Source organism: Oncorhynchus tshawytscha, linkage group LG01 (genome assembly GCF_018296145.1).
Source record: "Oncorhynchus tshawytscha isolate Ot180627B linkage group LG01, Otsh_v2.0, whole genome shotgun sequence".
Classification (NCBI taxonomy): Eukaryota; Metazoa; Chordata; class Actinopteri; order Salmoniformes; family Salmonidae; genus Oncorhynchus; species Oncorhynchus tshawytscha.
In genome coordinates this window covers 41,387,327-41,518,496 of record NC_056429.1, presented here as the reverse complement: position 1 = coordinate 41,518,496, position 131,170 = coordinate 41,387,327, and the positions used below count along the sequence as shown (strand labels likewise).

The following is a 131,170-nucleotide window of genomic DNA, read 5'->3' as shown; positions in this document are numbered from 1 at the left end:
TCTAATTGTTTGAAATGTCCTGTATTCGATGAGAGAGTTCTCAAAAGTGACAACACTTCAGCAATTTACAACCATTTTTTTCCAGAAAGGTGAGATCTTAACCTTTCTTGGAGTATGCAGCATTACCAGTTAATGTTTATGGCCCTCTCATGATAAATAGTTACTTTTGGGGATGACCGTAGGTTACATTTTCGATTGCATTTAGTTACATGTAACTGGTTTTATACGGAGCGTAATTATTTCTGAGGGTTTGGTTCAGATAAATACTCTTCTGATATAATCTACAATTCACTTGTTATGCTTGTCTTATGGCATTGTACTAAACAGCTTGAAATAGGTGAGGAAACAACGTTTCACGGTACCATTGTATGTGATCACACACAGGAAAATACAAAGACTATGATGAGGTGCCCAGAGCAGGAGACTATTGTTATGTCTCCAGGTCAGAACGTTTACATTTTGATACAATCTAAACAGAGGACTATACCGTGTTGGTTCAGGTTTGCTGGCTCTTTGGTTCTATGACAGAGACCTCCATGTCCCTGATAAATGTAAATAGACCATCACCTTAAGAGGGCCTTCCTATTTCCTCGACACAAGGTCACAAATATGACGCTCGCAAGACCCGACTTATCTCTGAAGACAATGAGGACAGAGACTCATCTCATCGGCCACACTACTAGACTCTCTCAGGGTCACGTGAATTCCACACTTCTTTTGTTTGCATCAGTACCGAATTACCACTGCTTGTTCCCAGAAAGAATGAAAAACGTTGCACCACTAGTTCCCAGAAGAAAATTAAAATGCAAATAAATCATTTTCATACATGTGCTCTCAGGAGGTAGCTGGAGCGAGGGTAGAACACATGGGCAGACAGACATGCAGGGAGACAAACAGACATCTTGCTAGTTGCAGGGAGAGTGGACTCTGAGAGGAAGCCCACAGGGGAAAAGACTGGATGCTGTGTCAACATAGTTACTTTTGACTGCTGGCTGCAGTGAGGCTTCAAGAAGCATGAGACAGGGTGTTTGTGTGTGCGCTTGCGTGTGTGTGTGTGTGTGTGTGTGTGTGTGTGTGTGTGTGTGTGTGTGTGTGTGTGTGTGTGTGTGTGTGTGTGTGTGTGTGTGTGTGTGCGCGCACCCATACATTTACATGGATGTGTGGTGCGCATGTACGTGTGTGCTTTCCTGCGTGGATGTGTTTTAGGGGGATATAAAGGGTGGAACCCAGGCCCTCCTCAGACATGGTCCATTGTCCAGCGAGCTCTTTTGTTGTCCTGAGGTAATTATCAGTAGTGTTTGTTGTAAGAGCGATTTCTGCTGATTACTTCGGGTTTGCTTTAGATGGCACCGCCAGACAAAAGGCAAAGCGCCCCGTCTCTCCGCTTGCCTCGCACAAGGTCATCAGTGGGAAAGCAAACAATCAAGTTTATGGAGTTTACATTGGCTCATATCACATGACGATTGTATTCTGTTACTGTTATTGTAAAGAGCAATACACTCGTAGAAAAAGGGTTCCAAAAAGGCTTCTCGGGATGCCCCCTATAGGTGAAACCTTTTTGGTTCTAGGTGGAACTCTTTTGAACTCAAAGGGTTCTCCCACTGGGACAGCCGGAAAAAACCTTTTATGTTCTTACATAGCAGTTTTTTCCCCCAAGAATGTAGGATATGCTGGACAGCAGCATCCATTGTCGTGCATATTGCACTGTAACTGTATTACAGTCTTATTACTTGAAGGTAATCTGAATTGAAAACACCAAACCTCAAAATGTAGTGGACAAAAGCTGGTCTGTGAATAAATCTCAAACCGTAGAGGTGAATTTATAGCTGTGCACTCCCCTACATGTTTTAGTACTTTTTGGACATTTAGTTGTGGTTTTAGTGGTGTCGGGAGTGGGGGTGAAAGTGAGGAGGAGGGGGAGGAGGAGGGAGGGGGTAAGGTCCTTGAGACTGTGAGAACTTTTGTATTAAATTCCCATTTCCACCCATTGTGGGAAGAGCTGGCAGAATTCCACATGCACTGACTCACTCGCGCAAGCCCCTGTGAACTGGGGTAGGGGTGCAGTGTACACCTCTCTGGCCCCTTGAGACCACCTACCTCCGTTGCCCCCTCTCCTCAGTCTGGGAAGGAAATCGACTCCTGGGACCCTAACCCAGACCCCTGGGGGCTTCAGGGTAACCAGTGATTACATTAAACCTCTCTCAGTGTGTATATAACGTGTAGGAAGTTACCCAGAGATAAAGAAGTGAAATCTATGGCCGGGCTCGGAATCTCAAGCCGTGGGGCTCCTGTGTTTTGTACACTTTCATAGTCAGAGTGCTGTCTATCTGTCATCAGTATGGCTGAACAACAAGTCAAGGAGACTTCTAGTGCTCTCTGTGTGTGTGTGTGTGTGTGTGTGTGTGTGTGTGTGTGTGTGTGTGTGTGTGTGTGTGTGTGTGTGTGTGTGTGTGTGTGTGTGTGTGTGTGTGTGTGTGTGTGTGTGTGTGTGTGTGTGTGTGTGTGTGTGTGTGTGTGTGTGTGTGTGTGTTTACCATGGTGCATGGTGATGACACTTGTCATCTCGCCTGCCTTGTCATGTTTCCCGCTCCTCCGGGCAGCCAGTGGAATAAACCACTCAGCAAATCCCACGCCTGCTCTGGACAAGTTATCCGGCCACAGCTCTGTGTAATAATAAACAGCATCCACCCAGCCGCCTCCATCATCAGAGGAGATGAAGACAGTGTTGTGGTTAGTCAGATGGGGTGACACCGAGTGAAGTGACAGTCAGGGATGTGAGGTTGGCGTGTGTCACTGTCTTGTGGAAAGAGGATATAAGGTAAGCATAATGTAGAGTGAACCACCATCCTAAATGCTTCGCTAGCTAGTATGTAGTATATTGGAAGATTGGAAGGTTTGCAAGTTCAATCCCCGGCCGAGTCATACCGAAGACTGTAAACATGGTAAGGTGCATCTCTGCTTGGCACTCAGCATTGGGGGTAAGGCCTTGTAACAGTCTAGGGTCCTGCAAGCTGCACACACACAAACACACACACACCGTGATCATATCATGTCAGTATCACTCTAAGACTCTAAAACAATGTGCAGTGATAAAACAGTTTACATTCAGCTGAAACACTACACACTCCTCATGAATCAAGTGAAGTGCCCATGTAAAGAATGCTCTGCTCGGTTTTGCTCCATCCTTCCCATTTCCTCTGTTCCTCAGCAGTCTTCTTATCGCCAAACAAATGTGTTGAGTCATGCAGATAGGGTATATCTTACAGCATGCTCAACACAACACACAGCTATCCTATGACCTATCCGATGCCCAATCCCAGGTTTTTCCAGCTGCAGTAAAACTGTTGTTTTTATGTGTAGAATGACAATACATATTTATGTTTTTCCATCAGCTTGATTTACTAGACAGCTTTCTTGTGAACTTATAATTACACATTTTTCCAATTAAGTAATTGGCATTCATTGTCACGCTGTGACCTTTAACATCTCTGTTTTCTTTATATTTTGGTTAGGTCAGGGTGTGACAAGGGTGGGTATGCTCGTTTTGTATTGTCTAGGGTTTTTGTATGTCTAGGGGTTTAGTAGGTCTAGGTATTTGTATGTCTATGGTGGCCTGATATGGTTCCCAATCAGAGGCAGCTGTTTATCGTTGTCTCTGATTGGGGAACATATTTAGGTAGCCATTTCCCTTTTGTGTTTGTGGGTTCTTGATCTATGTTTAGTTGTCCGACTGCACTACTCATATTAGCTTCACGGTTCGTTTTGTTATTTTGTTCGTTTGTTCAGTGTTCGTTCTTAAATAAAGAAAAATATACGCTTACAACACTGCGCCTTGGTCCGATCATTATGACGAACGTGACATTCATGTAATTCCACAACCCATTGCCACCAACTTATCAGTTATCAATCAATAAGAAAGTGCATCTCTACAGTTCAGTGATCTCTACAAGGACTGAGACAGTGCAATGGGTTTTATACTGGCTTCTCTCATTACAAACCATTCTAGACACTTTCTGTGTGTCCTCTGTACTGTGACAGTTGAGTGGAAATAGCCTCCACTTTATTGCTCCATGTACTTGGAAACCGGGCGCCATGTTTCCAGCCGTACCCTCCCACCCTTAGTTTTTGTCCTGTCCTGGAAAGACAACATGGTACTCATTAGGCCCAGCGAGCCCCCCCAGCTGCTGCCCCGTGGTTTGGGTGGGGCAGGGGGAGGATGGGGTTAAGGAGAGGGTGAGGGTGGGGAAGGAGGAGGATTGGGTGACATGGGTCCCATTCTGGAACAGGGTTAACCCATAGCTCCGGGGCAACAGAGCACCAAACAGGGGCAAGGCACGGAGACTGTTCTTACTGCACAAACCTGAATCTACAATGGCCACACCTAATGTCTGCATATACACGCTCATAAGCATGTACTTTCCCAAACACACACAAATTTGTGCACACACACACACACCACCCAAAAACTCCACTGATGTGATTATGGAAAATCAGCAGATAAAACGAAGGAAGTGCTAATCATAACAACATGTATTACTGTGTGTGTTGTATGAGTAGCCATCAAATCAGCCCTTTTTAGTTCTACTAAAATTCTAGCTTTCTCAGCCTGATAGGCTGAAATTGTAATTAGGCTTACAATAGCTTTCCCATCGGAATATTATTATTAACAAGGAAGGGGAGTGGTGTGATACTTTATCCAGCCAAAATGTCTCTGGAATATTACAGTCGATTAGGAAGTTGAATAACACTTTGGAGAGTCGTTGGCTGAAAGACAAAAGGGAGGGGGAGAGAAAAAGAGAGAGAAAGCAATAAATAAATAGAGAAGGGAGTAGTAAATATAGCAGTAGGGCTATAAAATAAGAGAAAAAGAAACAGAATGTGTTCCCGAGGACACAGAACAAAGGGAAGGAGAAGAGAAAAATGAGAGAAAAGTTGAACTCAGGACAACAAAAAAAGAGCGAGAAGAAATTAGCGAACAAGTGAGAGTGACAGAGCTAAAGAATGTCAGTGAGAGAGACAAAACCATGAGCTCTGCTAGTCAGTTCGCGCTCTAGCCAGTGGAAGGCTCTTGAGCACAGGACGTTGTGCTGCAGGTGCTGATATGTGTTCAGGAAGTGGCTGGAGTGCAGGGCAGGAATCACCCAGTGTGCAGCCCAGTCAGACAGAACCAGGCATGGGCAGCCTGGAGCAGGGGCAGAGACAGGAAATCCTGTGGGTCTCCTCTCGGTCTTCTGGGTGCTTGCTCAGCCCTCCGCCCAGGGAGGAGGGACTATGTAGTTCCCAAAAGCTAAAGATGAGGTATCTAAGAACAGTGTGATGTGTTGATAGTGATGCATGTTGATGCACAGGCAGTGGAAGGTCAGCTCTGGTATTGAATCTAAACTGCAGGTCTAATCTAATCTCTTAATGACATTTTAAGTGTGAAATGCAAACAGCTAGAACCCCCCCCAGCCCTCCATTGTAATATACTATACACATGTACATGTGTTGTTATTTGCCCTTCTTTAAAAGAGGCAACCACCATACCAGTGGGGCAAACAGCACTCGACCCCTGGAGAAACCTGATTGCTTGACTGCTGAGTGGCCAGATTGCAAGGTCACATTAATTAGGGCACATCGGAGCAGATTTTGTTTTGCAAAGGAAGACAAAAACAAACAATCGTTATGATATCATCACAATCATCATGCTATTCACCCGCTGTTCGTTTGGGATGGAGGTGGAATAAATGAAGGTGTGACAGAGGTGTGTTCTACAGATACAGCATATTCTGACCTCGACTTAATTCCCTAACAATTCCACCACCTTTATTCATTGAGGAAACAATGATTAAAGTCTAGCCAACCTACCTTTTCCAAGTGGAAAAAGTATATATTGCACTTAAATAACACCATTCGTGCACTGCAATATACAACTTGATAAGAGCCATTTATAAGAGCAAGTAGATGAGTAATCCATTTGGATAAGGGAATTGTAAATATAAATATACATTTCAATGACATCTATTTTAGACAAATGGAAAAAACAGTCATATGGCAGCAAACTGAAGCATATCAACATATCAACTTATGAAATGCTGTGCCATTATGCAGATTTTTTAATTGTACTGCCTTTTAACCTCAAGGGATGGCCACTCTACAATTTCTTAATTTTAGGTTACCCTGACTTTCTCTGTTTCCTATCATGTTAAATATTAGCCACTATCAGTATCGACCGTCAGTAGGCATAATAACCACACATATTCAACTGCCAATTTACTGTTAGTTCGCTACAGTTGGTACAACCTACATTATCATTCCATAAAGAAAATATGTGTTGCTTTCTCTGTAATCGCTGATATGAACGTGTAGTTGTGGCTGAGTATCCTTAGTTGATAATATATTTTTTAAAAGACATGTAGGCTAAATTAAATCGTTATGGAGCGGAGCGCAGACCAAGCTGAAACCGTTTGCATGGCGCAATACTTAGTCGTGTCATCACACAGTTCCATGGTTAGTGCAGGTAACAGATGAGGGTAGAGCCTACTATTGTACAGTATTCTCCCTACTATAATTCTATGTACATGAATCATCCAACATTAGCATGGGTTGAAGAACTGAATGTGGTAATTTTCAGAATGACTCAAACTACCGTTTTCTGTCTTTTGTGCGTCAAGGCCATCAAAACCTGTTTTTTTTAATGATTTATAAATATTTCCCTAAACTTAAATAATCTACAAGATCAGAGTATTTTTAAATCTATCAATTGGTGCTGAAATTGAGACGAGTATGCATATATTTAGATTACTTTCTTTCATTGATCCCAAAATGTTTGTGTTAGTGATGTGAGAATACAAAAATCAAAGGCTTGCATCATCACAAAGAGAACATTTTTTGCCAATGTCTTCAATATTTTTGTGGATTATCATGCTCCCTTCAAAAAATAAGGTTAAAGGTAGACTGAATGCTTGGTACACTCTGGAATTATCAGAAGTGATTCAAAAAAGCGATGATGCTTGGTTCAAGGCCAGGAACACAGGCTTAGGCCCAGACTGGCAAGATTTTAAGCAACTGAGGAATAATTGTGTAAGACAAATCAGAAAGAATAAATCTGATTATTAAATAACCACTCTTTTGGATTAAAATGATAACCTGGCTAAATCCTGAAGGGTTCTACTTCCTCCTCTCTGCCACAACAAATTAATTCAGACACCTCATTACCTCATCACTGATGCATTTAATCACCATTTTATTTCCATGGGCTCTCTTTTAAATAACTTCTAAACCTATTCACAATGATATTGGGCTGGATGCTGTATCACGTTTCAGGTAAGACCCAGATGCAGACAACGTCGAATTAACAACAGTTTATTAATCCAACAGAGGCAGGCAAAAGACAGGTCAAGGGCAGGCAGGGGTCAGTAATCCAGATAGGTGGTGCAAAGGTACAGGCAGGCAGGCAGAAAAGGTCAAAACTAGAAAACAGGAACAATCGAGAGACAGGAACAGAGGGGGAAAAAATGGTAGGCTTGACGAAACAAAACGAACTGGCAACAGACAAACAGAGAACACAGGTATAAATACACAAGGGATAATGGGGAAGATGGGCGACACCTGGAGGGGGTGGAGACAATCACAAAGACAGGTGAAACAGATCAGGGTGGCGTCCACTTGACGTCCTACTTGGGCGTATACCTGGTTGACCGGGGTGTCAGTGTTGGAAATCCACGATGAGGCCTGGGTCCAGGATGTCCCTGGTGTGGACCCATCACCTTTCCTCTGGGCCATAACCCTCCCAGTCAATCAGGTACTGGAATCCCCTGACCTGAGGTCAAACCTTCAGGAGACGCCTCACCGTGTATGCCGGTTGGACTTCGATGAGATTGGGGAGAGTGGTGGGCCTGGAAACAGGAGACAAAGGGCTGTGAGACATGGGTTTAACTCTGGACACATGAAAGGTGGGATGTATACGAAGGGTACGGGGCAACAGAAGACGAATGGCAGAGGGGCTAATAATTTTAGAGATGGGAAATGGGCCGATAAACCGGGGTGAGAGTTTGCAGGATTCCACACGGAGGGGCAGATCCCGGGTGGATAGACATACCTTCTGTACGAGACGATACCGGGGAGCCGGGGTCTGATGGCGATCCGCTTGTCGTCGATACCTGGAGGTGGTCTTGAGGAGGGCCGACCGGGCTCTCCTCCAGGTACAACGGCAGCGGCGTACAAACATCTGGGCAGAAGGTATGCTGACCTTCTCTTCCTGCTCATTGAAGAGTGGGGGCTGATACCCCATGGAACACTCAAATGGCGATAGGCCCGTGGCAGAGCAAGGAAGGGTGTTGCGGGCATATTCCACCCACACCTCCTGCTGACTCCAGGTGGTGGGGTTGGCGGAGACAAGGCAGTGCAGAGTAGTCTCGAGATCCTGGCCGGCTCACTATGACTGGCCATTGGACTGGGGGTGGAACCCAAAGGACAGGCTGGCCGACGACCCGATGAGGGTGCAGAATGCCTTCTAGAACCGGGATGAGAACTGAGACCATGTCCATGGGCAGTCCATGGATCCGGAAGACGTGCTGCACCATGAGCTGGGCCGTCTCCTTAGCCAAGGGTAGTTTGGGGAGAGGAACAAAGTGGGCAGCTTTGGAAAACCGGTCGACCATAGTCAGGATGGCAGTGTTGCCCTGAGGCGGGGGGAGACCCGCGACAAAATCCAGGGATATGTGGGACCAGGGACAGTGAGGGACAGGCAGTGGTTGAAGACCAGTTGGAGCTTGCTGAGGAGTCTTGTTCTAAGCACAGACAGTGCGACAAAAACGGCGACATCCGGAACCATAGTAGGCCACTAAAAGCATTGTCGCACGAAGGCCAGGTTTCTGACGGGAGTCCGGAAGGCAGGCAAGCCTGGAGGAATGGGCCTCCTCCAGGACAGCATCAGGCACAAACATCCGGTTATCTGCCAGGTTTTTGTGGTCGGTCCACACAATGAACGGATGTTCCGCACCTTCCATCCAGTGTCTCCATTCCTCTAGCGCCATCTTCACCGTGAGAAGCTCTCGATTCCCCACATCGTAGTTCCTCTTCGTGGCGCTGAGGCAGTGGTAGAAGAAGGCACAGGGATGCAGCTTAAGGTCCAGGGCAGAACGTTGGGACAGGACACTCCCACTCCGACATCTGAAGTATCGGCCTCCACCACGAACTGAAGGGAAGGGTCAGGATGAACCAAGATAGGAGCAGTGGTGAAGCAGTGTTTGAGGTCCCGGAACTCCCGGTCAGCGGCAGAGGACCACGTGAATGGAACCTTGGTAGAGATGAGTGCAGACAGGGGGGAAGCCAAGGTGCTGTAACCCCGGATAAAGTGGAGATAAAAATGGACAAACCCCAGGAAACAGCTGCACCCTGGACGTAGGCTGAGGCCAATCCACCACGGCGCTCACCTTCCAGGGGTCCATCTGGACACTCCCAGCAGAGATGAAGTAACCCAGAAAGGGGATGGTGGAGTGATAGAACTCGCACTTCTCCACCTTCACAAACAACTGATTCTCCAGAAGGCATTGAAGAACCTGCCGGACATGGAGCACATTTTCTTGGGGAGAGCGGGAGAAGACGAGGATGTCATCAATGTAGACAAAGACGAACCGGTTCAACATGTCACAGAGAACATCGTTTACCAGAGCCTAGAACACAGCAGGGGCGTTGGTGAGGCCAAAAAGCATGACCAGATACTCGTAGTGGCCGCTACCCATGTTGAAGGCGGTCTTCCACTCGTCCCCCTCTCGTATCCGCACCAGGTAGTAGGCATTCCGTAGATCCAGCTTGGAAAACACAGTGGCCCTCTGGAGCGGCTTGAAGGCTGAGGAAATTAGTGGTAGCGGTTCTGAACAGTTTTAAAATTTTATTTATCTGTTATTTTACCAGGTAAGTTGACTGAGAACACATTCTCATTTGCAGCAACGACCTGGGGAATAGTTACAGGGGAGAGGAGGAGGATGAATGAGCCAATTGTAAACTGGGGATAATTAGGTGACTGTGATGGTTTGAGGGCCAGATTGGGAATTTAGCCAGGACACCAGGGTTAACACCCCTACTCTTACGATAAGTGCCATGTGATCTTTAATGACCTCAGAGAGTCAGGACACCAGTTTAACGTCCCATCTGAAAGACAGCACCCTACACAGGGCAGCGTCACTGCCAATCACTGCCCTGGGGAATTGAGATTTTTTTTTTAAACCAGGGGAAAGAGCACCTCCTACTGGCCCTCCAACACCACTTCCAGCAGCATCTGATCTCCCATCCAGGAACTGACCAGGACCAACCCTGCTTAGCTTTAGAAGCAAGCCAGCAGTGGTATGCAGGGTGGTATGCTGCTGGCATAATGCCATTGAGTCCCTGGTAGTCAATGCATGGGCACAAGATCTTGTCCCATTACTCCACGATGAAGAACCCTGCGCTGGCGGGAGAGGAACAGATAAATCCTGCAGCTAGCGAGTCCCCAATATAGGTCTCCATAGCATTGGTCTCCGGTCCTGACAGAGAGTACAGACGTCCCCGGGGCGGCGTGGTGCTACGGAGAAGGTCAATCCCGCAGTCATAGGGTCGGTGTGGCGGAAGCGAAGTTGCCTGGGCCTTGCTGAACACCTCCCGGAGGTCCTGGTACTCCGCAGGGATGGCGGTGAGGTCCAGGGCACCTTCCGAGCCCCCAGGTCCCGGGGCAGGTTACGCTGACTTCAGATAATGGGCGTGGCAGATCAGACTCCAGCCCATGATGGCACCAGTAGACCAGTTGATGAGGGGATTGTGTTGCTGGAGCCAGGAGAATACCAAAACCACAGGAATCTGAGGAGACTTGATAAATAGAAATTAAATAGTCTCGCTGTGATTCCCTGACACCCGTAGGTTGATGGGAGTGGTATTATGAGTGAGCCTATAGAGCGCCCGTCCAGCACTCTAACATCCATGGGAATGGAGAGGGGCTGAGTGGGGATGTTCAGCTCGGAAGCCAGGGTAGCATCCAAAAAGCTCTCTTCGACCCCAGAGAGATTTAGACTGGTTTCCCCAAAGCAGAATGGCATGAAAAGGGGTGCGAGCAAGGGAAGCAGAACAGTTCTCCATATGGCCCAGCAGAGTACTCGCTCCTACCGGTGAGCCTGGTCTTTTAAAGTACAAGAGGACACAAAACAAAACACAAAGAGTCCCGCAATAAAGACAACTCTTCGTGTTGATCCTATATTGCCGTTCTGCTGGCGACAACCCAGCTCTGCCTAATTGCATACCGTGGTTCCTCCTTTAATAGTAGGGACCTTACACCGCAGGACTTAGAGATACCCAGTGTCATGGCTTCATTGCTTCAGACCACCACAAGGGGGAGTTAGAGCACTCATTATGCATTTGGGTCCCAAGGCTTTTATATGACCAATCATATCAAGTGGTTCCAATGATGAATTTGACGCGGGCCACCCGTCTCTGGTGGCTTTCTTCAACAAAGATTGCTAACAAAACATTACAGGGAAAGCAGGTGTAAGTAGTTAATGCAACCGCTGTGTCAGATTTTTTTTAAACTTTACGGAAAAAGAAAACCATGCAATAATCTGAGATGGCGCTCAGAACAATCAAGTCAAATTAGCCGCCATGTTTTAGTCAACATAAACCATAAATGACATGCTAAATATTCCCTTACCTTTGATGATCTTCATCAGAATGCACTCCCAGGAATCCCAGGTCCACAATAAATGCTTCATTTGTTCGATAATGTCCGTTATTTATGTCCAATTAGCTACGTTTATTAGCGCATTTGGTACACCTATCCAAACACTGGTGCTGGTCGACCTTTTCTTCAGACAAAAACTTCAAAAAGTTATATTACATGTCGAAGAAACATTTCAAACTAAGTACAGAATCAATCATTAGGATGTTTTTATCATATATCTTCAATAAAGTTCCAACCGGAGAATTCCTTTGTGTCTTGAGGAGCAACGGATTACAAGGGGATCATGTGGGATGCGCGTGACCAGAAAATGGCTGACACCTGTTCATTCTGTTCTTATTCAGTCCCACAACACAATAGAAGCCTCATTTAAAATTCTATAGACGGTTGACATCTAGTGGAAGCCCTAGGAAGTGCAACTTCATTCATATCTCAAGGGGATTTCAATGGGAACTGTGTTGAAAACCTACCAACCTCAGATTTCTCACTTCCTGTTTGGATTTCTCCTCAGGTTTCTGCCTGCCATATGAGTTCTGTTATACTCACAGACATCATTCAAACAGTTTTAGAAAATTCAGAGTGTTTTCTATCCAATACTACTAATAATATGCATATATTAGTAACTGGGACTGAGGAGCAGGCCATTTACTCTGGGCACCTTTCATCCAAGCTACTCAATACTGCCCCTGCAGCCATAAGACAACAGCAGTCAAGCACCCAAGCTAACTTGCTAGCTACTTCCAGAGACAAATGAGAGAACAGATCACTGAACATTACTCGCCCTAGCAGAGCTTGTTAGGCTGTTGTGTTATCCAGACTGTTGGTGACTGTAACTGTGCTGTCAGATTGTGAGGTCAGAACTCTGAATTAACGAACGGACAACAGCATTCAAGCACCCAAGCTAACTGGCTAACATTGGCTGGCTTCCTAGCTACTTCCAGACACATAATGAGAGAACACCCCACTCTGACCATTTTACTCGCCCTAGCAGAGCTGGTTCGATTTTTATGTTATCCAGAGCGTTGGGGACTAAAACTGTGCTGCTGGAAACGATTTATTTATGCTTTTTTGCAGACGTTTACTGACTCCGGCCATGTTCAACTGGTTTTGAGCGTTCGTAAATTCATCAGTTATTCTGCACTCTGGCACACTCAGACGAGAGTCTTTTGTTAAGACATGTAGCTAGCTAGGTAAACAATGAACCATAATCCCAACTCATGACGTTACTACCCTGCATGAATCTGCAGGTAGCTAACAAACCAGATTCAATATTAACTAGCTAACATTAGGCTATAACTAGTGAAGCAAATGGCTATGAGATACGAATAATAAGATCATACACGTAACATTAGCTAGCGAGCCAGCCAGCTACGGTTGGCTAGTTAACAGTACACTTTAACATGAAATGAAGCCACTTTCTGTCAAAATTAGAAAAGTGTATTATCTGAAAATGTAGCTACCTAGACTATTTTACCCGTATACATCATGGATGGACATGTCTCCTGTTGGATACCATGGCTGCCCTTAGTTTAAAGATGAAATCCGCAGACAGGTGTTTTCTCCATCTCCTTAGCTATCATCCTCGAATTCCACTTATTTCAAAACTCAATCCTCCAGAAAGTGGAGAGCATATACGTAACTTTAGCTAGCTAACAGTAGACTTTAACTTGACATTATTAGGCTTATGCAGTTTTACTACGCGATAAAAAAAAATTAAAGCCTCGTTAGACAGGATTATCCAGACATACTGACCAGCTCAAATAGACAGAAGCACGCTATATGGCAGACCAATCCATCTCTCGGCATGTCCAGCCCACTCATTATCACCAACTAGGCTCATAATTTAACAATTTAATTTGTATTTACAGATGGCATACAAGTTTGTAATTAAGGCACATGAAAGTTCACATGTTCGAGAAGGCATTTCTGCAACAACAAAAAAAGCATTTTGATCATTAAAAAAAACAACTTTACATTCAAACGGCTCTCCTTTGAAGTAGTGACCCACAACATACACATGGTTTCCTGAAACAGGTCACATTTTAGATTTTTCAAAGTAGCCACCCTTTGCCTTGATGACAGCTTTGCACACTCTTGGCATTCTCTCAACCAGCTTCAAGCGGAATGCTTTTCCAACAGTCTTGAAGGAGTTCCCACATATGCTGAGCAATTGTTGGCTGCTTTTCCTTCCCTCTGAGGTCCAACTCATTCCAAACCATCTCAATTGGGTTGAGGTCGGGTGATTGTGGAGGCCAGGTCATCTGATGCAGCACTCCATCACTCTCATTCTTAGTCAAATAGCCCTTACACAGCCTGGAGGTGTGTTTGGGTCATTGTCCTGTTGAAAAACAAATGATCGTCCCACTAAGCGCAAACCAGGGGATGGCGTATCGCTGCAGAATGCTGTGGTAGCCATGCTGGTTATGTGTGCCTTGAAATTTAAATAAATCACCAACAGTGTTACCAGCAAAGCACCCCCACACCATCACACCTCCTCCTCCATGCTTTCATGGTGGGAACCACACAGAGATCATCTGTTCACCTACTCCGCATCTCAAAAGGACACAGCGGTTGGAACCGAAAATCTCAAATTTGGACTCATCAGACCAAATGACAGATTTACACCGGTGGCCATTGCTCATGTTCCCTGCCCCAAGCAAGTCTGTTCTTTTTATTGGTGTCCTTTAGTAGTGGTTTCTTTGCAGCAAGACCATGAAGGTCTGATTCACAGTCTCCTCTGAACAGTTGATGTTGAGATGTGTCTGTTACTTGAACCCTGTGAAGCATTTATTTGGGCTGCAATTTCTGAGGTTGGTAACTCTAATGAACTCATCCTCTGCAGCAGAGGTAACTCTGGGTCTTCCTTTCCTGTGGCAGTCCTCATGAGAGTCAGTTTCATAATAGCGCTTGATGGTTTCTGCGACTGCACTTGAAGAAACTTTCAAAGTTATTGACATTTTCCGGATTGACTGACGTTCACGTCTTAAAGTAATGATGGACTGTCGTTTCTCTCTGCTTATTTGAGCTGTTCTTGCCATAATATGGACTTGGTCTTTTACCAAATAGGGCTATCTTGTGTACCTTGTCACAACACAACTGACAAGGCTCAAAGGTGTTTTTACAAGGATTAAATGTCAGGAATTGTGAAAAACAGAGTTTAAATGTATTTGGCTAAGGTGTATGTAAACTTCCAACTTCAACTGTATAAGTCTTAAACCAACAGACAGACAGACAACAAAAGAAGAAGAACAGAGTGACAGCAGAGAAGATGTTGAGACAGATAGACACCACAACATGGAGGAAAACAAAATGGCTAGAGCAGAGGCAAGGTTATAGTGGTCAGTTTTATCTCCAGCAAATACATATTGTATTTGCTTTTAACATGAGCTGGTTCAAAAAAGAGTAGGAGGACCATGTCTCGTCAGTCACTGGTACATAAATAGTTGAGAAACGCTGTACTGTACTGCCAATGTTGTGTCAGCACTACTGCCTTTGTCTAAGTAGGGTGTGTCGGGTCAGTTGTAGGGTGTACATGTGGGGATGGGGTGTGTGTGTGTATGGTTGGTGGCCAGCTGGGTGGGTGGTAAGGGGATGGTGCGGATGGGGGTGCATGCATTGATGTGGGCTGGTGTGATCAAAATGCCATGAACTAATTAGTGTCCCAGTCCTCCCCTGAACATTTCCCCTGCACATCTGTAGAGCGCATTACAGGACTGAATAAGGTAAGTCTGAGTAGCAAATACTGAGGTGATAGGAAAGGCGTGTGTAGCAATGGCGTACATTTTGTGTGTAGGAAAGCCGTACATTTCCTCAATCTGAATCCCCCCCAATAAATATGACCCTACTATCCTGCCCGTCTGCCTGCCCTAAAACCAACTGAGGCCTCTTAGAAACTTGCTAGAAGCACACAGAGGGTCTGAGGCGTGGAGTTTATGCTGCAGGTTTGGAGCAGGCTGGGATGTGGCCCTATTGTTTTCAGGGTCACCCCTCTTTTCCTTCCAGGGCTGCAGAAGGCCTGCTCTCTCCCTCAAGGCTGAAACCGCTTAACTAAACACAAAAACGCTTCACACATATATTTTCGGTTTTCCTCTCTCACCTCAAGACATTCAGAGATGAGGTGGTTTTATGAGATCAAAGCAAGGTGTGTCTGTGGGGTATCCAATTTGTCATTTATTAATAAAATGTAAAGGGGACGTAAAGGGGACCTGTGTGGTTCTAGTCACGACCGATATTTTAGCTTATAAATCGATCTGTGTATACCATAGATCGAAATGGCTTGCATTGAGCAATAGCCCTTGTTCACACGGACACAGACTCCTGGCTGAATCCTACAATCGTTACATAGTGCAGCAGGAGAGAGCGGTTTCATCACGGTAGCACAATCAGAGATCGATATATAGCCATTCATCTAAAATAATGAATAGATTTTAAAGAAAAGAAACACTTGCTCTTTGTCATAGACGGACAAGATTATTATGAGATGAAAGGTGAGTTCCTAACGAGTTCAGGAAGCCAAGCTAGAGCTATGTGATTAGTTCACAGCGATGGAGGCAGACGTTTTGATCAAGAGAGACCTTCAGAAAATATGCACATTTTCTCTAACACTAAACATACAAATATGTATTTGACAGTTATAAGGAAGGTGAAATCTTATAGTTAGTGGTTTTATAATTTGATTATGCTATATTTAGAAAGCATGTAAGCATTTCAAGCCTTATCCATACAGTTTTGTTGAATAGGAAATACAATATTAAATATTTTTCATATTTGTACTGTGCACTTGAGCTTGTGTCCTCAAAAGGGACTACACCTCAGGAATTCCTCACTTTTTTTTACCAGAAAGTTTAGATTTGAACCATTCTTGGAGTATGCTCAATTACTAGTTATTTTTTATGGGCCTCTCGTAATAAATCATTTATTTTGGGGTTACATAGATCACATTTAGTTACATTTAATAACTGGTTTTAAATGTACAGTATTGTCTGTGCTATATCACACCCCGACTGTGGATAGACTGTGTTTTGATAAGTAGGCCTATGTAATGTGTAAATATGAATTTTGTATTGATGTGTAAATAACATGGATTCTCAGCTGTGAACTCAGATAACTGGAAAGTGTTATCTGTAGAACAGACTGCTATTGTGTGTAAACAGTAGGACATGCAGGACAAAGCATGTCATTTCAAAGCAACCACCTTCCTTTACTGCATGGCAATATTGACTGAGGCCAGGTCTAGTGAAAGTAGGAGGCGAGTGCACCTATGTAGTTACAAAGTTACTCATTGACTTGTCCTTCGCAACATGATTGAGGTGAACGCACCCCTTTCAGCCTCCATTTTATAGCAAAGGTGAAAACAAATGTTCAGTGACAATGCTGCTTCAATGTGAGCTATAAGGAAGAGGGTCATATCCGCACCTGAGTTTCAGGTACATATTGACCAGGCTGACCAGGTAGGACACTTCTAACGAGTGGACTTTCTCAAAACCTTTCCCTTTTGGGCTGTGTTACCTTGTTTACATTTGTCAACACTGAGGTCATATGACTTCCCTGGTCCACCTGTTGATATTTTAGTGCATACACTAATTACAGTATCTTGCTATATACTACTATGAAAACTTACTAGTATAATAACCAAATGGAAAGAACCTTTTGAACAATCTCAACTAGTATACTGTATATCACTAATTACATTTGGATGGATGTGGCAATATATATTAAAATGAAAGTAGATTCATGAGAGAGAGAAATAAATACATAGACGCATGGGTCCATTTCTGAGTAAGATATCATATTGCAAGCCAATGCTGCTCTACCAGTCAGTCATGCCCACACAAAATAAGGCTAAACCTTTGACAGCCGCTGACTTCTCAGCCAGGGAGTTGATAATAATGTAAGCCATTGTTCATTCAGGCAGGATGTTGTGGTGAGGTCCAGTTACATTACAATGGAGAAGTAGAGCGCTAAAAAAGGTAAGAAGCAGTGTTGTAGTACTCGATCCCGTCCTCGAGACTACATATTGAGCGTCTCGGTCTTGTCTCGGTGTACTCGGTCAGTGAGGATTCGTCATTTCTTCCCGGGACCAGCGGAGGAAAAAAAAAAAACGAATTATCATCTTCCATTCAGTCAGCGCATAAAACCGCTTCGACAGGCCAAATATGAAACATGAATATCTTAACAGTCTTTATATCTATTATAGACATGTTTGCGCAGTGCCAAACATATTCGCCTTCAGTGTGTGACAGGTGAGTCTGAAAGGACAGCAACCGTAATACCAGTTTACTCATTTAGGAGAGTGCACTTTTCGTAAAACACAAAGACCCAGTGGTGTAGTGGAGGGTATACGCAGGTGTAAACAGTATGCTCTCTTTTTTTCAGTTCTTAATCCATTTCAAAGTAGGGTAGTGGAGGTATACGACTTTTAGTACGATAGAGAAATCATGCAAAGTTCCCTACACAATCGCAAGGCACGTGAGATATGTTCACACGCCAAACACACAGCCTAGTTTCAGCGGAATATCATCTGCAGGCAGCATGAGTTAAGAAAAAAAAGGCTCTCAATTGGTTTTTAGCATGGAGCAGCACACAAAATCGCTAGCCGGTAGGGTAGGAAAGACGTTTCCACGTATGATATCTACCAGCAAATACAAACTAAGGCAACGATGGGTATGCAAACCAGGTATTGAAAAAGTTTAGTCCGAAGTGTTGGTTAGTTGGCTATTTGTGATGTGCAATTGTCATTATGTGCTGTTTGCATCAGGGGCATAGACATGAATGGGCCTGGGTGGACAGAGGCCCACCCACTGGGGAGCCAGGTCCTTACAGGCCCACCCAATCAGATTAATGTGGTTGAAGCCTTGTTGTGGATTTAGACCATCAAATGTGTAATTTTTTTTCAATTTAAAAAAAAATGGTTGGGGGGGGGAATGAAAAGATCCATAGAAAAACTCACACAAAAAAACAGGAAAACAGGATTTTTCAGACAGGGTTTTTCATTGGGAACTTTTTAGTTAAATTAGAGCATACCGACTTCTCCAGGCACCACTACACCACTGCATAGGGCCAATGGAAAGACAGCAGTCACACACAGCATGATGGTAAAGGATCAGCAGTCCATAAACTCTGACATTAATAAGCCAGTAGGTCCCAATCATAAGTAAACAAAAACCATTAAGCATTTCCCAATCGAAATGTACAACTATTACTTCCCATTGCAAAAAATATTTCATGTTTAGCACACAAAGCAATCAGTGACCTAAAGTTTAAAGTGTAACTGACAGCGCTTTAACAGATATGAAACAGACAATCATAATATCAGTAAAAAATATAAAATTCCCAGTATGCTTCAAAACCAACTTTATAAGAGGTTTTAAAAATAGTTTTTTTTATTTTATTCAACGTTCTAAGAAGTACACTAAGGCATTGTTGGCAGAACAGATGCATGCATTTCAATGCATGATTATTATAATTCACTAATACATTTATGAAAATGACCATACTGTATCTAAGTAGTCGCTTGTCAGATTAAAAAAAAAAAAATCTTCCTTGGTGTGTGTATGAACAGATTTTAATAAGATGTCATGTTGTTAAAATGCTGTCAGTTCCACTTTAAATGGAACAATGTTTCACACACGAGTTATTTTCAAAGAGATAGCTAACAACAGCAAGAGAGCTGCAACAAAAAAACACAGTTCTACTCAGCAGATGATCGTTTGAAACTTAACTTCTTGATGAAAGTTATTCTTGAAAGGGAGAAGCTAACAAATTAGCAACAACATCCTCTTTGATAACACCTGCAGCAGCCACTGCAAACTAGCCGACAACAAAAGCTAGCTAGCTAGACAAGTGGGAAAACTACTGCAAGCTGTTGCACAGTGACCTGTTGGCTTTCAAGAAGGCAGATGTTTCCATAAGTTTTAGTAAAAACGGTCCCACTCATTAAGTCAAAATGTGATTGGTTGTTTCCACTGGCACGCCCAAAATGTTTTTCTCCCTAATATAGTTGACTAGCAGATGCCTTTATCTAGGTTCTGATGGCCTAGCAAATGGCTGACTAAGCTAGCTAGATTTATCTCCCCAGAGACCAGCAAAGAAAAATCCTGATTGGATCTTTTTTTCTCTTCAGTGTTAACCCTTTCCATTCCAACAAAAACTGAAGCAATTAAATTAGAACATCATTGAAAATAGTAATATAGTTATCATTATAGTTATATTATAATCATTCTTTTATAAATCCTTAGCCCTTCTCTGAAGGCGTAGAAAGCCTTCAGTTCCCCACTGTGTTTGGGTGAGCAATCATTTGTAGAGTGGCTTTATTTTCCCTCCGCATGCATTTTTTCACTATTCTGAATGTCAAAAAAATCTATTTGTTGGTCTGAAATATGAGCACAGAAAAACTGGACATTTTGAACTGTTATTATGGTGGTGATTTGACAAAATTACAATCATGGTCTTGAATTGGACTTTCATTTTTATGGTCTTGGTCTTGAATCAGTCTCGCTTTAGGTGGTCTTGAACACAACACTGGTAAGAGGTATTAGTCCATCAAATGTATTACTCTGCTATCTGACTAACCTTTAAAGCTAAATATATCCGTTTCATGGTGCTTTTGTTTGCAGTAGTAGCTTGGCTCTATTGATGACATTGCAGAGTGTGTAGGCCTTTAAGCAAATGTTAGAAAGGATTGTACCCATTACCACTTTCTTTGTTTAGGACAAACAGTAGAATTCACATAGTTGCAGTCGTAGATGTGAAACTCCTTCAAAGTAAAGAATAACTATTGTTAAGAATACCACCCTATTGCATGCCTAAAACATCTTCCTCATAATCAACCTCCCTCTCTCTTTGCCAGCTGTTTTTCCAATCACTGTATGATCAAACCATGTCCTTCATTCTTGACAAACAATGGCATCGCTTAGTTCCCACGCAAAATGCAAAACAAATAACACAAATATATATCTGGCACCATGAATAAGGACTGAGGAGGTGGAGGAAGGTGGAAGGATGACTTGCTCAGCGGCACCAGGAGATCAGATGCAGGATGGCTTTGTGTGTGACTTCTGTACCCAGAGAGGAGAGGGAAGAGAAGGACAGGACCTAGGCAACCCATTACAGAACAGCAAGAGGTGGCAATGGGCTGCAGGGATGGGAGTGTGTGAGAGAGAGGGAGGTGTGGTACTGTGGTGGTCAAAGAGCTCCTTGGCACTCCTTTCAAAGCCTACTCTTTTTAAATATATTTGTTTATTTTTACCCCTTTTTTCTCCCCAATTTTCGTGGTATCCAATTGGTAGTAGTTACAGTCTTGTCTCATCGCTGCAACTCCCGTACGGACTCAGGAGAGGCGAAGGTCGAGTGCCATGCGTTCTCTGAAACACAACCCAACCTAGCCGCACTGCTTCTTGACACAATGCACATCCAACCCGGAAGCCAGCCGCACCAATGTGTCAGAGGAAACACCGTACACCTGGCGACCTGGTCAGTGCCCGGCCCACCACAGGAGTCGCTAGTGCGCGATGAGACAAGGATATCCCTGCCGGCCAAACCCTCCCTAACCCGGACAACGCTGGGCCAATTGTGTGTCGCCCCATGGACCTCTCGGTCGCGTCCGGCTGCGACAGAGCCTGTGCTCAAACCCAGAGTCTCTGGTGGCACAGCTAGCACTGCGATGCAGCGCCTTAGACCACTGCGCCACCCGGGAAGCCCTCAAAGCCTGCTCTTAAACATACAGTGCACACTAATGCAGTCACAAACACTAATGCAGATGCAGACACACAGACAAGCATGCACACACGCTAGTTGTACGCACACACACATACACACACCCTACTATTACACACACAGCCCCTTGTGGGCTCCTAGGCTTTCCATAGCTCCCAGGCCTGGCGTGTTGTTTTTGTGCCTTGGCTGTGTGAGGACAGGAAGAGATAAAAAGAGCCCCACTCGGGTGTTTACAGCCAACAATGCTGAGCTGAATAGCAGGAGAAGGAGAGGGGAAGAGGCCTAATGGCAGACCGACCAGCCAGCCTGGCCCCTCTGTGAAAAATCACCATGGTGCCAAGACGACTCTGAAAACAGAAGAGGCAGGGTGAAAAAATAAAGAGAGAGGAAGATACAAATGGTTCTAAGAAGAACTACGTAAGAGCACTCTGCAGAACAAAAGCTATTGCTATTGTGTGTGAAAAGCTCTTCATTCTATAACTAAACGCTTCAAATCAACTTTTTAGTGCATAGAAAGTGTGTACACACATCTTCATAGAAAATGTACAACACTAAACTGGTGGAAACACTAAGCTGGTATGGACGGACTGTTGTCTTTGTGAGAACATGCCAATAGACATCTTCAGAGTGCAATAAGTCATTTATGACAGCATGAATCAACATCGCATGCAAACAAATGTACATTTAACATATTCACTTACAGAAGAGCACAGAGGTCACTGGTTGCAGCTTTGATTGAACATGTCAAAAACTGTTTATGTTTTTCAACCCAATTCGGGTGTTTTTTAGGGCCAGTAGTTTTTCCTGGTCAGGTATATTTCAGTTAGGTCACAGTCCAATTCTAGTTCTGACTTACTTTTCAGTCTGATTAATATGTATTGTGTTTCTCTATTTGTCATTTCTACAGGAAGTAGGGAACCATGGGGTCCTGGGGCCCCGGTCTGTGTGTGGTTTTGTGTTTCTGGGGAACAGTTAGTTGGAACACACTTCACGGTCACATTGTTGGCCCGTGTACTGTCAATACTGGCACGGTAAGAAAGAGACACACAGCTTTGTCCTTCTCCCCATGTTCTTCCCTTTGTTCAGTTCTAAGCAGTCACATGAGGATGACACGATGGAGAATTTCCTGTTTGTGCTACACTTCTCCTATTGTTGATCATACAGTAAACTAGTGTTACCTCTGGGAGTCGCGTCTACTTCGTTATAGGATATCAACATTAGAATTATATGTCAAGATTGTGCTTCTTTCAGCAAATCTATTTGTTTTTCACAAATTGATCCGTTAAATATTAGATGGTTTTCTTTATCCTTCTGTTTTAAAGTGATTACATTCAATATTTAGTCATTAGCACTAGACAGTTGGAAAGACTCCTGGGTCATTCCACAAAATGAGGGCCTTTGATTTTTTTCAGGAGACATTGTGCACTAAATATTGAATTTTATAAGCATTAAATAAAGTGCCCTTTAATATAGACCACATGGACAATTCAATAAATCAGATTTATTTTATGTGAATAAAGGCTTGCTAAAGTGCAAAAATACTGCATTTTGACATGTCCCTCCGTCAACCCTGTGTCACCTCTAGGAAGATTTGAACCCCCTTAATCCTAACATTTCTCCACGTTTCACTATCATTGTAGAGCCTTAGTTATTTTGCTGTTTTGACAAAGTCATGTCTGAAGATTATTTATTTCATTTGATTTGTGATTAATTTACGTCTGTCCCTCGTTTTATGGTCAACCCTGTTATGTGCACTGAACTCTCGTTTTAATATGGTGAAACTATTCCTTTCTAAATATTTATTTCTAAAGGAACATTGAACATCTAATAGTCAAATCATAGAGTAAAAGCAAATGAGCTGGTCCTACTCTTTTTGGCCAATTTCTGGTGGTTTCGTGGTGGAAAACGGAGCGGATCAAGCATAACACATCAACCCTGGTACCCATAGGTAGACAGGCTAGATATGTTTAAAAAAAGAAAAATTGTACACCTTTTTTTTAAATTCCCTGTTGCACACAAGAAGCTTCCATTTCCCCTCTAACAAGGGGATTCATGGCTGATTTAAGAAGAAATCGTCAACCCTGTTACGGTGAACCCTGTTTATTTGGCTCTTTTTTTAATTTGATGTATTTGACCTTTATTTAACTAGGTGATTCAGTTAAGAACAAATTCTTATTTACGATGACGTCCTACAAAGGCAGGAAATGTCACCTCTTGAGATGGGAAAACTGGTTTTATGACATTGAACATGTGCTCTTTATGACAGAATGTTATAATTAGATGAAATCAAACTTCTTCTTTTTTTCTTACCAAGTTACACTTCTCCAAAGGTACTGAATTGGTGGAATGACCTTCCTCATGAATTTTAACATCACCATTTTAATAATTGCCTTTCAATTCACCCATACAATGGTTTTAGGGAGAAAATCCTGAAGTTGATTTATTCTTTTCAAAACTCTTCTTGATTCTTGCAAAATGGCAACCACAAAATTGGAAGGGTTGGCTTGACCAATCTTGTCCATCTCTTCCACAAGGCATCATTTAACTGCAGTTGGAGGAAACTGGCCCATATTCCAACAGAGATATGGAACAATGCAACTGCACTGGACCTCTCTCATAACCACCTGAACCTTACTAACCCTCAACACCTCAGACAACTACAGAGGTTGGATCAGCTGGTTAACCTAAATCTCTCAGGAAACTACCTCCCTCTGCTGGAGAAAGGCCACTTCTGCAGCCTGCCCTTCCTGCAGATACTAGACCTCAGTGGTTGCCAACTGACCTCCATGGAGGCTGAAGCTCTGCAGGGTTTACCCAGGTTAGGCAAGCTGTTTCTGGGGCACAACATACTACAAGCCCCCCTGTCTGTTTCTGCTCAAACTATATCCTTCCTGGATCTCAATGGGAACCAAGAGCTTGACCATGGCTCTGATGATACGTCGACAGGAATTAGAAGACCATTCCATAGGAAACTGTTAGAGGTCATTGAACATCCCAGCCCAACTCCAGCTAACTCAATGACTACAACTAATGGTATGGATCTCAGTTATATAACTTACATCTGCTTCATTATATCAATTCATTTCTACGTACTTAGTATCAATTATCTGTTGTCACTCTTACTCACGTGGTCTTTGCTGTTTTTGCAGTGAACATAATAATAATGATTTGAGCAGTAAAAGCTATTCCCTTCTCCCAACAGGCAGTGAGGATGGTGGTCAGAGCCGTTTCTCCAAAAGCTGGCAGTACCTGGTAGCAGTACTGGTGTCGGCCATCTCCCTCTCCCTCCTCATCGCTGTCCTGGCCAAATGCCAGCTGGTCCGCCGCTACCTGGCCAGTTACCGTCACACCCGGCTGATCGAGGGGGACACAGCCAGCCAGTGTGACCCCAATAGCCTGGAGGTAGGCTTCTCCATGCACAACCATGGTGGACAGGCACGGAGCCCCCACCCTGCTGCTGTCCCCCAGGGAGAGATGTACATGGAGGATGAGGAGGATGATGATGATGGCTTCATAGAGGACAACTACATACAAGCCAGCGAGAGGGAGAGGGCTAAGAGGGCACTGGAACTGCAGGAGGAGGAGGAGGATGACATGGTATTTTCCATTGGCTAGAAAAGGTGGAATGGGAGGGGAGAAAGAGGGGAGAGAGAAATTAGAGAGAAAGACAGACAGACATACATACAGAGAGAGAGAGAGAGAGGTCACTGTAGCCAATTTGGACACTGATTAGGGCCAATGCTGATATCAAATATATGCATGTTGTCATGACTTTGGCCTGGGGGTAGGTTTATGACAGTCATAAATACCTCTTCCCCCTTTTTCCTCTCTCTACCCTACTGATGTTACATTTGCAAAACCCTTGGTTAACATAGAGATTCTGGGAACATCAGAAGGTGGGGGGAAATTAACTATATACTGGTCATCCGACCAATTGAACATATGCAGTGGTACTTAATCAATATGATGTCAGTTCGGTTGTCATCTGAGACATTCTCATCAATGATAAGATGACATAAACTCTACAGTGGAAAGTCTACACATCAGAGTTATAGGATTCACATGGAATTGTTGTTCAATATAAATGTTTGAATATGAAATTATTCGTGATGGGATGAAATGTGATTTTAGCTTCTAAAATGTGAGATTTGGGTTTTCATAAGGTAGGGCTCTGCTCAATCAGTGGCCCGCCCCTGTGAAGGGACATGGGCTATAAAACTTTTCAAACACGCCCTCCTCTCCCTTCCTATATAAAGCCTTGACGACAATATAACCTCCTGTTCCGAGGATGTGAGGACGGCGGTCTGATGTCAGAATGGTTCAGATAATAACTACAGAATGAAGCCAACATCAGCATGAGCTTTGGTTGCGAATGGTATGAACTTTGAACTCTTATTCACTACAGAAGTGATAGCCGTTGAGTTAGCAACAGCAGCTGCAAATTCAGGTTAGGAAGGAACAGACAGAGTATTCCTTCTACCACACAACGACGTTACTACAACGTATCCACTTTACCAGCAGAGACATTCTTCAAAGGACAAAGGACTCGGTTAGGCAACACGGCCTTCCATCTACCACCAACCTACTGAAGCGCAGCTCAGAGGAAATATTTATTGCATTTTCCTTTTCCAAATGGGCGGTAATTTAGAATGCATAAGATACTGTATTTACGATAGCACAGCTTCGCCCTTTGTTCCTCAGTCTTCCCGCTCTTTCACTCAAACCCATACCCTTTTATTTTGTATAACAAGCTGTCATATCTGGTCCGCCCGCTAGGGACGTTTTCCTTTATGACGTAATTTGTAATCAAGTTATGATTTAATTATGTGTATGTGTAATTCTGTGTGATTAGATAGGTATTGAGTAAATAAATAATTAAACCCAATTTTGTATTGCTGATTCAACTTGTTAGCCAGGGTTCGTGCAGATAACCAAGAATTTACAACTTTCAGATGAGACTGAATTAAGATGACGATTAATATTGACTGGTATTGATGTAAAATATTACTAGGTCTTTAAGTTTATTCGGAAGATAACAGCTCTATAAATATAATTTTTTGGTGCCCCGACTCTCTAGTTAATTACTGATTAGCTCAATCAGGTAATATTAATTATGGAGAAATAATTTTATAGAATAGCATGTCATATCACTTAATCCGGCATAGCCAAAGACATGACAATCTCCATCATCTTGGGAGGGAAAAAAACAGTCACAGATGAATACAAAACTGACAATAGCAATCTCTCTCAGAGCAGAGCCAACTCAATGTAGCTTTGCAATAGGGTACCTGTGGATGTGTGTCTTTCATTGGATTTCCAAGTAGGGTTGACTTTGTACGGACTTGAAATACAAATATGTTTGAAAATGATTATACAAAGTGGATCAAATAATCAATCAATTTGTTTTGAGTTTTTTGAGTTCCGGCATAATTTCATACATTTCATACATTTGTAGATCAAATAAACGTTTTTAAATTCAATAGCACACTTCTGTAGAAAAAGCCATCAAATTATTTTGAAACACAGGTATGCATCGATCTATAATAAGGTATAACAATGTTTTATATAGTACAATAGACAAACACTCCTGGTAGTAGTTTATCCATAACCTCAGTAGAACAGAATATAATCGATACCGTGGTATATAAACCCATTCATTGATGTAGCGACTCGCGCACAGACTGACTGTCCACACCGTGGGTTGGTTTTGCATGCTCTGTTGGGTTGAAAGCTGCTCGACAGGTCTGACGACGAAATACTACCCGGAAAAGAGCCGTGGCGTGGTTTAGACAACCGAGCCAGAGAGATAGGAGGTTCACTGGATAAAATGTTGTAAGGGATATTGAACGTCAAAACATCAGTATATTGTCCGTTATTCGTTTATCAGGATGTCGGCGTCTGCTATATTTATTCTGGATCTTAAAGGCAAGGTGAGTTGAGATTTGACAGTTTACGTGGCGGAGAAGTTTATTGTTAAGGCATCGAGATCAACAGCGCTGAGCACAGGCTGCACCTGCCAGTGTAGCGCAGTAATCCGTGCGTAAAACTATAAGCGCAGATAAAAATATGAAAGATAGCGGTAGGGCAGGCTATAGTAAAATTACACACTTGTTTATTATCTTTGATTACTTACAACTAAATGTCGTTGTTTATTTCTGAATACGTCAATGTCACATTACATTCACAACACAGCTATTTAACTTCGTGATCGGCTTAATTTTCCGTTGTTTTTTTTGTCGGCAGAGAAATAGCAATCTCCCTCAGCACTCTCTGAACCCTACACCTACATCAAATAAAACGAATTTCCTGACAAGTTATTTCTCAATCACTTATACACATTCTCAGCAGGTGTAGGCAGTGGCGTGTCCAGAACATTTTAAATGGGGTGGCACAGACCCAGTTTTTAACCTTAATCAATGCTAGGTAGATTATTTCAATATCGTTATGATGGTTCAACGCCATTGGAGGCTGGTGACTTGAACAATTGAGGAGGATAGGAGACTCACAGTATAGGCGTGGATAGCACAGATGACAAAACTTGTTTAAAAAAAAATCGAGGGACTAGCAGTGTGCAGGACAGGCTCACCGTGGATGGGTGGTGTTGGAGAAGAACTAAACTCTTCCATTCAAGGCAGGATAGGATTCTACTGATAAAGATGTGCAGTTAGTTTAAACAGCCAGCACATACCTGATAATGTTATCACTCCTCCCCCTATTTATTGCAGGATTGTGACTTGTGATTAATCAACATTGACACTAGTTCTTTACAGTCTAAACAACAATAGATAATTGAGTAATACAAGTAGGTTAATATTACTAAAGCATAATTTCAGGTGAACAACAAAAATAATTATATACCAGAGGTAGCCAACCTTGCTCCACTGACCCTTGCTCTTTACGGGGTGAGCAGACGTCAGTTCCAGACCAGCAATAGTACACTTGATTATCAACTCATTACAGTAGGTTTGACAAGTTGAATCAGGTGTGTTATTGCTGGGCTGAAACAGAACCCTGCACACCCAGCAGACCTCCAGCAGGGTTGACCTGCTCCTGTTATAGAAGGTATATACACATTGTGTGTGATGTTTTAACTGCATTTTTGTATACAACATTTGCTAACATACTGTATAATCCATGATATAGGTTATACCCTTTAGTCTCAGTCTTGGGACATTCATTGGGACCTCTCTCTTCATCTGCAAACAGGCTTTCACAGCTTTCCATATGAGTTCCGATTTGTTTTGAACGTGTGATTAAGAGTAGGGATTATGATGAATTGTTTAGCTAGCTACTTGTCTAAACAAAAGACTCCGCTACGAGAGTAACCATTTCACTGTGCCGTTTACACCTTCTGTATCCTGGGCATGTGACAAATAAACTTAGATTTAATTTGATATTGTGTGTGTTTACCAGAGACGGTAATGTGAAGAACAACATGACCTGCACCAAAGTCAGATTAGGATATAGGCCAAGGACTGGAAGTTTATTTTTACTAGTACTTTTTGCGACCACTTTTAGTCTTGAAATCTTTGGTTGTTTACAACACTGTGAATCCTCAAAGAGACGGGTGTGAACAATGCTGAATGGGTGTAGACAAAGAAAAGGTCTCCAGGTGTACCAAAACATTCACGGGCCATTTACTCAACAGTGGGGTTACACATTTTTCAAAATTACTTTCTCATTGTTCCTCAGTGCATGATATACAATTTTCTAGCCTAGAGTCTCTACTTTTGTCCAATGTAAAAAACTATTTCAAATGTTGCTGCATATGACCTAATCCAGGTGGTGGGTCACATGTAGCTAAGTGCTTTCTCATTGGCCAAACTAGGCTCATAATAAAATCAAATCAAAATGAATATTTACGGATCCCATACACGTTTGTAATTAAGGCACATAAAAGTTAACATGTTCAAGAAAGCATTTCTGAAAGAAAAAACAGCCGTACTGTCAAGTAGAAACTAGCGTCATCTGCCCCCATTGGGCTGGCACGTCACGTTTAATGTCTTATTAGGCAACTCTATGAACACAAGATAAGGTGCATTAATAGCCTAGTTTAATTGGCTCGTTCATGGTTAGAGGTTTGCATACAACGTCTGGGGTACATGCTCACGCAGACAGCAGACTATAGGCTAATCAAGCCAAACCTGACTTCCCTTCTTTGTGTGGTTGTGGTAATAATATTGTGGAGAAGGAGATCCTGAGGTTGTTATTAAGGGGATGGGTCCCTGGATCCCTATCAGTGCTAAAGCCGTTTCTGCCCTCAGGCCTTCTCCCTGCTAAAACCAACCCAGACGGGCTGTACTGGAGGCTGAGGATATCTATCTATGTATCTATCCATCGATCGGTCGATCGAGGCTAGAGTGTCTGGATGCAGTCACTGTATCAACACATTGTGTGCTTGTTCTTGAAGTTTGAGATGTTATGAAGGTCACTTTTATTTTTGCTGTATTGGTCAACTGAATGTGTCGTTCTTTGAAATATATTGTTATGCTGATAAATGGCTGCTTTGTTTTTCACACTGACTACAATCATGTATTTGAAATAAAACGTTTACACCAACACACTGATGAACGAGCCCAAGCGGTTTTAATGAGCGAATTAAACAACTGGAGCATTTATTTCATTACTCTACTTTGTGTACACTGCACATGCAATTCTGGATGTGTGTACACTAGGCTACTTTTAAACTACACTCTCACGTTTGTTGTCTTAAGTAATATACAGTGAATTCGGAAAGTATTCAGACCGCTTGACCTTTTCCACATTTTGTTACTTTACAGTCTTATTATAAAATGGATTTTAAAAAAAGCTTTTTTTCCCCCTCATCAGTCTACACACAATACCCCTTAATTACAAAGCAAAAACAGTTTTTTAGAAATTGTTGCAAATTTATTACAAATTAAAAACTGATATCACATTTACATACATATTCAGACCCTTTACTCAGTACTTTGTTGAAGCACCTTTGGCAGTGATTACATCCTTTAGTCTTCTTTTGTATGACACTACAAGCTTGGCACGCGTGTATTTGGGGAGATCTTCTCAAGATCTGTGAGGTTGGATGGGGAGCGTCGCTGCACAGCTATTTTAGGGTCTCTCCAGAGATATTCGATCGGGTTCAGGTCTGGGCTCTGGCTGGGCCACTCAAGGACATTCAGAGACGTGTTCCGAAGCCACTTCTGCATTGTCTTGGCTGTGTGCTTAGAGTTGTTGTCCTGTTGGAAGGTAAACTTTGGCCCCTGTCTGAGGTCCTGAGCGCTCTGGAGTAGGTTTTCATCAAGGATCTCTGTACTTTGCTTTCATCTTTCCCTCTATTCTGACTAGTCTCCCAGTCCCTTCCGCTGAAAAACATCCCCAGAGTATGATGCTGCCACCACCATGCTTCACCGTAAGGATGGTGCCTGGTTTCCTCCACACATGACACTTTGCATTCAGGCCAAAGAGTTGGTTTCATCAGACCAGAGAATCTGGTTTCACATAGTCTGAGAGTCCTTTAGATGGCTTTGGCAAACTCCAAGCGTGCTGTCATGTGCTTTTTTTACTAAGGAGTGGCTTCCATTTGGCAACTCTACCATAAAGGCCTGATTGGTGGAGTGCTGCAGATATGTTTTCCTTCTAGAAGGTTCTCCCATCTCCACAGAGAAACTCTAAAGCTCTAAGTGACCATCGGGTTCTTGGTCACCTCCCAGACCAAGGCCCTTCTAACCCCGATTGCTCAGTTTGGCCGAGCGGCCAGCTCTAGGAAGAGCCTTGGTGGTTCCAAACTTCTTCCATTTAAGAATGATGGAGGTCACTGTGATTTTGGGGACCTTCAATGCTGCAGAAATGTTTTGGTACCCTTCCCCAGATCTGTGCCTCAACACAATCCTGTCTCTGAGCTCTACGGACTCTTCCTTCGACCTCATAGCATGGTTTTTGCTCTGACATGCACTGTCAACTGTGGGACCTTATGTAGACCGGTGTGCCTTTTCCAAATCATGTCCAACAATTGAATTTGCCACAGGTGGACTCCAATCAAGTTGTAGGAACATCTCAATAATGATCAATGGAAGCAAGAGGCACATAAGCTCAATTTCGAGTCTCATAACAAAGGGTCTGAATTCTTATGTAAATAAGGTATTTCTGTTTTTCACTTGTAAAACGTTAGCTAACCTTTCTAAAAACCTGTTTTCGCTTTTTCATTATGGGGTATTGTGTGTAGATTGATGAGGAAAAACATGTATTTAATCCATTCTAGAATAAGGCTGTAACGTTAGAAAATGTGGAAAAAGGGAAGGGGTCTTAAACACAGATAGCCTGACGTGATGGGACATGGTCATAAATATAACCTGACATTTGTTTTCAAGGTGAAATATAGGGGCCATGATGTGTGTTTGATTGTCAAACCATGTCATTCTCGGAGGGGAAAGTCATTTTAGACCCTCTGATAGCGTCATAGATTTTTCATGGAACGTTTACCTCTAAATCACTGAGCTTGTTTCCCAACGGTACCCTATTCCTGATGCAGTGCACTACTTTTGACCCCTGTTCAAAAGTAGTGCACTACGTAGGGAATAGCGTGCCATTTGAGATGGAACCTGAGGGATCTCTGGTCTGTTTACCTTAACTGAGATGTCATAAAGAGACGGTAGTTCACATTGATTGTAAACATTGTAAACAATGCCTCATTGACAATAACCAGTGTCCCATTGCCAAACAAACATCCCCTGGCTGAATCATCCCATCATTTTTAAGGGGATATGGTGTGTGTGTCTGTGTCTGTGAGTGAATAAACCTGGCCCTCATAGTCGGCCAGTGTGTTTTACTATTTGTCAGCCAACAGTGGCACTGAACTTGAACCATAAGCCTGCTTTCATATTCCCAGACATGTCTCTCATTCAATCTCTAGCACTTCCCACATCACTGCAGCAGTCTGACAGATCTGTCTGTGTCTGGTCTCTGCAGTACTGTAGCAAGATGCACTGGCTAACTCCATTGGAGTTGCTGTGTGTGTGTGTGTTAGTCCTTAGGTTCACCTTTTTAAAGTTATCAGAATATTAGTCTCACGGTACCCAGACCCCCAACACTGTATCATGGCTGGAGTCTAGGCAAGCAGAATACAAATGTAATGGTTCAACAGAGAAAGTGTTTCAATGAAAAACAAAAGGTGGTTGGAGTGAGGTTTGTTAGCTCAGGATGACTGCAGACAGTGGCTGGGGATTAAAACAGGAATGAGGAACTTGCAATGGCCATGATGAAGGGTTGGCGACAAATGGGTTTTGAACAATATTTTAACTTTTTATTTCCTTGAACCTCAATGGCAGTTTAATGTACATTTTAAGCAGAAGCCAAACACGTCCTCCAAAGCCATATTTATTCTCAAAATGGTAATAATTGTGAACACTGAAATCTATAATTTTCCTCTACGTTCTTAACATTCAGGTAGCGTTTGTGTTTCCTGCAAGGGCAGACTGCTTTTTATATGCAACAACCTTTGAAGTGTCTGTCCGTCTGTCTGGGGTTCCGCCTGTCCATATCCTTTCACTGTGTGATGAGTTTTTCATTTTGGTATTTCCTTTGTCTTATTTGTTATTTCCTCCTCTTTTGTTGTCTCTGCCCTGTGTGATCTCCTCGGCACAGAGGCCCCTCTAGTACAGAGGGTTGTAGGCCATGTCTTCAGTGTGTGAGATCCCTCAAGCATAGGCTTTGATCTCTTTCAACACTTATTTCAGAGTGTGAGGGCTCCAGCCCAGCGACTCTCAATATGGACTCATCTTGTTATTGGTGTTGAAATGAGTGTGTGTGTGTGTACACATTTTATTATACTTGTGAGTACCAGAAGTCCTCAAAAGAATAGGAAACCAACTAAAATTGAAAGACATTTTGCTGGCCTCACATGTAAAAAGGCTATTTAAGGTTTAGGGTTAGCAGTTAGGTTTAGAGTTAAGGTTAGGGTAATTGTTAGGTTTTAGAGTTTGGGTTGGAGGTTAGGGTAATGGTTAGGCTTAGGTTTAGGGAAAATAGGATTTTTGTTGTTGGTCCCCAAAAGTCGTCACAAGCAGTGGCGATTTTATCATGTAAATCTTGGTGGGCCAAAAAAAATTACAAATTGTGGGATGCATGTCAGCAAAGCCACTACACAACACTCAACAATACATTAATTGCACTATAACGGTGACAAACGGGGCCCAAAAACTGTTAGGGCCTACATAAAGCTGTCCCAACAGCAGAGTCCCAACAGCAGTCCCATCACCATACCACTGCTACACCTGGCTATCAGCGGAGCCTTGTTTGGCAGCGAAACAGTTCATTCAGCCTCATTTACTGCCTTTAAAAAAACATGATATGGTTGACTTGCTTAAACAATTGTGGTTTCTACAGACAATTGAGCTGTACAAACTATGGCATAAAGGGACGACAAGAGGCTATCCGTCATTTCGATTAAGACATTAACGAGCGAGCTAGGATGGATGTAGTCAATATAACTATTTGTTCAGCACTTTTGAAATGTACAGCGACAGAATTCAGAACATGGTACGTTCTTACAGTGTTTTCCCTGTACACCAAGTCAGAACCGAAGGATAAATAAAGGGGGCATATAATTTACATTTAAAAAAAAAGTTTTATTTTACCTTTATTTAACTAGGCAAGTCAGTTAAGAACAAATTCTTATTTTCAATGATGGCCTAGGAACAGTGAGTTAACTGCCTGTTCAGAGGCAGAACGACAGATTTGTACCTTGTAAGCAGACAATGAAAGCTCTTACAATATTTGTTGATTACTTTTCTCTAAAACAGGTTATAGGCTAATGTGCACCACCAAGTCAGAACAGTAGGCAAAATTAAGAGGGGAAAATAGACCAAATTATTAGGGTTTTCCCAAGTTCCCAGTTGTCTTTAACTCCCTGAAGTCAGATTTCGCAGTTCTGAGTATACAGTTTTGAGCACAGCACAAATCATGCTTCACTGACAGCATGGCCAATGTTGAATGTTTATAGTTTTTTTATTGGAAAAGAGACCCTTAATCCCCTTAGGGCAACACACACAGCCACTCCACTGAATAGCAGGCTAGTGATTGCTTTGCAATGCTTGCAGTTAACCACTGATTCCTTCCCAACCACTCATTGTTGAATTTGCGATTTCCAACTTGTTGTGTAATGTTTATGGCCGATTAGCACCGATACGTTTGATTTCATTTCCCTTCATTATTTCTCTTTATATGACAAGGATTAAAAAGAATTTGCCAGTAGATTGTCAACTTGATTCATGAGGATGACAGCTAAGCTAAGATTTTAAGTATGATGTTGACATCATCAGTCCAATCAAAGCTACCCTAGCTGTAACATGATTTGACGTCATTTTATCTGTGGCCAATGATCTTGAGCCTTCTTGGATGTAACTTCTAATGTAACTCTATGGCAGCACCCAAGGGGCTTGAATTTTTGAGCTTTACCCGTAGACTTGGCGGTGACGTGGTGTCCCCATGAGTGACGGAACACTGAGCCAATCACGGTGCAACTAGAGAACATTACCCTGTATTTTCGCTCTGTATTTTCCGCTTGCTGCCCTATCACCACATAAAGCACTGAGCAAGGCTGAAACACCTGCATTTTGAAGCTGCCTTACTCAAGTAAGCAAAACAACGGCTTTATTGACACAATTACTTATTATTATTTTTTTTTTTAACATTGTTTACCAACTGAAATGTGTCACGTGTTAATGCCAAAAAAACATGCAAAACAGGCACTTTTTTATTTATAATTTTTTTGGTTTAAAATGTGGGGCGCAAAACAGGTGGGGCTCTGCCACTGCTCACAAGCATAATAAGACATAGGTGCGAGAGAGAGAGAGAGAGAAAGAGAAAGTGATGCTTCCCTCGGGCCAATCCAGTGTATATTGCACAATGCTGTTATTGAGTGTTGTGATCACAAGACTAGTTATTTACTGTTTCTTAACAGTGGTCTTCCTGGCAGAGGCTGCTGCCCATTTCGACAGACAATTTTATGATGTTACACAACTTACCGCTGAGCCGTCAGAATGAGGGGAAGGACATATGACATATCTTCCACTGTGGACTCCTTGGAAAACATTTAGATAGTATATTTCAATCTAAATGAAGATGAACTGAATTGAATAGAAAATGAATGTACATCAATGTGTTACAATGCCCTTTGTCACGTTATCTAATTGGCCAGGTGTTGATATGTCGTAACTCCAAGAGCAACATGGACATGTTGCAAATCTTCACCCTCTATTTTCATGTTATGTGTTTTCCTTGTAGGTGTTGATAAGTCGTAACTACATGGGAAACATGGACATGAATGAGATCGACCATTTCATGCCTATAATGATGAGGATGGAGGAGGACGCAGACACGTCGCCCCTGGTGACCAGCGGCTCCTCACACTTCCTGTGGATCAAACACAGCAACCTCTACCGTATCCTGTCCAAACAGGAAGTCCTGTTACTGCTCAGCCGGTCAGGCCGTCTGTCTCAGCCTCTGTCTCGCTCATGAGACGTATCTCACAATTCACAGTTCACACCCTCACTGCATGCATGCAGATTCATGATGTCGTGCTGTGTACAGTACCAGTCAAAAGTTTGGACACATCTATTCATTCAAGGGTTTTTCTTTATTTTACTCTTTTCTACATTGTAGAATAATAGTGGAGTAAACCAAGCTAATACTTTGGGTTAAGGCAGTTGAACTAAGCTCATGAGGCATTTCTAAGTTATATTCTTCAAGAGTCAATCGGTATGTATCATTAATTTACAATGTTCCATTTGATAGATTTAAAACAGCAGTGGCACAGTACCTTTTTCTGTTCAACAGTGTAGTACGTACTTAACAGTTGTCCTTTAGTGGTGGCAATGACCAAGAAGAATGCCAACGCTGCTCTGGTATACTCCTTCCTCTACAAAATAGTACAGGTGAGTGTGTGCTTCACTGACAATACCTACTATAATACACTGTGCTTACTATTCTGGTATTGTATTGATCTTGTATTTAAGTTGTCTGTAAATCTGTAGGTGTTTAAGGAGTACTTTAAGGAGCTGGAGGAGGAGAGCATCCGTGACAACTTTGTGATTGTGTATGAGCTGATGGACGAGGTCATGGACTTTGGCTTTCCCCAGACCACAGACAGCAAGATCCTGCAAGAGTGAGTAGAGGACCCGGTTACAGTCAAGACTACAGTCTGGCCTGGAAGGCTTGGCATTTTAGACTGCAACACAGGGGCAATGCTAAAACAGACTACCATCCAACAGACTACCATATTGCTGAGTAGGCTACAGTATAAGGTTCAAAGGCCTTAGCTCAGCTGTTCCCGAACTAGGGGTCGTGACCCCAGGTGGGGTCACTTGATATGAAAATGGGGCATGCGGGAGAATTTACAAAATCCTGAAAAAAAATATATATATATACACTGCTCAAAAAAATAAAGGGAACACTTAACCTGTTGCGACGAGCAATCCCGTATCCGGGAGCGTAATTATAGCCTCAAGCTCATTACCATAACGCAACGTTAACTATTCATGAAAATTGCAAATGAAATGAAATAAATATATTGGCTCACAAGCTTAGCCTTTTGTTAACAACACTGCCATCTCAGATTTTCAAAAAATGCTTTTCAACCATAGCCATGTTTTCAATGAGGAGACACTCAGATAGCAAATGTTCAGTTTTTCCAAAAATATTATTTGTGTAGGAGAAATCACTCCGTTTTGTTCATCACATTTGGCTAAGAAAAACCCCAGAAAATTCAGTCATTACAACGCAAACTTTTTTCCAAATTAACTCCATAATATCGACAGAAACATGGCAAACGTTGTTTAGAATCAATCCTCAAGGTGTTTTTCACATATCTATTCGATGATAAATCACTCCAGGCAGTTTGGTTTCTCCTCTGTTCAAAATGGAAAAATGCACGCACCTGGAGATTACGCAATAGTTTCGACGGAGGACACCGAGCGGACACCTGGTAAATGTAGTCTCTTATGGTCAGTTTTCCAATGATATGCCTACAAATACGTCACAATGCTGCAAACAAAGCTGTCAATTCTATGCATAGTCGAGCATCTTTTCGTGACAAAATATCTTGTTTAAAACGGGAACGTTTTTCATCCAAAAATGAAATACTGCCCCCAGAGGTTCAAGAGGTTAAACAACACAATGTAACTCCAAGTCAATCACACTTCTGTGAAATCAAACTGTCCACTTAGGAAGCAACACTGATTGACAATACATTTTCACATGCTGTTGCGCAAATGGAATAGACAACAGGTCAAAATCAAATCAAATCAAATGTATTTATATAGCCCTTCGTACATCAGCTGATATCTCAAAGTGCTGTACAGAAACCCAGCCTAAAACCCCAAACAGCAAGCAATGCAGGTGTAGAAGCACGGTGGCTAGGAAAAACTCCCTAGAAAGGCCAAAACCTAGGAAGAAACCTAGAGAGGAACCAGGCTATGTGGGGTGGCCAGTCCTCTTCTGGCTGTGCCAGGTGGAGATTATAACAGAACATGGCCAAGATGTTCAAATGTTCATAAATGACCAGCATGGTCCAATAATAATACTGCAGAACAGTTGAAACTGGAGCAGCAGCAGCACGGCCAGTTGGACTAGGGACAGCAAGGAGTCATCATGTCAGGTAGTCCTGGGGCATGGTCCTAGGGCTCAGGTCCTCCAAGAGAGAGAAAGAAAGAGAGAATTAGAGAGAGCACACTTAAATTCACACAGGACACCGAATAGGACAGGAGAAGTACTCCAGATATAACAAACTGACCCTAGCCCCCGACACAAACTACTGCAGCATAAATACTGGAGGCTGAGACAGGAGGGGTCAGGAGACACTGTGGCCCCATCCGAGGACACCCCCGGACAGGGCCAAACAGGTGGAAATTATAGGCAATTAGCAAGACACCCCCAATAAAGGAGTGGTTCTGCAGGTGGTGACCACCGACCACTTCTCAGTTCCTATGCTTCCTGGCTGATGTTTTGGTCACTTTTGAATGCTGGCGGTGCTTTCACTCTAGTGGTAGCATGAGACAGAGTCTACAACCCACACAAGTGGCTCAGGTAGTGCAGCTCATCCAGGATGGAACATCAATGCGAGCTGTGGCAAGAAGCTTTGCTGTGTCTGTAAGCGTAGTGTCCAGAGCATGGAGGCGCTACCAGGAGACAGGCCAGTACATCAGGCGACGTGGAGGAGGCCGTAGGAGGGCAACAACCCAGCAGCAGGACCGCTACCTCTGCCTTTGTGCAAGGAGGAGCACTGCCAGAGCCCTGCAAAATGACCTCCAGCAGGCCACAAAGTTGGGGCGTGCATGGCCACGCAGTCGTGGGTGAACAGGGAGTACAGGAGGGCACACCTTGTGGGGCCCCAGTGTTGAGGATCAGCGGGGAGGAGATGGGCCTACCCTCACCACCTGGGGCGGCCCGTCAGGAAGTCCAGTACCCAGTTGTGCATTCCTTTTGTCCAGATGGGTTAGGGCAGTGTGCAGTGTGGTTGAGATTGTCGTCTGTGGACCTATTTGGGCGGTAAGCTTGACGATCAGAAACAGAGTCCATGAGTGTGGTATGAGGGCCCGACGTCCACAGGTGGGGGTTGTGCTTACAGCCCAACACCGTGCAGGACATTTGGCATTTGCCAGAGAACACCAAGATCGACAAATTCGCCACTGGCGCCCTGTGCTCTTCACAGATGAAAACAGCCCTCCATGTGCTCGCCAGAGGTAGCCTGACTGCCATTAGGTACCGAGATGAGATCCTCAGACCCCTTGTGAGACCATATGCTGGTGCGGTTGGCCCTGGGTTCCTCCTAATGCAAGACAATGCTAGACCTCATGTGGCTGGAGTGTGTCAGCAGTTCCTGCAAGAGGAAGGCATTGATGCTATGGACTGGCCCGCCCATTCCCCAGACCTGAATCCAATTGAGCACATCTGGGACATGTCTCGCTCCATCCATCAACGCCACGTTGCACCACAGACTGTCCAGGAGTTGGCAGATGCTTTAGTCCAGGTCTGGGAGGAGATCCCTCAGGAGACCATCCGCCACCTCATCAGGAGCATGCCCAGGCGTTGTAGGGAGGTCACACAGGCAAGTGGAGGCCACACACACTACTGAGCCTCATTTTGACTTGTTTTAAGGACATTACATCAAAGTTGGATCAACATGTAGTGTGGTTTTCCACTTGAATTTTGACTGTGACTCCTAATCCAGACCTCAATGGGTTGATAAATTTGATTTCCATTGATCATTTTTGTGTGATTTTGTTGTCAGCACATTCAACTATGTAAAGAAAAAAGTATTAAGAATATTTCATTCATTTAGATCTAGGATGTGTTATTTCAGTGTTCCCTTTATTTTTTTGAGCAGTGTATATATTATAATATCGTCTTTGTATCTCAAAATTATTGTAATGTGGTTAACCATAAAAATGTAAATGATAATTATTCAAATCTAAAGGGAGTGCCCTTAGATCATGGGAAAAGGCCTTGACCGTTGCACTTGAATCATTCCCACGGTGAATGGCTAGGCCGGATATGAAACCACGCACTATTGCAGAGACTTTGATATTACCAGCTGCAATTGATATGGTGAAAAGAATGTGTGGGGAGGCAGAGGCAGAGAAACTCGCATCAATACCTTTGCCAGATAGCACTGTTAACTGAAAAATGTATGCTATTGCTTGTAATCAAGAGGAAACTCTGACTGAACGACTCAAACTCCCCAGCGTATGCTCTTCAAACTGACGTTAGCTGTGAGGGCCGAGATGCCCATGCGTGTCGGGGGATGCTATTCACGAGGACATATTGTTCTGTCTCGCGATTCCTGAGCATGAAACGACATAGGGGATGTTCTGCGTGGCTATATTGCTGCGTGGCTATATTGACAAAAAAGTGATTCCATATGGGATCGAATGGTGGACTTTTGCACAGATGGGGCGCCATCTATCACAGGATGGCGGGCAGGCCTCTGCACTCTAGTTATGAATGCGTCTCCCTCTGACATATGGACACATTGTATGATAAACCGAGAGAAAAAGGTGGCAAAAGAGCTGAGCACGGAAATCTGAGATATACCGCAGCAGGTATCTTCAATTGTAAACTACATCAAATCACATCAATTGTGCGAGCGCCTTTTCGCAAAACTATGTAGAGATATGGGATCAGAGCATGACTGTTCTATTTCACACCGAGGCTTGGTGGTTATTGAGGGGGTGTTGGAAAGTTTTTTCACACTGAGAGAGGAACTTTTGTCATTCACAATGGATGTAAAAAATCTGACTTGGTTGACTTTCTGTGTAATGAAAAGAAAACAACAGAAAACAACATCAGTGTGTCCCACACAAGTGATGGCTGCTCACCTCCCATGCTCGGAAGAGCACTTTGGGACTGACCTACTTCCCAATCCGTTTGACTGTGATCCTGGCTCAGTTGACATGTCGGTAAATGAAATCGTACAGCTGATCAAGCTGTCATGTGACCGAACGCTACAGACAACGCATTTACAGTTCACTACGGAGGAGGCTTGGTTCCTGTCTCAAAGGAAATACTCTGCCGTCTCCCTCTGAGCATTAATTACATGTTCAAAACAACTGGTAATTCAGAACTGGGAACTGGGAAATCTCCAATTTCAGTACGTTCAAGACAACTGGGAACTCTGAAAGAAACGAGCTCCGACTGGGGAAAAAATAGTTTTGAACTGTGAATCCCACTTGCGAATTCCAACTAGGGAACTCGGGCCTCTTTCTCGAGCTCTGACTTTCATCACTGACGTCATGATTTGACTTAGTATTTTTCAGAGTTCCCAGTTGGTTCGAAATCACATGGTAGGCAACCCTTCGCCAGCTCATATCGATCTCAAACTGGATTCAGTGCTCTCGTCTGTATTAAAACCAAATAGGATCCAGATTGGATGTGACAGCGGAAATGAAGTGCGCGCTGTCGACCACGCCCCCTGATGTTGAGAAGCTTGGACGCGACACGCATCAAGCACACACATCCCATTGTCGGTGGTGAGATGAGAGACATTACTCATTTGCAATTGACTGCCCCACATTAAAAGTATACAATTGTCTTCTCAGCTCACAATCGGAAATGCTGTTAGAATGTTTTTCGATTGACGGACATAGCCCCAAATAAAAAAGTTTACATTGGCTGTTAATTACATTATTGCGACCCCACCCATGTGAAAAAAATCATTTCTCAGATATCAAAATGGGGTCGTGGGTCAAAAAGGTTTGGGGAAACCCTGCTTTAGCATGTTAAGTAGACTTTATATGTCATGTTTTCTTCTCTGCTAAGGAGTAGAGTCGGTTCGAGTCAGTCAACACCTCTGTCTACTAATCTCTCTACTAGATGGCTTGCCGTTTGATGCCATAAAAGACTAGCATCTAGGCTAGTGCCAGACAGTATACAGTAGCCTATAGGGTTCAGAGGGTTTAGCTCGTTAACGAGACTTTGTTTTCCTGTTCTGTTACTTGCCCCTGGGAATGGTGCCATGTTCCGGCAGAAGGTTCAGTGTTCACTTAATTAAGTCCAGACTACCATGGCAATCTGCCTATTTTGTCTGCTTAATTACCTGTTTGTAATTAGTCTTACACTTTAATTGAAAGCCTGTATGTAACATCATATAATATAATTTTTGTCTTTTTATAATTGCTCAAACAGATGGTTTACTTTGATAATATGGTGACTGTCTGATGTGGATGTATGAAGATGTGTTTTTTCCCTGAGCTTTGATGAGGTCTTTATCAGTGTGTTGTCTGTGTTGTCTGTGAATGTGGGCCTGAATAGGGCTGATAATCGCTAGCCTGTCTCCCATTGACACATACACAATGCCACTGTCAGCTGGCTCCACTCAACACCCAGACAGACGAGCTCAGCTCTGCTCCTCGTTTCGCCAAGGAGCCCCTCCACCACATCCCGACGCTCCTTCCCTGCTTCTCCATCTCCCCCCAACCAGGCACTTTCACAACAACCCCCTCCCCTTAGTCTAAAATACTGCCCACCTGGGCGCAATTTCCCGATAGCAATGGAATTTAGGCTTATGACTGTTTTAACGATGCACTCATTACAAAGTGGAATTTAACTGTGCCGTTGCAGGAGCTGTCCCTTGCTGAAATGATTCCCGACAATAAAGGCTAGTGTTCTTTCCCGGGATATTTTGTATGCAATGTTTGATTATGTAGGCTAAATCCTGCATTTCTTAAGAAGGAATAAAGAATGAATAAAGGCCAAAGTCAAAGTCGCTCATTGCCTTGTTCGATATTTAGAAAATATCAATATGTTATGTTTGTTCCTTATATAATGACAAACTGGGGCATAGGTTTAACTACTTTTAATGAACATATACTTCAGCTAGAAAACTCCATGTTAGCCATGCAAGGCATTCTTTAACCATCCGCCTCCCGCATAGCCTGCTGGGTAACGTAGTCTAAATGTTATTAACACATAACAACACATCTTCTTTCCTTTAAAAGAAAACTACTTTTCTATGTAACTACACATGTCACATCACATTTGTTTACTCAACCTGCATAACATGCAATTTTCAATAACACACATTTCATTCCCCCAATTTTTTTTCTGAAAAAAATAAAAAATATATTTTTTAATTAAATATAGTCTGTCCAACAATACTCTATTGTGGCCCTATTTATTTTCACATAAACCAAACATTCAGTTGAGGTGCCCCTTTTTTTGAATTTTTTAGCAGTTCTCAATAAGCCTTTCAGGGGCTCTGACAGTCCTTTTTGGTCGTTCTGCAGAAGTGCTTCCTGAAACAGTTGGACAGCGTTCATTGTCAGTCAGGGTGTTCTGACTGAATTGTCCATTTCTAAAGGCATTTGACGCTTCAGCAGTATCCTCCCGATGATCCTCGGTCCCTTGAGTGAATGGCTGAAGCCTTAGATCCACTCTGTTTCCTCTCAGTTGGGATCCATGCTCCGTTTGGATCTCATAGGATCGCGGTGCAACTTCTCTCTGCACACACCCTTGCTGCATCCAGGTTCCTGTAGTGATGTCTCGGAGTCGTACATGATCTCCAGGTTTCAGTTCAGGTAAGTGTCTTGGACTTTTGTCGTGTCGCTGTTTTTGTTTGTCTTTCTAATTTTCCTTTGTGAGTTTGACTTTGTGAGCACCTCTGGGTGTTGGCAAGTCCTCATGGATGGGTAGGTTGGTTCTGATGCGACGTCCCATCAACATTTGTGCAGGTGAAAGTCCGTTCACATGAAGCAGTGGTCTGGCTGATTTCCTGGTTGATTCTTGGCCAGTACATTACTTCTCGTGCTCGTTGTTTGCATTTTTCCTCACCCAAGTGTCCCTCGTGTATTTTCTGTAGCATTTCTTTGCGTAGTGTCATGGGAATGACAATCTTGTTGCTTTTGAACACTATGTCATCTACAGCGGTGAGCTCTGCTCTGCACATCCAGTCATCCTGTTTTCTCCTTGGACAGTTGTTTTTCTGTGCAGGCCATCCTATCAGTGTTTCTTTCAACTCTGCCATTGTTCGGTCAGCTGCGGTCTCTCTTTCGATCTGCTGCATTCTCTCAGAAGACACAGGAAGTGATGCTACAATCATGTCGACATTGGCGTGAATCTCAGTATTTTTCTGTGTGTCGAAGCTCTCCTTCTTGTCGACTGCTCGAGAAAGAGTGTCGGCGTCGAACATGAACTTTCCCGGGGCATAGATCATCTTCCCATCATACTTTTGCAGTCTGATCAACATTCTCTGGATCCTCATTGGACAATCATTCAGTGGCTTAGACATGATTGACACCAATGGTTTGTGGTCGGTTTCTACTTCGAAGTCTCGTCCGTAGACGTATTGGTGAAACCTTTCGCAAGCGTATGTGCTCGCCAGTAGTTCTTTCTCTATTTGTGCATACCTTGTCTCTGCGCCTGTCAAGTCTCTGGACGCATAAGCAACGGGTTGCCATGTGTCGTCATGCTGTTGCAGAAGAATTGCTCCCAGGCCAAACTCTGACGCGTCTGCATCAAATCCTTGTGCTTTTCTCTGGATCTTCTTCAAGCTTACTGAACCACTTTGCTCCAGCGAACTGCGACATTATCTCTTCTCTGGTTGGCAACTTGAAATGCTCTTTCTTGATTGCTTTGTTGAGATCTCTCGGGTCTAGACATATCCTGAGATCGCCGTTCTTTTTCACCACAATAACCAATGAGCTTACCCAGTCTGTAGGTTCATCCATTTTTGTGATGACGTCCATCTTTTCCATGCGTCAGAGTTGCTCTTTGAGTTTTTTCCTCAGTGCAAATGGAACTTTTCTGCATGCATGCACAACTGGAGTAATTTTGTCATCAGTACATATTTTGTGTTCTCCTGGTAAACATCCAAGACCCTCAGACACATCCTCATACTCAGCCAGTAGTGATTCTTGGTCATTTTCAGTCTGTGATGCCACTACATACACTCTTTTCAACAAATTGAGCTTTTCACATGCATTGATTCCTAGAATAGGCTGTACACTCTTTTCCACAATCAGCAGCTGTGCTCTGAACTGTTTATCTTTGTGCTGTAAAGTTACTATGCAGCTTCCTTTGACTGGTACGTTCTCCCCAGTATAACCAGTAACCTTACTTTTCACCGGGTGTATTTTGCTCTTCACCTTCAGTGTTTTGTAGTCATCCAGCGACAACAGGTTTACCTGTGCTCCAGTATCAAGCTTGAATGGTATTATAGTTTCATTCACAGTCAATGGCGCAATCCATTCAGCATTTCCACAGAATCAACAAAGAATTTGTCCATCTCCTCGACTGTGTGAACCTTTTTCTTTGTAGCCTCAGCTCTGCAGCATTTTGAGAAATGATTATTTTTTTCCCTACAGTTGTTACATGATTTGCCATATGCAGGGCATTTTTGTTGGCTTATGGATAAATCCACATTTTCCACATGTAGTGTTTTGATTTCTCTTTTGCTTGTTATTGTTGTGTGTATTGCCCCTCTCTTTTTATTGCATGCACTGACATCTCATCCCTGCGCAGCTCTTTAGCTTGTGCTCTGGTGGTTTCAGCTGCTCGACACATATTCACTGCTTTATCCACAGTTAAATCTTGCTCATGCAGCAATCTCTCCTCGAGTCCATTATCAAGTATGCCACAGACCATCCTGTCTTTCACTTGTGAGTCTTTCAGATTTTCAAATTCACATGTTTTGCTCAGTGTGTTCAGCTCAGCCAAATACTGGTCAAAACTGACTCCCTGTTTCTGATCAGAAAAACTTGTCTCTCAAACGTAACGTTCTGGCTTGGTACAAAGTACTCCTCAAATTTAGCCATTAGCACAGTCAATGTCAAGTTGTAAATGTAAATGTCCAATGCATCCTCTCCAATAACATGCAGAGAAATGGAAGCTTTAGGATATGATGATAACCTTTTTAAGTTATTGGTTCGGCTACAGTGAAATGCTTGAGCTTTCAGATAATGTAGCCTAGGTGTAGCCTAATGACCTAATACTAGTTATCTGTCAATTGCACTTACATGAAAGAGATGTCAATATGTAGTCTAATCTAACACTCATATAATTAGGTTCTCGGTTTCCATTTTTATATCCTTGCTTCACTTGTTTATTACATTGGGAAAGGATACCTAGTCAGTTGTACAACTGAATGCCTTCAACTGAAATGTGTGTTCCGCATTTAACCCAACCCCTCTGAATCATTGCAAACTTTTTAGGCTATTTATAGTTAACTTGTTAAACTATGATGTTTTTGGAGGTCACAGAGACAAAATAAACATCTTCATTCTATGTTTAGCGAAGAGTTTCTGTGTGTAAAGTGACGCGGGAGGGGCAGAGGGCAAACAGTGATGTAAGAACGCATTTAGCTGTTCTACGAGTGGTCTTTAGATTTTGAGCGTTTAGATTACGATCGCTTTCAAGTGCAACATTAATAAAGACAGATTTGGGAAACGGCTCAGAAATGTAAAGATGCTCTTACGAAGGATCGAATGGTGAATGTAGCCATAAAATGCTTTTGAGAAAACTGGGCCCTGGCCTGGCTACCATTCCAATTGTCTTCCCCTGTTTGTGTGTATGTGAAAGAGAAGGAGTGTGTTTGTGTGTGTTGTTTCGTAGTATGACTGTTGATTTTCCCACCAACTCAGATGCTCTTGCTGGATAACATCATTAGCATTTCTGGGGAGAATCAGGACCAAAACCAACACACCTAACAAGCCCAATTGTCTCCAACTTGACTTTCACCTCTTTCCACTCTCCTTGAGTCAAGATGAGGTATTGAGATGAGATGATCTCCCTGTATCACACGGGATTTCCATAAAACACTATATGAGGTCACCATAGCATGTGTCAAGTGGTGAATTCAAACCAGTGTAATGTCATTTTTGGGGGCAATTTTGGGGGGCGGCATTCGGTGCCTTTGCAATGTGCAGACACATTTTGAACCACGCTAGCCTCTTTCAAGCTGAGCAATAAGGGGATTCTCAAAGGAGCCCAGGGAAGGGTAGTCGGGGAGAGAAAGTCTGCAGGCATCAGAAGGATCTATGGTTGAGATTGGATCAGTCTGTCATTACCACAGGGAGAGCTGGGAGAGATGCAGGCAGAGGAGAGATCTATCTGGTGGGATTACAGGTCGGGCGGCAGGACTGTGTGTGCGTGTGTGTGTGTGTGTGTGTGTGTGTGTGTGTGTGTGTGTGTATTTAAGGAAGTAGATGGCGTTGCCGTCTGTCACCCTGGTTGTTTGTCAGTGAGAGGTAGAGGCAGCGGGCAGGTGTTCCACCTACGGAATAAACGGTCATGTGTTTGCATAGGTACTGTATATCATCTCCCTCCTACCCACTCCCCGTCTCATCACATCATCCTGCAGCATACGGTATTGATAGTACAGCCAGTAGTAGACAATAGACATACAAGGTCTACTGTGTTTAAAGACACAATGGGATGGAGCTAGGCTAGAGACGTGTAATCACTCTCAAAGAGCTATGGGTACAAGGCCTGACAGTCTGAGGTCAACTTGAACTATTGCAGATTGCACCTTTAAATGAGCACACAAAATGCACTTCAGGATGATTTGAGCCTTAGTGTTTTAGTTTTGTGCCGTTTTAGTCTTTTGGTTACAATCACAATAGAATCACAATGTAAACCCCCTTGTTCCAATTACACCCATGACTAACCTGCTCACAACCCAAGACAAATCCTTTCATTAATCTATCTAATCCAGTGAGGTTTAATATAATTAACTTTCTATTCTGGGGTATCTTATCATAAGCTCATTAATCATGAATATATATATATATATATATATATATATAATATATATATAGAAAGATTGATATCACCTAGAAAACAAACATCTTTGTACTGATCCTCACATTCTTGGATTCTACTTCAATATTTTTGATATTCTGCTTTCTCCTCTGTTCTCGAACCTTAGTTGGAAAGTGAGGTAGCAACGACAGCATTCTTTTTCCTCTAAAGAAGCTTACATGGTATCTGTCCTCTCCTCTCTCCCCTCAACCCCTCTCTCTGCAGGTACATCACCCAGCAGGGTCACAAACTGGATGTGGGCGCCCCTCGCCCCCCCGCCACCGTCACCAATGCAGTGTCCTGGAGGTCAGAGGGCATCAAGTACAGGAAGAACGAGGTGTTCATGGATGTCATCGAGTCCGTTAACCTGCTGGTGAGGAGGCTTTTCACTCGGAAGTCAGTAAAAAACACCTCAAGTATTGTAATTAATAATGAGTACTATCAATAGGTCCCTAGTATACCACGAACACAGTAGCCATAACGTGCTAGTGAGGGTCTGCACTGTGATTTCAGTCTGTGACTATTGTATTTGTTTAATAACGTGGTCTCTCTAAGGGCACTGTTTCCCCCCAACAGTACACATTTTTGTCGTAGCCCTGGACAAAGACGTATTCAACTCTTCGAGGACTTGATAATTAGTTGACAAGTTGAATCATGTGTGCTTGTCCAGGGTTACAATAAAAATGTGTACTTTTGGCAGTACTCGAAGACTAGGTTTGGAAAAAACTGCTCTAGGTTAACAGGGACTAAGTCTAAAATAGTCCCAGGTTTTCCCATAGCCGCCCGCAGGAAGTAGCCAGCACCCCCTGATTAAAAAAGCCTTTATTACTCCTGTATGAGCAGAGACAAAAATACACCTGAGCTTTATTGTATATAGTTTTACTACGCTTTACTGTATATACATCTACTACTGTACTACAGTGCCTTCAGAAAGTATTCATACCCCTTGACTCATTACACATTTTGCTGTGTTACAGCCTGAATTCAAAATGGATTAAATATATATTTTTAGAAACCAATCGACACACAAGACCCCATAATGACAAAGTGAAAGCAGGTTTTTAGAAATGTTTGCACATTTGTTGAAAATGAAATACAGAAATATCTCATTTACAAAAGTATTCACACCCCTGAGTCAATACTTTGTAGAAGCACCTTTGTCGGCGATTACAGCTTTGACTCATCTTGGGTATGTCTGTATCAGCTTTGCGCAACTGGATTTGGGGATTGTCTCACATTTTTCCTTCCAGATTTTCTGAAGCTCTGTTAAGTTAGATGGGAAGAGGCGGTGAACAGCAATCTTCAAGTCTTTCCACAGATTTTCAATGGGATTCAAGTCTGGGCTTTGGCTGGGCCACTCAAGGAGTTTCACATTCTTGTTCTGAAGCTCTGACGCTGTGCCTGATTATATCCTACATTGTGCTTTGCATTCAGTAAAAAAATATTGCATCACAGCATCTTTTTCCTTATGCTCTCTGAGTCTTTCACGTGCCTTTTTAAAAACTCCAGGTGTGCGGCACAGGAGGTTGGTGGCATCTTAATTGGGGAGAACGGGCTCGTGGTAATGACTGGAGCGGAATTGGTGGAATGGTAACAAATTCATCAAACATTGTTTCCAGGGTAGATCCATTTTTGTTCAAATTAGATTTCTAATAGTCTGATATACAGTTGAAGTTGGAAGTTTACAAACACTTATGTTGGAGTCATTAAAACTAGTTTTTCAACCACTCCACAAATTTCTTGTCAACAAACTATGGTTTTGGCAAGTCGGTTAGGACATCTACTTTGTGCATGACACAAGTAATTTTTCCAACATTTGTTTCCAGGCAGATTATTTCACTTCTAAATCACTGTATCACAATTCCAGTGGCTCAGAAGTTTACATTCACTAAGTTGACAGTGCCTTTAAAGCCGCTTGGAAAATTCCAGAAAATGATGTCATGGCTTTAGAAGCTTCTGCTAGGCTAATTGACATAATTTGAGTCAATTGTAGGTGTACCTGTGGATGTATTTCAATGCTTACCTTCCAACTCCATGCCTCTTTGCTTGACGTCATGGGAAAATCAAAAGAAATCAGCCAAGACCTCATTAAAAAAATTGTAGACCTCCACAAGTCTGGTTCATCCTTGGGAGCAATTTCCAAATGCCTGAAGGTACCACGTTCATCTGTACAAACAATAGTACAAAAGTATAAACACCATGGGACCACACAGCCGTCATAACACTCAGGAAGGAGACGTGTTCTGTCTCCTAGAGATTGCAAAAAAGTGTAAAACAATCCCAGAACAGCAACAAAGGACCTTGTGAAGATGCTGGAGGAAACAGTTACAAAAGTATCTATAGCCACAGTAAAACGAGTCCTATATCGATATAACCCAAAAGGCCGCCCAGTAAGGAAGAAGCCACTGCTCCAAAACCGCCATAAAAAAGCTAGACTGCAGTTTGCAACGGTACATGGGGACAAAGATCATACTTTTTGGAGAAATGTCCTCTGGTCTGATGAAACAAAAATAGAACGGTTTTCCATAATGATAGAACTGTTTTCCATAATGACTTCGGCTTGCAAGCCGAAGAATACCATCCCTACCGTGAAGCACGGGGGTGCTTTGCTGCAGGATGGCCTGGTGCACTTCACAAAATAGATGGCATCATGAGGTAGGAAGATTATGTGGATATATTGAAGCAACATCTCAAGACATCAGTCAGGAAGTTAAAGCTTGGTCGCAAATGGGTCTTCCAAATGGACAATGACCCCAAGCATACTTCCAAAGTTGTGACAAAAGGGCTTAAGGACAACAAAGCCAAGGTATTGAAGTGGCCATCACAAAGTCCCGACCTCAATCCTACAGACAATTTGTGGGCAGAACTGAAAAAGCGTGCGCGAGCAAGGAGACCTTACAAACCTGACTCAGTTACATCGGCTCTGTCAGGAGGAATGGGCCAAAATTCACCCAACTTATTGTGGGATGCTTGTGGAAGGCTACCAGAAATGTTTGACCCAAGTTAAACCATTTAAAGCTAATGCTACCAAATACTAATTGAGTGTATGTAATCTTCTGACCCACTGGGAATGTGATGAAAGAAATAAAAGCTGAAATAAATCATTGTCTCTATTATTATTGACATTTCACATTCTTAAAATGAAGTGGTGATCCTAACTGACCTAAGACAGGGAATTTTTACTAGGATTAAATATCTGGAATTGTGAAAAACTAAGTTTAAACATTTGGCTAAGGTGTATGTAAACTTCTGACTTCTACTGTATATTTAACGATTTGATAATCATTTGTAGTGTGCAGACTAAGAAACCAGGTCAGATTTACAGCATTAATCAGCATTGTGTCAGAGAAGCTTCCAGAGACTATTCTCAAACTTCCTTGAATTTGTATTTTTTTTAACCTTTATTTGACTAGGCCAGTCAGTTAAGAACAAATTCTTATTGTACAATGACAGGCTTCCCCCGGCCAAACCCTCCCCTAACCCGGACGATGCTGGGCCAATTGTGCTCCCGATCACGGCCGGTTGTGATACAGCCGGGATCGAACCAGGGTCTGTAGTGACGCATCTAGCACTGAGATGCAGTGCCGTAGACCGCTACTCGGGAGCCCCAAAATGAATTGTCAGAAGTGGGAGGAAATTATTTCAGATTTCCTTACCACAGAAACCGGAGGATTGTTGTAACGGTGTTACACCAGGATACCCACGGCTCTTTGGTCTGACACGTAACCAGCCCCTTGAGCCCATTTTATGTATCAAAGGGGTCAGAGACAGAGACTAATAACTGGCTAATAACTGACTGATTGTAAGGAAGAGCAAGTCTGATGGGCCTCTCCATGCCACATGATCATTTAATTAGATAGCTGGCTTTCCCCAGAGTTCCCTTTTTTTGACAATACACTTTTTCATCTTCGTCATCTCTAGGTCATTCTCTAACATACATTCTCATTCTTTTCCATACCTCTCTCATCCTTTCGAAAACTCCTTTAGTCAATTCTATACTGAAATCCAGGGTTTCCTGATTTCTTTGGTTCCATCATGATGAAGGAGACTTCGCATTGCGAGTGTGGTAACGCAAGACTATCTAAACTAGAAATGTCCTGCTGTTGCCTCTCCCTATTTAAAGGGGGGCTGAACTCACTTGCCTGGGTTTTTCTGCTTCTCATTAAGAAAAAGCGAGACTTTCATCTTGGGGGTGGGTTATGTTTGCTATATTGTACTCTGGGGAGTTATTGTTGTTTGTCCCTCTTGAGTCCCGGTAGAAACATTTCGCCCTCAAAATAGTCTGAATTATTCGAAGATAAATGAAGAAATCTCTAATTAATTTGAAAGTTTTTGCCGAGGAGGTCTTAGTTGCACAATTTCACATCAGGCAAAGGTGTTCGGTGCAGTATTTCTCAAGTTAAAATATTTGCATGAAAACTAGGTAGACAGTATCGAGTCAGCTGCTGCTGCATCCACAACCTCATCAGCAAGCTGTCAAACTATCGTGAGTAAAGTACAAACCACACACTGTTTATCATTGCCCAAGTTCCATCTCTGTGTTTGTCAATTAAGCTAGCTAGTAGCAAGTGGCCACATCACCAAGTGGTCACTCCATAAAGGGCTTAGGGGCCAAGTGTTCTTTCAACCTAACATTGGCAATGTGTTATCTTGTATGTAAACGATTGGATAGAGCACAATCAGCGCAGATGTTTCTCCATGCATGACAATTCTCCCTAGGCGTTACCATGCTGTGTTAGTGGGCAGTATTGAAATCAAAACCCAACCCTCAAATACCCACTGTATCTAGGAAATCTCACAATTCTCTGTTTTGGGAAAATACTGACTTTATGAAAAATTATGCTATTACACTTTGTAGTAAATTTGTACACTTGAATCAACGTTTCTGACTAATAGGCCCTTTTCAACCGGAAGTATTTTTTATTTTTTTTTAACTTCAGCTTCCCTTTAATGTAACCGTGTCTGTCTGTCTCCCTGTGCAAGGTAAGTGCGACCGGCAGTGTCCTGCGAAGTGAGATCATGGGCAGCATCAAGCTCAAAGTGGTTCTGTCTGGAATGCCAGAGCTCAGACTGGGCCTCAACGACAAAGTGCTCTTCGAGATCACAGGAAGTGAGTAAAAATACATGCAGTATAATACCCACCCACCCACACACCCACCCACACACCCACACACACACAGTAAGGTGTTGCCATTAATTTATTTAGTAATTTGCAGGCAGCGAAGAGGCAAGTTAGTTCCTGTATTTCTTATTGCAGTACACATACTGTAATATAAATATGGTATCAAATCAAATACTGTTTAATTAAGGACACACACTACAATACCATAGAATTGGCTCTATTATACTAAAAAGAAAAAAAGTTACAACTACTGTATTCGTAATGAATGGATGGATGGATGAAATTCATTCATTGAGGGGATATGGTGTTTGTATTTCACAGTATTTTACTTTTACATTGAATTGGTGCAAACAGGTTGGCTGCTGGGTAATGTGTTTTATATCACCTGCACTTCTACAGGGCAGGTTAACAAAGGCTTCCAAACTGGCGGCTACTACAAGGCAAACCAGACCAAAAGGACGTGGCAAAATGCTCCACCATTTAAGGTTTAAGACTTGCTGACACTCCAATCTGTCCCCCATACATTTTAAATTGATGGGGCACTACTACCACATACTAGTTGAAATTGGTATTCTCTCTAACACGTGCAACAAATGTAGCCTCTTATAAAGGACACATCAAAATACTGCATTTTAAAGAGCCAGAAACAACAATACCATGCACCCACTAGTGGTCAAAAGGTTTTTGGAGCTCAAAAAATATGGTACAGTACTATATTTTGTGGAATGGAATTACAGTATCATTCCAAATACAGCAATTATTTCTCCACACACAAAATATTCCCACAATGCACCACAATCTATAGTATGCTGCTGTAAAACATTTTACTGTTGATAATACACAAAAATACCATATAAATTACTGTTTTCCGTTACAGTGCGCACACACACACACACACAAGTACACAAACTGTACAAACACAATCCTACAAGTATGTAAACGGACACCACCCAAATAATCTGACTCTTCAGACTTGGAGAGCGATGGTCATAATATAGGTAACATGGACAATTATCTTCCACTCCCATGGTCAAATCCTCACCCTTCAAAATCTCAGTGTGCTCCCAATCCTGCCCAACTCACCCCCTTTCCCCTGCCTCCTCTCCCCATCCCTGTTCCCACCACTCCACTGCTCCCCATCCCTACCTACACCCCCCACCTTCACCGCCCCAGTCCCTGTTCTCACCCCTCATGTGCCCTGGTTGTGGGGCGTCTGGTGGATTACTCTTCCTTGGTCTAGCCCTATTGCTAATCCCTCCCCGAGGCTACTGCTGCTGTTGGCAGATGAAAGATGCCCCCTGGACGGCTCCTCACATGTGCATGCTGCCCACGGACTGGAAGTGGAGTGGGATGTCTGGAACAGAAAAGGAAAACTACTCCGACAAACAATGAATAGATAAACATGAGAATTTAAAATGGGCTTCTGCACTCACCCTATTGTACCATAACCAGAGGAGGAGGCGCACACTTTAATATCTTTCTTATTTGTATGTTTACTGATCTGTGTCTGTGCGCGTCATACGTATGGATGCCTTTCAAGAGACACCCCACTGCAAAACCGAAGGTAACTTTCAACCACAAATGCTTGTGTGTTTGATTACTAACAAGCGTTTTTTTTTTTCAAGGTGAAGTCACGCTTACTGTTGCGACTGGCTTTCTACGCGCGAACAGACATGGGTTAAACATCTCCTTCTTCTGGTCAGAGCCCGTTACTACATACAGTTTTGTGGAAGAGACGGGAGAGTGAGGACAGTCAAATCTGGGTATGAGGAAAGCATACAGATGAAGGGAAAGATGCAGGGAAATCAAGACACGTGCGTACAGGGAGAGATTTGAAGTAGATTGTGAGAGATGAGACATGAGAGATATACGAGAGCTGAAACAGTTCAAATTGGGAAAACAAAAATCAAACGCAGGATTTCCTATCTGATATGGATACATGAGTGTTCTGTTGCCTCGTTAGGGAGGTGGCACAGCCTTTCGGGTGAACCACAGGGGACTGTGTACACCCCCTTCGAGCCAAAACATAAAGGACTATGCCTCCCTTTTCACCTTTCTACAGTTACCCAGTGATGATGCAACATGGGACATCATACCTGTGTCGTGGACCAGTGCTCCCAAGGGCTTACCTGCCGGGATTTGAGCTGTCTTAACAGGTCTCTCCAAAGACTTGACTCGGTGTTCTAGCTCTCTGTATCCATACTATTAACCGACTTAGTTTGGATTCAGTGCACTGTTGAGTCTTCACATAGGAATGAATGGTGTCACGTGCAGCTGTCGATGGCTGTCCATTTCTATACAGCCGTTGCTGTATGGACAGGGTTATTCTTTCTAGGTTCATGGGGGGGATTTAAGTGAAAGCCCAGTGGCCCTGATTCATTATAAAGAGCTTTTAACAGCAGCTACGCTGGACCATTTACTCTGGGAAAACAACAAGAACATTAGGCTCTCTCACTACGGCACACATCCACATTGCCATGACATTGTTTTCTAGCCCACTACTGAAGAGAGTGGTCTCCCGGAGCTTTCTCTTGCAAGAGCTGATTGATGGAACTCTTTATAAAGTCCTTATGAAGAAGACACAGTGGTGTGTGTCCAGTGTCACTGTGAGTTTTCAGATCACGAAGGATGACAGTGGAACATACAGGAGATTAGCCTTTTCTTTTAAAGTTAGTATCCGAGGCAAATAAGGTGTGCGGAATGTACAGTATTTTAACTGGGACTGGTGAACTGCTATGGACTGCTGTTGAGATTTTGCACTTCTCAGGAGTTGACTGTATTAGAACATAGCGTACAATAGCCCCCTCCTTGCCTGTGTGTCGTATCAGGAGAGAAGAGTAAGACGGTAGAGCTGGAAGACGTCCAGTTCCATCAGTGTGTCCGTCTGTCTCGCTTCGAGAACGATCGAACCATCTCCTTCATCCCCCCGGACGGAGAGAGTGAGCTCATGTCCTACCGCCTCAACACCACGGTCAGTGACACACATGCACGCACACACACACACACACACACACACCCTCCCTTGCCCAATGTTAACCTGATGACCTTCTCTCTCTCTCTCTCCTGGCCTTTCCGTGACAGGTGAAGCCTCTTATATGGATCGAGAGTGTGATTGAGAAGTTCTCCCACAGCCGAGTTGAGATCAAGGTTAAGGTAAAGGATGTCCACCATCATTCACTGTCAAGCTGTCAACATCTACTGTGTTTCACCAGTAGCTCCAACACTGACCTCTCTTAAGTACATAGTCCCAGACTCTTAAGTACATAGACACAGATCCATGTTGTTTCCATTTTTTGCTTCAATGTGCGAAAACCGTTGGGTTGGGACTGTTTCCTCACCCTTAAACTCATAGCAAGTTAATAATTGAACAGGAAATTCTTCATACAATAGCCTCCGTTCCATGTCCAATGACTGTGTTTCTTTCCTCATGACTGTGTCATCATCGCTGTAGTGTAAAAGCGGGTTTTACCCCATAAATTGCCCCCCTTCCCCTCTTTCTGTCACTGCACGTCCTTGTCGGTAAGCCTGTGACCCTTACCTTTTCCCCTCCACCCTGCAGGCCAAGAGTCAGTTTAAGAGCCGCTCCACCGCCAACAACGTAGCCATCATGGTACCCGTGCCCAGCGACGCCGACTCGCCTAAATTCAAGACGAGCACAGGCAGCTGCAAGTATCTTCCTGAGAAGAGCGTGGTGCAGTGGAACATCAAGTCCTTCCCTGTAAGTAGCCTACATGGACACAGCTAGCGTCATGAGATAAACTCAACATTACTATGCTAATAACCTATTGCAGATGGCAGTCGATGCATTCCTGTTCGTGCATCCTCTGCTATTATCATAGATATTGTAACAGTCACCATGTGTTTTTAGATGCTATTTGTTCAAGCCTTGCTCACCCAAGATTAACACATGGGCTATACAACAGTTGTAACTCTTCATTACCATACTATGGGGTCATTCCATGTCCTTTCAGGAAGCCATCACACCCACCATCTCCAATTGTTCTGAAATAGTTTCTCTAGTTAGGATTTGCATTCCTGCAACATTGTTTTGTTGAAATATAATTTGATCTGAGAAATTAAGAATTGATTGCATTCAAATTGGCCATTTTCATTCATTGGATTCATATAATATTCAGTAAATATATTACCTTACAGTCGATTGGACCAAACCTTAAAAAAAATCAAATGAGGAATCCAAAGAAAAAAGAAAAAGTCCCACCCACACCAATCCCTACCCAACAATGAGTAGATAGAGAAGGGATACTATGTCTGAGAAGTTGTATGGAGCTGCAGCTTGGAATATTGTTTCTTCATCCTATGTAATGTATTCTCAGTGAATTTGGTACATATATTTTTTTCTCCCCCGTTCATAGAAATAAGTAATTGAAGTTGTTAGGTTTATGTCCCATCCTACATCCTGATAATACCAGGTTCTGACCACAAGATGGTGCTGTTCCTACTATTAATGTTAAAGGGATAGTTCGCTTAAATTACAAAATGACATATTGGTTACCTCTATGGACAAGGTATAACAGCAACCCATGCTTTGGTTTATGTTTACCTGGCCACTGTTTCAGATGCTAAGTATGTATTCGTGACAAATCCAATGCAAGTTAATGGTACCTATATTAGCATTTTCGCACCTCATTTCAAAATAATCTATAAGTAACATCATTGACTTATTTTTTAGATACTTTAGTATGATTTAAACATGAAGCGTGAAATTACTGATATAGATACCATTGACTTGCATTGGATTTGTGCCACAAATGCAAAAAAGTTAGCATTTGAAACAGTGGCCAACAAAACCAAAACCTGGGTTACTTTCATACCTTGTCAATAGACTACTTAAAGGGTAAGGAAACCAATTTAATTTTGTAAATTGGGTGAACTATCCCTTTAACATTCTGGTAATAACAGAATTTAGGATGGGACATAAACCTAACAACTTCAATGAAAAGAGGATTTTTTTTAAAAGTCAGAAATTTCACTGGGAATACATTACATAGGATGAAGAAACAATACTCAGAGCCGCAGCTCCGTACTACCGTCAGACACGGCGAACTGATACTACCTACTCGTTGTTGGGGTGGGATTGACGTAGGGTGTAGGGTGTCCGTGGGGGGCTATTGACCATTCCTTTGGATTCCTCATATCTAACTCTTTGTTAGTCAAAAAAAGTTTTGTCCAAAGCGACTGTTAGGTACTATATTTATTAAATATTACATGAATCCTATAAATTAAAATGGCCAATTTGGATTCAATCAATTCTCTTCATTTCTTAGAGATCAAATTATATTTCAACAAAATAATGTTGCAGGAACACTAACATTATTTTCTTTCGTGAGCTTTTTGAAGTGGAACAACCCTGTGTGTAATTATCGACTGAATGGTAACTAAATAGTAAAAATAGAGTCTCGTCCTACCATTCTCGGAAGGCAGTACATACAGTATTCTCACAGGAAGCAGCACATTTATAGATAACATGTTTTTACACTGCCACCAGACGAACCCAGGGGAGGTTAGCCAAGTAATGACTGATAACGGCTTTAGAGGAAATATAAAACGCCCCAACACTTCATATTGATAAAGACCGATAAGGATACTGCACTCAACCCCATGACTATTAACATTACATTAAGCATATGACTGTCAGATCTCTCTGCTGCTGTAAACCCACATCCTTCCTGGCTTTGAAAAACAACAGAGTCGCACGGACAGTTTTAATAACTGTGTAGTGGTGTTATAGTGATGTGTGGTAGGGGAATGGGTTCGATGTGTGACCAACGACATCCAAGTCACCTCTGTAGTTGTTTACTTTACCTTGATTGGACAAGGCAGTCCTGTGAACTGCAGATGTATCCTGCCCCAGTGCAGGTGTGAGGAGAGGTTTTACAAGTATAGGTATGTATAGTCTAGCTAGTTTTGTTTTGTTAAGATCAGGTATGTTACAAAGAAACCTACCGGAGAGAAATGCCACAAATTTCCCAATGAAAGTGTGTGATCGTGTGTGTTTTGTGTGTAGGGAGGCAAGGAGTACATGATGAGGGCTCACTTTGGGCTGCCTAGTGTGGAGAGTGATGAGTTGGAGGGGAAGAGGCCCATCACTGTCAACTTTGAGATCCCCTATTTCACTGTATCTGGTATCCAGGTAAGTTAACCGAACCCATTTCATCTCTGTTAACGTGAACCCTCGTAGAGCCACACGAGTTTCATTGAATAGTGCATACAGGTTGGAAGGAGCAGTCTCACCAGTATGTGTGGTGTGTGTGTCTGTTGTTTATGTAACTGTTCTTTGCTCCTCCTCAGGTACGCTATCTTAAGATCATTGAGAAGAGCGGCTATCAGGCGTTACCGTGGGTACGCTACATAACACAGAGTGGAGGTGAGACACACACAAACACACACTCCTTATCTCAGCACTATACGGCCCAGTAGTGAACCCAGCTTTCATATACATTACCTCTCTCCTTATAAAGCTGGGGCATGGGGGATCGGAATTATGCCTTGGTGCCATTAGGTTCTCCGTGTCACTTGGCTCTGCATGCCAAGGTGACTATCACCTTTCCACTGTAATCAGCAGAGGTAGAGAGAGAGGGATGGAGGCAGAGAGAGATGGAGAGGAAGGGAGAGAGAGGCGCACCACACTCCGATACCTTACACTGGCAGTGTTGACTTATTCATAAGCGAGTTCTAAGCGGTTATTGTAATGCCATTTATAACTGCTCCACTGACCCCAATGTGATCACTGTCACTCTAACCTAACGTAGCAAATGCATGAAACGAGATCCCCGACATACTAGTCTTGCCAATAATTTTTTTTTAAATGTAGGGGGAGGTTCTATTCTGACTGTTCAACCAATCCAGTAAATTTGGAGGAGTTAAGATGTGTCGCCTTGTTCACATCCAAAAGCGGAAGTCATGTCAAAGGCTCTCTTTTTATTTCCCCCTGAAAACCTGAACATCCGGTTGTTGGGGACTCAGCAGAAGCCACAGGCACGCCGAGCAACAGTTTTGTGGGTTTAAGTTGCTAACAGCGTTAATGTGATCAGCCACAGTACAGGGGCGAAGTGATGATACATAGAACAGTGTTAATGTATTACTGTTACATCTCCCTCTTTTGGCAGATTACCAACTTCGGACAAACTAAGGGCAAGCCTGCTGCCAGACGAATGGATCTTCACTCCCTCCCCCTCTCTCTGGCTCCCTGGGAGTGAGGGACAGCAGAGGACAAGGAAAGGGTAACAATTTTCACCACTCTCCAAAAGGACCAGGCAGCCATCATGCCCCTGATCTGCAGACATTGAGTACCCTAAAGACTCTGTGACGATCTCAATTGCATACTCCTCTCGTCCTCTCTCTGTCATTTCCTCAAACCCCATTGGATGAGGAAGCCAGAGGTCCCACCCCTCTGACCATCTCCTCCAATGGGTTTTGAGAAGGAGACAAGGAGAGACGACACGAGGAGTAGGCAATTGAGACCTTCCCATAGTTTCCCCTTCAGAACTCGACTGATGTGTCACCTATGGCAAAAGTTTTACAGCATCTGGAGACATGTTTTCTCAGTTTATAGAGTAATGAATGTAGGGTTTTTTCCCTATTGGTCGTGTTGTAAAAATTGTATAGTTTGTTTATTCTCAAGGCACAGTGTGTTTAATTTACCGTAAGAATTCAGGGTGTGAGGCATGGTTGAAAGTCTGTGAACATTGAAACGTGGCTTTTACACAGCACTGATAAACTTGTATTTGGTGGGTGTGGTTGTCAGTTGATGTTATCGTGGGGTCAGTTCTGTAACAGCATTCAGTCTCATGAAATGAACACCGAGCTGGTCAGATCACCGATTACTAAGTAATACAAAATAAACAATATTGCCATCTTTGTATTTGCACTCAGCTTACAACTAACTATATGGAAAAGACTGAAGGAATTATTTTTCTTTTTGCTTTACTGACAAGGAAGTAGTTTATCTACCTGGCGGGAACAGATCACTTGAGGAAAATACATGAAAGAAATAAATAACCCTCCAGAAATACAGGTGGACCAGTATGAACAAGACCTTGCCTGGCTATTGTATGCCAAAATGTGTTAAAATTAATGGTTTTATATATATATTTTTTTTCTCCATTAAAAACAAAAACCACCCAACTTTTCCAAAGCAGGTGTTGTTTGGTATAGTTACTGTAGTCTGTTGGGCACCAACCCCTCATATCAGCCTTGGGTCTCTGCCAGAGGAATAGAGTTGAAAGGTTCAGCCCAGACTAGACGCTACAGTCAATTTGTTATGTGCATGAGTTTGCGGTGTGTAGGCCCTACTGTATGAAATTCCATATTACACTTTCCTTGTAAAATAGTTGTTTGAGGAACAGAACAAATATGATTTTCTTTCAGATATTCTCTCCAGTGGGGTTTTAATGATTTGTACATGTGTTTTTCAAATCTCTCAATATCTTATTTATTAACCATATGTAAGTCAATAGGAGGCAAAAGGACCTATGTATAAATAAATAAATGTCTTTGTACTTTTTCTTCTAGTTATTTTTGTCTATCAGTGAGATTTGTATTTTATCAATTGAAAGATGGGGACAGACGAGCTGAACCCCCTGGGTCCATACTTAAACTTTTGCTTAAACCGAGGTTTAGACCTTTGGTTTAAAATGTCTCGGTATTAGCTTTTCTCATAGGCAAACCTGGCACAATTAGCCACTATGCTAAGTATGACCAGATGAACAGCATGATTATGTCCGGTAACAAATTCCCTATCAGCCAATTCAAATTGTCGACGCAGTTCGACGTGATCCAACACTTTTTCATAAAAGCGTCCTTAAAAAGGGGTAGTTCACGATTTTGGTCATGAAGCCCTTTATCTACTTACCCAGGGTTAGATGAATGTGTGGATACCATTTTTATGTATCTGCGTCCAGTATAAAGTTAGAGGTAGTTTCGCGAGAAAATGCTAACTAGCTTAGCACAATGACCGGAAGTTTACAGGAACAGCTAGACTTTGTCGTTGCACCGAAACTAGTTAGCAATTGCGCAACTTCCTTCAAAACTGCACACACAGACAGACATGGTATCCAGAAGTTCATCTGACTCTGGGGAAGGACCTCATTGGAAAATCCCAAACTATCCCTTTAACAGAAGTCCAACGGAACTTGGTATGTGAGTGACTGGTCAAATATCTCAGTGTAGGAAATCTACCTCCTGATAGTTGACCCAGTTTGCAGCAAAGGTTATAGAATCCCACATAAAAAAAGTCCCTTTGAAATGTAGAATTACATTTGTGGTAGTGTGTTGAGACTAGAAGTGCAGACAACACCTTGAATATTAAGATGAAGAATTAACTTAATAAGGAGCCACATCTTTCTTCAGCCTAGTAGACAAACACACTGCAAGGACCTAATAATCAAATTACATTACATGGACTTGTACGCCTAAATGTAGACCTACAATGTTTAATATACAATTTATAATGATTAATTTGTGAAATATATGTTATTTGACTTGATGACCAGTAGTGAAACGTTATCCCCACCCCCATTGTTTTGTTGTTGTTGCCACCAGTGAAATATGAACTCAGCAGTCTCATCCTCCAAACTTTGAGCATACCACCTTAGCAGACTGTACCACCAGTCAGTGAAAGCATAAAATAGAGGTACAGTATGACAAAACCACCATCCTTTTTTTAAAACAAAATAGCTACGAATATAAATGTATAATCCTCCTACATATTTCTTTCTGTAAAAAAAAGTCAATAGCCAAGTCAAAGATGCATCATGCAAATATTGGCACACTTTACTTGTTACCACTGGCTCCAGGTCATCTACAAGTCCATGCTAGGTAAAGCTCCGCCTTATCGCAGTTCACTGGTCACGATGGCAACACACACCCGTAGCACACGCTCCAGCAGGTGTATCTCACTGATCATCCCTAAAGCCAACACCTCATTTGGCCGCCTTTCGTTCCAGTTCTCTGCTGCCTGTGACTGGAACGAATTGCAAAAATTGCTGAAGTTGGAGACTTATCTCCCTCACCAACTTCAAACATCTGCTATCTGAGCAGTTAACCGATTGCTGCAGCTGTACATAGTCTATCGGTAAATAGCCCACCCAATTTACCTACCTCATCCCCATACAGTTTATTTATTTACTTTTCTGCTCTTTTGCACACCAGTATCTCTACCTGTACATGACCATCTGATCATTTATCACTCCAGTGTTAATCTGCGAAATTGTAATTATTTGCCTACCTCCTCATGCCTTTTGCACACAATGTATATAGACTTTTTTTCTACTGTGTTATTGACTTGTTAATTGTTTACCCCATGTGTAACTCTTGTGTTGTCTGTTCACACTGCTATGCTTTATCTTGGCCAGGTCGCAGTTGTAAATGAGAACTTGTTCTCAACTAGCCTACCTGGTTAAATAAAGGTGAATTTTTTTTACTTTTTTTTTAAACAGACCAAGGTGAACGACCTCTGGTGGCCAAGTTGACCTAGTTTAATAAGAAATGCAATTGGATGGTGTCTCTACCATTTTTAAGATTCTTTATTTTGTTACCGAACATACACAGAACAAAAATATAAATGCAACATGCAACAATTTCAAAGTTTCAGTTCATAAGGGAATCAGTCAATTCAAATAAATTCATTAGGCCCTAATTTATGGATTTCACATTACTGGGAAAACAGATATGCATCTGTTGGTCACAGATACTGTACCTTTAAAAAAAAGTAGGGGCGTGGATCAGAAGACCAGTCAGTATCTGGTGTGACCACCATTTGCCTCATGCAGCACAACACATCTCCTTCTCATAGAGTTGATCAGGCTGTTGATTGTGGCCTGTGGAATGTCGTCCCACTCCTCTTCAATTTTAATTTGACCTTTATTTAACCAGACAAGTCAGTTAAGAACAAATTCTTATTTTCAATGACGGCCTGGGAACAGTGGGTTATCTGCCTGTTCAGGGGCAGAACGACAGATTTGTACCTTGTCAGCTCAGGGGTTTGAACTCGCAATCTTCCGGTTACTAGTCCAACGCTCTAACCACTAGGCTACCCTGCCGCCCCAATGGCTGTGTGAATTTGCTGGATATTGGTGAGAACACTGTCGTATAGATCGATCCAGAGCATCCCAAACATGCTCACTTGTCTGGTGAGTATGCAGGCCATGGAAAAACTGGGACATTTTCAGCTTCCAGGAATTGTGTACAGATCCTTGCAACATGGGGCAGTGCATTATAATGCTGAAACATGAGGTGATGGCGGCGTATGAATGGCACGACAATGAACCTCAGGATCTCGCCGCGGTATCTCTGTGCACTCAAATTGCCATCGATAAAATGCAATTGTATTCATTGTCAGTAGTTTGTTTGCCCATACCATAACCCCACCAAGGGACACTCTGTTCACGATGTTGACCAAGCACGGAGTTACACCGGGGCTAGGGGAGGTTATAGCTTCATCACAAATCTGCATAGCCCCAGTTAAGCCCCCTCAAAAGCATTAGTATTTATTTTATTTTTTTAAATAAAGAAATATGTCAAAGTTAATAACCAGAGATTCTGTTCCAATCCGATCCCTGGCTGCGTGCTCGTGTCCCCTATGACGTGTGTCTGGTGTGTGCTAACTTCTAGCTAGCTAGCTAGTCACCCATCTCGCCCCGTTGTGATGGACTGTTTTCTGATCAAGAGAAGAGTGCGGGTAGAAAATGAAAATCCAGACCCTGTCTGAGGGGGCTGAAGAAGAGGGAGATAAGATGAGTCGGAGAGAGAAAAAATTGTGAGCCACGACCTGAGGGAGCACCAGAGCAGTTTGTCACTGCTAGCTGCTCCAAAGCCACCGTTAGCTGCACTGTTAGCACAGCCACCGCTCCCTCTGATTTAAGCCTGTCACCTGTTGAAGAACCAAGGCGCCCTCTTCTTCAGCATTATCCAGCCACAAAAGTTGGACAGCAGGACCGCTACTTCAAATCGTAGATGGTATGAGGATTACAAATGGCTGGAATATTCTATCTCAAAGGACTGTGCTTTCTGCTTTGCATGCCGCCATTTTCAACATCCAGGAAACTATGGTGGAGAGAAGGCAGCATTTACCCACGATGGCTACCAGAACTGGAAGAAGGCCACAAGTTTGTTCAAGACACACAATGCTCGTGTGGAGCATAAATATGGAATGACAGCATGGGAATGAGTGGACTATTCAGAAAGAGTCTGGCTCAACAATATGCCATGCTCTAAGTGATGGCCGTTCGAAAATAGTCAGAGAACAGAGAATATATGAGAGCAGTTGTGGAGTCATTGCGTTTTACTGCATACCAGGGACTTTCACAGAGAGGGAAACTTCCTTGATCTTTCACAGGTCAGAGGCAAATTCGACAAAGAAAATCTCAGATAATCCTAGAAATGCTAAGTACACGCATCATGATATACAGAATGAAATACTGGGCAAACCCTTGACTCAGCAAGCTTGCCTGCCTGTCAATACACGCAGAAAGAACCAAGGCCCTGGATGTGCAGAAGATTATAGACTCAACAACGTATCGTCGTATCGTCCTTCTATAAAACAAACACTTGGGGAGTAACTGAAAGACCTTTTATTCATTGACAGAGCGCGCCTGTCCGGTGGTGGGAACATGATTCAATCGCGCTGATCTGGATGGAAGAAGATGATGCATGCATATTGTCGGCCAGTCGGCCTACAAGTATGTTTGCAATAGAAATCGCTAAGATTGTGATGACAGCCAGCTCGTTTTACACCATGTGGGCAAAGTTGACAGGCATAGGGTCAACGCACTTCTCGTTGTGGCTGCACTTTGGATATTAGTCATTTCATTTCTGACCTTGTGATAGCCATTTCATCCGAAACATTATTACCAATGCACAATTGTCAGGAATAAATGCACTTGTAAATAGTCCTGAAAATGTTCTTAGCACCCCCACGTATTGGTCAAGCCCCCCTTAGCACCGGGAGAGAGAAAAATCCTGGCACCGTGCCCAATGTTGACATCGGCAAACCAATCACCCACACGACGCCATACACGCTGTATGACATCTGTCCAGTACAGTTGAAACTGGGATTCATCCGTGAAGAGCACACTTCTCCAGCGTGCCAGTAGCCATCGAAGGTGAACATTTGTCCACTGACGTCGGTTACGACGCTGAACTGCAATTTGGTCAAGACCCTGGTGAGGACAACGAGCATGCAGATGAGCTTCCCTGAGACGTTTTCTGACAGTTTGTGCAGAAATTCTTTGGTTGTGCAAACCCATCAGCTGTCCCGGGTGGCTGGTCTCAGACGATCGCGCAGGTGAAGAAGCTGGATGTGGAGGTCCTGGGCTGGCGTGGGTACACGTGGTCTGCAGTTGTAAGGCCAGTTAGGCTTACTGCCATATTCTCTAAAATGACATTAAAGGCAGCTTATGGTAGAGAAATGAACATTAAATGATCTGGCAACTTCTCTGGTGGACATTCCTACAGTCAGCATGGCAATTGCGCACTCCCTCAAAACTTGAGACATCCGTGGCATTGTGTTGTGTGACAAAACTGCACATTTTAGAGTGGTCTTTTGTTGTCCCCAGCAAAGTGCACCTGTGTAATTATCATGCTAAATTAACAGCTTCTTGATATGCCTCACCTGGAGAAATGGTCACTAACAGGGATGTAAACAAATTTGTGCACAAACTTTGAGAGAAATAAGCTTTCTATGTGTATGGAAATTTGGGGTCATCTTTTATTTTTATTTCACTTTACATGTTGCGTTTTATATTTTTGTTCACTATACAAATGACTCATGGTAGCCAGATGGCCAATTGTGCCAGGTTTGCCTATGAGAAAAGCTAGCAGATAGGTTTAAAATGTCTAAGGTCTAAACTGCCAGTTTAAGCACACGTTTGTGAGTATGAACCCCCTATGGCCTAAAAGGTGGACTGCACCTGAGGGTTTAGCTCGGTCTCTCTTTCTCGTCTGGTTTCTCTTGTGTCGCTATATTGTACTGTTTTCTCTTTCTCACTTCCTCTCCCATCACTGTTTCATGGCGGTCGTCTCTCAAACTCTCTGTCGTGAATGCACAAACCTACTTGGCACCACCACCTAAAGAGCATGTCCTGCATAGCATTGCATAGCATTGCACAGCAGAGACAGAGAGAGACTTCAGGTCAGAGAACAGTCCCTTGTCAATGAGGGATTACAGCCACAGTCGCTGCCGCCACTGCTGTGTGTGTGTGTATGTGTGTGTGTGTGTGTTAGAGGGTGGTAAGGGAAAGCCGTACTGGGCGACGCCAACCCCTTACGATCCACAGCCTGCCCATTGTCCATTGGCCTGGCCGGCTGTCGGTACAACAACAATGGCCGCCTCAGTGACCCCTATTGTCTCTGGGCGACAGGCAGCTCACATGTACTGCCTGATAAGGAGTTGCGAGGGCCAGACACACCCGCAAACACACAGATGCTTTGTTCAATTAAACCATATTGTACCATTCAACCAGGCGACAATGGCATTCTCCTCAGATTCTTCGTAGAGTTGCAAGGCCTTTAACTACCCAACACAGCTGTAAACCTGTGACATAAAAAGGTGACAAAATGTGACATTTATCAGGAAATCACTTCGTACAGTAACCTGTTTACATTATTCTATGATATGATTATTCCATACAGCAGCTTTTTCACCAACTGCTTTGTAGTGGATGATACTATTAGATTAGACACATTATGAATCTTAATCTTTGTTCTGTGTCCGGGACCAGTGTCTGTGTCACTGTCATTCTGTTTATTTCACATTATAGAGAGTAGTGCTCTGCTGGGGTTCCATCTCATAAGTAATTATCTAAGGATGGCCAATGCTTGAATAATTAAAATAGCACGTTGTGTAGACACAGCTCTCTATCCCATATTGCAATTCATGGACCTGCAAAATTGAATTGATACTTAGTTGCTCCAAAGGCAGCCAGTTTGCTCAAATTCCATCTTCACATGTGATGTCCATTGGTCCCTCCCAGACAGCAAGGTGGATGTGGCCCACGTTCACATCAAATGGGGCCCAGCAACTAAGTCCACCTATCTCAAGCCAGAGCGGACCAATAAATTCCAACCCTCCCCGGTGCCCATATATGGATAAGATCTGGGCCATATGAGTGTTGCGGTCATCTGCTGTTTCGGGCTACCTATCCCATGCCATGTCTCTGGTGGTCAGGTCAGATGAGGTTAGCCAAGCTAGAGGTGGTCTCCCTCCTACCCTGGTCCATGTGTCGTCCAGAGATAGTGAACACCCCCATGGCCCTATCCCTGAACCTCTGTCCCGGCCACGTCCTCTCCAACAGGAACACCACCCCCGTGTACACTCCCACCCCCACCACCGCTGACCCTCCTCCAGCTAACAACACCACCCCAGAGATGTACATATCATTAAGGGCTACGCCGGGCTTGGGCATGTGGTGTCCTAGTGCCAGCTTCAGCAGTACGGCCCCACAGACCACCAGACACAGCCCTGTGATGAGAACCACTAGCAGATCCGACAGCCCTCCGCTCTTCAGGATATCGATCCGCCTCCGGCTGCGGACGCAGTTCATGTCCTGCACGGCGGAGCTCAGGAGCTGTTTGAGGAGGACGGCCAGGGCTAAGAGACACAGAGCCATGCCCGCTCCCATGCGCCAGTCACTAGAGAAGCTGGTCGTGGTGGAGAGGAGGAGTATGCCTCCCAGGCCGCAGCCCAGGATGAGTAGGACGGCGACGGCGTAGCACAGCAGAGACTTGGCCGGGTCGCGGAACCACCACAGCTCTACCTGCTCGTCCAGTATGCTGCGCTGGATCTGGTCCGGGTCAGGACCAGCCGGCTGGTCATCCCGCATCGGGGGGAAGTCCTCCAGCTCTGGCATCCTGATTCTCCCAGCCTGACGGCCACGCTCGGCACGGCAGAACACAACCTGGACCACTGGTACGCTCAGTGCCGGGTCATAGTTCCTTCTCTCTGAAACTCTCAGTCCTCAGTGAATCACAGCAGCCCTTGGTGGATCGATCACTGGGCCTCTCTCCGGATCACAGTTCCTTCTCACTGGATTACAGGTATTATTTGTGGATCACAGGTTCCCTCATGTAATCCACTGCAGCCTGAGAGGACAGCCCGTCACTGAACCCTCAGAGCTATGGGACCAGGATGGAGCCTGATAGATACCTGGGGAGAGGAGAGACAGGGAAGATAAGAGCCACCTGCTGACACACACACACACACACACACACACACACACACACACCGGCATATGCCATCTTTACAGCAGCTGTAAACAGTAGAGCTCCTGCCATATAAACAGAGGTAGCCTGCAGAGAGAGGTGTTTGGACTGACTGAAACCGTACTGCTGAAATGGCAACCTGAAACCCCCTCATTCTCACTCCGGCAAATGTGTACAGAGGCAATCAGGTGAGACCACTATCCGAGGCTAATCGAACAAACAACACACACACTTTCTATTCCGCACCTTTCTCTCGCTCTCATACCATGGCCTGTCATCTTTACGTTTCACTCCTCCTGTGCATGCAGACCAGCACCCTGTAGCTATGTGTAGTAACCCAGGTCTCGTCCTCCGTGTTGTGAGCAAAGCAACCTCTTGTTTATTCCCCCGGGGGTGATGTTTCTAAGATAGCGGCGCAAGCGACAAAAGGGGCCAAAGTATTCATCCCTTTATCAATAAGCTGTCCCTGTAGTCCCAGCGACTCTCAAGGTTACGCCGCAGACAGCTCGTCTTTAAAAGCCTGTCAGCGTGTTTACTATCAAAGTCAGCAGCGCGAGGCGAGGCGCGAGGCGAGCGCAGAGCGGCAGGCCTGCTTACACAAACACGACCGGTCTGCCGGAGCTGAACAGCAGCAGGGTGTGATGAGCCCTCATCACCAACACACAGGGTCTATGACACTGAGACAAGGCATTCACATGAGGTGTGAAGTGAAGGGATACTTAATTACACAGAGCGCATTGTGTTTATTGGACTCCCTATGTTCGACGTGGTTTCAGTTCATAACTGTGAGGTGGATGTGTGTACAGGGTGTACACAGTGTGTGTGTGTGTGTGTGTGTGTACTGTGTGAGAACATGGTGTGCAGTGTGTGGGAGAGAGGTGTACAGTGTGTGTGAGTGTTGTTGAGTCACTAATTAAATCCCAGCAGGTTTGGATCTGATGCCACTGACAGAACAGGAATAGAATGCAGTAATTAAGGTAGCATATGAGCTGGACAAAAACAATACTCACACACCTACACCTCACGCACTTCTCTCTCTCTCTCGCATGCACTCACTCACACACACACACCTGTACACATTCTACCGTCCCCCCCCTCTCTCTAAGCCTTTCTGCCTTCTCACAGCTGACCTCTCCATCATATCACCCAGATTACACTGACCTCAATATAAATACCTTTATCATCTGCTCCTCTGTTCTCTCCCTGCGCTCTACTGTAGTCTCTCTTCCGTATTGTCTAGCAGACAGGTGCAGACAATGGCTTCTCCCAAACGTCTGCACCCAACAATGTTGATGGTAGTTGTGTGCAGTGCAGCATATTTCAGTTATGCAAATGTTCTCTGTGATAATGATGATGAAATCCCAGAGATAACCGTAAGCCTTGAAAAATCAGTCAGTTCATGCCTTTTTGGTTCCGAGTTTTCAGCCTGAAGGTCAGTCTGTCGGTCGGCTCGACAGAGAAGCTGTGCTTTTCTCCAATTACCTGCTATGCTTTAGGGACACCATATTCCCTCCTCTGTTATTTGGCCCTGCTGAATTCATCCCACCAAGCCATTAGTGTCTAATTTTATGTTGAAGTGCTATTCCCTTTTTTATTTTTTTAATATAGGAGTCGGCCATTATATGGTAATCAGTCTAGATCAAGTATTAATGGGTTCAATATAATAATAATGTCCAGTAAAGAATAAACAGAATTGTGTGTTGTTTGACTTCTGTCTGGAGGAGAAGAGAGTCAAGGGAGCCAGAGAGTTGGAGGTTTTGCTTTGATCTGCAGTTAAACGGCAGAAACTGCTTCTACCTCTTTTCTCTTTGCAGTGTCGTTTGACCTATGACCCCGTGACTCCGATCCCTTCAATCAGCAAGGGTTTAAAGAGGCCTATAGAGCTCCCAGCAGCACTGAGCCTGAGCTTGGCTGTGGAGTCCGTTTAATAATTCATCCAGGCCTGAGAGGCCAGGCCAGCCAGGAGGGAAAGAGGAGAAGTCCCAGACAGGATGAAGTTTCACTGGCTTTCAGCAAACTAATGTCGTACTCCTGCACTGGTCCTGGTCCATGAGCACATTCTCATACAGTCTAAACAGGCATGGAATGGAACGCCTAAAGAAGAAGTCTGATGGTGGTGAAATCTCAAAGGCACAAATTAGCCGGAGACAAACAAAACAGGGACCTCACCGAGGTCCTGCTGTGTGAATGTGTTTATCTGAGGCCCTTGGAGAGGATGTGGGGCTAGGAGTTGCCGTGGCGACGGAGCTCCCTCTTCCTGTTCCTGTCAATGGGCGGTCTCTCTGTGGCGGTGTGGTCCCCCATGGGCGAGGAGAGGGGTCAGGGTTGGCACCATCTGTCCTTGTGGTGGGAATCAGTGCCAAGTGCCATGGGGGCCGGGAGGCTGTGAGGCTGGTGCTGCTAGGGGCTGGCGGCAGGCAGGAGTCTGGGGATGAGGATGGGATGTTCTGGGTAGAGGTGGCGTGGTGGGTGGAGAGAGGGGAAAAGAGACAATGAGGGTTTGAGGGAGAGAGTGAGGGAGAGATGAGAGAGGGAGGGGAGAGGTTAGTAAGTACACAGAGAGAAGGAGAGGGAAGGAGAGAGAGAGATGGAGTGGGAGAAAGAGACAGAGGTTGTGAATGGTTCTTTATTCAGGCCGTGTCTCTGTTCCTGTCACTTTCCAGTCGGGGGCCTGGGGACCCTCTCTGTGGCTAGGCACAGTGAGGGGACAATGGGCTGTCTCACTGCCTGTGTCTCGGTCTCCTTGTCCTCCTTAGACATCAGACCATCAGACCCAGGATGCCTTCAGTCGGCAATGAGAGAGGAAGGGCGATAGAGAGATGTAGCAAGGTTTGGGAGGGCAGGTTCGGTTCAGTTAGGTTTAGTCTCACCATCCCAAATTTGCTTTAATGCTATTTTAATTGGAGACTGTCAAGAGACTCGTACAAACATAAAACACTGGTATTTCCAGCCTGCTGGTCTCAGACACCTGGCTCTTGCTCTTCTGAAAACTGGATGGAGAAACAACAGAACACAAGCACACGGTAACCGTATGCCCCATCATAATCCTACCCTGATTCTGAAAAGTGTTCTGAACAGCATTTCTATCCTAGGATGCAGACTGTTTCCTCTCTCTTTCGGCGTTGCTTTCTCCTAGCGGCCTGCCTGATAACACAGGGAGTTTGAGTCCATGGCCCCAGTATGCCTGTACTGAGCACAGCTGCAATATTAAACCACTAATCAAATCACCAATTAACATGCACTCGCGTCTTGTCTCCCTTGCCTTGCTCCACTCTGCAGGAAAGGAAACTGGTTTACTTATGTTTTTTTTTGTTCAACTTTTCCTTTTTTAAATGTTTTTTATCTCGGTGTCACTGTGTGGGTTTAGAGGCAGCCTTTAGCATATTTACATCATATTTACATCTCCCTGCTCTGGGAAACAGGAGACTAACCTACAACCTCATCCTCACAGGGTTCCAGGCTGCAACCTACCTAACACAGCACAAGCCAGAACGCAATCTGTGTCATACACATATAGTACCAGTCGGTTTGGACACGCCTACTCATTCAAGGGTTTTTTGTTCATTTGAACTATTTTCTACATTGTATTATAATAGTGACGACATCAAAACTATGAAATAACACATATTGAATCATGTAGTAACTAAAAAAAAGGGTTAAACAAATAAATTTATTTTATTTGAGATTCTTCTATGTACCACTGATTGGCTCAAACACATTAAGAAGGAAAGAAATTCCACAATTTAACAAGGCGCACCTGTTAATTGAAATACATTCCAAGTGATTGCCTCATGAACCTGGAGAATGCCAAGAGTGTGCAAATTTGTCATCAAGGCAAAGGGTGGCTACTTTGAAGAACTTCATAAAATATATTTAGATTGGTTTGACACTTTTCTTTCATAGTGCAGAAACGTAGAAAATAGTGAAAATAAAGAAAAACCCTGGAATGAGTAGGTGTGTCCAAACGTTTGACTGGTACTGTACATCGGTGACACGCACATACAGTTGAAGTCTGAAGTTTACATACACTTAGGTTGGAGTCATTAAAATTTGTTTTTCAACCACTCCACAAATTTCTTGTTAACAAACTATAGTTTTGGCAAGTCGGTTAGGACATTTACTTTGTGCATGACACAAGTAATTTTTTTGTTTACAGACAGATTTCACTTATAATTCACTGTATCACAATTCCAGTGGGTCAGAAGTTCACCTACACTAAGTTGACTGTGCCTTTGAACAGCTTGGAAAATTCCAGATAATTATGTCATGGCTTTAGAAGCTTCTGATAGGCTAATTGACATCATTTGAGTCAATTGGAGGTGTACCTGTGGATGTATTCCAAGGCCTACCTTCAAACTCAGTGCCTCTTTGCTTGACATCATGGGAAAATCAAACGAAATCAGCCAACACCTCAGAAAAAAATGTGTAGACCTCCACAAGTCTGGTTCATCCTTGGGAGCAATTTCCAAACACCTGAAAGTACCACATTCATCTGTACAAACAATAGTACGCAAGTATAAACACCATGGGACCACACAGCCACCATACCGCTCAGGAAGGAGACACGTTCTGTGTCCTAGAGATGAACGTACTTTGGTGCGAAAAGTGCAAAAGAGGTACAAAAGTATCAGTAAAACAGTCAAACGAGTCCTATATCGACTTAACCTGAAAGGCCGTTCAGCAAGGAAGAAGCCACTGCTCCAAAACCGCCATAAAAAAGACAGACTACGGTTTGTAACTGCACATGGGGACAAAGATTGTACTTTTTGGAGAAATGTCCTCTGGTCTGATGAAACAAAAATAGAACTGTTTGGCCATAATGACCATCGTTATGTTTGGAGATAAAAGGGGGAGGCTTGCAAGCCGAAAAACACCATCCCAATCGTGAAGCACGGGGGTGGCAGCATCAAGTTGTGGGGGTGCTTTGCTGCAGGAGGGCCTGGTGCACTTCACAAAATAGATGGCATCGTGAGAAGGAAAATGTGGATATATTGAAGCAACATCTCAAGACATTAGTCAGGAAGTTAAAGCTTGGTCACAAATGGGTCTTCAAAATGACCCCAAGCAATGACCCCAAGCATACTTCCAAAGTCGTGGCAAAATGGCTTAAGGACAACAAAATCAAAGTATTGGAGTGGCCATCACAAAGCCCTGACCTCAATCCCATAGAAAATTTGTGGGCAGAACTGAAAAAGCGTGTGAGCAAGGAGGCCCACAAACCTGACTCAGTTACACCAGCTCTGTCAGGAGGAATGGGCCAAAATTCACCCAACTTATTGTGGGAAGCTTGTGGAAGCCTACCCAAAACATTTGACCCAAGTTAAACCATTTAAAAGGCAATGCTACCAAATACTAATTGAGTGTATGTAAACTTCTGACCCACTGGGAATGTGATGAAAGAAATAAAAGCTGAAATAAATCATTTTCTTACTATTATTCTGACATCTCACATTCTTAAAATAAAGTGGTGATCCTAACTGACCTAAGACAGGGAATTTTTACTAGGATAAAATGTCAGGAATTGTGAAAAACAGAGTTTAAATGTATTTGGCTGAGGTGTACGTAAACTTCCGACATCCACTGTACATGGACCCGCACGCTCCTTAAACATCACCCGTTCACTTACTATTCTCTCTCTCATTCTCTCTGTTTCTCCCTGCCATACACAAGCACGCATTGACCTTTGCTTTGTATGGTAGCTTTATAAAAGTGGAGTCATTGTCCATGACACAGCTACATCATAACAGTGTTCAGAGGTTGGAGGACAACACTAACACTGTGGTCCAAAGGTTAGGGTGGGATGTGATATTGACAGAAACAAGTTACAGTATAGGCTACTTCCTGGTTCACTTAAGTCAAAACATACGAGACAATTCAGTCCTGTTCCACCCATTTGGTCGGTCAATAAAAGGTTCATATTTATTCAGCTATTCCAGTATGGCATAAATGTGTCTGAAAACAGAATATGCTAAATTATTTGCATCATATGTAGACTGAAGAATGGACAGGATAAGGAGTATGTTTTTTTTAAACTGATGACTGTAAGAAATGTACCATAAGGTCACTGGTCTGTTCACACTATTTGTTAATGTACTAATAATTAAACCTTATATCAAACAGCTAATAACCATGATTAAATATTTTAGAAATACCTTTATGGGGGGGGGGACAAGCAAGTGGCCAATTTCCCACTTAATTTCTTTTTTTTAGGAATATCTCAATTATGAGAAACAATGTATTTTCATGGGAGATAACTTTCAGGAAAATAGGCTTGGAGTCTTTCAGAAAACACATCGGGTTATTTGAATGCATTCATGTGTTGCAACTGCAGTGAGCGAACTCTCCGATGTAGCCGACTCTGTGATAATTGTCTCATGAGAATGGTGACATGGTAGAAATTTCAATAAACATACAGTAACACATTTCCTTAGGCTGTCATTAAAGCTAAATAACAGTCAAATGATGAACTCCTTCACCTCTATTAACTGGACATTTTAAAAATGGGAAATAGGCTCGTCTATGCAGTGGTCTGACTACCTACTTCAATTAAGTAGCCCAGAAAGAAACTAAAAAGAGGTGGATGGATTCATATTATAATAGAAAGTTACAGCGTGCTTTTGGTAATTTGACTGGTAATTTGATCTAAACGACTGTGCGATTCATTCACCGTCTGTCTGGCATTTATATTCAGTACGTTATTTACCTGTCCGTGCTGCTGACACGTTCCCTGTCGCTCTTAATCCCCGTTTCTCAGTGGCGTGAAACGGAACCGCTCCACACACAGATCTGCGCTCGTGCGCCGGGAGCTATTTCCAATTCCCAACCATATACCGCGGCTAATCTGGTGCGTGCCGAAACTGTATGAAACCGTCTCGATAATCAACGCACAACTCTGACTAGACTACCTTTCTGCGGTGTGGAGACACTGAGGGTGATGAAAGTGTGTGCCTCTCGCTCCCGGAACAGTGCTCAGGTTGAGTGGACTATCCCTGTTGCAGGTCTGGTCACAAGACGCCGCAGCGACGCCGTTTGGGAGGCGAGAGCTGATCGGGCTACACTTTCAGACACACTCCACGTATGCAGTTGGGCTACAGTGCAGCGCGCGACCTTTCGCCGACGTCCCACGAGGAAAGCCCGCGCTCTAGGCTGGAATTATAACCACATCTCATGAAGGGGGGTGTGCACGGTTGAGATAGCACGGAGCAAACAGACAAAATAGGATTTTCCCAATACTTTTTCAGGGCCAGAGAATGACAGGCATATCGTTTTTGCCATATCCCATTATTATGGTTGTAATAAGAAGGAATACCATTTCACCGGGCAGCCCCGTTAAATATGCACACCACATGCATCAATCAAAACACAAATAGGCTACTGACAAGCCTATACAATATGGAATCAATATGGTGTAGACTGTTTTGGATTAACAATAAACAACCATGTCAATTGGTCTTGTTAATGATTCGTTTGTCATAAAAACGTTCATATTGTTCTTTTTATTCTGTTATATTGTTCTTTATATTCTGTTTATTATGATGTGGAGGTCTTATACTGCATGGGTCTGTGTGTTGGGTGAGTGGTAGTGGTGGTGAGGAGGTTATGTATTGGTTTGGGGAGAGGATAGCTTGGTGCTGGAGGGAGGTCTGTATAGTGGGGGTGGTGGTGGGTATGTGTTGGTTTGGAGGGAAGGTAGGTTGGCGGTGGAGGGGAATCTGTAGGGGTGGTTATGTGTTGGTTTTTACGGTAACGTAAAAAGGAATACCCTTTCACCGAGCAGACCCGTTAAATATGCACACCACATGCATCAATCAAAACACAAAAAGGCTACTGACAAGCCTATACAATATGGAATCAATATGGTGAAAACGGTTTTTGATGAACAATACCCAACAATGTCAATGTTCTTGTTAATGAATAGCTTGTCATAAAACGTTCATCATTTCCAGTCAGACACAATGGCTTCTTGATTTGATCCACCCTGACAAGAAAAGCCTCCATTCACTTTTGAAAATTCCAATGGGCCCCATCTCATTCAAAAAATATATATATATATAAAAACTCAAATAGGAATTGTTCTACTTTTTATTTCCAAGTTGCTTTAAAAAAAAAATGCCATTAATGATTACTTCTGCTAAAAGGCACTTTAAATATGTAAACATTTTCTTAAAATTATTTTTACTATGATGTGGAGGTCTTATACCGCATGGGTCTGTGTGTTGGGGGAGTGGTGGTGGTGAGGAGGTTATGTATTGGTTTGGAGAGAGGGTGGTGGTGGTGGTGGTTATGTATTGGTTTGGAGGGAGGGTAGCTTGGCGGTGGATGGGGTCTGTAGGGGTGGTGATGGTGGTTATGTGTTGGTTTGGAGGGTAGCTTGGCAGTGGAGTGGGGTCTGTAGGGGTGGTGGTGGTGGTGGTTATGTGTTGGTTTGGAGGGAGGGTAGCTTGGCGGTGGAGGGGGTCTGTAGGGGTGGTGGTGGTTATGTGTTGGTTTGGAGGGTAGCTTGGCAGTGGAGTGGGGTCTGTAGGGGTGGTGGTGGTGGTGGTTGTGTGTTGGTTTGGAGGGAGGGTAGCTTGGCAGTGGAGTGGGGTCTGTAGGGGTGGTGGTTATGTGTTGGTTTGGAGGGAGGGTAGCTTGGCGGTGGAGGGGGTCTGTAGGGGGGTGGTGGTGGTTATGTGTTGGTTTGGAGGGAGGGTAGCTTGGCGGTGGAGGGGGTCTGTAGGGGTGGTGGTGGTGGTGGTTATGTGTTGGTTTGGAGGGAGGGTAGCTTGGCGGTGGATGGGGTCTGTAGGGGTGGTGATGGTGGTTATGTGTTGGTTTGGAGGGTAGCTTGGCAGTGGAGTGGGGTCTGTAGGGGTGGTGGTGGTGGTGGTGGTTATGTGTTGGTTTGGAGGGAGGGTAGCTTGGCGGTGGAGGGGGTCTGTAGGGGTGGTGGTGGTTATGTGTTGGTTTGGAGGGTAGCTTGGCAGTGGAGTGGGGTCTGTAGGGGTGGTGGTGGTGGTGGTTGTGTGTTGGTTTGGAGGGAGGGTAGCTTGGCAGTGGAGTGGGGTCTGTAGGGGTGGTGGTTATGTGTTGGTTTGGAGGGAGGGTAGCTTGGCGGTGGAGGGGGTCTGTAGGGGTGGTGGTGGTGGTTATGTGTTGGTTTGGGGGAGGGTAGCTTGGCGGTGGAGGGGGTCTGTAGGGGTGGTGGTGGTGGTGGTTATGTGTTGGTTTGGAGGGAGGGTAGCTTGGCGGTGGAGGGGGTCTGTAGGGGTGGTGGTGGTGGTGGTTTGGTTATGGAGGTGGGTCTTGGTTTGGATGTGTTGGTTTGGAGGGAGGCTAGCTTGGCGGTGGAGGGGGTCTGTAGGGGTGGTGGTGGTTATGTGTTGGTTTGGAGGGAGGCTAGCTTGGCGGTGGAGGGGGTCTGTAGGGGTGGTGGTGGTTATGTGTTGGTTTGGAGGGAGGCTAGCTTGGCGGTGGAGGGGGTCTGTAGGGGTGGTGGTGGTTATGTGTTGGTTTGGAGGGAGGCTAGCTTGGTGGTGGAGGTGGGTCTGTAGGGGTGGTGGTGGTTATGTGTTGGTTTGGAGGGAGGGTAGCTTGGCGGTGGAGGGGGTCTGTAGGGGTGGTGGTGGTTATGTGTTGGTTTGGAGGGAGGGTAGCTTGGCGGTGGAGGTGGGTCTGTAGGGGTGGTGGTGGTTATGTGTTGGTTTGGAGGGAGGGTAGCTTGGCGGTGGAGGGGGGTCTGTAGGGGTGTATCTTCATCAGGACCTGTATCTCCTCTCTCAGTCTCTGGATCTCTAGGCGCTGCAGCTGGATGATGCGGTCCCCTTCGTCCTCCTCATTCAGACGGACCACCATGTTACTGGGGTTGGCCCTGGGAGACAGCAGGGCTGGGTATAGGGACCAAATACAGAGTGAGATCATGCAGGAGTTACTTTATTGGGAAGTAGAAGTAGACCAATAGGACTTTACCCTAAATTCTTAGGATTTACCCCAAACAACGTATGCCTTCTTGGGATGAAACAATGACCAGACACCCACTTCTTAAGCACTTACAGTTGGAAGTTTACATACACCCAAGTCGGAAGTTTACATACACTTTGGCCAAATACATTTTAAACTCAGTTTTTCACAATTCCTGACATTTTATCTTCGTACAAATTCCCTGTCTTAGGTCAGGTAGGATCACCACTTTATTTTAACAATGTGAAATGTCAGAATAATAGTAGAGAGAATGATTTATTTCAGCTTTTATTTCTTTCATCACATTGCCAGTGGGTCAGAAGTTTACATACACTCAATTAGTATTTGGTAGCATTGCCTTTAAATTGTTTAACTTGGGTCAAACGTTTCAGGTAGCCTTCCACAAACTCCCCACACTAATACCTCATGACGCCTTCTATTTTGTGAAGTGCACATGTCGTGCACATGCCAAAACTATAGTTTGTTAACAAGAAATTTGTGGAGTGGTTGAAAAACTAGTTTTAATGACTCCAACATAAATGTATGTAAACTTCTGGATTCAACTGTATATGAGTATAAAAGTTATTATACAGACTATACACACAGTGACACCCAGTGGCTAGAAATATGAACGCTCTTACTTCAAAGAAAAGTTCAGGGAACTTAACTCAACCAATCTTTCCAATGAGTAGAAAGCTGCACTCTATTCTCTTTCCTGTAAATCAGAGAGATGAGAAGAGAAAGAGGTCACCTTTGAGTGTGTTGGTCTGCTTCAGGCCCTTCTTTCCCATCAGACTCTTGTAGTCATAGACCTGGGAGCGCGCCAGATGCAGCTGCCGCCGCAGGTCGTTGACCTCACTGATCAGAGTCACGTTCTCCTGTAGCAACCAATCAATTATTCAATTAAGCAATCAAGTAATCCAGTCAGTCAATTAGTCCGTCCGTCTGTCTGACAGCCAGTCAAGGACTACGACATTAAAACGACAAGCTTAGCTTTAGGGTGTCATTATAAATGGGAATGAAACCAAATCCACAAATCATATGAAAATAGTTTTGGGCACACAGACACACTTATCCACCTAACCCAATAGTCCTTTCTGAGAAGTCTCGTCTCTGTCACCTGCATGATCTTGACGTTGTCAGCATGGTGGACCACGCTGTCTTGGGCCAGCTTCCTCTTCAGGGACGCCACGTTCCTCTCCAGGTGGTCCCTTTGCCTAGCGTACTCCCTCTGGACGTTTGGGTCCACACTAACTTTATCCAGCTGAGAGACATGAAGAGCAGCCATTTAAAGATGTGTATTCATTCACTACTTCTTAACAGGAACACACAGTAACCAACGCTGTCTCACCACGTCACTCTGCTGTGTGTAGCGGTCGTACAGGTCTCTGATGCTCTCCTTCAGCCTCTTGGGCTCTTGGATGAACCCCACACAGTTATGGAGGTCCGTCTTGAACCTGCGTACCAGGGCCTCCACATCTCTCACCTGAGAAGGAGAGGAAAGGAAAAGTGAGGGATGGAGGTGAGACTGTGGGTGAAGATTGTGGAGAAGAGAGGAAAAGTGAGGGATGGAGGTGAGACTGTGGGTGAAGATCGTGAACTTGTCAGACACATTGGGTGACACTGATATTCAGACAAAGATAAAGGCACATATAAACGTATGGATCTCTCTCTCTCTCTCTCTCTCTCTCTCTCTTGCTACGTATACAGTACACACCTTCTGCAGGCCCTTGTGCATTTCCTTGTCAGTGGTGGTGAGTTTGAGCTTCAGCTCAGCGATGTCCAGCTCTCCCTGAGTGTTCTTCTTGTGGAAGGTATCCAGCTCCTCCTCCATCTACAAGTCACCGGAAGCCAATAGCCTTTTTACATCGTTTTAAAAATACATTTAGCAGACACTCTTATCCAGAGCAACTCAGTTAGTGCAGTCATCTAATGACAGCTAGGCGAGACAGCCACATTATCACAGTCATGGTAAGTAAATTTTTTTCTCTCGCATTAAGTAGTTATGTGTGAAGTCAGTGCTAGTAGGAAAATACAAGTGTGAGTGTAGGTAGAGTGTGTGTGTGTGTGGGGGGGGGCATAGCTTTGATCTCCATATTCTCCACTCTCTCCCACCTCCCTCTATCTCACACAACTGATCTATAGGACTCATCTAAACCCTGATCAACCCTAAATCGATATGGACCCCAGTGCTCATTTCCATGTTGATGAAAAGGGCCTGAAGTTGGCAGGCGCTTTCAAAAAATATCAATGGTGACAAGTGCAAAAGTAGGAACTGATTTTTTTTTTCTGCGAATATTGAATTCTCATTCTAATCAAAGAGACATTTCAGTTAGCCTACTGTGGACAACCGCAGATAGAATGCATGTATTCAAGGGACATTTCAGTGATGGTTTTCAACAATTTCAAAAATGGCAGTTATCCCGTTAAAGAGCTGATATAGGAGGAAGAAGAGAAGCCATCTTGTTTCACCTCGTGGATCTGCTCCTTCATCTCCTTGATATCATTCTCTCTGGGCTCTATTTGTTTCTTCAGCTCTTTGATCTTGTAGTCCAGGACAAATTTAAACTTCTCCAGCTCCTGGTTCTTCTTCTTCAGATCATAGATGCGTTTCTCCTACAGTACACAGGAACAGGACAAGACTTTAGCCTGGTCCCAGATCTGTTTGTGCTGTCTTGCCAACTCATTGTCACGAAACAACAATAGGAGTTGGTAAGAAAGCATAAATAGACTTCAGATCTCTGTATAAAGTTAAGTTTGTATTCACACTAACAGACTACACATTTAACAGCCATGAGATTTTTATAGTCACTTTTTTCAAGTTCAATTATGTTCATGGTCCTCTTCCAAACTTTGATCCCATGAAATTGATAGGAAATTTAATTTTGTATAGGTAGTTCAACAATAAAAGCCCTTTGGTGATCCAAATCTAAATGTTCGGCTTAACTTCTGGGCAGCGCCTCTTAATGTTCAAATGTATTATCGTTAGAGACAAGCAAGCAAACCAGACAAGAGAGCATAGGAACAACAGATGCCAAGGTTATTGCTGCTGAGTGTGAATCTTTATTCATGAAGAGGAAGGTGTTTCAAATGAACTGAGGGGATCCTCTTTTGATGCAGAACCATTTTGTTTGAATTTACTCCCTGTCCAATTAGCTGTTTGAAACCGTTTAATCTTGTGTGTGTGTGTGTGTGTGTGTGTGTGTGTAGGGGGGGTGATCTTTTCATAGGACAGCATCTGTGACATTTACACACTAATTAAGTTTCCCTGTATGCACAAAGAGCCAACAGAAAGAGATGCAAATGCCTTTCTCCCCTGTCTACCCCTCATAACACTGATGGTAAAATATGTACATGCTCTTTAAGGGAAATAACACGCTACAGTGTCTCACACATCAATAGCGCTAACAGCAGCATGCGTGTTGTCAAGGAGGTTTTACGCGCTGGCACATGTTGTGCACGCCTGCGTGTATTTGTGTGCACCTATGCACGTACGCGTGTGTGCGTATGTGAGTTCGTGCTCACAGAGCAGGTGTCTGAGTGGATTTAGTCATTAGTGGACCTTCACTTCTCAAGGCTCAGTGCTGTTTTGCGCCGGGGGGGGGAGTCTTACAGTCACCTCGCCTGGTGTGATGCATGGCACTGGGACTCAGTCAGGATGAATGGCTGGCTGGGGGAGAGGAAACTTTTTGATGGACAATCTATAACAGCGTATAAGTTGACTGTGTTTGATTCTGAGAGAGGGGCATTAGAACAAATTGAACTGGAACACAATCATACGAGTAGATCTCCATTATACAAAACTGACTGTTGTTCCTTCCTCAGTGTTTTGACAGTTTCAGTGACGTCCAGTCACCTATACCTTCCATGTTTCTGCATACCTTGGAGGCAAACCAATCATTTCTGCCTCGCTGCTTTTGGAACAAAACTAACCCTCTCCTTTCCTCGGCATCTTGCTGTACCCCCTGCACCTCTTGAACCCCTCACCCCAGCCACTCACTCACCTTGTCTTGGATGGTCTCGTCCCTCTCCTGGATCGCTTTCTTCAGAGCCAGGATGTCCTTTTCCAAGGACTTGACGATGGCCTGTAGCTTCTGCTGCTCCAACTTCATCCTCTCCATCTCCACGTTGCTGTTGTCTATATCCTTCTGGAGGCTGCTGAACTGCAGTGTGTGTGTGTGTGTGTGTGTGTGTGTGTGTGTGTGTGTGAGTGAGAGGGAGGGGTAGAGGAGGAAAATGTCATCAGTCACCAGTCCTCATAACTCATTGTCCCTTACACAACGGTCATATTCTTTTTAGCTTCCATAACCCATAACAAGGCCTCCACATCCAAAACCATATTGGATAGTAAAAATGGCCAGACTTGATCTAGGAAGAAAGGGAAGGAGACAAAAAAAAGACAGAGAGAAGACGAGAAAAGACGAGAAAAGACAACATATAGACAGAGTGGGACCGGGTGTATAGGACGGCTGAATGTGCAGAGGATCTGATTCAACGTCATCCCTTTCCATTAAAGTGAACCCTGTGATATTGAGTGAGCATGCAGAGGGAGCGCATTAGAGCCTAACTGTGGACAGACGGCCATGCCCTGCTTGCAGTCTGATTGGCTGTAATTATGATCTACCACACTGCAGGCTGGGAGAGAAGAGCTGACTGGGAGGTGTGATGAAAAGGCAGGCAGGGGCTAGGTGGGAGAGGGTTGAGTGGGTTGTGTAGGATGGGATGGGACTTGGAAGCAAAGTAGGGGTGAATCTTGCATCCTCCCGTTCTCTCCCCACTTACTTCTCAAATTATCAGAGGAAAGCGAGGAGAGCATTGGAGAGGAGCCTCTGATCTTCTCCTCCAATTGCTCTCCTCTTATCCCTCTGATGTTCTGAGACGAAGGCAAGAGGACAAAGGGAATCAAGGAAACTTTTGAGAGAGATTGGAGGAGTGGGAGCGAGAAGATCATGTCTCTACCTTCTTCTTCATGATGCCGGTGTCTCTCTTCATGCGCATGTTGGTCTCCCTCTCGTCCCTCAGCCACCTCTCGTAGCGGACCCTGATGTCCTGGATCTCCCTGTCCCCATCCTCCTCCATCTGCTTCCTGCTCTCCTCAAACTCCCTCGCCTGGATACGAGACTCCTCCTGGCACTACAGAGGGTAGGGAGGGAGCGAGAAATAAGTGGGAGATGGTAGAACAAGCTTCCCTCTGACACTAGGACAGCAGAGTCACTGTCCATCTTTCGAAAACATCTGAAACCCTACCCTCTTCAAAGAGTAACTTAAATATTCCCACAGCAACCACCCCTCACCCCCCACAAAAAATAAACAACACCCTTTCGTGTACTAATACTTAACTTTGTTCCAGCAGTACTGGTTTTGCTGATAGCTACTTTATTTAAAAAAATACTGAGATGTGGATGTCTCACCTAGCTACACTATACAGTATATATGCACGCATGTAGACACCCCTTCAAATTAGTGGATTTGGCTATTTCAGCCACACCCGCTGCTGATAGGTGTATAAAATTGAGCACACAGCCATGCAATCTCCATAGACAAACAGTGGCAGTAGAATGGTCTTACTGAAGAGCTCGGTGAATTTCAACGTGGCACCGTCATAGGATGCCACCTTTCCAACAAGTCAGTTCGTCAAATTTCTGCCCTGCTAGAGCTGCCCCCGTCAACTAAGTGCTGTTATTGTGAAGTGGAAACATCTAGGAGAAACGAAGCGAAGTGGTAACACAAGCTCACAGGATGGGACCGCTGAGTGCTGAAGCGTGTAGCGTGTACCTCGTCTGTCCTTGGTTGCAACACTCACTACCGAGTTCAAAACTGCCCCTGGAAGCAATATCAGCACAAAAACTGTTCGTCAGGAGCTTCATGAAATGGGTTCCCATGGCCGAGCAACCACACACAACCCTAAGATCAGCATGCGCAATGCCAAGCGTTGGCTGGAGTGGTGTAAAGCTTGCCTCCATTAGACTCTGGAGCAGTGGAGACACATTCTCTGCAGTGATGAATCTGCAGTGATGAATCTTCTGGCAGTCCGACGGGCAAATCTGGGTTTGGCAGATGCCAGGAGAAAGCTAACTGCCCTAATGCATAGTGCCAAATGTAAAGTTTGGTGGAGGAGGAATAATGGTCTGTGGCTGTTTTTATGGTTCAGGCTAGGAAATCTTAACGCTACAGCATACAATGACATTCAACGGTTCTGTGCTTCCAACTATGTGGCAACAGTTTGGGAAAGGCCCTTTCCTGTTTAAACATGACAATGCCCCCGTGCACAAAGCGAGGTCCATACAGAAATGGTTTGTAGATATCGGTGTGGAAGACTGGCCTGCACAGAGCCCTGACCACAACCCCATCGAACACCTTTGGGATGAATTGGAACGCCGACTGCGAGCCAGGCCTAATCTCCCAACAATCAGTGCTCGACCTCACTAATGCTCTTGTAGCTGAATGGAAGCAACCCCCAGCTGCAATGTTCCAACATCTAGTTGAAATGCTTCCCAGAAGAGTGAAGGCTGTTATAGCAGCAAAGGGGGGGGGACCAACTCCATATTAATGCCCATGATTTTGGAAAGAGATGTTTTGACGAGCAGGTGTCCACATACTTTTGTTCATGTGGTGTATCTTAAGATGAACGCACTAACAGTTAGTCGCTCTGTATTTAAAAAGAAAAATGTGATTGAGAAAGAAAAAGGGAAGGCGAAAGAGGTAGCAAATAACAAGGCAAGGTATAATGGGAGGAGTTAAGTGGAAGAGAAGGAATGAGACACAGAGAAAGAGAGAGGTGAAAGGACAGAGGATAACAAAAAGAGACCGAGGGGGCACGAGATCGAAGGGCAGAAGGAGAGAGCGATAAAGATGGTAGGAAAGGGAGCTCTGCCTCACAACACAGACAGAGGTTAGGCCATCCTAGCATGGCATCTGTGAAGATGGATAATCCCATTGTTGGGTGTTTGTTTATGCACCTTTAGTACATCCTCAATTACCCCAGTCAGGACTAGGCTACTGAGATGCTCTGCTTTCCATGTGTGCCTCTCTCTCTCTCTCTACAGAGTTAAATATTAAGGTGATTATGCAGGCCCTGTGGAGAGCTACAAAGGGGAATATAGAGTCAATGGTGGAAGGTTGGGAAGGCCCAATTATGTGTGTTTCGTCAACAGTATGTCAACAGTATACTTCTCCATGTACTATTTAGATTCTTTTTTTGTAATATTTTTTTGTTAATTTCAGCAGATGCTCTTATCCAGAGCGACTTACAGTAAAGAGTGAGGCCATACATTTCTATACTGCCCCCCCCCCGTGGGAATTGAACCCACAACCCTGGCGTTGCAAGCGCCGTGCCCTACCAACTGAGCCACAAGGGATGATCAAATCAAATTTTATTTGTCACATACACATGGTTAGCAGATGTTAATGCGAGTGTAGCGAAATGCTTGTGCTTCTAGTTCCGACAATGCACTATTAACGAACAAGTAATCTAACTAACAATTCCAAAAAAACTACTGTCTTATACACAGTGTAAGGGGATAAAGAATATGTACATAAGGATATATGAATGAGTGATGGTACAGAGCAGCATAGGCAAGATACAGTAGATGATATCGAGTACAGTATATACATATGAGATGAGTATGTAAACCAAGTGGCATAGTTAAAGTGGCTAGTGATACATGTATTACATAAGGATGCAGTCGATGATATAGAGTACAGTATCTACGTATGCATATGAGATGAATAATGTAGGGTAAGTAACATTTTATATAAGGTAGCATTGTTTAAAGTGGCTAGTGATATATTTACATCATTTCCCATCAATTCCCATTATTAAAGTGGCTGGAGTAGAGTCAGTGTCATTGACAGTGTGTTGGCAGTAGCCACTCAATGTTAGTGGTGGCTGTTTAACAGTCTGATGGCCTTGAGATAGAAGCTGTTTTTCAGTCTCTCGGTCCCAGCTTTGATGCACCTGTACTGACCTCGCCTTCTGGATGATAGCGGGGTGAACAGGCAGTGGCTCGGGTGGTTGATGTCCTTGATGATCTTTATGGCCTTCCTGTAGCATCGGGTGGTGTAGGTGTCCTGGAGGGCAGGTAGTTTGCCCCCAGTGATGCGTTGTGCATGAATGATGAAATTGTCAAGAGTACTTGAGCAGAATATAAACTATTGAACTGAAACTGCTCACTCAGAATGGCTCTGTTCTAGACATAACTTTACTGGGGGAAATACATGAACTGGGGTCATTCTTACATGAGAAGTCTCGTTTTGCTACTCTCTCTCGGGGATATGGCCGCTCTTTGCACTTTCTTTTTTAATCTCGAGTGGTCGGTATCTCAGCGCAAATCCATGCCAGGGATTTCTATTCTGCTCTCTACAGGGCGGAAGACTGTGACTCTGTGTGCACTGCACAGTTCCTTCAAGGACTTCCTAAACTGGGCCCTGAGCAGAGAGCTGCTTTGGACTCGGACATTACTCTGCAGGAGCTGTCCACTGCAGTTATACAGATCTCCTCTGGCCTCCCTGGTATTCATGGTTTGCCATCAGACTTTTTACAAACGTTTCTGGGAATGTATTGGGTGGGGGGAATGAAGTGTTCTGTGAATCCTTTCAGGAGGGTTCTCTTCCAGTGTCTTGTCAACTTGCTGTGCTTTCGTGATTATTTCTTGAGTATGACATCTGAGGGCTAAATGGTAATGTGATGTATTGTAGTGTGGGGTCTTTACCCAATAAAGGGGATCTTAAAATATTCTTTCTCTCTCTCTCTCTCTCCCTCTCTCTCAGAATTAAATAATGAGGTGGTTATGCAGGCCCAGTGTTGCGCCCCCCACATACCGCACCCCGCCACTCACACCCCCATTAGCAATGATGGGAGTTGACGTCATATTTCCTTAAAGATTCCGTAGACATCCTCGATTGGAGAACCTGGTGCTCCGATATTCATTTGTCTCTTCGCTTCCAATCAGTGTCACAGCAGGGAGGAGAGGAGAAAGGGAGGACAGAAAGGAGGGTGAAGGTTGCCGCTAAATGCCTGACTAGACTACATCGCCTTGAAAAGCCAGGAGTTTTTCCGGACCACATGATCTGACCAGGGAGAACTCTGGGCGCTAACCCCAGGTTATTCCTGGGGGGAAAAAACAAGACCCTATCTGTGAGGACTCTATATAAAGCCGCAAATCCCACCTCCAAACGTCCCCATACAACCCCTTGACATCCTAGTATCCACTACCTGCTCCAGCACCAGTAGTTTCTCCTGCATCTTTCCCTCGTAGTAGAGGGTGAGCTCCTCCAGGGCAGCAGTCTTGTTCTCGTCCATCTGCTGCAGCTGCTTTTCGTAGTCCTGCTGCATCTGCTGAGACTTGAACTGCAGCTCCTGGTACTTCTCATATTCCAGCATCAGCTTCTGACTGTTGGCCGATTCTAAGGGAACGCAGAGAGAGACAGAGAGGATATCCAATGAGGACCCTGGATCAAACACAGTCAATGCTATCATGTGCTGCTGTCAATGTACACACTGCAACGGGAGTCATTCAAGTCTCATTCAAGTCTCAACTACAAACTTAATTAAAGGTCACTTTTGTTTTCTTTTGAAAGATGGACAAGAACTGAGAATAGCATAGAATAGAACAGAATAGAACAGAACTTACCCATATCCTGCAGCTCTTTGGAGTGTTTCTCCATGACCTCGAACATGGTCTCCTGATTAGCTACCTCCATATTGTCTCTCTCTGTCTTCAGGATCTGACGGGAGAGATGGAGAGAGGGATGAAGAAAGGTGGAGAGTGATATCTTTGCACATGCACCTCACTGAGGTGTTCACCTTACGCCAGCCCAGCCAGAGCCACTTTCAATTCTCATTTCCATGTATCGATCTAGCAGTAGCTCTTATCAAGGCCGACTCTTACAAGGCAAAGTACACTCAGTGCATACCATAATGAGAGTAGAAAACTTTTGAAAGTTAAACCGTGTTAAAAGTATTATACTGAGCTACACGCTTAGAAAAAAAGGTGCTAAGTAGAACCATAAAGGGTTCTTCGTTTTGTTCCTTTTTGGTGCTAGGTAGAACCACTTGCAGAAGGTTCTACCTAGAATGTTCTTTATAATCAACCAATCATTGTACATGGAAAAACATAGATATTTAAACAAACTATTCTGAAAATCACCCTTCATTAGCGCATGCTGTGAAATATGATATATGGTTCTATGTAGAACCCTTCTTGCCTTACAAAGAATTATCCTCCAAAAGCGGTCCCTTAGGATGTTAAAGGTTCTAGGTAGAACCCTATCCCCCAACAAAGAACCCTTTTGGGACCCTTTTTTTTAAGACAGTACAGTACAGTAAACAGACTCAGAGTTATTTGGTACAAGGTAAATCAAATGTTGGGGAGACCAGGGGCAATTGAGATCACTTGAACTAGGCTGATCACTTTTTCTTTATATATATATAAGGAATGTACAATGCATCTGTTCAGTAACAGTAGCTGGGGTCAAATGTAACTCCTAAAAAATAAACCAAATACATTCACTTAACTTAAAAAAAAATAATGTTTATGAATTATCATAGACATAAGTAATGTTTTTGAAATAAATATTATTATTTATATATACGCCCACAAAAATACTACAGTTTACTATAGAATACTACAGTACTTACAATAGAAATCTTTAGTAAACTGTAGAATACTATACTACACCCTGCAATATCCCTCAATCATGTCAGTGGAGGGTGCTGAGTGGACAACAGCTCATAATAATATCCAGAACGGAGCAAATGGAATGGCATCAAACACCTGGAAACCATGTGTTTGATGTACAGTATTTGATACCATTCCACTGATAAGTCTCCAGTCGTTACCACGAGCCCGTTCTCCCCAATTAAGTTACCACCAACCTCCTGTGGATCATGTGTAGTACTAACAACAGAATGTTGTAGTATACTGTAGAGCAGGTATTCCCAAACTGGGGAGTACATTTATATTTTCCAACAGGGCTATACATTTGGGTGAGTTCTTTTTCTTGCCAGAGTAGCCTCGTTTCACTGCCAAAAATAAAATGAAACCATCAAGTGTTCAGCGAAATAACAACACAATGTCAAATACAGGAAGCCAAGTCAAATAATTAACATCCAATCACATTAACCGTTACTCTCTCGCAGAAATTTAGAAACGAAACATGACAATTTGAAAAATAAGCCACAGGAGTTTTTTGAATAGTAAGACATGTATAAAAGCAACAGATACCATTAATAATTAGGGGTTAGAAGCGTCTTATATGGTGAGCTACCGAGTGGCTAGGACAGGCAAGCCCCATACTATTGTGGAGAACTTAATTATTCCTGCTACCGCGGATATGGCTGGGACAATGCTGGGGGGAAAAGGCCCCAAAAAACTATACAGACAATGCCTTCATCAAACAACACTGTTTCACAATGCATTAGTGATATGGCAGGAGATGTTTTGAAACAATTACTGCTTCGTATACGAGCCAGTGAATTATATGCGTTACAGCTGGATGAGTCAACAGACGTGGCGGGCCTGGTACAGCTCCTGGTAAATGTCCGTTGCATTCATGGGGGCTCAATTAAGGAAGACATCCTCTTCTGGAAATCAGGACAACATGATAGGATATTTTTTATGTACTGGACACCTTTGTGACATCAAATTGACATTGGTGGTCCAAATGTGTTGGTATCTGTACTGATGGCGCAAAAGCCATCACAGGGAGACATAGTGGAGTGGTAACACATGTGCAAGCAGTTGCTCCCAACACTGCAGCACCCACTGAGAGGCTCTTGCTGCCAAGGGAATGCCTGACAGCTTGAAAGATGTTTTGGACACTACAGTGAAAATGGTTAACTTTGTTAAAGCAAGGCAACTGAACTCTCGTGTATTTTCTGCATTATGCAATGATATGGGCAGCAACCATGTAATGCTTTTACAACATACAGAAGTGCGCTGGTTATCAAGGGGCAAAGTATTGACATGTTTTTTTTATTGAGAGGCGAGATTAAAGTTTTCTTTACTTACTATAATTTTCACTTGTCTGACCGCTTGCATGATGACGAGTTTCTCACACGACTGACCTATCTGAGTGATGTTTTTTCTCACCTGAATGATCTGAATCTAGGATTACAGGGACTCTCCGCAACTATATTCAATGTGCGGGACAAAATTGAGGCTATGATTGAGAAGTTGGAGCTCTTTTCTGTTGGAGTGGGCTAACGCCGTGTGGGGAGAAGGAGATGCGGTGTTGGACAACTTCACTGAAATTATTTTCCACCTGAGGCAGGGGACGAGGAGCGCACAGGAGTTCATCCTGGAATTTCGGACCGGGATGGAACGACAGGGCCCTTATCGACCACTGCCGTTGCAGTCTGCGCGAGGATGTCTGTCGGGAGTTGGCCTACAGGGATACCACCCTCACCTTCGTCTGAGTGGGAAGTACTGGTGGCTCACTTTGGCTAAGGATGTGAGGGTTTATGTTTCCTCCTGCTCGGTGTGCGCCCAGTGTAAGGCTCCTAAGCACCTGCCCAGAGGTAAGCTACACCCCTTACCCGTTCCACAGCAGCCATGGTCACACCTGTCGATCGATTTCCTGACGATCTCCCCGATCACAGCCGGTTCTGGCTCCTTGGCATCAGAGTCAGACCGAGGCTGCTGCAGTGGACGACCGTCCTGCGGTGGACGACGCCGCCCATGTTCACCTTCAGCGCGCCATGCTGCGCCAGAAATCCGGCGCAGACCGTCACCGCAGTGAGGCCCCGGTGTTCACACCGCGGGACCGGGTCTGGCTCTCGACCCGAAACCTGCCCCTCCGCCTGCCCTGCCGGAAACTGGGTCCGCGGTTTGTGGGGCCATTTAAAGTCCTGAGGAGACTGAACGAGGTGAGTTACAGGTTACAGTTCCCCCCGATTACCGTATTAACCCCTTGTTCCATGTGTCTCTCCTCAGGCCGGTGGTGGCTGGCCCGCTCAAGGAGTCTGAGTTGCGGGAGGTTCCTCCGAGGGGGCCCCGGCGTACTCCATTCGTTCCATACTGGATTCGAGGCGTCGGGCGAGGGGACTTCAGTACCTTGTGGACTGGGAAGGGTACGGTCCGGAGGAGAGATGCTGGGTTCCGGTGGAGGACGTGTTGGACCCTTCAATGCTGCGGGAGTTCCACCGTCACCATCCGAATCGCCCCTGCGCCTCGCCCTCCGGGTCGTCCCCGAGGCCGATGTCAGCGCGCGGCTAGAGCCGCTTCTACCAAAGTCAGTTCCTCTCCTTGTTCGGGCAGTGTTCGGCGGTAGACATCATCGGTCTTCTAGCCATCGCCGACCCACTTTTCCATTTGTTTTGTCTTGTTTTCCCACACACCTGGTTTTCATTTCCCACATTACGTGTTGTGTATTTAACCCTCTGTTCCCCCCATCTCTTTGTGTGGTATTGTTTGTTTGTAAGTACTTGTGCACATGTTGACTGGTGCTCGTCGGGTTTTGTACCCAAGCTGTTATTTTCTTGATGCTGTTGGTTTTGGAACTAAACTGCTCCGGCTATTACCTAGTTCTGCTCTTCTGTATCTGACTTCCCTGCCACCAGTTACGCACCCCTTACAACTGAGACTCTCTCCAATACAACCCAACATTATAGAGTTATGTGCATCCTCTCAAGCACACCCCTCTCATTAACCTGTGGTGAGTTATTCACAATTTTTTATTTACAAATATGGTTTTATATGTAAGATGGCTAAATAAAGAGCAAAATTTTGTATTATTATTATAATATTATTATTTGTGCCTTGGTCCTATAAGAGCTCTTTTGTATTTACTATAGGGTTTTTGCGGACTGTAGTATTTTGTAGTATTTACTATAGGGTTTTTGCGGACTGTAATATACTGTACTATTTACTATTTTTGCAGACATTACTGTAGTATTTACAATAGTATTTTTGTTATATTATCTTCGACATAGAAGTGGAGGCTTTCTCCTTGAGGAGAAACTCACACTCATTCTTATATTTAATAAATGTATCGTATAGTGTGTGTGTGTGTGTGTGTGTGTGGCAGGCTTACAATGATGGCAAAAAAGAACATTTGAGAGTGCGCTGACCCTGGTGCTAGAGGGGGTATGCAGCTGGAGGTTGAGGCACGGGACTATAAAAACAGTGAATACTATAGTATTTATATCATAATATACTATAGTATTTTTTCATGTGAGTGTAACCAATAATTACAGTAACATCCTTATTTCCGCATGGTCATTCTGTTCTTCTCAAAACATTTGAATAGTCTGATGGTGGGCTGATATATACTGATATTGGGCTCCCAAGTGGCACTGCATGTCAGTGCTAGAGGTGTCACTACAGCTGCCCTGGTTCGAATCCAGGCTGTATCACATCCGGCTGTGATAGGGAGTCCCATAGGGCAGTGCACAGTTGGCCCAGGTTTGGCCGCTGTAGACTGTCAATGAAAATAAGAATTTGTTCTTAACTGACTTGCCTGGTTAAATGGAAATATATATTTATCACCTCTTTGGCAATCAATAGTACTCCAAGGCTATTTAAAGTTATTTTTTTTAAATTTAATGTCACGCCCTGACCTTAGAGAGATGTTTTATTTCTCTATTTGGTGAGGGTGTGATGTGGGGTGGGCATTCTATGTTTTGTATTTCTTTGGTTTTGGCCGAGTGTGGTTCCCAATCAGAGGCAGCTGTCTATTGTTGTCTCTGATTGGGAATCATAGTTAGGTAGCCTGTTTTAGCTCTGTGAAGCCGGCAGAACGTGACGTTCGTTATTCCGGTTGTTGTTTTTGTTTGGTGTTCTGAGTATTAAAGATCATGAACACTTACCACGCTGCACCTTGGTCTACTTCTTCAGACGATCGTCACAGATGATCCCACCACAAAAAGACCAAGCAGTGTTTTCTGGAGGAATGGAGGAGGAATGGGAGGAGATACTGGAAGGCAAGGGACCCTGGGCACAGGCTGGAGAATATCGCCGTCCTAAGGAGGAGCTAGAAGCAGCAAAGGCGGAACAGCGAAGATACGAGCAGTTGGCACGACAAAGCATGCACGAGAGGCAAAGGCAATCTTTTGGGGGAGGCACACGGGGAGATTGGCGGAGTCAGGTTATAGACCTGAGCCAACTCCTCATGCTTGCCATGGGGAGAGAGTGACTAGACAGGCACCATGTTATGCGGCTCTGCGCCGTGTGTCACAGGTTTGCATGCACAGCCCGGTGCGCTCTGTGCCAGCTCCTCGCATTTGTCGAGCTAGAGTGGGCATACAGCCAGGACGGATGGTGACGGCTCAGCGCATCTGGCCTTCAGTACATCTCTTCGGTCCAGGATATCCTGCGCCGGCTCTGCGCACTGTGTTTCCGGTGCGTCTCCACAGCCCAGTACGTCCTGTGCCAACGCCCCACAGTTGCGGGGCTAGGGTGAGCATCCAGTCAGGACGGGTTGTGCCAGCTCTGCGCTCCAGACCTCCAGTGCGGCTCCACGGCCCAGTTTAATCCTGTGCCAGCTCCACGAACCCAACCTCCAGTGATGATCCAAGGCACGAAGCCTCCAATGATGATCCATGGCCCGAAGCCTCCAGTGATGATCCATGGCCCGACGCCTCCAGTGATGATCCATGGCCCGGAGCCTGCAGTAAGGATCCATGGCACGGAGCCGCCATGTTTTTGTTTGGTGTTCTGAGTATTGAAGATCATGAACACTTACCACGCTGCACCTTGGTCTACTTCTTCAGACGATCGTCACATATAATTAATGTGTAATTCGTACAATCCTAAAGTTAATATAACTTTTTTTCATCATTGGCTGCTTGGCTAGGGTTTATTTTAACAGTGCATTACAATTGCCACCAACCCAGTAGCAATGACAAAATCTCATGTGCCTAGCAAGGGACAACAATTGTGACATGTCAAACATTTCAATGTCAATGTTTAGCCAACATATAGTGATGAAAATGACGATAGTTTGAATTCTTGAACATTAATGCTCAAGACAGTATAAGAAAAATGCAGCCGTCGTAAAAACTACTTTCACCTGCAAATAGTGAGGGAGAGAACCTAAATGGGCATGTGCTGAGAGAGTTTCATCACTCTAGCTTGTTTCTGTTTGGAGAAATTCAAGGTCCCTTTTACAATTGCCCCCGGTCTCCCGTACTAGTTCATACCATATTAGTGTTTATCTCTGAGCCTATTTACCATCTAAATGTAGCTTCATCACTCTAATTTACTCAATGAATTGAATCAAATTGATGAGTAATATCATGCCTGCTCTCCCTCCCTGGCGCTCGAGGGCGCCAGGCTGCTCATCATTACGCACACCTGTCACCATCGTTACGCGCATCAGCACTTCTTTGGACTCATCTGTACGCCATTACTTTGTTGAATGCCACCTCCTATATCTGTCTGTTTCTCAGTTTGATCGCTGTGTCAGCATTACTTTTGTTATGTTTCCCCTGTCCAGACGCTGTCCTTGTTTGTTTCATGTCGGTTATTTATTAAAATGAAGTACTTTATTTAGTTAAGTTGTTTGAGGTAGGTAACTGATTATGTTTGAAGCCCTGTCTGTCTCACCTGTATGTTGGTCTTGAGCGACTCCATCTGCCGAACAAATGTAGTTGACAGCTCCTTGGTCTTTTCGTTGTAGTTCATGTCCTTCAGACGGAGCTGGTACTCATTCTCCATCTTCAGCTCCTCCACACGTGTCTTCAGCTCTAACATCACCTGGTTCTGTTATAGGAGGAGAGGAGGGAGTGGGGGAGAGAATGAGCGAGGGAGAAGGTAGAGAGAGAGAAGAAGAGTAGTAGCAGTGAAGTGAAGTGAGTGGGAGAAGAGAGAAAAGGAGGCATGGGAGAGCAGGGGAGGAGAGGGGGAGGAAGAGGAGAGGACGAGAGGACAGGAGGACAGGGATAATGTGATTAATCAGGTTAGAGTAGGAGTGACCATGGCCCTCGCAAACCTACAATAATGGAACATACCCAACCCATGTATCAAGTCAGTGTAATGCTACAAAAATCCCCATGGTGGGCTACCTTCTCCTCCAGGTCTGACTTGGTAATGAGGATCTCCTCAGCGTAGGTGATCTCCTTGTCTCTCTTCAGGCCGCGGCCCTCCTTGTCTATGATCTTCCAGATGAGCAGACAGCCGTCCTCAGAAACCGTCAGTAGGTACTGGTCATCAAAAGTGATCACCATCTGAACACAGAGAGGACACACACTTCAACACCTCCGTTCAGTGCATTCGGAAAGTATTCAGACACCTTGACTTTTTCCACATTATGTTACGTTACAGCCTTATTCTTAAATGGACTAAATAAAACTTTTCCTCGTCAATCTACACACAATACCTCATTATGACAAAGCAAAAGGCGATTAGAAATCATAAGAAACTGAAATTGAGCTCAGGTGCATCTTGTTTCCATTGATCATCCTTAAGATGTTTCTACAACTTGATTGAAGTCCACCTGTAGTAAATTCAATTGATTTGACAATATTTGGAAAAGGCACACATCTGTCTATATAAGGTCCCACAGTTGACAGTGCATGTCAGAGCCAAAACCTAGCCATGAGGTTGAAGTAATTGTCCATAGAGCTCCGAGACAGGATTGTTTCGAGGCACAGATCTGGGGAAGGGTACCAAAACATTTTTACAGCATTGAAGGTCCCCAAGAACACAGTGGCCTCCATCATTCTTAAATGGAAGAAGTTTGGAACCACCAAGACTCATCCTAGAGCTGGCCGCCCGGCCAAACTGAGCAATCAGGGGAGAAGGGTCTTGGTCAGGTAGGTGACCAAGAACCAGATGGTCACTCTGACAGAGCTCCAGAGTTCCTCTGTGAAGATGGGAGAACCTTCCAGAAGGACAACCATCTCTGCAGCACTCCACCAATCAGGTCTTTATGGTAGAGTAGCCAGATGGAAGCCACTCCTCAGGAAAATGTACATGACAGCCCGCTTAGAGTTTGCCAAAAGGCACCTAAAGACTCTCAGACCGTGAGAAACAAGATCCTCTGGTCTGATGAAACCAAGACTGAACTCTTTGAACTGAATGCCAAGCGTCACATCTGGAGGAAACCTGGCACCATCCCTAGGGTGAAGCATGGTGGTGGCAGCATCATGCTGTGGGGATGTTTTTCAGCGGCAGGGACTGGGAGACTAGTCAGGATCGAGGGAAAGATGAACAGAGCTAAGTACAGAGAGATCTTTGATGAAAACCTGCTCCAGAGCGCTCAGGACCTCAGACTGGAGTGAAGGTTCACCTTCCAACAGGACAATGACCCTAAGCACACAGCCAAGACAACGCAGGAGTGGCTTCGGGACAAGTCTCTGAATGTCCTTGAATGGCCCAGCTAGAGCCCGGACTTGAACCCGTCGAACATTTCTGGAAAGACCTGAAAATAGCTGTGTCGCTACGCGCCCCATCCAACCTGACAGAGCTTGAGAGGATCTGCAGAGAAGAATGGGAGAAACTCGCCAAATACAGGTGTGCCAAGCTTGTAGGGTCATACCCAAGAAGACTCAAGGCTGGAATCGCTGCTAAAGGTGTTTCAACAAAGTACTGAGTAAAGGGTCTGAATACTTACGTAACTGTGATATTTCAGTGTTACATTTTTTATACACTTGCAAAAAATTCAAAAAAACAGTTTTTGCTTTGTCATTATGGGGTATTGTGTGTAGATTGATGAGGGAAAAACTATTTGAATCATTTTTAGAATAAGGCTGTAATGTAACAAAATGTGGACAAAGTCAAGGCGTCTGAATACTTTCCCGAATGCACTCAAATCAATGGCCTTTGCCATCAATCTTGAATTCAGCGCGTCATCAAAAATCAAATCAAGTCAAATTTTATTGGTCACATACACCTATATAGCAGATGTTATTGCGGGTGTAGCGAAATGCTTGTAAAACAGGTTGTGTCGGTTTTTGTGTTGTTGTGGTTCATTACACTGTAATTGCTCAAATTGTGATGTGTTGTGTAGTATTCCATTGCAATGCACAGTATTTTACTGTTTTGTGAAAGTATTGCAAGTCTTACCTTGGTGACAGGTGAAGAGTGGGCCTGGTACTCGATCCAGTCCTTCTGGGTGGACAGGGGGTACTTGATGGCCCTGATGGTTCCGATGGAGGTCCCAGTGAAGAGCGTGCGCCCAGAACGGGACATAGCGATGGTGGTGTAAGCCACATCTTCAGCGGGCACTTCACGTAGGATCTGACAGAGAGAGAGAAGGGACAGCCAGGGGATGAGGACACAGTGGATGTGCATATAAAGGCTACCAATTTTTTTTTATTTATTTAACCTTTATTTAACCAGGAAAAGCCCATATAAAGGCTACCATATAAAGGCTACCATATAAAGACTACCATATAAAGGGTACTATCAAGGGATGGCGAGAAACAAATGCAGCAGAGGTAAAGTGTTGTGAACATTCATGCATAACATTAGCGTTATTATGCCAGCCTCACCCAGGAGTGTACATGTACATTTTTAAGTAGAATTAAGTTACCCCGAGGGACTCATTTATTGAAGTGGATATTCTGTCAGTGAAAGTTGTTTACTTCACCAACACTTGGAATGCAAATAGCCTAATGGGGAAGGATGAAGGCATCCAACATCCAACAAAACCACTGATCTATTCAGAACTGGATAAAACTCTTCCAAATTGAGATGTTTATGATTGTTGTGGGTTCTTCTCTCCAAGCTCCAGCAGCCCAGAATAACTCAAAGGGCCTCTATCTGACGGACTGTATCCTCTTTCCTGATTATTTTCACAGACTGTCAGAAAGATGGCCGTCAACTCTCTGGCCCCAGTCATTATGACGGAGAGGGAAACACTATTTATTTCCCTTTCAGAACTTCACTTCACACAGCTGGAAACTGACACCATCAAAACAATGTAATGAAGAGTTAAGGGAAATAAAATATTAACTCAAAACAGTCAGCATAGTACCGCTCTCAAGGGAAACTTCTGCATACTAAGAATAAGAAGATACTTTAGAACTGGCTAATAAGATCTAACTGCAGCCCTCAATTATTAAAACCATCTTAGCTATTATTATAGCCAGATCCTCAAAATGTTCTACTGCTGCACCATCGAGAGAATCCTGACTGGTTGCATCACCGCCTGGTATGGCAACTGCTTGGCATCTGACCGTAAAGGCGCTACAGACATCCAGGACCTATATACTAGGTGGTGTCAGAGAAAGGCCCCAAAAAATGTCAAAGACTCCAGTCAAGGCAAGCGGTACCGGAGCGCCAAGTCTAGGAGCAAAAGGCTCCTTCACAGCTTCTACCCCCAAGCCATAAGACTGCTGAACAATGTATCAAATGGCCACCTGGACTAGTTACATTGACAACCCCCCCACCCCCACCCCACCTTTGTTTTTACACTGCTACTACTCACTGTTTATTATCTACGCAGTCACTTTACAAATGACCTCGACTAACCTGTACCCCTGCACATTGACTCGGTACCGGTACCCCCTGTATATAGCCTTGTTATTGTTATTTAATTTTCTTGTGTTACTTCTTGATTTTATAAAAAAATGTTACTTTAGGTTATTTAATAAATATTGTCTGAACTCTATTTTTTGAACTGCATTGTTGGATACGGGCTTGTAAGTAAGCATTTCACGGTAAGGTTTCCTACACCTGTCGTATTCGGCGCATGTGAATTTTGTTGTTGTTGATTTGATTACAAGACAAACCTGATATAATTTTATAGCATCATTATAACTGACTATATCTCAAAACTAATACGCAGTTGTCAGAGTATTTGACATTTCAAAACAATTTTAAATCTAATGTTTTACATCAGCAGTTGTCAAGAGAAGCTTTACAGTAACCCAGCCTAGACCCCAAAGAGCAAGCAAAGCAGAAGCAACGTACAGGAAAAACTCCCTAGAGGGAAGAAGCATGTAACTTTTTGGGGGGTCTCACTTGACAGGCCTGGATCTCTTTCAGGGTACAGTCGGTCCCCACGGCGAAGATAGTCTTGGCGTCAGGGGAGATGGTGACGCTGGTGTAGCTGCAGGACTTGAGGACGCTCTCCGACTCCCGCTTGCTGGTCAGGGTGTTCCACTCGTACACAGCCCCCTCCATACCACACGACACCAGCCTGCTGTCATCACCACTCCAGGCTATGGAGCGCACCTGTAGATGGTGACAGGCGAGCCTCAGACAAAATATCCACTTGCGGTCACGTTATCTCTGTGACCCTAAAGCTATAACTAGGGCCAAAATGTTTTTCCTGGTCAGGTCACATGGCCAGGAACTGTTGGCCTGAGGTGAGGCCTACTGGAACTGTGGTTGGTCAAGCGGCTGCCAGATGTGGGCGAGAAAATATGCCGGAGGCAGGCTGCTAGTGGGCTAGTTGGAGCTTGCTAGCTAGGGTCTTACTCTCTGATGATGAATCACACGGTAAACCATCAGTGCCCTCCCCCAGTGTACCATTCCTAACCTTCCCATTGTGTCCTTTGAGGTTGAGGACGTTCTCGAACGTGGTGGTGGAGTAGATGTGGATGATGTTTCCATTGACCGCAGCAAACAGGTGTCCTCCGTGACTGAAGGCACACTAAAAGGAAAAAGCATACAGTACACTGCAAGAGCTGGAATAGCTAGAAATCAATGTTTGAGTACCAGTGATGTTCAGCTATCGACAATGAGGCACTGTTGGCACTGAGAACTCTTCGTTCTGACCTCTCTACAGGCTCGCACGGTGAACTCCTTGAAGGTCCTGACGTCGTCTATGAGCAGGTTCATGAGTCGCAGCTTGTCAGAGAAGCCCACCATGACAAACAGGCCAAACGGGTGGAGGGCGATGCTGAACGCCTCCTCCTGGAACTCCTTATACAGCTCGAGGGTGCTGGGGGGGAACGGAAAGGAGACAGACCTAACAAAGGCTTTTAAAAACAGACCTAATATAGGCTTTAAAGAACAGATCTAATATAGGCTTTAAAAAACAAACCTAATGTAGGCTTTAAAAAACAGACCTAATATAGGCTTTAAAAAACAGACTTAATATAGGCTTTAAAAAACAGACCTAATATAGACTCTAAAAACAGACCTAATATAGGCTCTAAAAACAGACCTAATATAGGCTCTACAGGCTGGGACACTGTATAGACTTGACATAAACTCCAGAAAATCTGTATTAAAAGGGATTGTCAAACCCGCAGCTCTTACTTGGTCTCAACGTTCCAAATGCGTACAGACTGGTCCAGGGAGCAGGTGGCGATGATTGGCTTGCGGATGCAGACGGACAGGCCGGTGATAGGCCCAGAGTGGAAAGAGTGGGACAGGAACTCAAACTGGACCTGCTCCCCCTTGCTCATCTCAGCAGAGGACAGGGTGATACTGTAGAGCTGACCACGATCTGTGCTGGTCACTACTGTCTCCTCTGATGGACTGATGACCAGAGAGACGATCTGCTGCTGCTCTGCATGGCTGGGCTCGTGACTGCACTGGTCTGGGGGGATCTGAATGGTACACATACAAGAACACACACACACACATATATACATGCACACCCAACACAGTTACATTAATACAAAACACACAAGCATAAATACAAAGGCAGAGACCTTATCAGAAACCTCTTTACAAATAGTCTATTTGTACAGAAGGTGCGTAGATTTGCAGTATACAGCTCGCTTGAGTGATTGTTATAGTTTGGTGAAATAAATTCTGTCACCCTGATCTCCCTGGTCTTCCTGTAGTTGTCCTTGTCGTCGGTTCTCTCAAACAGATACACAGTCCCAGGACCGGCCGAGCACGCAAAGCCTTTCGAGTAAGCTGTGATGACTGTAACCCGTGGCAACTGAGGGGTCTCTTCATCATTTCCCTCTGCACTGTAAAACATTTTATTTGTATTATTATCATTACGGCATTAGGAGGGTAACATACACAGACGTTTCAGCTTTCACCTTCTTAGGTGTGCAGGTAAAAAGAAACACAGCAGGCATGGAAATTGTGTGACATCTGTTCTGTGCCCTGTGCAATGAAAGAAGTTGCCCAAACTGGACTCTAACTGCCTCTGTGGTATGATATCCAAGAGCACTTTAGATTGGTCTAACTTTCCAAAACAGCTAATTTGGTAACATTTTATTTCATGGTAGATAGGTAGGTTATTACTGTGTCAACACAAGCCTCTCTCCTTATGCCCACCTGTCTGGGTCCTGTGACATGGCGGTCTTGGTGGTCACACTCATGTCCCATCGGAGGTCTCCAGACTCAAACACCATCAGCCTCCCAGCTTCTGTCCCTGCAATCACCCTCTCCTCAGACATCCAGGCATGGGATAGGAAGTTATGGGTCTCTTGCTTATGAAAGGTGGACTGCTTCAGAACCCCCTCTGCATAGCGGAACAGCTTTAAGACCCCATTCCCACTCACACAGATCTGGGTGTTGTCGTATGGGTTCAAGCTGACCTGGAAACATAATACACTCTTTGAAAAAAGGGTTCCAAAAGGGTTCATCGGCTGCCCCCATGGGAGAACCCTTTTTGGTTCCAGGTAGAACCCGTTTTGGTTCCAGGTAGGAACCCTTTAGGAACCCTTTTTCCAAAGAGTGTATTATGTTTCCATAGCACCTTCACTGTGTTGAGTGTAAGACAGTGCCATCATAATATAGCTTTTGAAAGTAAATAAGTATGTGTGTGATCAGCTACAGAGTGAATACTATAACAGAGTAAGGAGCAAGGACCCAGAATGCGATTTGTTGCCTTACCCTAGGGTTTCCCAATGTCGGTGCTGGGGCCCTCCCTGGGTGCACTTTTGTTTTTTGCCCTAGCACTACACATCTGATTCAAATAATCAAAGCTTGACGATAAGTTTTATTTGAATCAGCTGTGCAGTGGGGGGGGGGGCATGTTGGGAAACCCTGCCTTATCTATGGAAAAATAACACTGCAATTTTGAATGAACACGCGGATCATTCCACATCACCATTTCCTTGCCAAGGACTCTTCCCTGGCCCCAATAACAAGAGAGCAGTCCGACATCACCTGGTTGACTGGATTAGTGGCCACAGTGGTCTTCACCATGGCCATGACCTTCTGCTTCTCCCACATCCAGTAGAAGAGGGTGTAGTCTGGCGCTCCTGATTGGCCAATGAAGTACTTGGAGTCGGTGGAGAAGGCCATGGAGACAAACTCCTGGACATGTATGTCCCCTCCATTCAGCACCTTCCTCTTCCGGCTCTGCTCGTGCTGCAGGTCGTACACCGTAATGGTGGCCCTCTCTCCACGCTCCGACACCGCCAGGTAGCGGCGGTTTGAGCTGATAGCCAGGGCATACATTCCCTGACTCCTCTCCAAACCTAAGGAGCAAAATCAAAGATGAATCACAAAGACAACATAACTGGAAGTTGGATATCTTTAACAGGTTGTTAACAGCAACAACAACAAAGAGTATGCCAGGTTTAAATTTGTCTATAAATAGATTTCAGAGAAAGTGATGTAGTGTCAGAGACACTAAACAACTATAACACACCCTGACCCTAGCCATATTGTTGTACTCCTGAGATGTGAGCATGCAGATACCTGGGATGAACCTCTGCCATTTCTGATCAATGTTATAACGAACACAGTTGTTCCCAGATGGGAAGATGACAGTCTGCTCATCAAAGTAGAACAGGTTATTGGCCACGCCCCTCTGCAAACCAAAGCTGTAGTGGCACTGGGCCACCACTGCAGACATCAGAGTGTTGTCAAATCAAAGCTGCAGACTAAAATCTGCCAGTGAAAGGACAGAAGAAGAAAAAACTAATTCAGAAGAGTTTTGATCTTTAAAATATGGCAAGCAAAACTCTTAAGGAGACTAATTAAATGATTTAAGGCCATATTGATCCTTTTCACTTTGATCTGAAATTGCGCTATTGGACCTGTACATTTACAACTCCTGATCTACAATAGGCACAATTTTATAGCCTTACCTGGAACCATACATTCAACTTTGAAAAGTAATTATTCTTATTTAACTAAGCTACTTACCTTTATTGGGGAAAAAATGGTTGATTCCTCACAACTCCTTATTCATTATTTATTTTTAAATCATTGATACATTCAGAGACTAACATGCTATGTTTTTCCCGAGGCGTGGGATATAATATAATATGAATAGAATGTTATTGTTACATTCTATCACTATGGAAAAGCATTCATACAATGCGTAATTACATAATAAACAAAGAATATAAATGATTAAAGCATACACCCATATCAATATACATTTTTTTAATTTATTTTTTTGACCTGACTCTTCTGGTCTTTTTTTTCTCTACGAGTTGTAATCCAGGAAAACTGTAAATACTGCAAAAAGAACCGTCGCGTAGGAACCTTTGATCTATTCGGGGTGAGTGTTTCCCCGGAAGATATTTTCGCAGGACTGTTAAAGCCGCCACTTCCTTCCCACGTGAACCGCTCCATGTGAGCACCGCTTTTACATCAAATAACTGTTTGTATCCAATGATTCTCGTTAACAATACCATGGATATTAACGAAGATGACGAGCAATTAGGTGAGACGTCTGAGGAGGATGACAGCGAATTATCTGACGGAGAGGTAACTGGATATTCTATAGCGTGGTGCTTGGTAGCTAGCTAACATTAGCGAAGTTAAATAGTAGTTAACGTTAGTTAGCGATGTCTTTGCTAACTTTACTTTAGCTAGGTTATAAAAAGCTTTCATTTGCTGTGCTTCTTTTTCATTAGCTTCAAGATGCATTTGCAAAGGGTTTGTTAAAGCCTGGATTGAACTTTACAACACAAGAACCGAAGAAGATTGTCAACAATGTGGTGAGTGTTGACATGCGCAACCCACCATTGTTTCCAAAGACTTACGTCCTATGTAGGCTATAATCGTTAAGCCTGGTTAAACTTTTCAGGATCATTTTTTTCTCTCTCTAAATGTTTAAACTAGTGAGATATATGATTATTGGAAAAGTCTGAGTTTGCTTAATTTTTACTATCATCCTAAATTAAGTTATTGAATTGTTTTACTCTCTCATTTATATTACGTTACTCCATGAGGTGGACAGTGTGTTAGTTACTACATTACACACGCTGATGGGGGGGAATTACATACTGTTATTATAGAGGTTTATTGTCAACATTACACTATCAATTGCTTAAACGGATAAATGTCTTTGATTTGTGTCATACACTCTTGGGGTTGCGGGACTTAGAATGCAGCTATAATTTTCTTTCTCAAATGGCGCGAATAATTCGGGTAGGTCTCTCCATAAAATTTGCTACACACCGATACACAAATTTGACTGTCAAATGTATCACTTTGATAACAGCCAACCGTTGTCACTGTTTGTATTCTATTTTTTTTATTTCACCATTATTTTAACCAGGTAGGCCAGTTGAGAACAAGTTCTCATTTACAATTGCGACCTGGCCAAGATAAAGCAAAACAGTGCGACAAAAACAACAACGGAGTTTCACATGGGATAAACAAGTATACAGTCAATAACACAATAGAAAAACGTGTATACAGTGTGAGGAAATTAAGTAAGAAGGTAAGGCAATAAATAGGCCAATAGTGGTGAAGTAATCACAATTTAGCAATTTACACAAGTGATATATGTGCAGATGAGGATGTGCAAGTAGAAATACTGGTGTGCAAAAGAGCAGAAAAACAAGAACAAATATGGGGATGAGGTAGGTAGTTGGTTGGATGATGGCTGTGTACAGCTGCAGCGATCAGTAAGTTGCTCTGATAGCTGACGCTTAAAGTTAGTGAGGGAGATACAAGTCCCCAACTTCAGTGATTTAATATATATATATATATGTGTGTGTGTGTGTGTGTGTGTGTGTGTGTGTGTGTTTATTTATTTTTTGCAATTCGTTCGTCATTGGCAGCAGAGAACTGTAAGGAAAGGTGGCCAAATTAGGCTTTGGAGATTACCAGTGAGATATACCTGCTGGAGCGTGTGCTACGGGTGTGTTTTGCTATGAGCTGAGATAAGGCGGAGCTTTACCTAGCAAAGACTTATAGATGACCTGGAGCCAGTGGGTTTGGCGACGGATATGTAGCGAGGGCCAGCCAACGAGAGCATACAGGTCGCAGTGGTGGGTAGTATATGGGGCTTTGGTGACAAAACGGATGGCACTGTGATACACTTCACCCAGTTTTCTGAGTGGAGTGTTGGAGGCTATTTTGTAAATGACATTGCCAAAGTCAAGGATCGGTAGGATAGGCAGTTTTACAAGGGTATGTTTGGCAGCATAGGTGAAGGAGGCTTTGTTGGGAAATAGGAAGACTATTCTAGATTTAATTTGGGATTGGAGATGCTTAACAAGTGCAATACACCAAATGAAAGAAACTTCTTGTTAATCTACCCATCGTGTCCGATTTCAAAAAGGCTTTACAGCGAAAGCACAACATATGATTATGTTAGGTCAGAGCCAAGTCACAAAAGCACACACAGCCATTTTTCCAGCCAAAGATAGGACTCACAAAAAGCAGAAATATAGATAAAATTAATCACTAACCTTTGATGATCTTCATCAGATGACACTCATAGGACATAATGTTACACAATACATGCACGTTTTGTTCGATAAAGTGCATATTTATATCCAAAAATCTCAGTTTACATTGGCACGTTACATTCAGTAATGTTTTGCTTCCAAAACATCCTGTGATTTTGCAGCGAGCCACATCAATTTCCAGAAATGCTCATAAAACATTAATAAAAGATACAACTGTTATTCACAGAATTAAAGATAGACTTCTCCTTAATGCAACCACTGTCAGATTTTTTAAAAACTTTACGGAAAAACCACACCATGCAATAATCTGAGTACGGCGCTCAGAGACCAAATCAGCCAAAGAAATATCCGCCATGTTGGAGTCAACATTAGTCAGAAATAGCATTATAAATATTCACTTACCTTTGATATTCATCATGATGCACTCCCAGGAATCCCAGTTCCACAATAAATGCTTGATTTGTTCAATAAAATTCATCATTTATATCCAAATTCCTCCTTGTTGTTAGCGCGTTCAGCCCAATAATCCATCTTCATGAGACGTGAGCACTAGGTCCAGACAAAGTCCAAAAGTTCAGTTTGAGTCCGTAGAAACATGTCAAACGATGTATAGAATCAATCTTTAGGATGTTTTTAACATACATTTTCAATAATGTTCCAACTGGAGAATTCCTTTGTCTGTAGAAAAGCAATGGAACGAGGGCTACCCCTCACGTGAACAAGCATAACGAGTATGTGGCAATCTGCCAGACCACTGACTCAATGAGCCCTTATGAGCCCCTCCTTTACAGTAGCAGCCTCAAACAAGTTTCTAAAGACGTTTGACATCTAGTGGAAGCCTTAGGAAGTGCAATTTGACCCCATAGACACTGTTTTCGATAGGCCAAGCTTTGAAAAACTACAAACCTCAGATTTCCCACTTCCTGGTTGGATTTTTCTCTGGTTTTCGCCTGACATATGAGTTCTGTTTTACTCACATCATTCAAACCGTTTTAGAAACTTCAGAGTGTTTTCTGTCCAAATCTACTAATAATATGCATATATTAGCAACTGGGACTGAGTAGCATGCAGTTTACTCTGGGCACGCTTTTCATCCAAATGTGAAAATTCCCCCTATCCCAAACAGGTTTAATGTGAGTCTGGAAGGAGAGTTAGGTATTTATAGTTGTCCACATATTCTAAGTCAGAACCGTCCAGAGTAGTGATGCTAGGCGGGTGGGTGCGGGCAGCAATCGGTTGAAGAGCATGCATTTTGTTTTACTAGCATTTAAGAGCAGTTGGAGGCCACGGAAGGAGAGTTGTATGGCATTGAAGCTCGTTTGGAGGTTTGATAACAGTGTCCAAAGAAGGGCCAGATGTATACAGAATGGTGTCGTCTGTGTAGAGGTAAATCAAAGAATCACCCGCAGCAAGAGCGACATCATTGATATATACAGAGAAAAGAGTCGTCCCGAGAATTGAACCCTGTGGCACCCCCATAGAGATTATGGTTAGTTTTGGGGCTCCCAAGTGGTACAGCTGTCTAAGGCACTGCATCTCAGTGCTAGAGGCATCACTACAGACCCTGGTTCGATTCCAGGCGGTATCACAACCGGACGTGATTGAGAGTCCCATAGGGCGGTGCACAATTGGCCCAGCGTCATTAGGGTTTGGCCGGGGTAGGCCGTCATTGTAAATAAGTATTTGTTCTTATATATACAGTTGGGTAAAAAAGTATTTAGTCAGCCACCAATTGTGCAACTTCTCCCTCTTAAAAAGATGAGGCCTGTAATAGTCATCATAGGTACACTGCAACTATGACAGACAAAATGAGAAAAAAAATCCAGATAATCACATTGTAAGATTTTTTATGAATTTATTGGCAAATTATGGTGGAAAATAAGTATTTGGTCACCAACAAACAAGCAAGATTTCTGGCTCTCACAGACCTGTAACTTCTTCTTTAAGAGGCTCTTCTGTCCTCCACTCGTTACCTGTATTAATGGCACCTGTTTGAACTTGTTATCAGTATAAAAGACACCTGTCCACAACCTCAAACAGTCACACTCCAACCTCCACTATGGCCAAGACCAAAGAGCTGTCAAAGGACACCAGAAACAAAATTGTAGACCTGCACCAGGCTGGGAAGACTGAATCTGCAATAGGTAAGCCGCTTGGTTTGAAGAAATCAACTGTGGGAGCAATTATTAGGAAATGGAAGACATACAAGACCACTGATATTCTCCCTCGATCTGGGGCTCCACGCAAGATCTCACCCCGTGGGGTCAAAATGATCACAAGAACGGTGAGCAAAAATCCTGGAACCACACAGGGGGACCTAGTGAATGACCTGCAGAGAGCTGGGACCAAAGTAACAAAGCCTACCATCAGTAACACACTACGCCGCCAGGGACACAAATCCTGCAGTGCCAGACGTGTCCCCCTGCTTAAGCCAGTACATGTCCAGTCCCGTCTGAAGTTTGTTAGATTTTCTATGGGGTTGAGATCTGGAGACTGGCTAGGCCACTCCAGGACCTTGAAATGCTTCTTACGAAGCCACTCCTTCGTTGCCCGGGCGATGTGTTTGGGATCATTGTCATGCTGAAAGACCCAGCCACGTGTCATCTTCAATGCCCTTGCTGATGGAAGAGGTTTTCACTCAAAATCTCACGATACATGGCCCCATTCATTCTTTCCTTTACACGGATCAGTCGTCCTGGTCCCTTTGCAGAAAAACAGCCCCAAAGCATGATGTTTCCACCCCCATGCTTCACAGTAGATATGGTGTTCTTTGGCTGCAACTCAGCATTCTTTGTCCTCCAAACACGACGAGTTGAGTTTTTACCAAAAAGTTCTATTTTGGTTTCATCTGACCATATGACATTCTCCCAATCTTCTTCTGGATCATCCAAATGCTCTCTAGCAAACTTCAGACGGGCCTGGACATGTACTGGCTTAAGCGGGGTGACACGTCTGGCACTGCAGGATTTGAGTCCCTGGCGGCGTAGTGTGTTACGGATGGCAGGCTTTGTTACTTTGGTCCCAGCTCTCTGCAGGTCATTCACTAGGTCCCCCCTGTGTGGTTCCGGGATTTATGCTCACCGTTCTTGTGATCATTTTGACCCCACGGGGTGAGATCTTGCGTGGAGCCCCAGATCGAGGGAGATTATCAGTGGTCTTGTATGTCTTCCATTTCCTAATAATTGCTCCCAGTTGATTTCTTCAAACCAAGCGGCTTACCTATTGCAGATTCAGTCTTCCCAGCCTGGTGCAGGTCTACAATTTTGTTTCTGGTGTCCTTTGACAGCTCTTTGGTCTTGGCCATAGTGGAGTTTGGAGTGTGACTGAGGTTGTGGACAGGTGTCTTTTATACTGATAACAAGTTCAAACAGGTGCCATTAATATAGGTAATGAGTGGAGGACAGAGGAGCCTCTTAAAGAAGAAGTTACAGGTCTGTGAGAGCCAGAAATCTTGCTTGTTTGTAGGTGACCAAATATTTATTTTCCACCATAAATTCATAAATTCTACAATGTGATTTTTCTGGATTATTTTCTCATTTTGAGTGTCATAGTTGCAGTGTACCTATGAAAATTACAGGCCTCTCATCTTTTTAAGTGGGAGAACTTGCGCAATTGGTGCTTGACTAAATAGTTTTTTGCCCCACTGTATGTGCCGTTACACTCCTAATCGACTGGTATTTCCATCAATGAATAGGCCAAAAAGCTTTATTTTGCAATGGGATGATTTTTTCTCCCTGACAATTGACCTGCAACAGTTTTTTTTTGTTTAGGGGCTTTTTTGTTGTTGTTGCCAAAAGCCGGCTATTACTGGCTAACAGAAACCCTAGTGATTAACAAAAGTGTTACACTTACTGCGTTGGCGACCCACTATAATCAAAATGCAGCACTGTCTTTAAAAAAAAATGTGATTAGTATTGTTGTAAGTTTTAGGAATATAAATAACTTTCAACATTCGTTTCCAATGGTATTGTACATAATAAGGTAAAACTGCTGAATGAGTCCAAAAACGTGCTGCGATTTTTGTTAATCTACCAGAAGTCACCAAATTGGTGTTGCCCTGTCTAGTATGTGAATCACAGGTGGCTTTTCTAATACTTATTTTCTTCATGGTTGTGTACAGGAGGGTTTGAAACAGTGCCTCGCCGACTTCCGTAAGAACACACTACCCTGGGTAGAGAGGCTGGACATGGTCAATCTCCCAGCTGATGACATCGTTGCCAAGTCCGAGGGCAGACTTGACAACAAGGCTAGCGGAGACCTCAACCCGGATGACGACTTCCAGAGAGAGATGTTCTTGTGAGTGTATTGCGCCGATGCATGGGTGTTGAATACATGGGTGTTGAATACATGGGTGTGGGGCTCCCGAGTGATGCAGCATCACAGTGCTAGAGCCGTCACTACAGACCCTGGTACGATCCCGGGCTGTATCACAACCAGCCGTGATCGGGAGTCCCATAGGGCGGTGCACAATTGGCCCAGCGTCGTCCTGGTTAGGGTTTGGCGAGTGTAGGCAGTCATTGTAATTAAGAATATGTTCTTAACTGACTTGCCAAGTTAAATAAATAAAAAAATCCATTCATATCATACTGAAGAGAGACTTTGGTGTAATATTATGCTCTTTAAGCTATGGTAATTGTAACACATCCTCTCTTATGGTGATGTCCTCCAGCTACCGCCAAGCCCAAGCTGCTGTTCTGGAGGCGATGCCCCGGCTCCTGAAGCTTAAGATAGCCACCAAGAGACCTGAGGACTACTTTGCAGAGATGGCCAAGTCGGACCAGCAAATGCAGAAGGTAGGATGCCCTGACTTAGCCTTAGACCCAGAGATATCTTGCCATGTCTATGTGACTTAATTGCATCAGGTATGGGTAGATCTCTGACACCAAAACTGTTATAAAAAGAGTTGTTTTACTTTTCCGTAATTGCCTGTTTATGGCAGATATATAATAATTTTAATGCTTAAAAACATTATTTGACAAAGTATCCTGACAAAAATCAATATCCTCTTTAAATCACATTGGCTATGCATGGAGGTTGGTTCAGGTTGTCTTATCGCATAATCTCTAATCTGCCAGTCTGTCTTGAGCTCTCGCTTGCCAACTAGCAGCATTGTATCATGGTATTGGCCCACAAAGTTTCCTGCACCAGTGAGACTATTACTGACATAACTGTATGCATACAGGTGAGACGTGTCATACAAGTCCACCAAGAAGGAGTATTATGATGAAGTCATTTTGATTTCCTCCTCTTCCACTAATCTAATGTCTGGTCGAGTAGTTGGCCGTTTAAAAGAAGAAGAAAAAATGTAAGAAATGCAAATCAAGCTAACTAGCTACTATCACAAGGATAAAGGCACAAGTTGAAAAAATAAATTGACACTGAAACAGCGGATATTGACTAGCCAAATGGACAGATGGAGACGTGCTTAATGCAAGGCGCTAACGTACCCTTGGTGGGCTATCATTCTTGCATTATTAGTGCAATCGCTTCCATAGTGGTGTTGTGTCAATAAATCACCAGCGGGCACTCCTAATAAAACATTACCTTACACGTGGAGGCATTCAAATGGGTTTTTATTGGTATGGCTGTTGAATCTCACATTTGTCCAGCAAATTCTGACATTTTACTGGCACTGAAACACTGGTGTGGTCATGAATAATGCGATCCGTTGTCTTTTCCCACAGATCAGGAAGAAACTCATCATGAAGCAGACAATGATGGAGAAGTCAGAAAAGGCCAAGAAACTAAGAGAACAGAGGAAGTATGGCAAGAAGGTCTGTATCCTCTCCTCCCATCTCTTTTTCCTTAAAGGACAGCAGTGGTGGTCTCACTGGCATGTAACTTTTTATTATGTCATCTTGGTACAAGTGGGTCATATGAAATCTGTCCTGTAGGTGCAAGTGGAGGTTATTCAGAAGAGACAGAAGGAGAAGAAGGCCATGATGTATGCTGTGAAGAAGTATCAAAAAGGTAGGTCCTCAGTTCTACGTGTTGTGGCCTACGACCCAACTTGTTCACACTTGTTGTTGGTAAGTGGCTCTGGTTGACAGCATCTGCTAAAACTGCCCAATGTGATTCATGACGTTTAAACACCCCCCTCTCTCGTAGGCATGACTGACAAACTGGACTTCCTGGAAGGAGATCAGAAGACGGCTAAAGGAGGAGCTCCAGCTAAAGGAGGATCGGGGAAAACAGCAGGAGGCCAAACACCTGATAAAAAAGCCATGAACAAAAAAGGGTGAGACGCCACACACAGATGTGAATGTCGTGCACCAATGCTTATTCTCAACTACCTACCTATACTCATTTGTATTCAGTGCTTTTTACAACACATTTGTGTGTACTGTACCTTGACTCAAACCTCTGACTTGACAGCCCCAATGCTAAGAGGAAGTATAAGGACCAGAGGTTTGGCTTTGGCGGAAAGAAGAGTGGAACCAAGTGGAACACCAAGGACAGTCACAATGATGTGTCAGGGTTTCGTGCCAAGGTGGCTCATGGGAAAGGAGGAAAGGGAGGGAAAGGAGGCAAAGCGGGACCTGGAGGAAAAGGAGGAAGGGGCCCCTCCAAAGGAGGGACTGTAAGTGACTGACAGACGTCATTGATCACATTTTGAAATAAAGTAAAAAATAATTGATTGTTTAATTACATTTTTCCCTGTTATGTTATTTGAAATTGTAGTTATTTTGTAATTTTGCTCCTTTTCTAATATGTTTTGTGATTCTTCAGAAACGACCGGGCAAGAATGCACGCAAGAAGATGAAGGGTCGCTCCTAAGGAGTTGAGTGCTGAAGGTCCTGCAGTTTGATTGGTCCCTCGGTCTATGACATCGGCCAGGTTTGCACCTCGTCATCAGTCTTGGGTTACACACATTGCATCCCAGCGCATATATTAAAGAGAAGTGCTCTCTTTCTATACTTAATCACACACACCAACTGTTATTGAGCCCTTGGGGCAGTGGACTGATATGAAGGAATTTGTGTCACTATAACCCAAGATGTCCACTTGCATCCTGCCCTCAGAATGATCTTTCCTAGAATATCGCTGAGGCTAGATGCAGACTTGGCTGCATGTGAGCTTTGGAATGTCACCTTGTGCACAACCTGACTGAGCGGAACCGTACCATATACGCCAAATTCAATAGCTGCCCTGCTACACTCCCTCTGCAGAGGGGTGGTTTAAAACCCCAAACATGAATTTGGACATCAAAAGACATTTACATTTTGTTTCTTTTATTACCGCCTGTAAAAAAAAAAATGTTTTAAAATAAATCTTTATACATTGTTGTAAGTTTGTGATGCTATTTTCTGATGTTGATTAAAATGATCAAGCCACTTCAATAAATATATGCTGTCATTTAGTTTTTGTTAATACTTATAGATTTTTAGCCAAATCTGCAATTTTTCAAGTCTGCGAATTGACACTGATTCACTACCCCTAGTGACATGACATTTTGTAATACTGAACAGCTGTCATGTTTGGCCTTTAACATCTATCAATAGTATTAATATGTGATGGGCCAATGTGTTACTTTCTATATATCTGGGTAAATGTTAAATCTAAACTTTATTTTTTTTTTGGCACAAGAATAACCCCTGGTTTAGCCTGAGGAGTATACCACCTCAGTCACTGGCTTCATCAATAAGTGCAGCGACGATGTCGTCCCCACCGTGACCGTATGTATATATCCTGACTAGAAGCCATGGATTAGAAGCAACATCCGCACCGAGCTAAAGGCTAGAGCTGCCGCTTTCAAGGAAGGGGACACTAATCTGGACGCTTAGAATAAATCCCACTGTGCCCTCAAACAGGCAAGTGTCAATACAGGACTAAGATTGAATCCTACGACACCGGGTCAGATGCTCGTCGGATGTGGTCGGATACGGATGTGGTCGGATACGGACTATAAAGGGAAACTCAGCCACGAGCTGCCCAGTGAGCCTTCCAGATGAGCTAAATGCCTTTTTATGCTCACTTCGAGGCAAGCAACACTGAAGCATGCATGAGAGCACCAGCTGTTCCGAATGACTGATCACGCTCTCCGTAGCCAATGTGAGGAAGACATTCAACCTCTATGGGATCGGTGTGTGTTGTCATTTTTTAGGTGAAAATTGGAAAAAAAGGGTCCGATCCTTATAAACAGGTCGGCATTCACAAAGTCACGGAGCCAGACAGATTACCAGGATATGTACTCAAAGGATGCACTGACCAACTGGCAGGCAAGTGTCTTCTCTGCCATTTTCAACCTCCCCTGACGGTGTCTGTAATACCTACATGTTTCACACAGACCACCATATTCCCTGTGCCCCAGAAAGTGAAGATAACCTGCCTGAATGATTACCGCCCCGTAGCACTCACGTCGGTAGCCATGAAGTGCTTTGAAAGGCTGGTCATGGCTCACATCAACACCATCATGCCGAAAACCTTAGACCCAATTCACATACCGCCACAACAGATCCACAGATGATGTAATCTCAATCGCACTCCGCACTGCCCTTTCCCACCTGGACAAAAGGAACATCTACGTGAGAATGCTGTTCATTGACTACAGCTCAGTGTTCAATACCATAGTACCCACAAAGCTCATCACTAAACTAAGGTCCCTGGGACTAAACACCTCCCTCTGCAACTAGATCCTGGACTTCCTGACGGATCGTCCCCACGCTGATCCTGAACACTGGGGCCCCTTCTGTAGTCTCTGTTCACCCACGACTGTGAGGCCAAGCACGACTCCAACACCATCATTAAGTTTGCTGACGACACAACAATGGTAGGCCTGATCACCAACAGGTCAGAGATCTGGCAGTGTGGTGCCAGGACAACAGTCCCTCCCTCACTGGCAGTAAGACCAAGGAGATGATCATGGACAATAGGAAAAGGAGGTCCGAACAGGGCCTCATTAACGTCGACAGGGCTGAAGTGGAGCAGGTGGAGAGTTCAAGTTTTTTGGTGTCCATATCACAAACAAACTATCATGGTCCAAACACACTAAGACAGTTGTGAAGAGGGCACGGCAACGTTTCCCCCTCAGGAGACTGAAAAGATTTGGCATGGGTCCCCAGATCCTCAAGAAGTTTTACGGCTACAGAGAGAGCATCCTGACCGGTTGCATCATCGCCTGGTATGGCAAATGCTCGGCATCTGACCGTAAGGCCCAGAACATCACTGGGCCCAAGCTTCCTGACATCCAGGACCTATATACTAGGCGGTGTCAGAGGAAATCCCCAAAAATTGTCAGACTCCAGTCATAGACTACTGCATGGCAAGCGGTAACAGAGCGCCAAGTCTAGGACCAAAAGGTTCCTTAACAGCTTCTACCCCTAAGCCATACGATTGCTGAACAAAAAATCAAATACTACCCCTATTTATATTTGTTTTTACACTGTTGCTACTCACTGTCTATTAACGATGCATACCCCCTGTATATAGCCTTGCCATTATGTAAGTTTCTTGATTTTTGTAAAGATTTTTTTTACTTTAGTTTATTTAGTAAAGATTTTCTTAAAGCTTTCTTGAACTGCATTGTTGGTAAAGGGCTTGTAAGTAAGCATTTCATGGTAAGGTCTACCTACACCTGTTGTATTCAGTGCATGTGACAAATCAAATTTGATTTGAGTGCCTTTCTGTGGTATGATACAAACTTATTGTCATGCGGTGTCATGTTTGGCTTGACAATAATGACCACAATGGAGATGGCAAGGGCACAAACAGACCTGGGACCAGGCTATACCTGCTCCTGTTTCTTTTTGACAAATGATTTGTACTAGTTAAATATTTATTTTCTGAAAGACGTTATGGTGTTTGGCATTATACAGTAGGTCTGTCTGCAACGAGTTGTTTCCTTGGGACAGTAAAGCAATATTCTTCATAGCCATGTTTCCATTTAATATTTCTCAATCGATATCCAGCAGAGAGGCCAATGATCCAGTCGTTTATCCAAATTGAGGCTTGTAGTAGGCTGGAGATCTAGCCCAGGTTCTGTGTCTGTTCTTTCAGACGCCATGCTGCATCCATGTACTTGGTGATCTCAGAGTTCTGCCGTGGCCAGTTCAGTCTCCTATCACTGCGATCTGAAACAATCTTGACAGGGCAAAAAAAAAAAGCTATTTTAGGAAAAATTTGATTGTAGGAATGCCAGAGCAGGCTAAGGACACTAAAGAAGGGGACACAACTTTGAAACGTATTCTCATAATCACTCAGTGGGAGTTCTTACCAGAGGTCTGGATGTCCAGCCTATCTCTTGGCTCTCTGTTTGGGGGTGAGTGTATTTCTTGGTTGGTTCCAAACAAGCCCTGTGGATGATCTTCAGGAAAGCAGCTGGGGGGGGACATAATCTAAGAGACTGGCCAACATCTCTGATAATATTTAAAAGCTAGCCATTATACTTACGATCCTCCTCTATGTTGTCGTGGGTGGGGCTGGCCATAGGCTTGTCAGTCAAAACATGAACTGAGAAATAAAAGATGACTATTGGTTTATTTGTCAGAGAATTAGCTAGATAGCTGATATATGTAGTTCCGGACAGAAAACTATATACTTCAATACATCATTACAATATAACGCTTAAGATATCTCTATATGTAAAACAAATCAAAACAGGCAAAAATATACAAATAATGATACCATTTCAGAGTTTAAATTCCTTTGGTCCTACAGTATCTGACATTTTAAGTAACATAATGCCTTAGTCTTCACATGACTGGTTTTACACTAGACACTTTTTCAGGTCTACCTTGAAGCTAGCAAAAATACTCTCTCACTGGTTGGCAGGGTGTTCCATAATCCAGACGCTCTGACTGAAAAAGCTTTCGGGACAAATTTGGTGGCCCTAAACTGAGTTGAGCAGACTCCTCTGGTTGAAGCTCTTGTCGTCCTGGTATTGTCCTTGCAGTATGTTACTAACTGAGTGATCTTAAACAGCAGAGAGGTGTCGGCAAAGCATAACAGGCTGTCAACTCAGGAGGTTGTATTTCATAATTGGAGTGTGGTGATAGCTAGGTGTTTTATTTATTATTTTGTCCAGTACTTTGAGTTTGTATATAGCTAAAGCTTTCGAAGTGGTTTCATTCCTGTGATACTAGTTTGTGACCAGTTTATGACACAGTAGAAGAGATTGGACAAAATCAATTATAGTAGTTGTTCATCATGAAATTCCTCATCGTTCACATTAATACACAAACCTTTCTACGGCGGTCGAATGTGCTTACGTCTTTTGTACGGGTTTATGCTAAATTTCGTGTACAATCGTTGGCTCCTATTCTCCTTCTTTATGGTCTCGACGTGAATTGCGTTCTGATGAACAATATCCACAGGGTGCTTTTCTTTTGGTTGCTTAGCCGCTGCCATCCTGGTTCGTGTAAATTCGGACGCAATCCAGAGAGAACACGGGAGATACCACGTAGTGTGCAACTTCGTAGCAAGCCAGCCTTCGAAATACAAACTAATATTCAATCGCAACAAGTCTTCTTGAGTTCTCTCGTTGCCTAGCAACAGTAAACAGAATCTCAGAATGTGCAAGTATTTAGTGGCCACACGAGGGCGCACAGTACACATTTTCTTTCAGTCAGACGTGGATGAAATTAAAAATGTATTTCTGTTCAGAGCTACAGAGGCTGTAGTCTACTGTGCTCTTGCCCTGCTAGTGAAGAGAGTACATTCTGTCTTGTAGGCCACCATTAAATCAATTTACTTCAACGTTGGCAATTGAAAAACATCAAAGAAAATATTGTAAAATGCATGCCAAGTTTGCTTGTTTGATATCTAGAGATGCTATATCAAACGTTAGGTGCTTTAAACCTTTACACAAGCTTCTCCGTTCAGTACGTGTTTTAAAAATATATATATTTAGGCCTGGCTGCATGAGTAGAATGTGATGACAAGGTCATAGCTGTATTGACATGAGGATCCCCGGTCTCCCTCTATATAACCCTGCCAGAGGTGGTGTCCAGTTCCAATACAAGACCTTGGTTGTCCTCGGCCGACCTCGTCTCTAAGGCTATATTTATATCTGATAGGCTCGACGAATTATTTATATATATATATATATATTATTTATATATATATATATATATATATATATATATATATATATATATATATATATATATATATATATATAAAAATAAATAATTCGTAATTAATATAGCCTGAGATTATTGCTTGGTCAGTCTGTGAGTTTTTGTTTTTCAGACTGCTGTTGATTTAATTTCAAAGACCGTAGTGTTTGATATTGATTCCGAGTTTTCACAGAGACCCATTTGTCTTGTCTTTGGTTTATGTTGTAAGCTTACTAGGTTTTGCGAGTGGCTATCAATCTTACATTTTTTTTGTCTTCATATCTTGATTTTTTCTTCACCCCCCACCCCAAAAACACACACACACACAATCTCGCCAATCAGAATGTTTTAGATGTACACTGTCCCAAATGGCATCTTATTCGCTACACGGCACACTTCTCTCGACCAGAGCCCTATGGGCCCTGGACAGAAGTAGCCCACTATATAGGGAAAAGGGTGCAATTTGGGACATAGTCTTTGTCATGCAGACACTGGCAGAAGATACTTGAAGCACTTTAGTGTTCAGCTGCTCTTTCCCCATCTCCATCTGTTAACGTCTCTGTGTTGCTGATGTACTGTACGTAGCCTACTGGGTTAACTGTTATGAATATTTAACAGTAATGGGAGAAAGTACAGTCTAGTGACTGACTGCACAATGCTTGGAAACCGAATTGAGGTTTTCAGATTGTGCAGAACTACGCTTGAGTTAGTCTACCATCTGTAGTGTCACGATCAGAGCTTCTCACACACACATGCACATTTACAAAGGCACACACACTTCCTCTTGTAAATGGTGCATTTGCTTGGATGGGTCCCTCAGGATCACTGGTATATTTGCAAAGCAGTGATGACAATCTCACGGCTTTGAAGCGCCTGCACTTGTCCCATCACATAAGTCCTTTTATTTCATTTCCCTTTCATTTCCCTTCCTCCAGTCTTCCTTAGTCCCTTCCTCATTCCTTCCTCCTGTTCTGAGACAATCATTATTGTCCCCCCCTCCCCTTCTGAGGGTTTCTGAGCAGTGTGTGTCTCTGCTGGTTGGTTCTGTGTCCCTGCTTCCCTCATGGAAAGAGACAGGTTAATAAAGTCAGAGATCCTCTGCTGTTCTCCCTTCCATTGTCGTAACCTGATTTAAGGGTTATTGTTGTCTCCGGAAAATAATGAAAAATATAGTAAGTAATAACAGGAAAAATGGACTAGCTTCCCAGGGAGTTGGAGAATCAGCTTGTGTTAGAGTGCAGCTTTGTTATTGGGAAGATCTAGAGGCGAATTAGTGTGTGTGTGTGTATGTGTGTGAGAGAGAGAGAGAGAGTTTGTGTCTCGTGTTTGTGATATTTCTCTCTGTGTGTGTGAGGGACTCGGGGTGTGTCATGTCAAGCACATCCCTCTGTCCCCTGTCACAATGTCCATCCATGTTAATGTCAAGTCAGTCACTTTCTCTCCCTTTGCATTCTGGATCAGAGAACAGAGAGAGGGCACCTTTTTAGATTGTCAGGTTGGCATTTTGATGTAGTTCACATCCTCAGGCCATAATGGAAGAATTTGTAACTATTTCCCCTTGTTTGAATAAACCTATTATTTAGAAAGGCCATGGAAAAGAACATTATATTTTATGGCAACTGTATACTCCATATAATGTCTTTTAGAACTAATGTGTGTGCAAAGTAGAGAGAGATCGAGAGTTTGTGCCCCAGAACATGGCTCAGTATCAAAGCCAATAACGGCTCAATATTCACAACCTTTTCCATAGTAGACTGTCCAACTCTGTGCCATGGCAATCAACAACTTTTGACCTTTCCTGACGAGGCCATGTTCTAATTACAAATTGCCCTCCAACTAGCCTGCTAATTAAACATGATGTAATGTGCAGTATAATACAGCCATTTTCTCCCTGATTAATCCAACACAGAACTAACAAGAGCCTGTGTTTTATTCCTTCACACTCTCTAATCCACTTAGTTATGACCACTAATGAACTCCACTGATATTTACTTACTAAGGGGAAAGAACAACACACTGGTGGTGGAATTTGGAATTTAGAACTGTAATCTTAATGAACTTCCTGTGTAGCTTTTCATTTACTGAGCATGACCTTTGGAACACGAGTGGTTGTGGATGAGAATCAAAGGGAACTGTAGAAATGTCTCATCAAATAGCACTTTGAAACTGTACATTTATTTTATTTGTCATAAACTGATGTTTTTATGAAATAGGGAGCGTGTTGTGCACCAGACTCCTTAGGGATTCATGGAATCGGTGGGGAGATAAAAAATAAAAACATTTAAATGAAAGACTCCAGAAAAGGAATTTGACATTTAAAAAAATGTTCTTTGGAATTTATTCTAACCAAATCAAATAGCGATAGAAAAAAAGAAATGGCTATATTTTTATCACATGAACAAGAAAACAAGACTACCTTAGAGATGATGTTACGGTAGTGACGAATCCCAACTAACCCTGCTCATCAGCCAGTACAGAAGAGAGCCCATAGAAGACAGTGTTGTACACAGACTTTGCTATCTCCAGTGAAGACCTAAGACCGTGAGAAAATTATTTCTCTGGGGGTTTGTACCTGGAGCCCCTGAGCCTAGTGCAGTCTGTGACTGCCAGGCATCCACCACTCCATTTTGAACACAACTCTCAACACAGCCCTCCTCTTATGTCCTATTGTCTCCACACACATTAAGATAATGCCCACACACAGCTACACATAATGTACACTACTGTGGTACGACATCAAGGAAGGGACTGGCTGACTCTGTGTGTGTGTGTGTAACTGCTGAGTGAGATGGTGTTTTTCCAGTCTCCCCTCTCCGCTTGTGTTAGGTGGAGCAGGGCAGGCACCACTGCCCACACATTCAGTGCCATGCAGTCTAGCCATGTATACATACTACACTCACAATGGAGCCAGCAGGACAGGTGATAGCAGGGGAACGTTTATCTGGAGACAGACAGACACAGACAGAGACAGAGAGCTGATGCTTGTGATTTGTTTATGTGAGGTGCAGTGGAGACACCCCAGTCGCGGGAAAGCCGTCCTCAGATCAGATCTCACTGTTATGTCACCATTACTCCTTTCTCAAATCTCCCTGTTGTGCCTCCACTAGTAGACTTTCTCACTGATTGAGCGCAGCCGATTAGAGCTGCACAGATTAGAATACACCTTGTTGTAGAATAGATATCTGACCAAAGTTACTTTATAGTCTACCCTTCGCTGCAGACTGTGGTATCTTTTTTTTGGGCCACAAAGGCAAGAGGCACTTTCATAAGTGTTGTATGCTTTCTGCTCTCTTCTCGTCTCAGGCAGTTGCATGGTTTCTCCACCGGGTTGCAGTAGTGGGTGATGTGAGCTCACTCATCTATGGCGCTCCTCTGCCCTCCGCTATGTAGTCGTGTTTTAATCTAATTTGTCCTCCTATTTGCCCTCCTCACTACACTAGCTCATCTTCATTAATATCACTGGCCTGGAGTGAGACAGGGAGCGTGGAGGCTGGTGATTCTCTCTCTGCCTTGTTTGCTAACAGAGCTGATTAGCTAGAGGCATTAGAGGAGAGAGGCGGAGAGACGGGGCACCCTTGGGTGAGTGTGTGTGTCTGCTGAACACCCCATTGATTCGGTTAACGGCATTGCTAGGATTTAAGGAAATTGGGGGCTTAGCCCAAAGATGGGGAACCTTAGCAGGGGGGTCTGGGGGTCTCACCCAGAAAAAAAGGAATTTCATCATCCTAAATGGTCATCAATAGTCATCATATTTATTTATTTTAATCATATATGTATTTTTTAAGACACATATTGATGCCATAAGTCAATGGCGTAACCTGTCAATGATTGTAGAGGACAGGATAATTGTGATTTAAATGGATTCACTATGCAGATCCAGGAACAATGTGTGACTGACTACGTCCGGAGGTGGTCAGGAAGGTCTGATCACAATCAAATCACAATGTGTCTTTTAATCATCTACACATGTCCAAAAAATTGAGCACAATCAGAATGGGACAAGATTAGGACAACGGACACATGTTAGAACCAGGTATAAACGGGGCTTCTGACATGTCCAATGAGCCAAACTGCTTCAAGTATCACACTCTTACCCAAGCTCGCTTTCTCTCTCATATACAATCACTGGCCAGTTTATTAGGTACACCCATCTAGTACTGGGTCGGACCCCCTTTGTCCCCAGAACAGCTTGAATTCTCAGGGGCATTGATTCTACAAGTCGGAAACGTTCCACAGGGATATTGGTCCTTGCTGACGCAATGGCATCACACAGTTGCTGCAGATTGGACAGCAGTACGCCACCACCACAAGCCTGTACCTTTGACACCAGGCAGGATGGGTCCATGAACTCATGCTGTTTACTCCAAATCCTTTACTCTGCCATCAGAATGATGCAACTGGAACCTTGATTCGTTGGACCAGGCTGTTTTTCCACTCCTCGATTGTCAGTTGTTGGTGATATTGTTCCCACTGGAGCCGCCTTCTTCTTGTTTTTAGTTGATAGGAGTGGACCCTGGAGTGGTCGTGTGCTGCAATAGCCCATCCGTGTCAAGGATTGATGATTTGTGTGCGTTTCAAGATGCCATTCTGCACACCCACGGCGCCGTTATTTGTCTGTCTGTGACCCGCCTGTTAGCTTGCATGATTCTTGCCATTCTCCTTCGACCTCTCTCTCATCAATGAGCTGTTTTCTCCCACAGGACTGCCGCTGGCTGGATGTCTTTGTTTGTCCCACCGTTCTCGGTAAACCCTAGACACTACCGTTCGTGAAAAGCCCCAGGAGGGTGGCTGTTTCTGAGATACTGGATCTGACGATCCTACCACACTCAGTCGCTTAGGTCACTCATGTTGCCCAGTCTCGCGTTTAATCAAAGAGTAACTGGATACCTGTCTGCCTGATTTATATAGCAAGCCAGGCCACGCGACTCAAGCGATCCAGTTTCGTGAATGGAGTGGTGTACCTAATAAACTGTATGGTGAGTGTACAGTTCAGTAAAATAAAATAGCACGCTTACAATTGTTGTCAGACAAATCATCATAATCCAATGTCGGTTTTCTTTCAAAGGAGAGATCGGCAGACCTTTACAATGCCGAAAGTACAGTCCATCCCTCTTAATATGTGCATTTTCTGTACTATATTTACTGCCCTGTTAACACATATTTGTTTTTCAAATAGTGATAGAATGGACCATCACATGTTTTTTTTTCAATTTTAGGACCCTGAAACAAAGCTGTGAAGGAAAAATGATGACGCTTTTGAATCTGGCCTTATAAAGAACACAAAGATATGTCAAATCAGGTAATGCCAAATTTAAGTCTGAATGAAGTATGCCTTCCAGTGATTAACATGCATCGTACAAGTATTGGAATATTCAGGAAAGCAGAAGGAAGATCATCAGGCAATCATTGTGTAGTTCATCTTTCTTAGAACACAAGATATGTCTTAGCTTTCAGGAATGGGGTCATAATTGCTAATAGCCCGATCCGCTCCAAGGCTGGAGCCAAATTTATAGGACGATTATCACAATTTCATGAATTTACTCCAGTCATTCTGTGGTTTTGTCAAAGTCCCTTCTAACGACTTTTGCACGGCTTGTGAACGTTGTGGAGGGAAACAGAAGGCACACATACTGTATGTTCCTAGGGGTCTTAGCTTTCATTTTTGGGGTCATAACAGCTAAGAGCCTAAGCCGTTCACACGCTAGAGCCAAATTTATAGGAAGAAAACAGATACAACATGCCATGCTGGCTTTAGAAACCGCTGTGTGCAGAGTCAAACAGCCTGCCTGCCTGTTCCGAGGCGTTTGCATGGTATTTTTTACAGGCTGCAATTTCACAATTATTTGACCATCAAAAGGTTAGGGGCTGGACTGAAAACACTCAGGGCTGCAGCCCTAGAAGCCCACACCTAACTATGCCGATGCCTTGAAGTCTTAAATTCAACAAGTGGAAATGGGTTGGAGGCATATCCTACCTTATTAAATATGTTTGACGTAACATCAACCAAATGAATTCATATCCAATAAAGGCTGCCTGAGGGAGACAAATCAATTTCATATTTTTGTTGTCATAGCAGGACAGCTTAGTGCACAGTTTGATATTTGTTGTCACAAATCTTGCCCTGGAGGCTGCAAAGAAAAAGTTGGTTATATTGTAAAAATTCATGAAACCAAAAAATTATTTAGAGTTCGGCATTAGGGTTAGCGGTGTGGGTTAAGGTTAAGGTTAAGGTTTAAAATCAGATGTTACGACTTTGTGACTGTGCTAGCTAGTGACCACTCTGCAGAGCTGCCTTCAGGGCAAGATTCTTGACAATAAATGCCAACCTGCGTTTAGCTCAGGGCTAATGACACCAGTCCACGGCTCACCATGCCTCACCTCTTCTGAATGGAACTGCTGTTGAGAGAGGGATGGCAGAAGAGACCGGGTCGTCCTCCATGTCACATTCCTGACAAGAGCAGAGTGATCTTTGTTCGGGAAGGGGATCCACCTGTGGGGCCATGCCCTAACCTGACCACGTCCCCTGGCATACCTCACAGGTGGCATTAAGTCATGAGAGCAGAACTCATCCCAGAGGTCACAGGTCACTGCAGGCATAGAAGAGAGGGACAGGGCAGAGAGAGAGAGAACGAGAGAGCAGAGGCAGATCATAAAATGACCCAAAGGTCACATCACTGGGAGTGAAGAGGACACTTCATGACTCAATACACTGCCCTTAGTGAAAGGCTGAAAACAGGCTCTGGATAGCAGACTTTGAAAGGAAGCTGGAGATTGATGTTCATGGGGATATGATTAATTCAATCTATATGATATACACTGAAAAAAATATAAAACGCAACATGTAAAGTGTCGATCCCATGTTTCATGAGCTATAAAAAAAAAAATCACAAACATTTTCCATACGCATAAAAAGCTTATTGCTCTAAAATGTTGTTCACAAATTTGTTTACATCCCTGTTAGTGAGCATATCTCATTTGCCAAGCTAATCCGTAGGCTAACATGGTAGGCTAACATTGTATGACAACTGACTCGTGAAATGGGACTCATCCAGACATGAGACATGTCCTTATATTATCATCTCATATATCAGTTACATCCACTTTAACTAACTTCAACACTGACAGGAGAGCTCTGCCCTGGCTGTAACTGGCTCTGTCTTGTCCTCCTGTTCAGCACCTGGCGTGTAATCTCTTAAAAGCTTGCCCTCCTTTCGCCGGCGACTAGAAAGCAGCCATGTTTATATTAACAGTGTAATTCATGTCAGAAATCACACACAAATATACACACACACTCGCAGTGACAGGCCAGCTAGACGTCACGTCTGTCAGTCGGGCAGCTACCCACTTACAACGGGCAAAAAAAAAGGGATTGGGATTTCCTTAGAGAGGGAGGGGCCTGACCCTGTCTCCATGTCTCTCTCTGTCTCTGGGGTGGATGTGAGGATAGACCAGGGGGTAAAGTAGGGGGGGGAGGGAGTTAGGGGATGAGAGTAGGGGTATGAAGGGTGGTAAGACAAAGGGTGAGTTAAAGTGGTGAGGTTGTGTCGAGGTTAGGTGGCGATACAAGGAGTGGGCATGTTCTCCATAGCTTCACATTGATGTCTAGATTATTCATTTATCAGATTAGCTCTAATGAAAATTCCAACTTGAGGCTCTGCACCCTCCACCTCTTCCCATCCCTCCATCTCTCCTCATACCTCCATCTCTTCTCTCTCTATGTGCACCTCTCTAAAATGGTCTGTCTTGAGTCTCCTCTGCTCTTCAGACAGGTGGACCAATCAAGCCTAACAAAAAGACTAAAAAAAGAAAAACCTTAAGGGTTTTCAGAGGCTGCACTGAAAAGAAAAAAACAAGAAAGATCAAAAATAAGAGTAACAACAAACACCATTTGGACTTCAACAGGGGCCTGTTGCACACTCCCATCCACAACGTCGGGGCCACTGTGGAGAGGGTCAAGAACTTTAAGTTCCTCGATGTCCACATCACCTGAGGAAGCAGCATGCTCCTCTCACACCAGAACAGTCATGAAGAAGGCACGGCAGTGCCTCTTCTCCCTCAGGAGGCTAAAATGATTTGGCATGGCCCCTCAGATCCTTAAGAACCCGTGAAATAGCTGTTTTCACATCTTGAGCTGAAATGTGAAAACAAAAGAGACACATGTGAGGTCAGTTGTTATGTTAACACCACCTTCTCACCCCCCCCAAAAAAACGTTAATATGTGAAATGTTGAAATCTAATTTGCACTTGTGAAAAACTTTTCAGTAAAAATCAATTGAATTAGCAGTTTTACATGTGAAAAACGTTCAAATGTTGTCACGTGTAGCTTCATGTTATCACGTTCAAATGTTGTCACGTGTAGCTTCATGTTATCACGTTCAAATGTTGTCACGTGTAGCTTCATGTTATCACGTTCAAATGTTGTCACGTGTAGCTTCATGTTATCACGTTCAAATGTTGCACCCCCATTTTTGACACATTTATTTGACCAGTCCATGTTTTCACATGCGCTGTTTCATGTTGTCACGTTGCTTTTACAGGTTGTGACATGTCTCGAGTCTCATAACAAATGGTCTGAATACTTATGTAAATAAGGTATTTCTTTAAAAAACATGGCAAACATTTAAAAAAAACTGCTTTCACATTGTCATTATGGGTTATTCTGTGTAGATTCATTGTTTTCCTCATCAATTGAATCCATTTTAGAACAAGGCTGTAACATAACAAAATGTGGAAAAATTGAAGGGGTCAGGGTACTTTCCGAATGCACTGTATATCCGCCTACACTGACACACTTACACACACACACACACACACACTCACCCACCACTTACGCTGCTGCCATACTGTTTTCTATTTGTAATACTTTTTATACTGCTACCAGTTACTTTCTCATAATCCCTGCCTACGTGTACATACCTACCTCAGTACTCCAGTATCCTTGCACATTGTACATGTGGTACTGACTCTGTGTTTAGCGTACTCTCTCATTTCTTATTTATCCTGTTTTTTTTTTCAACAATACAAATATTAGTAATACTATTCGATGTTGAATACTCAACTGTTGGTTAGGGCTTCCAAGTTAAGCATTTCACTGTACTTGTGCATGTGACAAATGTAACTTGAAACTTAAAATTGAAACTAAATCGATAAAAAGGTCTCGGTAGAGCACGCCTAATGTTTGATTTGGTTGCTCTCTAAGCAGATTAAATGGAGATTGGTGTAATTGTTAACGGAAAATAGACACCCAGACAGCTCATTAGAACTACACACAGTCCTCTCTGTTTGCGTTAAAAGACCAAGCGCAGAACATTAAAATGGAGCGTGTCCATCATGCAATCACAGTATACATACAAAAGTATGTGGACAGCCCTACAAATGAGTGGATTCAGCTATGTCAACCACACCTGTTGCTGACAGGAGTGTAAAACGGAGCACCCGGCCATGCAATCTCCATAGACAGACATTGTCAGTAGAACGGCACTGCTGAAGTGACTTTCAACTGTCATAGAGTGCCACCTTTCCAACATGCTAGTTTGTCAAATTTCTGACCTGGTAGAGCTGCCCCGGTCAACTCTAAGCGTTCCAAACTGCCCCTGGAAATAACGTCAACACAAGAACTGTTTGTCGGGTGCTTCGTGAAATGGGTTTCCATGGCCGAGCAGCATCACACAAGCCTAAGATCACCATGCGCAATGCCAACCGTCGGTTGGAGTGGTGTAAAGCTCGCCCCCATCGGACTGAGTGGAAAAGCTTTCTCTGGAGTGATGAATCACGCTTCACCATCTGGCAGTCCAACGGACGAATCTGGGTTTGGCGTATGCTAGGAGAACGCTACCTGTCCGAATGCATAGTGCCGACTGTAAAGTTTGGTGGAGGAGGAATAATGGTCTGGGGCTGTTTTTCATGATTCCGGCTAGGCCCCTTAGTTCCAGTGAAGGGAAACCTTAACGTTACAGCAAGCAATGATATTCTAGATGATTCTGTGCTTCCAACTTTGTGGCAACAGTTTGGAGCAGGCCCTTTCCTGTTTAAGCATTACAATGCCCCCGTGCACAAAGCGGTCCATACAGATGGTTTGTTGAGATCAGTGTGGAAGAACTTGACTGGCTTGCACAGAGCTTTGACCTCAACCCCATTGAACACCTTTAGGATGAATTGGAATGCCGAGCCAGGCCTAATCGCCCAACATCAGTGCCCGACTTCACTAATGCTCTTGTGGCTGAATGGAAGCAAGCCCCCTCACAATGTTCCAACATTTAGCGGAAAGCCTTCCAAGAAGAGTGGAGGCTGTTATAGCAGCAAAGGGAGGACCAACTCCATATCAATGCTCATGATTTTGGAAGGAGATGTTCGACAAGCAGATTTCCACATACCTTCGGTCATGTTGTGTATCTATAGAATAACTGAGAACTCCAATTTCAAACTATTTTGATATCTCAACCTCTCTCCAATGTAGCCTTCTACAGAGATAAATGGGTTAACAGGCTATTTGTCTGGTGCTTCATGTTGGCAGGGTTTTGTTTGCCTCGCTGATTCCTGTGCATCTCAAAGCAAGAACACACTGAGCCCTGTTAACCTGAGCGGATGAATATCTAGGACAGCTTGTAGGTTGCTCTCCCTCTGTCAGTCCTCCGTGATCTGAAGCAATATCTCTGGGTGACACCTCACTTTGTAGTGCCTGGCAACATTACTCTTCAAATGTCAGAAACATGTTGTGGGGACACACACTCATCTTCAATCTAATTCAAACATACGGGTTTATTTATGTAACACCAACTTGTTGAAATCTCCATTTAGTCGATGTTTGGGATTTAGTAGATGTTTGGGATTTAATCGATGTTTGCAACACAATTGTAGCTCTGTGTGTGTAGGTGGGTATGTGTTAGTATGGGATGGAGGGAGTGGAGGACTACCATACTGTTAGTTCAGCTTTCATATCACACTCCTACCGGGAAGGAAGTTCTGACTGGCAAATTTCAGAACAGTATATTGGAAAACATCCATGAACACCCACACATGCATGGACACGCACGCATGCGTATACACACACACACACACACACACACACACACACACACACACACACACACACACACACACACACACACACACACACACACACACACACACACACACACACACACACACACACACACACACACCCCTCATGAGGAATGGCTTTACATGGAGCTCTGGTCTGTGGCCAGCTCTTGTGATGCTGCGGCGACTGCCAACAACCAATCATCACACTTTTCACCTGGCAGTGGCTTGGCAGTGCATCATCTTACAACTCTCCTGTTAAAGTGTCAGAAAATGACTAGCTGACAATGAACTCAGTCCATAAAGTGAGCTGTGATGCAGGCATCAAAAGTTTTTGTTTCACCGCGGTACACACACACACACACACACACACACACACACACACACACACACACACACACACACACACACACACACACACACACACACACACACACACACACACACACACACACACACACACGAGCCATACATTGCCAGCTGGTTATCTGCTAAGCACTATTCAAGGTCCATCACGTACGGTAATAGGCTTCATCTAATATCTTTGTTTTTTTTCATGTGATCGCTAGCCTATCAGTACATAATGGCTCCATGCATCTCCCTCCATATGCTCTGTACATGTGTTGTGTATCCGTCCAGTTTGGGCAGGGATCAACTGCTTTGGCAGCAATGGCTGTCGTGCTCTCAAAGAGATGGAGAGCTGCAGGGAAACTCTGACTTTTATCTCTTTTCAAGTGTCCAGTTTCTCTCTGGTTTTTCTCCTGTTGTTTTGGGTGCTCTATGTAATGCACATCATACAATAAATGGGACCGACATCATGGCCAACATGACAAATGTCATCATTGATGGTCTACCCCTGCAGACAGCTACATTGGTCAAAAAAACTGAACTCAAAAAGGAGATTATGATGGCATATGCTTTCTTTTCTTATATTTTCAACTGTCACCAGACCGACCACAGAGTAGAAATATGCAAACAATTCAGCCAACCAGTCAGAGCTTCACTGACTTGCTATCAGCAAGAGATGCGTTGTCATGTTAACTGTCGGTCGAAGTCCGATTTGTTTGTTCAGAGCTGAACTGAGTGGTGATGTCTGGAGCCCATAGACCGTATGCTTGGAGCCTGACAGATAGAGGGGAGATGAGAGACCGTTTAAGCTGATCCCAAACCGAGGTGGTCGACTGCAGGAACGGACAGGTAAGAACAGAGATCGAGGCCCATTCCTTCCTTCTCCCTCCATCCTTGGGAGTTGGATTCTACCTGGGAGGGAAGGAAGATGGTGACTCACTACCTGTCACGTCTGACTCTATTTGGAGGATCGCGTTATAGCAATATCCCCCTCCACTTAGAGACACACTCAACTCAAGTGGCCTCCTTTGTTCAGGCATGTGTTCTGCCTCTTAAGACTACCTCTGTCTGTGGGGTGTCACTGCTATTCTGCTACTGCCAGACTCTGACAGGACGGCGATAGGGTTAGGCTGGTTTAAATGTTGTACTGGGGGGTAATTGAGTTATACCAGGCTGCTGTAGGCATAATGTAGAAGCTTTGTGGAGTTTTGTTAACCCAGATATCTGATTGGGTATCTTGGCATTAGGTGAGCTGGGTAGATGACATCTCTTAGTGGAGGGCTGAGAGTTGTTCGGTAACGACCGGGTTAAGTACCTGT

The 131,170-nt window shown here is 43.7% G+C and overlaps 6 protein-coding genes across 10 annotated transcripts; 3 read left to right on the top strand and 3 right to left on the bottom strand.

Moving 5' to 3' along the window:
- The first annotated feature begins 16,894 nt into the window (after positions 1 to 16,894).
- LOC112250825 (leucine-rich repeat-containing protein 19) lies at positions 16,895 to 25,055 on the top strand. Of its 3 annotated transcripts, none has more exons than XM_024421304.2 (4): positions 16,895 to 17,109; positions 22,305 to 22,428; positions 23,932 to 24,430; positions 24,600 to 25,055. In XM_024421304.2, exons 2-4 carry the CDS (start codon positions 22,318 to 22,320, stop codon positions 25,010 to 25,012), a joined length of 1,023 nt encoding a protein of 340 aa, XP_024277072.1. In that variant the 5' UTR covers positions 16,895 to 17,109; positions 22,305 to 22,317; the 3' UTR covers positions 25,013 to 25,055. The 3 variants fall into 3 exon arrangements, with proteins under 3 accessions (XP_024277072.1, XP_024277062.1, XP_024277078.1); XM_024421294.2 differs by having other exon boundaries at positions 16,895 to 17,133; XM_024421310.2 differs by lacking the exon at positions 16,895 to 17,109 and adding an exon at positions 17,404 to 17,652.
- A 2,055-nt stretch (positions 25,056 to 27,110) lies between these two features.
- Positions 27,111 to 61,308, top strand: LOC112250820 (AP-1 complex subunit mu-1). Of its 2 annotated transcripts, XM_042321528.1 has the most exons (13): positions 27,111 to 27,327; positions 35,657 to 35,813; positions 36,239 to 36,306; positions 36,406 to 36,536; positions 47,888 to 48,035; positions 49,172 to 49,252; positions 52,646 to 52,772; positions 55,613 to 55,755; positions 55,866 to 55,937; positions 56,344 to 56,502; positions 58,810 to 58,935; positions 59,094 to 59,169; positions 59,912 to 61,308. In XM_042321528.1, exons 1-13 carry the CDS (start codon positions 27,286 to 27,288, stop codon positions 59,932 to 59,934), a joined length of 1,353 nt encoding a protein of 450 aa, XP_042177462.1. In that variant the 5' UTR covers positions 27,111 to 27,285; the 3' UTR covers positions 59,935 to 61,308. The 2 variants fall into 2 exon arrangements, with proteins under 2 accessions (XP_042177462.1, XP_024277049.1); XM_024421281.2 differs by lacking the exon at positions 49,172 to 49,252 and having other exon boundaries at positions 27,114 to 27,327.
- Positions 61,309 to 66,406: 5,098 nt separating this feature from the next.
- LOC112250807 (transmembrane protein 125) lies at positions 66,407 to 76,184 on the bottom strand. 2 transcript variants are annotated; one of them, XM_024421269.2, is made up of 3 exons: positions 75,706 to 76,184; positions 70,178 to 71,449; positions 66,407 to 68,946 (listed from the first exon to the last, which is right to left on the bottom strand). In XM_024421269.2, exon 3 carries the CDS (start codon positions 68,648 to 68,650, stop codon positions 67,970 to 67,972), a length of 681 nt encoding a protein of 226 aa, XP_024277037.1. In that variant the 5' UTR covers positions 68,651 to 68,946; positions 70,178 to 71,449; positions 75,706 to 76,184; the 3' UTR covers positions 66,407 to 67,969. The 2 variants fall into 2 exon arrangements, with proteins under 2 accessions (XP_024277037.1, XP_024277028.1); XM_024421260.2 differs by lacking the exon at positions 70,178 to 71,449.
- Positions 76,185 to 78,456: 2,272 nt separating this feature from the next.
- On the bottom strand, positions 78,457 to 104,232 carry LOC112250801 (cilia- and flagella-associated protein 57-like). The gene is made up of 21 exons (XM_042321519.1): positions 103,451 to 104,232; positions 102,914 to 103,227; positions 102,077 to 102,339; positions 101,604 to 101,760; positions 101,096 to 101,388; positions 100,610 to 100,775; positions 100,371 to 100,484; positions 99,851 to 100,063; positions 97,949 to 98,122; positions 95,947 to 96,108; positions 95,489 to 95,644; positions 88,574 to 88,667; positions 88,156 to 88,346; positions 83,901 to 84,074; positions 82,946 to 83,104; positions 81,414 to 81,557; positions 80,659 to 80,775; positions 80,293 to 80,427; positions 80,062 to 80,205; positions 79,693 to 79,819; positions 78,457 to 78,868 (listed from the first exon to the last, which is right to left on the bottom strand). The coding sequence occupies exons 1-21, from the start codon at positions 103,605 to 103,607 to the stop codon at positions 78,675 to 78,677; spliced, it is 3,648 nt and encodes a 1,215-aa protein (XP_042177453.1). The 5' UTR covers positions 103,608 to 104,232; the 3' UTR covers positions 78,457 to 78,674.
- Positions 104,233 to 104,272: 40 nt separating this feature from the next.
- Positions 104,273 to 113,693, top strand: ebna1bp2 (EBNA1 binding protein 2). The gene is made up of 9 exons (XM_024421235.2): positions 104,273 to 104,470; positions 104,620 to 104,703; positions 110,528 to 110,703; positions 111,077 to 111,200; positions 112,092 to 112,181; positions 112,302 to 112,377; positions 112,516 to 112,645; positions 112,783 to 112,987; positions 113,137 to 113,693. The coding sequence occupies exons 1-9, from the start codon at positions 104,375 to 104,377 to the stop codon at positions 113,182 to 113,184; spliced, it is 1,029 nt and encodes a 342-aa protein (XP_024277003.1). The 5' UTR covers positions 104,273 to 104,374; the 3' UTR covers positions 113,185 to 113,693.
- Positions 113,694 to 115,968: 2,275 nt separating this feature from the next.
- LOC121846486 (protein FAM183A-like) lies at positions 115,969 to 117,878 on the bottom strand. The gene is made up of 4 exons (XM_042321509.1): positions 117,615 to 117,878; positions 116,797 to 116,856; positions 116,621 to 116,724; positions 115,969 to 116,487 (listed from the first exon to the last, which is right to left on the bottom strand). Exons 1-4 carry the CDS (start codon positions 117,751 to 117,753, stop codon positions 116,374 to 116,376), a joined length of 417 nt encoding a protein of 138 aa, XP_042177443.1. The 5' UTR covers positions 117,754 to 117,878; the 3' UTR covers positions 115,969 to 116,373.
- Positions 117,879 to 131,170: the final 13,292 nt, after the last annotated feature.

Bases quoted from the DNA above. Each gene is read 5' to 3' on its own strand.
- LOC121846486 (XM_042321509.1), bottom strand. From the start codon at position 117,753: ATGGCAGCGGCTAAGCAACCAAAAGAAAAGCACCCTGTGGATATTGTT. The intron at 116,857-117,614 runs GTAAGCACATTC...TTTATTTCTCAG, and splicing joins CATAAACCCGTACAAAAGAC to TTCATGTTTTGACTGACAAG. The intron at 116,488-116,620 runs GTAAGAACTCCC...TGCCCTGTCAAG, and splicing joins GCTGGACATCCAGACCTCTG to ATTGTTTCAGATCGCAGTGA.
- LOC112250801 (XM_042321519.1), bottom strand. From the start codon at position 103,607: ATGTCTGCAGTGGTGGCCCAGTGCCACTACAGCTTTGGTTTGCAGAGG. The intron at 100,064-100,370 runs GTTAGGAATGGT...CACCATCTACAG, and splicing joins TCAAAGGACACAATGGGAAG to GTGCGCTCCATAGCCTGGAG. The intron at 98,123-99,850 runs GTGAGACCCCCC...TCTCTCTGTCAG, and splicing joins AAGAGATCCAGGCCTGTCAA to ATCCTACGTGAAGTGCCCGC.
- ebna1bp2 (XM_024421235.2), top strand. From the start codon at position 104,375: ATGATTCTCGTTAACAATACCATGGATATTAACGAAGATGACGAGCAA. The intron at 110,704-111,076 runs GTGAGTGTATTG...GATGTCCTCCAG, and splicing joins TTCCAGAGAGAGATGTTCTT to CTACCGCCAAGCCCAAGCTG. The intron at 112,378-112,515 runs GTAGGTCCTCAG...CCTCTCTCGTAG, and splicing joins TGTGAAGAAGTATCAAAAAG to GCATGACTGACAAACTGGAC.
- LOC112250825 (XM_024421304.2), top strand. From the start codon at position 22,318: ATGGGGTCCTGGGGCCCCGGTCTGTGTGTGGTTTTGTGTTTCTGGGGA. The intron at 22,429-23,931 runs GTAAGAAAGAGA...CTCTTCCACAAG, and splicing joins GTACTGTCAATACTGGCACG to GCATCATTTAACTGCAGTTG. The intron at 24,431-24,599 runs GTATGGATCTCA...TTCTCCCAACAG, and splicing joins CTCAATGACTACAACTAATG to GCAGTGAGGATGGTGGTCAG.
- LOC112250820 (XM_042321528.1), top strand. From the start codon at position 27,286: ATGTCGGCGTCTGCTATATTTATTCTGGATCTTAAAGGCAAG. The intron at 55,756-55,865 runs GTCAGTGACACA...TTTCCGTGACAG, and splicing joins CCTACCGCCTCAACACCACG to GTGAAGCCTCTTATATGGAT. The intron at 58,936-59,093 runs GTAAGTTAACCG...GCTCCTCCTCAG, and splicing joins TCACTGTATCTGGTATCCAG to GTACGCTATCTTAAGATCAT.
- LOC112250807 (XM_024421269.2), bottom strand. From the start codon at position 68,650: ATGCCAGAGCTGGAGGACTTCCCCCCGATGCGGGATGACCAGCCGGCT.